Source organism: Microtus pennsylvanicus, chromosome X (assembly GCF_037038515.1).
Source record: "Microtus pennsylvanicus isolate mMicPen1 chromosome X, mMicPen1.hap1, whole genome shotgun sequence".
Classification (NCBI taxonomy): Eukaryota; Metazoa; Chordata; class Mammalia; order Rodentia; family Cricetidae; genus Microtus; species Microtus pennsylvanicus.
Genome location: NC_134601.1, coordinates 19013008 through 19151176, shown reverse-complemented (window position 1 = coordinate 19151176; position 138169 = coordinate 19013008). Strand labels below are relative to the sequence as shown.

The window sequence follows — 138169 nt, the reverse complement described above, 5'->3', positions numbered from 1 at the left end:
TTTGAGATTAATTTTGTTAGAACATTTTATACATCCATTTCTCTTAAAAATATTTATTATTATTTTTAATTATTTGTACCTATGTGTTTACAGGTGTTCTTGGAAGCCATGCCAATGGATGCCCTGGAGCTAGAGTTACGGGCACTTGTGACCTGCCTGACATGGATGATGGGAATCGAACTCTGCCAAGACAAGGTAGGACAGCCCTTCAGAATATCCTGCTTCACAGAAAAGTCTGTCAGCTTTGCTAGGTTTGTAGGCTGAAGATGGATGCCCCAATGTTGCAGAGGAACTTTGGGTGCAGTACAACTTTGTTTGTAATGGTGAACTACTAACTTGCATTTCTTTATATCCTAATTAGTTGATAATAATAACTTTCAAGGATCAGAAATTTACATTACATTGTTAAATGAATTGTATAGGTACAATACCTTGAACAAGATTATAAATGTATGTACAGGGGCTGGAGAGATGGATCAGTAGCTCAGCGTGTAATTCTAACACCCGATTCTGTGTTACCCCCTCGGTACAATTTGCGCGCCACTGTACGGCACCACTGTACTGTACGCTAGTCAGGCAAGGACCTGGAGATTGAAAGAACACACAAAGAGACCCGGGTCATTTGAAAGATCAGCAGAATGCCGCTTATTCAACCTTGGGGAAATCCTTATATACCTAGCTGCTGCACAAGGATTTCTGCCCAGGCAGGTGGGAAATTACCACACCAACGACGGAGTCAACAATGCCTTACAGCTAATCACCAGGCGGGGCAGAGGGAGCACAGGAACAAACAGAATGCTTTAGTTAGCTGGCTGACCAGAAACTGTCCTCAAGATGCACCCCAGGAACAAGGGTAGACCCGCGCCATACAGGTCCCCCTTTTATATAAATTATATGACTAGGCCTGTCTTGGGTGGCATTGGACGTCAGGCAATACCCCTTACCCGTCATGGGAAAGCATCCTGTCTTAGGTTGGGGCAGCCCCCCCTCCAAAAAAAACCCTTCCCGTTATTAGCTCACTAGTCATCCATCACCAAGTTCAGCCAGATTTGTGCTGAAAGATTCTATGGGGCAATAGCTAAGAGGACTTGCCATGTGGCAACATTGACCTGAGCTTGCCTTTGGCTCAGCACCATGAAACCATGAAGATGATGCTCCAGCACATATAAGCACTCCTTAAGGAGACTGTGCCTGCTCAATCCTTAATAAGTCTGCCCAAATTGGAGCCCTTTAAGTAAGGTCTCAGCGCTGGTGGGAGGAACCCTGGTATAGTAAACTAGAATAATCTCATGAGCCAATCTGTAAATTGTGCACTCCAGGGTCCGTGAATAACAGCAATAAGCCTTTTACTGTAATATCTAGCAGTGGTCTTTAACCACAACCAATCACAAAGTTAACTGTAATACTCATTTGTAAATTTAGCTCAATTTGAATGGCCAAGGCATTTGCAACCTGCCCTGAGAAGGTATCCATTGTGCTAGCAGAAGCAACTGACTGACTAATGAAAAATCCAGCAACTCTAGCTGCTCTAGCAATATCATGGGATGGGTTGATAGGTAGAGGAACAATCCTTAGCACTCGGACCACCACAGCCAGCTGCTCAGGATCCCAGCAACTCTTCAGTTGACAAGCCAGTGTCTCCTTGATCTCTTGGCTCTGTCCTGTTTTCAGGCTTCTGGACAGGAAAATCCACAGCACGCACCAGTCGCTCAGCATCCTGCTGGAAAACACAAACAGCCCCTCTTCCCCACACCAGTACAGGATCTGGACCATACCAGGTGCCATCTGCTAGATTCTTCCATTTGACATGAGGCATCCCGGAAGAATCTGGCCGCCAATGCCGGTCAGCAGCAGTATGAGATTGAGCATCAACAGTCAAAAAATTTAAAATGTATAAAATAAAAGACAAATGGCCTCTGGGGGTGGAACCATATTCCCCCTTTTTTGTTTACAGCTATCAATTCAGCCACCTGAGCAGATTTAGCATTAACAGGCTGAATATCAAAATCAGGAGCTCTCCCGGTGGAAGACCCTTCAGTAAGCATACCGGATAATTTTTGAAAAAGGTGACCAACTTATCAACCAAGTTATTTCTGCCTGGGTATATAGTGTAATAACCTTATCAGGTAACATTCCAAAGGTTTGTAAACTAAATTTATACCCTTTCTGAATAACATGTAGCACAGCTGATGGGTACGAGATAACAATTTTTACAGGTGACACATGTTCATGTACCCACAGGATGGGTCCTTGCTGCCAAAAAACTCCAGTAGCACTATGCTGAGAGGGAAAAATTATCAATAGCAGCTGCTGACTATAGTCAATATAATGAATATGAGCAGAGGCAAGCTTTTCTTCAATTAAAGTAATACATTGCCTTGCCTGAGGTGTCAACTCATGGAAGGAGGTTGGATCTGGATTCCCCTGCAGAATGTAAGACTCTTGTAGGAATTCGCACAGGTTGAGGCAACCCAGGTTGAATTGTCCCCATAGTTTTTACTGCTCTAAGATCTTGCAACAACCTCCATTTACCAGACTTATTCTTAATAACAAAGATAGGGGTATTTTAGGAAGCAGTGGATGACACTGAGTCCTGCCTCTAGCTGTTCCAGGAACTCATTCTGTAGACCAGGCTGGCCTTGAACTCACAGAGATCTGCCAGTCTCTGCCTCCAGTTGCTGGGATTAAAGGACTGCATCACCACACCAGGCTTCTCCCTGGGCTGATAAACTGCCCCTTTACCGGCAGGGCAGTTCCTTTTGACGAGTCCTGACCTTCCACATTGAAAACAATTCCTTGACCTAGCTCCACCTTGACCCCCACTAAGGGCAGAAACAATTACCTGACCTATCACGTGAGTGCCATCAATGTCCCTGCATAACCGGATAAAGCCATTTAAATTTCCATTTCTATGGGGGCTTAAGTTCCGTAGGCAGTAACTGCTTCTTTTAGTTGCTTGATGTCCTAAAAGACCAGGGGGTTATGCTGCCTGATCCTCTGTCCCTGCGGATCAATAATTTAATTTGTGCTGCTAAACCCAGGCACCTTTCTACACCAGCCAACATGGCAAGGTTACGCTGGAGGGAAACCCATTATAATCCTCCTGCATTTTACCTCTCCACAACAATCTCCTCCCAAAAGACAGGCTCTGCAAAGCTGCCTTCCTTCTTTTACTAACTTTTTTTTTTATCAGTGCAATCTCCTTTTCCAAAGTTTTTTCTTCCTCTTTTATACTCTTAACTTCCTGCTCCTCAAAACTCTTCATAGAACTCACAGATTCTGCATCCTGAATCTCCTCAAAGGTTTTGTTCAAATTCTCTAACTGCTCTTTTACTTTACATCATCACTGAGAAGAGCATCTCTGACTAAACTCCATAGTGAAAATATTGCTATGGGGAATTCATCTGGCCCTCGCTCTTTCAATGTTTTACCTTTACCTGCTCCCAATTAGTAATATTAAAGCCCCCTGCATGTAGAAACTAGGGACTAAACTCTCAAAAAATTAGGCAATTAATTACCTTACACAAAAAAAAAAACTGTCTTAAGGAACTTTTGTGCTATCTTATTTTAATACCGGTGCCTTCCTTGCCTTGCTTCTCTAAAAGCACTATCAGCTGGCCCTTTATTGGCCATCAATACCGAAACAAAATTACTTGCACCCATTACCAATACACCCTCACCACTCAATTTCTTACCTGCTGGCCAGCCTTCCGAGGGTGACCTCTCAGGGATCTCTACTTCCCGATCTTGCAGATGGGTCTCCGACTGTAGTTGCTGAAGATCCCAGCGGTGCCTCCAATTGTAATACCTGATTCTGTGTTACCCTCTCCGTACAGTTCGCGGGCCACTGTACCATATGCGAGTTGGGCAAGGGCCTGGAGATTGAAAGAACAAACAGAGAGACCTGGGTCATTAGAAAGGAGATCAGCCGAATGCCATTTATTCAACCTTGGGGAAATCCTTATATACCTCGCTGCTGCACAAGGATTTCTGCCCAGGCAGGTGGGAAATTACCACACCAAAGATGGAGTCAACAATGCTCTACAGCTAATCACCAGGAGGGGCAGGGGGAGCACAGGAACAAACAGAATGCTTTAGTTAGCTGGCCGACCAGAAACTGTCCTCAAGATGCACCCCAGGAACAAGGGTAGACCCGGGCCCTACAGGTACACTGCTATTGGAGAGGACCTGAGTTCGATGGCTGAGCAGAGAGGACTACAAGGTGTTAGGAGATAGTAGTTTGGCCCTTTTTTGGCTGAGGAGTTAGCAAGGTAAGAGTTGGCTATGGCTTGCTTCTTTCTCTCTCTGATCTTTCAGCATTATCCCAAAATCTGGCTCCAGGTTTTTATTATTAAGATCAATTTTAACTTGTGCAACAGGCACTGAAGAATTTTTCAGTACAATGTTTCCTGTAATGCTTGAGATACATGATAAAATGTTACTCATCAAACCTACGTATAATCTGGAAAACAAAGAGAGGAAAGGGGATGACTATCCCAAGACCTTTGACCTTCCCTCCTCTTGTCGCCACTCTCCCAAGGGTCCTAGAGTAGTTAATGTCCCATGTGGTTCCCATGTTTGTATGTGTGTGTCCACCCAATAGTTCTCGGTGATGCTGTCTTGAGTCACCCAAATCTCAGCATGCCCACCTATTTCTGTGAGGACTCTGCCTGACATATGAGTTCAATGAAAACCAGAAATCTCAGAATTACTAACTATACATTAGTAACAATGAAAACTAGAATGAAATAGTGGTACTTGTTCTTTGTCTTTGCATTGTTCCTCCATACCTTTGAGCTGTACATTGGTCATACTAACAGGTTTTGATTGGGAGGGGGGTTCCTAGAATCCTAAATGAAAAGCTCAATTCATGAAGACTTAGGTTCCTTTGCCCTGGGAACCTGTCCCTAGGAGACACAACTTCACCCTCCCTAAGATCTGAGATAGGAGTGGTTTGCTAGGGATGCCCATAGCCGCCTTTTTCTAGCGTACAACTTTGTAAACTGTGGGTCATGACCCCATATGGAGTTAATTAACTGAATGTGGCAGTCTCAAACCTTTTGCCTAATCAGCATGCCCCAGTACAGTTTGAGACTTGTGAGTGAATGAGAGGAGGACATGATTGCTCCAAAGTGTGGTTGAGGAGCTTGGGGGGGGGGGGGTTGTTGTTGTTGTTTCCTTTTTTTGGTTTGTTTTTGTTTTGTTTGTTTGTTTTCTGTTTTATTTTTTTTTAGATATGAGGGAAGAGTACAGCCAAAGACATCTGGAAGAGTCCAGAGCAGGGAGAGAAAGTAGTAGACTAAACATGACCAGTAGACTGAACCAGGCCGTGAGAGGATGGGTTGGAGGGAGCGATAGAGGAAGAGAAGAGAGAGAGAGGTAAGAGAAGGGACCAAAAACCAAGAGCATGACAAAAAGAGAATATAGCTGAAATGGTAAGTTTTTATAGGAATCAGAAGCTGGGGAAAGGAAAGCAAAGCCCCTGACCTAAAGAGTGGATGGTTTGGGGTAGGTGTGGTGATCTAGCTGCCCTCACTCCCCCTGACCAACAGGGAAACTTTCTTGTGGTCTGAAACTGACAAGGATGTTTATGTTCTTTCCTGCGCTGGGCTGGTGGCAGCAGCAGGTAGGGAATGGGGGAGGGGGAGATCAGAGAGGAGCCATAGGTACTGAGTGAGCCTGGCTGCCAGTTTGTACTTTGGGATGCTAATAGACAGCACAGTTAGCCATTTGTCCTGAGTTTTTTTCTGGACTTTAAACTGGGTAGGGTGGGAGGCTCACTGGATAAATACACTTGTTACCAGTACCAGGCCTAACAACCTGAGTTTGAGTCCCAGGATCTACCTGGTGGAGGGAGACAACCAACTCCTGCAAGTTGTCCTCTGATTTCCACACACATGCTGTTGTATGCTGAGTGTGCACACATAGATACAAAGACCTCATGTAACCCAGGTTGACTTTGAATTTTCTATTTACCTGAGGCTGGTCTCGACTACGTAGTTAAACTCCTAATCTTGCCTCAGCTCCCAAATGCTGGGATTACAGGTTTGCAGGATCATTCTGGATTTCTATGCTTACTTTGCACTGAACATGCTGTATCATGCCCTGCACCACCAATTCCTGATGCCTAAAATATCCATACTATGATTCAAAACTACTGAATGTCATAAACTGCATTGTTTTTACTGTACATACAAGTTTTCTGCTCTTACAGACACACAATAATTTAATTACAAAAAAGACTGAATATTTTCCTACCATTATTATTCAGCATGTAAGTATAAAATTATTTTATCTATGGATTATATTTTGTTAGAATATTTCATATTGTTTGGTTTTTCAACAGTGTCTCATTGTGTAGTCATGACTGGTTGGAAACTCAAATGTAAACCAGGCTGGCCTCAAGCTCATACATATTTCCCTGCCTCTGCCTCCAGAGTGCTGGGATTAGACTGTTAGGATTAAAGGCATGTGCCATAATACCTGGAAAAATATTTGATATTTTTTATTTTTATTTATTTTTTTGAGACAGGTTTTCTCTATTATGTAGCTCTGTCTGTCCTGGAACTCACTATGTAGACCACCAGAATGCCTTCAAACTCACAGAACTGCCTGCCTCTGCCTCCTAAATTCTGGGATTAAAGGTGTACACTACCATGCCTGGCTATGTTTGATGGTTTTTAATTGCTGCTTGAGTTGCTGAATTGAGTTTCAAAACATGGTCAATGAATTTTTCCTTGACATTAAGATGGAATTTCCAACAATTTCTGAAATGGCTCTGAACATGCTTTTGCCTTTTAGTACTAAGTATTTATGAGAGGAAGAATTCTCAGCATTGACAATTATAAAAATATCAGCTGGTTGTGCTGGCGCACACCTTTAATCCCAGCACTTGGGAGGCAGATGGATTTCTGTGAGTTCAAGGCCAGCCTGGTCTACAGAGTGAGTTCCAAGGCAGCCAGACATGTTACACAGAGAAACCCTGTCTTGAAACACCAAAAATAAAAAAAGATAAAAATGTCAACTCTGAAAAACGTTGCAACATCAGATGTGGACAAGATTTCTTTTTACATTTTTTGGTTTTGTTTTTTTTTTTTTTTTTTTTTTGCTTTTTTCGAGACAGGGTTTCTCTGTGGTTTTGGAGCCTGTCCTGGAACTAGCTCTTGTGGACCAGGCTGGTCTCGAACTCACAGAGATCCGCCTGCCTCCGCCTCCCAAGTGCTGGGATTAAAGGCGTGCGCCACCACCGCCCGGCTTCTTTTTACATTTTTTGAAGATTTATTTTAAACTATGTGTATGAATGTTTTGTCTGCATGCGTGTATGTACACCATATCTGTGCCTAGAGTTATGGATGGTTGTGAACCAATATGTAGTCGCCAGGAACTGAACCTAGGGGTCCTCTGCAAGAGCAACAAGTGCTCTTAACCACTAAGCCAACTCTCCATCCACATCCTCTCCCTGTTTTGAGATAGGGTCTCAATATGTTCTCAATATGTTCTTTTTTTGAGATAGCATCTCAATATGTTTGCGTATACCCAAAGAATTGTTTTAGAATAAATTTATTATTTATTATCAGTAAATGTTTGTGTGCCACACACACACAATTTTATATAAAAATGTCTTCCATCAGAAGGGTTTATGGATGGAAAATTTTGTTGTTTGTTTTGGTTTATTCCAGGCAGGGTTTCTCTGTGCAATCCTGGCCATCCTGAAACTCACTCTAGACAAGTCTGGCCTTGAACTCAGAGACCTGACTGTCTCTACCTCTTGAGTGCTAGGATTTAAAGTGTGTGCCACTAACATTCTGCCATGAGCAGAAAAGGTTTAAGAAGCCTTGGTTTAAAGTGTTTGGAGCCTTTAAGCTAGCACTGTTAATTGAACAAAGTTATTTCTGAAGCAGGCTCCACTTGCAGCCTGCAACAATATCATCATTGGGCCCATATCCTGAAAGATAGACAGAGGTGGGCTAAGGCACTGCATCTGGAACCTTTGCTGGCATTTCCAAAGGGTTCTTCACATGTGGGTTTGGTTACGATTCAGCAGCAAACTCCCACTCGAGATGTGCCCAGCCAGGACAGAACATACGGTCTAGGTACCCAGGAACTAAAGCATCTCAGAGATCACAGCATTGGTCACATGCCAAACCATGGTGATCAGGCCTTGGGGCACTAAGTGGGTGCCTCTGGGCACGCTGGCCAAACAGGCCATTTAGCACGGACAAGGTGTCTTTTCTCCTTTGTCATCTCCTTTGATCTGTTTACTTATCCATTTGATTTGTGCAGGATAGGCCTGTATTTTTGTCTACCAGTGAATAAGAAATATTTAGACAATAGTTGAGGAGAGATTATGAAGTAAATGAGTAGGCAACATTAACTTTCTTCAAAAATCCCCTTTATAGCTCATGAGTTGTGACACACATACCTGTAATCCTAGCAGTCAGAAAACTGAAGCAAGACTGTGAATCTGTTTTTGTTTGTTTGCTTGCTTTATTGTTTTTTGAGACAGGGTTTCTCTGTGTAACAGCCCTGGTTGTCCTGGAACTTGTTCTATAGAACAGGCTGACCTCAAACTCAGAGATCCACCTGCCTCTGGCTCCCAAGTGCTGGGATCAAAGGTGTGCACCACCACTGCTCAGCAGGACTGTGAATCTGAAGCCCACCTGTGCTACACAGTGAGACCTTGTCACAAAGTTCCCATTACAGGGCTGGTGAGATTGCTAACTGCAGCAACCTGAGTTCACTCCCTAGGTCCCACATGATCACATAGCAAGAGAGAATTGACTCCTACGAATTGTCCTCTGACCTCCATGCATGACATGACAAACACATAAAAATGTGTGATTTTTAAAGACAGTCTCCAATATAGACTAGATATGTTTTAGGTGAAATATGGTGAAATAGACAGAAAGAGAAAAATGATATGCAGACCAAAGGCAGACTCCTCAACACCTTCTGAATCCCAGTTGTACCCAAGTGAGCACCCTGATTCATACCAGACAGTCTGACTACTTAGCTAGTAGGTTCAAAACTATCATCTGGAGAGGATTATAACCTTTTTAATGGGTAAGAACAAAATCACTGTAATTTCCAAGGTGCCTTCTTCCAAAAGGTTAAGTATCTTAACAAGAAATGTTTGAATAATCATCTATGTGATTGGTTATGCATGGTCTTTAATAACAAAGAGAGTCACAACTGATGACATTTCCACATTAACCTGGAGGAAGAGGAGTCAAACTCTCATTGATCTGGAATATTCTTAGTAATTCATGAAAAAAACTTAAAACGAACAACAACAGCAACAAAATTTCTGACACTTGCATACTCTAGGTCTCTCCAATGGTGACAGACTCATGACCCTTAGGTGGCCTAAGCCTTTAAGGACATTAAACCAAACCTGAGGGTAGATAATGACATGGGGACTTAGTGTTAATTATGAAAGCTCGCTTTTAGCTTAGGCTTGTTCCACTAGTTCTTATAACTTAAATTAACCCATTTATACGAATCTACATTCTGCTGTGTGCTGTTATCTCATCTCCATACTGCCCATTCTGCTTCCTCTGTGTCTAGCTGGCAACTCTGCTGCCTTCTTCCCAGAGGTCTTTCTCTGCCCAGAAGTCCTGCGTATACCTCTATTGTGAATAATCCTTCTATACACTGTATGAATATGTGCAGCTATGATTGGTTTAATAAACAAGCTGACTGGCCAATAGCTGAACAGGATAAAGCTAGGTGGGAAAGTCACTGAGTAAACAGGACATGTAGAAAAAGAGATAACAAATCATGAATCATGTGGCAAAGCATAAATAGAAATATGGGTTAATTTAAGTTTAAAAGTTAGCTAGTAACAAGCTTGAGCTATCAACCAATCATAATTCATATTCAGCCTCTGAATCAGTTATTTGGGACCGGGCAGTTGGAACAGAAAGCTTCCGATTACATACCTCCTGCCTAGCTATTGCCTGTTCAGATTTTTTTATTTATTTATTTATTTTATTTATTATGTATACAATATTCTGTCTGTGTGTATGCCTGCCGGCCAGAAGAGAGCACCAGACCCGATTACAGATGGTTGTGAGCCACCATGTGGTTGCTGGGAATTGAACTCAGGACCTTTGGAAGAGCAGGCAATGCTCTTAACCACTGAGCCATCTCTCCAGCCCCCTGCCTGTTCAGATTTTGTGTGTGTGTGTATGTGTGTGTGTGTGTGTGGTTTTTCGAGACAGGGTTTCTCTGTAGCTTTGGAGCTTGTCCTGGAACTAGCTCTTGTAGACCAGGCTGACCTCAAACTCACTGAGATCCACCTGCCTCTGCCTCCCGAGTGCTGGGATTAAAGGCGTGCGCCACCACTGGACTCCACTCAGCTTTTTATTACACCAGTCACAGAAACACATCTTCACACAGTGTACAACACAACATTTTGTAAGGTATGGTGGCACATGCCTTTAATACCAGCATATAGAGAGCCCCTGTTTCCAAAAATGCATTTTAACATTTTCATGTACACCTATGCTGTCTCAGAAAAAAGTATTTCCAAAGGGTGACTTCCAGTCTGGCCTGAAACTTGTGGTGATCCTCCTGTCTCTACTTCCCAAGTGCTGAGATAGCAGGCATGTGTCACCAAGCCTAATTTATTTTGTTTTGTTTTTTTAAGATTGAGCCCCATGGAGCCCAGGCTGGCCCTGAATTCATGCTCTTCCTACGTCCATCCCCAAAATGGTTGTATTACAGGTGTGTCATGCTTAACCTCTGGACATACTGGATGGCTGCCACCAGGCTATACCTTTAACCGACACCCAGAAGATACTGCAGACAAATAGTCTCTCTAACCTAGAATGCATTGGAGTTTCTGGAGTCATTTCTCCTACTGTTTTATTTCTGAAATATTTCAAACTACAGAAGAGTTAGTAGACCAGTCTGACGAACCCACTTACTTTGTTCTAGGATCTTTGCATCATGTCTTCAAGTAAACTGCAGAGAGGACAGTCATTAATTAACCTTTAAGTTTTGACACCTGGAACCAATCTGAGGCCCAGCCGGCTTCTTATGGAGTCCTCATATAAGGCACAATCAGAGCAACCAACCCTGATGGAGAATTGTATTTCAGAGTCCATTTGCATGGCAATACTCATCCGTTAGGCATGGTCTACTCACACTTTAGCACATTTTCTTCTTTAGACGTGGTCATGGGCAAGTGTTTGCATTGGACAGAAACAAAAATGCAAAGTGGAAAAAGTGGAACTAGAGAACATCATAGACCTTAGACCAGAAGTGGCCTGTGAGGCGCAGGAACAGATGCCATTATAAAAGCTGATGGCCCCACAGTTTAAGGACTACAAAGAGCCAGGCATGACAGCAGGCCCAGAGCTAAGTAGGTGGCTATGGAGATACTACTGAACTGCCTATGGGGGCAAAGGACCTCTCCAATAGCTGCTACCACATGAGCACCCAATGCCATCTCAAACCTCTATGGACAAAGGACAAGGTTGTAACTTGACAAGGACTGACATTCAAAACAGAGCAACAACCAGGGCATCCAACCTCTGTATAGGGAAAAGAACAACACCATTGGTCATGTGAAAATGGGCAAAGTGAGGGGCAAGCATGACAGTGAGGTACATTTGGGTCCAGACCCACAGCCTCTGAACAGGGCCATAGATCAGGACCATGCTGGCAAAGACATCCTTCAGGTAATGAGCTCTCTGCAGCTCTATGGGGCATCTAGTGGTGCTGGCATTTCTTTGTGGCCAGTACACTCCCAGGAGCAGGTAAGCTATGTTAATGATTGAGCTGAAGGGCATGGGCTAGGAAGGTCGACAAGCTGGCCACTAGTGCTTCACCATAGTGGTCATAGCCCACTTTTATAAAGACACTGTTGAAAAATGCCAGTGTAAGTATTAGCTACACAGAGGCAGCTGGCCATAACCACGTATAAAAGGGCTTCCTTCCACTTTGGTTCCATCTTTGACAAGAGCAGAGAAAAGATTGGCAGTGTTCCATTTATTCAGAATTCAGAAAAAGACCCTTGAAAAGTACACATCAGCCTTCCTGGCTGCGCATTCAAGAAGTCTCTGTGATTTCTGTAGATGCAAGATTTCTCCTGATTGGCTGGCATGAGAAGGCCTAGTGTGCCCTTTTCTTCTGTGGTTACAAAAAGAATGTGGTTTTAAAAAATGTTAAAAAAAAAAAAAAAAACCTCCAGCTTCCCAATTCTCAGCCTCAAGTTTCACCAACAATTTTCACCAAAAAAGTAAATAAAAGTGAAACAGTATCCACAGTGTCTTCACCTTCTAGTTCATAGCCTCTAAAAGGCTCTGGAAGTTTTTATTTCCTGAGGACTTTGGATTTGTCTCTCTTGGTGCCTAAGCTGTTATTTTTCTTCTATATACTATAAAAATCCTGCTTATTGTCATAGATGCTTTAAATGCATGGAGCAACATTTCCCAGATCTTTATTACAAATTAGAACAACCTTCCCCTTTGGTGGGATTTCACATGTAGGATTTTCCAGGCTAACTTGTCTCAAGGCCTTTTAAAACCAAATACCATCAGGTAAAGTCTGAGTTTGGGAATCTAGACCAAATTAAAGGAAGACAATGAGGATTTCCCTACCCAAAGGGTGGAGCCCCAAATAACCTTCTACTTCCTGTAGTCACACAGTCACAAAACCAGAGGCGTGTGTGTGTGTGTGTGTGTGTGTGTGTGTGTGTGTGTGTGTGTGTGTGTGTTTTAAATATCTACATTGGTTTTTTCTCAGAGACAGTATCTCACTATGTACCTCTGGCTGTCCTGGAACAGACTGACCTTCAGTTCATAGTGATCCACCTGCCTCTACCTCCATAGTGCTGTGATTAAAGACATGCTTTTTTCCCTTTGGTTTTTCAAGACAGGGTTTCTCTGTGTAACAACTCTGGCTGTACTAGGACTCACTTTGTAGACCAGACTAGGCCGGCCTCGAATTCACAGAGATATGTCTACCTCTGCCCTCCAAATGCTGGAATTAAAGGCATGTGCCGCCACCACCCAGGACAATGTGTTGTGAAATATTATTTTAAGGTGATTTACATTTATTTATACTGTGGAACCATTTGTTTAATGATGCAAAGATATGCTGCATTCTTTTATATTGCTTGTGTTTAACTCTGTGAAGCTGTAATTTTGCCTATCTAAAACAAATGATTGGCCTAATGAAGAGCTGAATGGCCAATAACTTGGCAGAAGAGAATAATAGGTGGGACTGACAGGCAGAGAGAATAAATAGAAGGAGAAAATGAGGGATCAGGAAGCAAGAAAGATCAAGAAACAAGAAAAGGAGGAAAGGAGGATGCTAGGGGCCAGCCAACCAGTCACACAGCCAGACATGAAATAAAAAGTAAAGAAAAGATATACAGAAATAGAGAAAGGTTATAAAAAAAAGCCCAGAGGCAAAAGGTAGCTGGGATAATTTAAGAAAAGCTGGCTAGAAACAAGCCAAGCTAAGGCTGGACCTTCATAAGAAATAATAAGTCTCTGTGTGATTATTTGAGAGCTGGGTGGCGGGCCCTCGAAAGCGTAAGATAAAAAACCACCACCAACAATGAGGCCTTTTAATAGACCCTAAAACAGAGAACCCACTGTCAATGTATTTCCCCTGAGAAAATACAGCAAGTGAACTGGAGCAGAGGAGGAGAAACTGGGTGGTATTTAGAAACTCTAGTTTATAGACAAGCAAAGATGTTAGAGCAATTGAATGTCACAGTTTCTGAGCCAGAGCCCTTTCCAGATGATAGACTCCAAACCAGGAAGAGCACTGACAAAAGTGGGTAAAGGACCAGTTAGGCCTAGGCAGCCACCAAGGCAGGGGATCAGAACCTCTAGCAATGACACCAGAGCAGCCTGTCCCTCCTGCTTGAAATTAGTAGAACAGGATTCATAAAGAAATGAAGCACTGGATTGTAGTGATGAGGCGAGCAGGCCTGCTTTTCGTCCTGCTTGGCTCCTGCATGGCTAGCTTTACACCCGAAATAACAACACGCAAATTGTATTCTTTTAAACACTGCTTGGTCCATTATATCTAGCCTCTTCTCGGCTAACTCTCATATTTTGATTAACCCATTTTTATTAATGTGTGTATCACCACAAGGTGGTGGCTTACCGGGAAAGATTCTAGCCTACATCCGTCTCAAGTCAAAGAATCATGGCATCTGGCTCACTTCCCTTCTTCCCAGCATTCTGTTCGGTCTACTCCGCCTATCTAAATTCTGCCCTATCAGGCCAAGCAGTTTTCTTTATTAATTAACCAATGAAAGCAACAGATAGAAAGAAGACACTCCCACATCACTGGATGGTGCTGAAACTTGCTATGTAGACCAGGCTGGCCTCAATCTCACAGATCTGCCTACCTCTGTCTCCTGATTGCTGGCATTAAAGGTGTGGGCCACCATGCCTGCCTCCTGTGGAACCTTATAACCAACATATTACATAATTATAAGAATATATTTTGAGACAGGGTTTGTCTATGTAGACCTGGCTGGTCCTGAACTTGTTATGTATACCAAGCTGGCCTTGAACTTATCCTGCCTCTGCATCCTGTGTATTGGAATTACAATCATAGTGGCTTATGTCTGATCTAAAATTTAAATTTACAATGTAATATCTGATTGTCAGGTATGGTGATGCACATCTGTCATTTAAAAAAAGGAACCCTGTTGTTGCAGGCCACTTGTTCATTTCCCAGCCACCCAGACTCCTGAAATAACCACACAGAAAAACTGTATTAGTTAAATCACTGCTTGTCCCATTATCTCTAACGTCTTATTGGCTAACTCTTACATCTTAATTTAACCTGTCTCCATTAATCTGTGCATCATCACAAGGTCATGGCCTACCAGAAAAGTTTCAGTGCATTTGTCTCTGGTGGCTCCATGGCTTCTCTCTGACTCTGTCTTCTTTCTCCCAGCATTTGGTTTAGTGTTCCCTGCCTAGCTCTGTTCTGCCCTGCTCTGCTATAGGCTCAAAGCAGTTTCTTTACTAACCAATGGTATTCACAGCATACAGAGGGGAATCCCACATCAGAACCCCTGGTTATCAAAACCCAAACAAGTGAGCCTAAATGCACACATTCTGTCAGTAGCATAACTCCAGAGAGAGGGATTGAAGGCACAGTGTCTCAACTACACAACCTAATGACATATCCCCAGTGTGAAAGGACAGGTACAAATGTTACGTCTTTAGTAATCCTATTTACATTTTTTTAAAAAAATTATTTATTTTATATGTGTAGATGTTTTGCCTGCATGGTGTCTATTCACCATACTAACGTAATTCCACAGAAGCCAGAAGAGAATCCCTTAAGAACTGGATCTTACAGATGGTTGTGCCTGGAACTTACTCTGTAGACCAAGCTAGCCTCAAACTCACAAAGATCCTCCTGTCTCTGCCTCCCAAGCGCTGTCATTAAAGGCATGCGCCACCACCACCTGGCTAGCCTGCTTTTCTTAAATTACTTCATCTGCCTTTTGCTTCTGGACTTTTAGTTTTCTCTATTTCAGTATACCTTTCTTACTTCTTACCCTGTGGCTTGCTGTGTAGCTGGGTGGCTGGTCCCTGGAGTCCTTCGCTCCTTTTTCTTTTGCTTCCCAATCTTCTCTTCCCAGATTTTTCTTCCTATTTATTCTTTCTACCTTCCAGCCCCACCTAGCCTTTCTCCTGCCTAGCTATTGGCGGTTCAGATCTTTATTAGACCAATCAGGTGTTTTAGGCAGGCAAAGTAACAGAGCTTCACAGTTAAACAAATGCAACATAAGAGAATGCAACTCATCTTTGCATCATTAAACAAATGTTTCACAGCATAAACAGATGTAACACATCTTAAAATAGTATTCCACAACTAGTGTTTTTACTTCCTAATCATAAATCATCTCATGAGTCATTTTTTTTAGACAAGATCTCACTGTGTATCCCTGATTGGCTTGAAACTAGCTATGTAGATCAGACTTTCCTCAAAGTCACAGAAGTCCACCTGCCTTTGCTTCAGAGATCTGAAATTAAAGAGGTGCACTCTCATACCCTGCTAGGTCCTTGTTTGTAAATAGATGTTTCCTATATCCACCGTCCAGTCACAAAAAAAAAAAAAACTGATTCAGAGGCTGAACATGAATTACAAATATTTGACCGATAGCTCAGGTTTGTTACTAACTTACACTTAAATTAACCCATATTTATATTTATGCTTTGCCGCGTCGCTCATGGCTTGTTACCTCATTTTTTATACATTTATGCAGCTGGCTGGCATCTCTCTCCTGACTCTGTGCTCCTTCCCATCATTCTCAGTTTGACTTTTTTCCTAACTTCCTGCCCAGTTACCAGCCTATCAGCTTTTTATTAACCAATGAAAGTAATACATTTTCATAGTGTAGAAAAAGATTGTTCCACAGTACTTGTTTTTTGTCTTTAATCATTTATTATTCTTCAACACTTTTAATACATGTATACAGTGTATCTACATCAATCAAATCCATAGGTCCTTCCTTTGTTTTTTTGGGGGGAGGGGGAGGGTGTCTCACATTATAGCCCAGGCTTACTTAATAAACTTACTCCTGCCTCTACCTGTCAAGTGTTGGGATTAGTTGCATGTTCCAGCACTCCCAGTGAGAAATGTATTAGTTAGCATTGAAGGGAGACTAGGCTCAGCTCAATGCTCTGAAAATGACACACAGCCAGTCATAGTCAAGAGGAGGTAGAGATGAGGGAAAGGAGAACACAGAGCCCTTAAGCTCTCTGTACTCTAATACCAAGCTATGCACCTACCAGCTGTGACTTTTCCTCAGCAGTGTGACCTTGGACCAGAACCAATTTACATACCCATAAAATGTGGAAATTGGCAGCTCTCTCTCTCTCTCTCTCTCTCTCTCTCTCTCTCTCTCTCTCTCTCTCTCTTTATTGGCTGGAGAGACAGTCGTAGGTGCTGGTAACCGAACCCATATATTTTTGGTTGTGAGCCTTGCCTTTAATGGCTGAGCCATCTCTCCAGCCCTGGCAGTTCTTTCTTGAAGCCTGCATCCATGTTTCTGGTGCATAATAGTCTCTTTTGCCCTTGAAACAGGGTTTCTCTCTATAGTCCAGGGTGTTACTATAACTCAATTTATAATCCAAACTGGTCTTAAACAGGTGATAATCTGCCTGCCTCATCTTCTGGCCTCCTGAGATTACAGGTATGAACTACCTCACCCAGGTTTTATATTTTTTAAAAAATACACATTTATTTTAAAATATTTATTTTCTTTGAGACAGAATGTCACTGCATAGCCCAGGTTGCTGGCTTCAAACTCACAGCAGTCCTCCTCTCTCAGCTTCCTGGGTGCTGGAATTAACATATGCTATACTCAGTTTATTACTGTCCTTTTCCTAACAGTCACAAGTGTTACCTCCTCTACTCTGGCTCTCAACTCTGCAACTCAGGACTATCTCTTATCTATTTAACAAACTCTCAACTTGAACTAAAGAGATGGCTCAGCAGTTAAGAGCATTGGCTACTCTTCTGGAGGATCAGATTTTGAGTCTCAGCACCCAGAAGGCAGCTTACAACCAGCCCAGTTCCAGGGGATTTGATGCCCTATTCTGGCCAGACACTACATTTGCACCATTCACAGGCATACATGCAGGTTAAACAGCCATACACATAAATTAAAAATAAATAATATTAGCCAGGTGGTGCACACTTTCAATCCCAGCACTCAGGAAGCAGAGACAGATGGATCTCTGTGAGTTCAAGGCCAACCTGGTCTATAGAGCAAGTTCTGGGACAGGTGCCAAAGCTATAGAGAAATCCTGTCTCAAAAAACAATAAACAAACAAACAAATAAATAAATATTTAAAAACAAACAAAACTCTAAACTTAAAAAAAATATTGTAGAATATTACTTTAACCTTTAAAGATGTGTTACACTTGTTAATGTTGTGGGATATTACTTTAACTATGTAACGCTATGTTGCATTTGTTTAACTATGTAGAGATGTGTTTATGCTGTGTAATATTAACTATATAAAAATGTGTTGCATTTATTTAATTATGTAAAGATGTTTTACCTTGCCTGCCTAAGGTACCTGATTAGTCTAATAAAAAAAATGGAATGTCCAATAGCTAGGTAGGCAAGGGATAGGCAAGGCTGGCGGACAGAGAGAATAAGAGGAGGAATATAGGAGACAAGGAGGAAGATGCCACGGGTCAGCCAGTCAGGCATCTGCCAGACAGACAGACATTGAAGAAACAGGAAAGTAGAACATACAGAATGAAAGAAAGGTAAAAAACCCTAAGACAAAATATAGGTGAAGAGAAATAGGAAAATTTAAAAAGCTAGCTAGAAACAAGCTAAGCTAAGACCGAGTATTCATAACTAATAATAAGCCTCTGTGTCATGATTTGGGGGCTGGTGGTCTGAGAAATCCTGTTATGAAAAAATATGTGGCCTCATGTCTGATATCTGTAATTCCAGCTGATAGGGAAGCTGAAGCAGGAGGATTGAAAATTTAAGGGAAGACTGCTTGAATGAACCCCTGACTCAAAAAGTTAAAAATGGCTGAAGATATAGCTTAGTGGTAGGATGCTTGCAATATATATTTTGTTTGTTTCTAAGACAAAATCTTCTACTGTTGTCCAGTCTGTCTTACTTATTATTCCCATCCTCTTGCCTCAACTGCCTAAGTCCTGGAATTACAGGCATGAGCAAGTATTGTTTAGTTTAAGGGCAAAAGTCCAACTTCTTTCCTGATGTTTAGTGTAGGACAATTGGCTTCTACTCCCTTCCCTTACCCTCTTACCAGACCCATTTCCTCTTTGTCTTCTTAGATATGCCCTGGAGTTTCCTGGATTCTGGGCTGCTCGGCTTAATATGAGGCTTGCTTACCTTGAGTATCTTTTGCTAAGAAGGACCACCATATCTAGAATATGTGGGTTCCACTGCTCCCTCAAATGCATTACCCCTACCAGGGAACTGAAGATTTTATCTTTAATTTGTCTCCACATTTGGAGGCCACCTCTGCTCTGGGATTCTCATCGTCAAGTCTGGGTTAACATGAAAACAGGAGTATTACATTGTTTATAGTGTGAGATATATGCATTCCTTATTGGTAACAAATTGCAAGATCTACTTACTGGCAGGCTCAATACAGTAACATCACAGTTAAAATTATTCAGACTGCAGGTAGAGCTTGTAATTTAATTTTTAGATCTGTACAAAGCTGCTGCTACAGGACCTGTAATGATCTGTACACGTCCTTTGATGACAAAGTCACAGGTGTGTCTGAACATGGGTTCTGCTTCCTATATTTGTAATCATGGGAAATGCCAAATTTCCACCAGAAGTTTGTTAAAATAAGGATAAAATAAGTAGAGGCTAACGTGGAGAAACAATCAGCTCTTGGTCTAGGCTCTGGGACATCATCTTAGGAACCCTATGCTAAAACCTGACTTTGACAGTGATGACACTGCAGTGCCTAACCGGTCTCCTGGAAGACTTGAAACATAGAAATGAAGAGCGTAATGCTCCCCTTTCAAGGTTGTTTTGTGTATTTACAATATTGGCGCGAAAGGGCCAGCGCTCACCATCCGGGTATTTTGCTTCTCTCGCTTTGCTAGGGGAAATTCAAACCTCGAAAAAGGGCGGACCCGTAAAGCTGCCATACGCCTGCGCACGGGCGGGGCGAGGAGCCCTGGGAAGCAGGCGGGGTGGATGATGCGAGTGGCGCAGGCTGCTCCCGCGCTGGCTTGACTCCCGTGCTGTCAGCCTTGTTGGGCCGCTGGAGAGGGTGGCCTGGCGCGCCCCGAATCGGAGCGCGCACCCGGACCCGTTCCGGCGGAGCGGGCGGTGGCAGCGAAGCCCAGGGCTGGTGCGGACGGGCCTGGGAGCGGGCGGAAGCTCCGCCCACGCGCGTTCCTGACGTCACCTTTGTCGCTCCGCCCCCAGCTCTCCCCTGTGGCGGGGTTTTGGCTGGCTGTTGAGTGTTCAGGGCGGGAAAGGAGCTGCTTCCCAGCCAGACATGCAATGGCGTCTCCTCTCTGCTACCGTTAAACACTATGTACCCTATCTCCACAGCTAGTTAGAGGCTATTTCTCGGGGTTGTGTCCCTTCAGCGACCCGGGAGACTGTTCCCGGGGGGGGGGGGGTCAAGCCAGCCTAGGGGGAGTTACATCTTCATCCGGGCATTCCCAGATGCTGTGGCCATCTTTGTTTTGTGCTGAAAGTCGTTATTGACGCCTGCAGAGGACCCAGTGTGGGGAAGTGGCAAGATGGCGGCTCCCAGGGAGGAGGCGTGGGGGGAGCGCTGGGGTGGGGGGGACACGCAGGGCGGGGCACTACTGCACCTGACCTGAGCTCAGTTCGTGCTCTAGCCTACTGCGCAGCAGCGCCTGCTCACCCGCAACCAGCACACTGCACTTTTAAGAAGCTTGAATTTTTTATGAGCCTTGGGTCCTTTAAGACGCCTAAGCACAGAGGCGGGGACGTGTGAGTGCAAGGGAGCGATGACGTCTCCTGACTCCGCCCCCTCGCCCGACCGCCGCCATGTTTAGTTGTTACTTCTTCACACAAGATGGCGGCTCCCAGGGAGGAGGCATGAGCGCCCTGCCGTTACCGCTGCTTCTGCCGTACAGTTGTCACTTCGGGGCCTAACTCGTGCTCTTTCGAGCGGCTCCTGTGGGAAGGAGTCATAAGAAGGGAAGCGAGGATTGGACGCTACCTTGTGTTTGGTTTGCTGTGAAAGAACTGTCTAGGAAGAAGAGAATAGGGGGAAGGGGAAGCTAGTCTCAAGATGGCGGCTCCCAGGGCGGCAGGCATAGCCTGAACAGCAGAGGCGGACTCAAGGGAGAGGTGCGAAACCTCAGGAGCCGTACGGCGACGCGGAGTCCCCGAGACTTCGAGACGCTTCTTCCAGTTTCTGACGCTCCTTTTTTAGGAACGTTGGGGTTGTTCTGAGATTGGCAGCTCTACTAAGTGCTGGGCGGGGAAGCAAGACGGTCTCAAGATGGCGGCTTCCACAATTGTGGTCTGACTACTGGCGGGGTTGAGACAACCGCGGCATTTGTGGCTCTTTTCCACCCGCCCCGGAAGCCAGCCAGTGCTGGGGCCTGGGGGGTGTGGGAACCGGGCCGGGGCTCCGCCATTTCCGGCGGGGGAGGGCTACGACTGAGGAAGGGAGGAGAGAGAGGCGTCTCAAGATGGCGGCTCCCAGAGCCTCCTGCCCGAGCTTCTAAGTGGGAGCGCCCGGGCAAATAGTTAGAGCGGCGGCGCTCAGTGGCCTCCCGCTTTTCGGGAGTAGATGCTCTACAGTTTCGAGAAGCTTTAAAGGAGGCGAGCCGAGTGAGAAGGGGGGAAGAGCCAAAGGGAAGGAGGATAGTTAAGATGGCGGCCTCCATGGAGTCGTCTACCGCCGTGTAAGGAGCCGCTTCTCCGTGAGAGCTGCCTTAGAGGAAAGGGGGTGTGGGAAGAATTAAGGGTCTCCCTCCCGCTCAGTGACTTCTTCCCACTGCATCCTTAACCGGAACTATGGCTTCGGCTGTGTCCCCTGCCAACTTGCCGGCGGTGCTTCTGCAGCCCCGCTGGAAGCGAGTGGTGGGTTGGTCGGGTCCAGTGCCCCGACCCCGCCACGGCCACCGTGCCGTGGCTATCAAGGAGCTCATAGTGGTGTTTGGCGGCGGCAATGAAGGGATAGTGGACGAACTGCACGTGTACAACACTGGTGAGTGTAAGCCCGCTGGGTTCCCAAAGCCCTCCACCGCTCATTCTTCCTCACTCTTCACAGTCTTCTCCTGTCCTTCCATCTCGCTCTCACACTGCCCTGCTGTGCTTCCCTCTTCTCTTTGCTCTGCTTGCCATCTCCGCTTCTCCCTGCTTATTCAACCCCCGTTCTACACCCCCGGACTCTCCTGTGTTTAAAGGTTGCGTTTGGTACTTAGAGAAACCCTCTAGTCTGACTGGTGAGGGGGAGGGGATGTCGCCGCCGATGGTGACTTCAGACGTACACCGTTACCCGGCAGGCTGGGGCTGGCGCGGCAGCGGATGTGTTCTTTTGGCGCAGGCGGAATCCTCCCCCCCTCCTGCGCTCGTCCTCGTCTCCAGCGTCCTTGCTCGTTCGTGAGAAAATAGGATTTTTGTTATCACAGATCAGTTCTGTACACCCAGAAAAAGAGGGGAGCACTCTTAAGGAGCAGACTTTTAACAGCCTAATGCGACCCTCGTGTCAAGTGCCGATGGCACGATGGCTATGCTGCCCACACACACAGTTGGGGGTGTTTACTTGTACAAGTTGGGGGTTGTTTTTTTTCCAAATTGTTTCTTAATGTGATGCCTTAACAGCTGAGATTCTCCCCCACCCTCCCCGCCATAGCAGACCGGAGAGCTGTGAGATTGAAGGGGTTAACCAGTCCCTTCTAGTGCCTTCCTCCCCAAACCCTTGCTAATTGGGAGGAGCCTCTCTGTCTACAGGTATGATCTGTAGGCTGCTCTCTGCCCCCCTCCCTTTTGGGAGCCACATGTTCCTTGCTTGGTTCCCTTGCTCTGCCTCTAGGGTAGTAACCTTTCTCGCATCCTTCCCCTGTGATATCACTTTCTGCACATCTAGTACAAGGGGATTGACCTGAGTTGCGGTTGACTGCCCAAAGGCCTCCAGGACCTTTGCCTTGCCCTAAGGGAGAGTGCTGGGGCTTGCAAAGACTGGAAATACATGCGATTGTGTCCAGGTGAGAACCTGGAATACTAGTGTAGCCAGACAATGTCGGCCCCCTTGCTTGTGGTAGACTGGAAACTTCCCTCTATTGCAGGAGGTGTAGCCTGCAGTGTTCCCTCGCTTGTCAGCTCCTTAGCCTCTTACATGTGCTTTCATCCTTTCTGGGCCCCTGCTGTCCCTGGCACCTTCTCTTGATAAGAAGGCAGGACCAAGTGTGCAGCGAGGCCATCCTATTCTCTCTCTCACACACACACAACACACACACATCTCCTTGGTCTAGTGAGGTAGGAAGCAGACAGGAGATTATGGTCTGGGGTAGTTCATGGAGTGAGGGTTGGAGCCAGAACCTTCTGGCAGCTCCCCAGCACTTCTCCCTTCAGAGTTGATGGGTGGGTTGTTCATGACCCTCCAAACTCCTTGTCTCTCCACACCGGTTGCCTCTGAGGAGCAGGGCTTTTCTCGGGCCCCGCAGAAAGGGGGGGTGGGTTGGTGATGCTTGTGCCAGCCCAGACAGCTGTGGCAAGAATTAGCCCAGAAAGGTAAGGCCAAGGGCAGGGGTGCAACTTGTGGAGTGGTAGAGATGTTTATAGAGATGCCCTCCATGGGGACAGCAACACTTTCTCCCTTCCCTGGAACACCTTTCTTCTACTAAAGTCTGGAGCAGACTTTCTGGCAGGGAAATACAATTTTAGAAAGTAGGGCAGGGGCCTAATTACAGTCAGCTCCAAAGTCCATTGCAGGCCTCTGTCTTGGTTTTCTGGAATCTTTACATACTCATTAGTTTATTGAAACCAATTGACTACTTTGCTATTAATTTATTACTAATTTATTTCGCAAAGAGGTTGTGTGTTAGGAGGTAACCAGCCTTCTAAAAGTCGACTCACAGCAAAAGCCTGGAATCCTCCAAAAGTAATAGTTTTCAAATTGTCCTGATCATTTTTGGGTGACTTGAGGAAGCAACTAGCCAACCCTGCTACTCTGTTCTTCACCTTAAAAGATGTACCCCTTGTTTTGATGAGCTTGGGATGTGTCTTGTATTTGACAGGTTTCAAGTTCTAACAGTCTGCCCTGGCCACCCATCCTTCTCAACAGCTGCCTCTTCTGCTTAGCGGGGTTTTGTTTCCAAAGAGGCCTGAATTCATAATCTGTTCATCCCTTTGCTTTTGTGGAATTGGTCTTTACCCCTTTATAGAGTGGGCTGGTCTAGAAACATTCCACTTTGAGAAGAGAAAAATGATCCGTGGTGTATGTGCACTTGACTGTCTTGGTCAACTCTTCAGTTTGTAGGGGATGGAGTATAATTCGCCCAGGGATTACCCAGTGGAATAACTGGATTTGTGTGTGCTAGAGACTGCTTGCTAGAGAGTGCATGCATACATGGCTTTGCCCCTTTAGTGGCAATCACCACGGGCTTAGAGACCCTATACTGTCTTTTGGTAGATCTTATAGTTGCAATTGTCCATGGAGGAATTTTATTTCCATGAGGCAATTCAGATTACTCAAGAGGCCTTAAGATCAAGGATCCAGAGTCTGGGGTAGACTGTGTTGTGTTGAAGCTGGATGTGTGTGGTTATTCCCTCTCCCAGTCTGGGTTTTTGTTTGTTTGTTTTTTGCCTCAGTGGATGTTGGATGTCATCAACTTCGCCCCCTCCCCCGGGGCTGGGGTGTGGAACAGAGCCTTAAGCAAGTGCTGTGCCACTGAGCCACATCTACAGTCCTACCATAGACTCTTGAGGTTTGGGGGGGGGATCTAAATCTAAAGGGACTTCGTACACGTAAGGAAACTGGAGCCCAAGAGGGGGAAATGACAAGTCCAGGGGCACTGCACTAGCTAGTGGTAGAAGTGAACCTTTATGAGGACTGCTGTACTACTTGTTTCTTTGTGTGTATGTATGTTGTTCAGGACAGGGTTTCTCTGTGTAACTAACTGCTCTAGTTGTACTAGAACTTGATCTGTAGACCAGACTGTCTTTGTACTCACAGAGATCCAGCTGCCTCTGCCTCCTGAGTGCTGGAATTGAAGGCTTGTGTCACCACTTGAAACCACCATTTTAGAAACATCCTTTTTCCTTTGTCCCTGTACCTAAATTTCACTAAGTTAGATGGGAATCATTTTTGTTCCCCCATCTATTTCAGGCCCTCCTTACTTTTTAGCTGGCTCACTTCCTTATTGGCCTGTTAGTTTTGTTGATTAGGAAATAGCCTGTTTACTTTTCAAAGCTCTGGCTTAAATGTTTTTTACCCAGAGATACCTTTAGTTATGTCCTTCATCACTCTTCCTCTGCTCCCAAGGGTTGGGCATGGTCCCAAGCTCTTCCTGGGTTTCTTCCCATCACTGGAGGGATGCACAGCCTACCTACTGAATGGGAAATAGAAGGCTGAGGCTCCTCTGTGCCTTCCAGCATGGGGCCTGCCATAGAAGTGATTGTTGTGGTGTAACCAGGTACACTGAAAGGAAGATATTTCCTTGAACACCAATGTGTTCTCTGCTGTATGGGTATCAGTCTAGGTGGTGATAGGGAAGCAGAAGTTATAAATGGAGTAGGGCTGAAGAAAGGGAAGGTAAAAGTATCTTAGTCAGGAGTATGCAAACAGGTGGCCTCCTTTCCTCAAATTTCCCTCTTTGGTGAGGGTTAGGCTTGAGGGCCAGGGGCATGCCAGGGCATATCAAGAATGAGGGACCCAGGGATTAAGTTACATGATACCCCACTGTGTGTTTGAGGGTAAAAGGAGAGCAGCTGTTGTATTTGTAAGATGGAGAGAAGAATTCACATACTTGAACACTAAAACCGGGATTCATAGAAGAGATGAGAGGTGGTGTTAATCTTCATACCAGGAACTTTACTCCCTGACGAACTACTGATGGAGGTTAGGAATGGCTTCTGCCTTGCCAGAAGAAATATTCTAGAACCAGATTAGTACCTCTTAGGTCTCATAGGAGAAACTGGTGATCTCGGAGGCCAGGGACATCTTAGCTAACATCTGCCTGACCATCTGGGTCAGTGAATCAGCATGATGGGAAAAGCTGTAGGCCAATCCCATTTGCCATTTATCTTTCACCCAATCCTTGCCTCATGACTCACTACCTGTATGCCTTTAATACAAGGGTTCTTAGCTAAGTGAGGGGCTACCCATACATGAGACAGATACTGAATCAAGTTCATGTCCCTGTTGGGTTTTACACTGACTTCAGTTGAGTTTCCTTTCCTGGACTCTGGAGTCTTTTGTTTGTGTTTTTGTTTTGAGACAAGGTCTTTTATAGTACAGGCTAACCCAGAACTGATCCTCCTGTTTCCATCTTTTTTTTTTAATATTTATTTATTATGTATACAATGTTCTGTCTGTGTGTATGTCTGCAGGCCAGAAGAGGGCACCAGACCTCATTACAGATGGTTGTGAGCCACCATGTGGTTGCTGGGAATTGAACTCAGGACCTTTGGAAGAGCAGGCAATGCTCTTAACCACTGAGCCATCTCTCCAGCCCCTCCTGTTTCCATCTTTGAAGTACTGGGATTACAGGCATGCTCTGGACTCTGATTGACTGAGAGCTGGATTGGGGCTTCCTCAGAGGTTCCTGTTGGCTTTACCTTTGTAACTTGAAGGAAAAACTCCTTCCACAGATTAAGACCACCTCTCCCAACTTGTATAAGGTTGATTTGCCTCAGTACTGAAAACCCCTACATTTCTTGGTTCATGTTTGCACTGGGAATGAGAAAAGAGGTCAAGAACCAGCACTTGGGTGTGTGGGCACATGAATGCATGTACACAAGCGGTTCATTGCTCCAGCAGGAAAATGCCTGAGAGGATGGGGACTAAGCAGCCTATTTCAGTGACTCAGCTAAACTTTTGAGGAGTCCAATAGCTGTGCTGTGTGCACCTAGGGAGATTCTCCTCCCTAAGACAAGGTGCAGTTGTTGCTTATAGAGCCTTTGGAGTTGTGAACATGGGAATTTATAAATGGGGGGAGCGAGGGAGCTTTTCCCAAATGCATCTGAATGGGGGGCACAAAACAAATATTTCTCCTCTTTTTCTCAGTACGTTGGTCTCCAAATCAAACATCCATTTCTTAATTTCCAGAAGTATACCCACCTCCCTGTGTGGACAGTATGGCCGAGAAGCAGATGAAAAACCTAGACTAGTCCACAAATGTCTCCTGTGTTACCTCCTCCAAAACATAACCTGACCTCCCATTAGCTCCCAGGAGAGGGTCTGGTCTTGACTTTGAAACTCTTCCCCACTGCAGCTTCAACCTCCCTACCCTGGAGTCAGGACTTGAAATCCTTCCTACAGCCCTCTCAGATCTTACCTGACTGACTTGTACATGTGGCAGGTCTGCCTCTGGGCCCCTGTCTGGGAGACTTTGGAGAGAAAGTGGCTTATCCTTTGAATATATGACATGGCAGAAGAACATGCTTGCCTGTAACAATTCTAGAATCCTTGCCGCTACAGATGTGAAGGATATGGGAGCCTAGGTGAAAGAGCAAACTGCCAGACACGCTAGGGAAGGGCTTTGTCCCAGTGAAGGTTTGGCCACCATCTTGTATCATCCTAAGGGAATCAGGAGGTGCCTGAGTTGTGATACGTCCTTTCTTGACGACTTCCCCACCTCACCCCCAGCTAGAAGTGTGAGGGGCTCCTGAAAGTTTCTGTCACAAAAGCTCTGCTGCAGTTGCCACCTCAGGCTTGAGAATATTCTGGTCTTAGGTGGGTGTGATGGAGGTGGCTACTGCCATAAAGCCTATGGACTATCACCTAGGACACAAGCCAGTAGAGAAGTCAAAAGCAGAGTTTATATTTTATGTATATAAGTGCTCTCTACTTGCATGTATGCCTGCATGACAGAAGAGGGCATCAGATCCCATTATAGGTGGTTGTTGGGAATTGAACTCAGTACCTCTGGAAGAACAGCCAGTGCTCTTTTTTTTTTCTTTTAAGATTTATTTATTTATTTATTATGTATACAGCATCCTGTATGCCAGAAGAGGGCACCAGATGTCATTATAAGTACCTGGGAGGCACCATATGGTCGCTGGGAATCGAACTCATGATCTCTGGAAGAATAGCTAGTGCTCTTAACCTCTGAGCCATCTCTCCAGCCCCCGAAGGCTCTAGCTGTCTTAACTGGTACAGGGAGAGAATCATGGGCTCTGAAGAGGAGGAGCATAAGCCCTAGAGGGCATTTGGGGTATAGAAGTTTGTGATGATCATGTGAACAGCAGGGGAAGGAAGTCAGAGACTACTAGATTCCCAGAGGCTGGTGAATTATTTTGCTTGGTGTCTTACTGCCTTCTGAGATGACCTTGATGAGGAGCATGCAGTTGTGCAGTATTTTGAAAAGCTAGGGCTCTGCAGATGGCTTGACTAGAGTGACTAAAGATTTGGGGTGATAGTGCTCTTTAAGGGACAGTATGCCGAATTAGCCTCTCCTCTTTTGGCTACATTTGAAGACAAGGAGTTGGAGAGTACAAGATTTAAGGAATGAGAAGAAGAGGGCACAGGGGCTCAGGTTCTAGAAGCTTTTGGATATTTTGACTTCTGTTTCCTTTTTTCTTCAGCAACCAACCAGTGGTTCATCCCAGCTGTGAGAGGGGATATCCCTCCAGGATGTGCAGCCTATGGCTTTGTGTGTGATGGTACTCGCCTACTGGTGTTTGGTGGAATGGTGGAGTATGGAAAATACAGCAATGACCTCTATGAACTCCAGGTAATAATGTAGAGCCCCTTTGGACCTAGGTTCCTGCACTGCCCCCGCCCTCACAGGACTCTCCATAGTGTTCCTTATAATGGTGTGAGGGTTACAACAGGAGAGGCAGTGGAAGGGATCAGTTAAGAGTCTACCAAGACTGTTTTCACCTTGAACAGTGTCAGAGGAGAGGAGAGGACCAATTCCTTAGGACTTGCGTGTTCCATCAATATGCTTCCTCATTCCTGACCATATTCTTATGCCACAAATTGCTCTAGGCCCCCTACAGTGGCCTTTTCATCTTTTGGCTCATTCTGTTAAGTTTTGATTTTGCAGGCTAGTCGCTGGGAGTGGAAGAGACTGAAAGCAAAGACGCCCAAAAATGGGCCTCCTCCATGTCCTCGGCTTGGACACAGCTTCTCCCTTGTGGGCAACAAATGCTATCTATTTGGGGGTCTAGCCAATGATAGTGAGGACCCCAAGAACAACATTCCGAGGTGAGATTTTGTCCTTTTTCTGAGAACATCACTAGGGTGTCTACTTACCCCAGGTACAGAGCCATGTTTCTCTCCTTGGCTGGGTTGTCAATGGGAGAATACATTCACTGCCCTTCCAAGAAGTTCCCAGCTTTGAAATCTGAACCCCTGGGTGGTCTTGTAGGAGAAAGCTAGGCAAGAAGTAGAAGCCTGCTTTATCTTGGCCTGGTCCCTCCCTATACCTCAGACCGAAATTAGATCTGGGTGCTTCCTTTGTAGCTTCTGCTGCTTACACATTTCCTGATGGGTATTTTTTAAGTTCTGTGGCAAAAGGCCTTACTATCTGGAGGTAGTTCCAAGCTTGACATCCCCTTGCTCTAGAGAAGCTCAGGTATAATATCTGGCATTGTATGCATCCTGAAGGGACCTGCCACTGAATGTGAACTGAGGCTGCCATCATAGTTTCACACATATGCCCGTTCCTTGCTCCAACTGTACTCGCCTAGTAAACTCCTGGCAGTCGGTCCTCTCTTTCAAGGGCAAGGGTTCTATGGTCTTTGCTCTTTTTTTCTTCTTTGGTTTTTCAAAACAATTTCTCTGTGTAACAGCTTTGGGTGTCCTGGTACTCACTTTGTAGACCAGTCTGGCCTCAAACTCAGCAGAGATCCACCTGCCTCTACTTCCCAAGCGCTGGGATTAAAGGCGTTCACCACCATCCCTGTTCCTGGCCTTTCCTCTTTTATGTTCTAACAAATCTACTGCTCACTGAGATACCCAGTAAAGCCTATGGTGCCTGTGCTCAAGATGTGCTCAAGGCTTGCTATAAAAATGATCTTCCTCAGGTACCTGAATGACTTATATATACTAGAACTACGACCAGGCTCTGGAGTGGTAGCTTGGGACATCCCCATCACTTACGGAGTCCTGCCTCCACCTCGGGAGTCACATACTGCCGTGGTCTACACTGAAAAAGATAACAAGAAATCAAAGCTGGTGATCTATGGAGGGATGAGTGGCTGCAGGCTAGGGGACCTTTGGACTCTGGATATCGGTAAGAAGCTGCTACTGTTTCAGTTGCTTCAGAACAAAGCCAGTTTTCTGGGTAGCTGGCTTTGAGTGACTGATGAGGTGAGGCTCATGGGGAACTAGTGTCCTCCTTCCCCCTTAACCTTGTCAGTGGATAGGAAACAGTAAGCCTCAGTTGATATGGAGAATAGGGAGAGAGTACAATCTTTTTAGAATAGAATTTTCTCAATTTGGGTAGAGTTCTTACTAACTCCTCAGTGAACAGTCTGTATGTGTGGATTGGTGTATTCTGATGTGAGTAGCACAGTAAAATTGGTTATTCATAGACCAATTATATCTTTTACTTTGGCTGTAAAGTGGGTACTGGGTTGGGTGTGGGTAGATCTTGGTTATATTGCCCTTTGGATCAGAACATTTGAACATAAGCAAAACTTGAGTAGCAATGTTTCCTAAAGTGTAGATTGTCTAGTGCTAAGGTGGCATAGGAGTTAATGTGTTCTACAGGGAGTAGAAGTGTAAAGGAGAAGCAGGGATGAACTTGACACCCTTATGTCATCCCTGAGAACAGTACTGCCTTATAGCAGGTGCCCAATACATTTGGGAAGAAACCTTGCCTGGATCATACAACCAGTTTTGGAAATGCTGAAACCTAGCTGTTAGGGCAATAAATTGGGGAGCCCCTGAGGGATTTTTGTTGACAGGAATGCAGTTCTTAAGTTGGTTTAGTGCCCCTTTGGTCCAAGTCCTGGAATTAAATGGTATTTGATCCAACATAGGTAATCTCCTCTCCTTCTCTGCAGAGACACTGACATGGAATAAACCCAGCCTTAGTGGGGTGGCACCCCTTCCTCGAAGCCTTCACTCTGCAACCACCATAGGAAACAAGTGAGTGTTTGCTGTTCTCCTCCCTGACCTGAGCTGCCCCTGATATCTGAAGGGTTCTCAAGTCAGTTTTGTCAACTGTCCCTCAATCCAAGGAGACTTCTTTTTGTCAGGGCTGTCATTTCAGCTGTCCCATACCCACCTTAATATAACATAGAGAAGGCAAATTTAGAATGGAAAGGACTGCATGTAACTCAACCTGAGACCCTTCCTTGTCCAGTAAGACTGTTGTAGCTCCTCACACAAACAGCATTCATTCTTTGTGAAAGCCAAGGTCTGGAGTTCATGGAGATTCAGGTACACCTTAGATGAGCCAAACAATGTTCTACCATACAAATGACAGTTCTTTGTAGTATTAGTTGAACCATCCAGTAGAAAGTGTCTTATTAAACAGCTTCATGACTCTTCAGGGACTCTTAGGGCCTTCTACAGAACTGAGCATATTCAAAACTTTTTGGTTAGAAGAGGTACCCCCTAGCTTGGTACTTCCTCTTCAGTCCTCTCTTGCTTTTCCTTCACCCTCCCAGAATGTATGTATTTGGTGGCTGGGTGCCTCTTGTCATGGACGATGTCAAAGTGGCCACACACGAGAAGGAGTGGAAGTGTACCAACACGCTGGCTTGTCTCAACCTGGGTATGGCTTCCTCAGGCTTAGAGTGGCCAGGGGTAGGGTGGGGTGGGGGTGGCCCTGGGAGATTTTATGGTGTACAGGAGCAAACCTGGGCTCATGGATCTTTCTAGAATTCACCAGAAGTATCCAGTAAGTAGAGAACTCCTCAGGCAGCGCTCTTTTTAGTTTGAATAGGTTCTTTATATGTGCCTGACATCCACAAGTGCAAAAGCACATACAGTGAAGAGGAGATGCTTCTTATAACCCTTTGCAGGGATTCTCAATAGCTCTAGGACCTTAGCCTGCCATACACAGGGCCAAATGACCCTTTCCCTTTCTATATCTTGGAGATTGTTTCATACCCCTGCACAATGAGTATCTCATTCTTTACTATGGTGTATGGCTTTAATCCTAGCACTTAAGAGGCAGAGGCAAGTGGATCTCTTAAGTTCAAGACCAGTGAGGTCTTCATAGTGAAGCCCCCATCTCACAAACAAAAAAAAAAAATTGCGTTGCTCTTATTTTAACTGAAGATATATACATTTTTTTAATATTTACTTATTTTATTATGTATACAATATTTTGTCTGTGTGTATGCCTGCCAGCCAGAAGAGGACACCAGACCCCATTACAGATGGTTGTGAGCCACCACGTGGTTACTGGGAATTAAACTCAGGACCTTTGGAAGAGCAGGCAATGCTCTTAACCTCTGAGCCATCTCTCCAGCCCAGATGTATACATTTTAATAAGATTTTTTATTTGTTTTTTTCATATGTTGTATTTCTCTTTCCATATCTCTTTAGGATTGTATTTTATACGCAAGGAGTTAGACCTTTGGTCATATCTTCCAAATATTTGCCCAATTTATGGCTTAGTTTTCTTTTTTCTTTCTTCCCCCTGAAGATAGGGTTTTTCTATGTAGCCCTGGGTGTTCTGAGACTCCCTCTATAGACCAGACTGGTCTTGCCCACAGAGATCGACCTGCCTCTGCCTCCCAAGTTAATTTTCCACCATAATTTTTATGGTGTTTTTGCTTACTTTTAATTTGATACTCCAATAACTTTTCTATCACCAACAATGAAAGAATAGAGAACAACTTGGGAGTTAGCAGAGCAGGTGTTTTTTTTGTTTGTTTTGTTGTTGTTTTTGTCTTGTGTAACCTCCAGCACTTGTACACCTAGATACCATGGCCTGGGAAACTATCCTGATGGATACACTGGAAGACAACATTCCTCGAGCTCGAGCTGGTCACTGTGCTGTTGCCATCAATACTCGCTTATACATTTGGAGTGGCCGTGATGGCTACCGCAAGGCCTGGAACAACCAGGTCTGTTGCAAGGACCTGTGGTATTTGGAGACAGGTAAGTGCTGGGCCACTGCCATTCCCATTGCAGAAGCCTTTCCAATCCCTGTCTTAACAGTTGTGTTGTTGCATTACAGAAAAGCCACCACCCCCAGCCCGAGTACAACTAGTACGAGCCAACACCAACTCACTGGAGGTTAGCTGGGGTGCAGTAGCAACAGCCGACAGTTACCTTCTGCAGCTCCAGAAATACGACATTCCTGCCACGGCTGCTACGGCCACCTCCCCCACTCCCAATCCAGTTCCATCTGTGCCTGCCAACCCTCCCAAGAGCCCTGCACCAGCTGCAGCTGCACCTGCTGTACAGCCACTGACCCAAGTCGGCATCACACTTGTGCCCCAGGCTGCCACTGCACCCCCAAGCACTACCACCATCCAGGTCTTGCCAACAGTACCAGGCAGCTCCATTTCTGTGCCCACTGCAGCCAGGACTCAAGGTAAGCCACAAATGCTAAAGGCATTTGGATTAGGGCATAGTCACTGGAGACATTCATTGCTTGAGTAGTGGCTGCTGCTTTGTTCATTGGTGGATTTTAGCTTGAGCCTTGTTGGGGACTAGGGGATAAGAGTGCTCTGTCTTGCTGGCAGGGACTGTGTTGAGGACATAGAAGAGCCACACATAAAGAATAGGCAGGTCAAGGAGTAGCTCAAGCCTACCTTAAACTTGGCAGGGTGGCAGGATAATGTGTGGAAGAGGACCTCCTGATGATCAACCTTCTTTTCTTATCAGGTGTCCCTACTGTTCTCAAAGTGACTGGTCCTCAGGCTACAACAGGAACCCCACTGGTTACCATGAGACCTGCCAGCCAGACTGGAAAAGCCCCTGTCACTGTGACCTCCTTGCCTGCTAGTGTGCGAATGGTTGTGCCCACACAGAGTGCCCAGGGGACGGTGAGGATCTGTTACTGAGTGGGGTTTTCTGGTAACCCAGGAGCATAAACAGTTCTCATGTGATCTTTTTAAATACATATATATATTTAACTCCTCATATATTTAACTCCTCTGGAACTGGGGATGTAACTTAGTTGATAAGACTATTTGCCTAGCATACATGAAGCCCACCAACTTCCACATTGTACATCAGATGCCTTTGTTGTTTGTGAGGTACTGCTGCATTGGAAGTGCATCAAAGGGGCCTAATGTTCCATGTATTCCTTGGAGCATTTCAGTGTGAACTTCCTGATTTGGAAAGGCCAAGGAGAAAATCTGGTTAGCTGGGTTTGAGCCAGGCCTATAAGAATGAGCTGTATCCAACTCAAGGGTTGTGTTTGTTTTGTTTTGGGTTTTGACAGAGTAATTCTGTAGCCCAAGCTATCTTCTACTTTGGAGAGGTTGTCATGCCTCGGCCTCCTGAGTGTTAAAGAGTTTTAAGTGTGGGCCAGGCAGTGGTGGCACACACCCTTTAATTCCCGCCCACGGGAGGCAGAGGCAGGCGGATCTCTGTGAGTTCAAGGCCAGCCTGGTCTACAGAGATAGTTCCTTCCAGGAAAGCCTCCAAAGCTACAGCGAAACTCTGTCTCAAAAAAACAAAAAAAAAAGAGTTGAAAGTGTGAACCATCACACCCAGCAGGGGCATTGATGGTATCGATGGGTGTTGTATGTGAAACCCATTACTGCCTGTGTACTAAGCATGCATTCTTTTGCTGAGATGCATCTCCAGTTCTGGCTTTGGTCTTTTTCTTTCTTTATCTCTGCAGTACTGAGAACAGAACCCAGGTACAGGAGTATTTCAGAGACTGACTATACTCTCAGCTTTTACTTTTGATTCAGGGTCTCACTAAGCTGTGATCTTTCTGCTTCAGCCTCCTGAGTCGCTAGGACTAAAAGTGTATGCCCCAGAACTACCTTGACTATGTTGTTTGATTAAAAAAATCTCTGAGCTGGGTGGTGGTGGCGCACCCCTTTGATCCCAGCCCTTGGGAGGCAGAGACGGGTGGATTGAGTTCGAGGTCAGCCTGTTCCACAGAACAAGTACCAGGACAAGCTCCAAAGCTACAGAGAAACTCTATCTCATAAAACATAAATAAAATAAAAATCTTCTCTGGAGTTATAGGGTATAGCTCAGTTGGTGGAGTGCTTGCCTAGCATGCATTGAGATCTAGATTCAGTTCCAAACACTGCATAAACCAAGTATGTGGTATTACATATCAGTAATCCCAACATTTGAGATGTCAGAAATTGAAGGTCATCTTCATGAGTTTGAGGCCAGCCTAAGCTGCATGAGATACTTTCTGGAAAAAAAAAAGAAAAAGAAAAATTAGGCACTTAGCAAGCACCTACCTGCTTGTTACTTTCACTAAGAGAGAGGATCCAGCATTAGGAAACACTAAGGGATGCTACTGAGCTCCCTGTCAAGCTCTGAAAGGGCCATGGAGTTGGGAGGCAGGAGGCAGATAGAACCCTTGCAGCTCACATGCTTTGTGCCTACCACAGGTGATTGGCAGCAACCCACAGATGAGTGGGATGGCTGCATTGGCTGCTGCTGCCGCTGCCACACAGAAAATCCCTCCTTCCTCAGCACCCACAGTGCTGAGTGTCCCAGCAGGCACCACCATTGTCAAGACAGTGGCTGTGACACCTGGCACAACCACTCTTCCAGCCACTGTGAAGGTGGCCTCCTCCCCTGTCATGGTGAGCATTTATCTTCTGGGCCTGGTTCTGAGCCTGTAACCCTGGGGCTTGGTGACATCTGGTCACTATGATCAAACAAGCAGTGGCAATTTGTTCCAGGCTTTGGACCAACCCTTCAGGCCATTGGTTTATAATTGGTACTAGCATGGGCTATGGAACATGCAGTTACTTTAATCGTGTGCAGCCTTAGGTTAGACCTGTGGGGAGTTCAGACTACTTTTTTGTTGCTCAGCCAACCAAGCTATGTGGACAGATCATCAGAGCTATAACCATTATATTACCACTATTCTCTTTTTTTCCCTTTTTCTTTCTTTTTTTTTTCATTTTTCTTTTTCTTTTTGTTTTTTTGTTTTGTTTTACCACTATTCTCATCACTCATCTCTGCTTCTCCAGGTGAGCAATCCAGCCACTCGTATGCTAAAGACTGCAGCTGCCCAAGTGGGGACATCTGTGTCCTCTGCTGCCAACACATCTACCCGCCCTATCATCACGGTACACAAATCAGGCACTGTGACGGTGGCCCAGCAAGCCCAGGTGGTGACCACAGTGGTAGGCGGAGTCACCAAGACCATCACCCTAGTGAAGAGCCCCATCTCTGTCCCAGGAGGCAGTGCTCTGGTGAGTGACAGGCACCATCTGGCTGCATGTGACAGCTGCCAGGCTATGGTGAATGCCACTGGTGACTCGCTGTCTTGGGCTAACTCCAGTATAGTCCTAGACCAGGCCATGCCCTTGTTTGGTTCCGGATCACTGCCTGCTCCATTCTTTCCTTTTTAGATTTCCAATCTGGGAAAAGTGATGTCAGTGGTCCAGACCAAACCAGTTCAGACTTCAGCAGTCACAGGTCAAGCCTCTACAGGCCCTGTGACTCAGATCATCCAGGTAAGCTCTCACTATCCCCCCTCCCAGAAGTCATCCCTAAATGCTAGGACTACAGGGATGAATGAGCACTGGGAGATAAGGACAGAAGGTTCCATGAGCACAAGTGGCACAAAGACTTGCTGATATCATAGCACCCACAGTATTCAGAATATTCTCTGAGTTAGAATACCTTTCTGGCAGTAGCTCCTGTTCATTTGCAGCTTTTCCCTTTCAGACCAAAGGGCCTCTGCCAGCAGGGACTATCCTGAAGCTGGTGACATCAGCAGATGGCAAGCCTACAACCATCATTACCACCACGCAGGCTAGTGGAGCAGGGACCAAGCCTACCATCCTGGGCATCAGTAGTGTCTCTCCCAGCACCACCAAACCTGGCACGACTACTATCATCAAGACCATTCCCATGTCAGCCATTATCACCCAGGCAGGCGCCACAGGTAAACATACAGCTTTCACTGGCCCTTGCTGGTGAGTGTAAATCAGGAAGATGGGAAGCTTCCACAGAGCTTATTTTCTCTGGATTATCCCCCAATGCAGGTGTTACCAGCAGTCCTGGCATTAAGTCCCCTATCACAATTATCACCACCAAGGTAATGACTTCTGGAACAGGAGCACCTGCGAAAATCATAACTGCTGTCCCCAAGATTGCTGCTGGTCATGGACAGCAAGGAGTGACCCAGGTGAGGCACACGTGACCCCTATTCACCTCAATCTAGTGCAGACCACATGTGTCTTCATAATAGGCCTGAGAGGGGCAGCATAGTCCAGCCAAGCCTGAAAGTTACATTGGTGGTACTTTGCTCTGGTGTTCCAGGTGGTGCTAAAGGGGGCCCCTGGACAGCCAGGCACCATCCTCCGCACTGTGCCCATGGGTGGCGTTCGCCTGGTCACCCCTGTCACCGTCTCCGCTGTCAAGCCAGCTGTCACAACATTGGTTGTGAAGGGCACCACAGGTGTGTAGCCCACAGGCCAGGTCCTTGGCAGCAACTGGGCTTTCCCCCAAGTCTTCCTATGTATATAACCTCTAGTCTGGCTGGGGGAGGATGACGGGTGCTTTCTCCAGAGACATGCTGCTAGATAGAAAGTAGTAGCAATAAGCCTCATTCTACCTCTGCCTTTTCCTCCTGTTAGGTGTCACAACCCTAGGCACAGTGACAGGCACTGTCTCTACCAGCCTTGCAGGAGCTGGGGCCCATAGCACCAGTGCCTCTCTGGCCACACCTATTACCACCCTGGGCACCATTGCCACTCTTTCAAGCCAGGTCATCAACCCTACTGCCATCACAGTATCAGCTGCACAGACCACATTGACAGCTGCTGGTGGCCTTACCACACCCACAATCACAATGCAGGTAAGTAAGTTCCAAGAATGTACCACCATATAACGGCATTCCCACATGAAAGTAGGGGGCATTTTGACCATTCTCCCCTTTCCAGATGCTGTTCTGTAGCTCTGTGCAGCTCTGGCAGTTTTTACACACATGGTGTGATCTCTGTCTCAGTCTTTCCCAATGACATATTTTATTTGAGCTAGGTTTGGTTTGCAGACAATAGGATCTTGTAATGTATTATATATGCATATACTGTTTGTCCTTTTGACATGTTTTTTCTCTCAAACTGGATAAGAAGTGGTAAGGGATCTATTGTTAGACTTTGTACCAGCAAACTGGTCAATCCCCTCTCCTGCCCCAGCTCTGCCTCATAGCCCCTCCATCTTGGTCTCTCAGTAAGTCGTTCTGAGATCATGGGGCAAGTGAGTCTTGCCTGGGCTAGTTAGTAGAGTTGGTGGTCCCAGCCAGCATTGACAATAGGATAGAAGGAGAGGCAAATGAGAAATCACATTGTTCAGGCACTAACACCTCTGTTCTACTATGTCCCCCAGCCTGTCTCCCAGCCTACCCAGGTGACTCTGATCACAGCACCCAGTGGGGTTGAGGCCCAGCCTGTGCATGACCTTCCTGTGTCCATTTTGGCCTCACCTACTACAGAGCAACCCACGGCAACAGTCACCATCGCTGACTCGGGCCAGGGTGATGTACAGCCTGGCACTGTAACACTGGTGTGCTCCAACCCACCCTGTGAAACCCATGAAACAGGCACCACCAACACAGCCACTACCACTGTTGTGGCTAACCTTGGGGGACATCCCCAGCCCACCCAGGTACAATTTGTTTGTGACAGACAGGAGGCAGCTGCTTCTCTTGTGACCTCAGCTGTGGGACAACAGAATGGTAATGTGGTCCGTGTCTGTTCAAACCCCCCCTGTGAGACCCATGAAACAGGTACCACCAACACTGCCACAACAGCCACCTCCAACATGGCTGGGCAGCATGGCTGCTCCAACCCCCCCTGCGAGACTCATGAGACAGGCACCACCAGCACTGCCACTACAGCAATGTCCAGCATGGGTACTGGGCAGCAGCGAGACACTCGTCGTGCCTCTAGCACCCCTACTGTAGTGCGGATCACTGTGGCTCCTGGGGCATTGGAGAGAGCCCAGGGTACTGTGAAGCCTCAGTGCCAAACACAGCAGACCAGTATGACCAGCACCACCATGACTGTGCAGGCCACCGGAGCTCCGTGCCCAGCTGGCCCACTGCTTAGGCCAAGTGTGGCACTGGAGGCTGGGAGCCACAGCCCTGCCTTTGTGCAGCTAACCCTTCCAAATGTTAGAATTGGGCTGAGTGGCCCCAGCAGCAAGGACATGCCCACAGGGCACCAGCTAGAGACATATCAGACTTATACAACCAATACCCCAACCACAGCCCTCTCTATCATGGGTACTGGGGAGCTTGGTACAGCTCAGGTGGCCCCCACATCTATATACGAGAGCCTCCAGGCAAGCTCTCCCAGCAGCACCATGACTATGACAGCCCTAGAGGCATTGCTGTGCCCTTCAGCTACCGTGACCCAAGTCTGCTCCAACCCACCGTGTGAAACCCATGAGACGGGGACCACCAACACTGCCACTACCTCCAATGCGGGCAGTGCCCAGCGGGTATGCTCCAACCCACCTTGTGAGACTCATGAGACGGGAACCACACATACAGCCACCACTGCCACATCAAATGGAGGTGCAGGCCAGCCTGAAGGTGGACAACAGCCCACCAGTGGCCATCCCTGTGAAACACACCAGACGACTTCTACTGGCACCACTATGTCAGTCAGTGTGGGTGCCCTGCTTCCTGATGCCACTTCCTCTCGTGGAACCCTGGAATCTGGCTTAGAGGTGGTAGCAGTGCCCACCGTCACCTCTCCGGCTGGTGCCACATTGCTGGCTTCTTTCCCAACACAGAGGGTATGCTCCAACCCTCCTTGCGAGACCCATGAGACAGGCACCACACACACAGCCACCACTGTCACCTCTAACATGAGCTCAAACCAAGGTGAGTAAAAGTATTGCTATAGTATGGTACTGATATTCTGGCTGTATTAGCTATAGTGGAGGGGGCAGGTTCTAGGAAACGTGGTGGTAAAAGTAAATAAAGGTCAACTGATATCACACCCCCCCCCCATTGAAACCCACAGATCCTCCACCAGCTGCCAGTGATCAGGGAGAGGTGGTGAACACCCAAGGTGACAGTGCAAACATCACCAGCGCCAGTGGCATCACAACAACTGTGTCCTCCACACTGCCACGAGCAGTGACCACTGTGACACAGTCTACACCAGTCCCAGGTCCCTCTGTGCCGGTAAGCTTCCCAGGGCATCCCTTCGGTGTCCTTTTGCCCACTATGCCTTTTATTTGTGCTATTCCAGAATGGACACCAGGTGTCGCCCTTGTATCAGACATGGTGTTGCTCCTTGGTTCTTTCAGACCATAAAAGGGCAGTCTTGGTGCCTGGGTACTTTATCTCTGCTGCTGGTTTCCATCTTGGGCTGTTTTCCATCATTTGTCTTTACAGTGAAGCCTCTCCTGGCATAAGTTGAAACGATACCCTTCATGCTGCTCCTTGACTCACCTTTCCCATCTCCATTTAGCATGTAGCCTGTTGTAGACGATACAGGAAAAAACAAAGGCCATCTTGTTTTTCATTCCCACTGCCTAGTACTAGCCTCCGTCTCCTCCCCTCTTCCTCTGACGGGGGCTTCTCTCCCTTTCTAGAACATCTCATCACTGACTGAGACTACCCCAGGGGCTCTGACTTCCGAAGTCCCCATTCCAGCCACGATAACAGTGACCATAGCCAACACAGAAACTTCTGACATGCCCTTCTCTGCTGTTGACATCCTGCAGCCCCCAGAGGAACTCCAGGTCTCACCAGGGCCTCGCCAGCAGCTGCCACCACGGCAACTCCTGCAGTCTGCCTCCACCCCCCTGATGGGGGAGTCCGCCGAGGTCCTGTCAGCCTCCCAGACCCCTGAGCTCCAGGCCGCCGTGGATCTGAGCAGCACTGGGGACCCATCTTCAGGCCAGGAGCCTACCAGCTCTGCTGTCGTGGCCACTGTGGTGGTCCAGCCACCCCCACCCACACAGTCTGAAGTAGACCAGTTATCACTTCCCCAAGAGCTGATGGCTGAGGCCCAGGCGGGCACCACCACCCTTATGGTAACAGGGCTCACCCCAGAGGAGCTGGCTGTGACTGCTGCTGCAGAAGCAGCTGCCCAAGCTGCAGCCACTGAAGAAGCTCAAGCCTTGGCCATCCAGGCCGTGCTCCAGGCTGCACAGCAGGCTGTCATGGGTAAGTATCCGCTGAGAGCTTTGAGAGGTAGTTCCCTTGGGATGAGTGACCACCTAACAGGGAGGGCTAAGGTGCCATGTGGGGACAGCTTGAGATGAGAAGACCTGCTTCTTGTGAGAGTACATAGTGTACTTCGAGGAAGGCCTATGTAGGATAGGTAGTCCTAGAAAGGAGACCCAGGGCCCAGAGGTGAGGGTGTAGTAGGATGTGAGCGGGTTGAAAGCTGTGGAAAACAAAATCTCAGGAGCACTATCACTGTCCATTGGGCCAGGCACACTTTTTGCCAGGTATTCTTTTTGAATAGTAGTTTTTTTGGTCCTGGAGCAGGCACTGGGGAGCCCATGGATACATCTGAAGCAGCAGCAGCAGTGACACAAGCAGAGTTGGGCCACCTTTCAGCTGAGGCACAAGAGGGTCAGGCCACCACCATACCCATTGTGCTGACACAGCAGGAGCTTGCAGCCCTGGTGCAGCAGCAGCAGCAGCTCCAGGAGGCTCAAGCCCAGCAGCAGCAACACCTCCCTACTGAGGCTCTGGCTCCAGCTGACAGTCTCAATGACCCATCCATCGAGAGCAACTGCCTCAATGAGCTAGCTAGTGCTGTCCCTAGCACTGTGGCCTTGCTACCCTCAACAGCCACTGACAGTAAGCTGGGCTGCTTTTTGGCAGGGGTAAATTGTTGATAGAGTTGGACTGGTGGGAGGTGGACATTGTGGTCAGGGTGGCATGGGGGTTCCAAGAGGTTCTGGCTCAACACAGAACCTTCTCCCCACTGATACTTTGTTTCTTCCCAGGCCTTGCTCCATCCAACACATTTGTGGCTCCACAGCCTGTTGTTGTAGCCAGCCCAGCGAAGATGCAGGCTGCGGCTACCCTAACTGAAGTAGCCAATGGCATCGAGTCCCTGGGTGTGGTGAGTTCGATGCAATGGGGCCCCAGGGGATAAGAGCAGCACTGCCTTTGGGCCCCATGTACTTGATGTCACTCATTTCTGTTCTCTAGAAACCGGACTTGCCACCTCCACCCAGCAAAGCCCCTGTGAAAAAGGAGAACCAGTGGTTTGATGTGGGGGTCATTAAGGGTACCAGTGTAATGGTAACACACTATTTCCTGCCACCAGATGATGCTGTTCAGTCAGATGTAAGTATACCCAGTAGTTGGCACTCTTGGGTGGTAGGTGGATCCTGCTTTGCCTGTGAGGCAACTATCAATAGAAACAAACTTAGCTTTACAACTTTGCAAGAGTGTTCACAGGAGAATTCCACCTTCATACCACTTGAACAATTAAGAAATGGTAGGGCAGCCAGATGGAGACCTTCTCCCCAGAGAGTAAGAAAGCAAAATACTCTTTCCTCACAGCACCAAGTTAACCTCACCATATCCCTAGGCCTTGCTATAAAAGGGCAACCATCCCTGAACAGAAGTCTTGGTCCAATGGTCCCCTGTGATGTTGGCCATTCTAAACAAGTACTTCAGCCCTGAACTGCCCCCTAGTTTCTCTAGCATTCTTTTTGACTTCAGGCCTTGTGCCATTTTCTTCTCTCCTGGTTTTCCACCTCTTGCTCTAGGATGACTCAGGCACAGTCCCAGACTATAACCAGCTGAAGAAGCAGGAGCTACAGCCAGGCACTGCCTATAAATTTCGTGTTGCCGGAATCAATGCTTGTGGCCGGGGGCCCTTTAGTGAGATCTCAGCCTTTAAGACCTGTCTGCCTGGTTTCCCAGGGGCTCCTTGTGCCATTAAAATCAGCAAGGTGAGTCTTTCTAGGGCTACCTTTCTGTTCCTTATTGGTCTACTGTCTCTGCCCTAAGGAGGTACAAATAAACAGAGCCGGGGGTGGCTGGACTAGAAGTATACCAGATAAGGGCAAGGTAGCCACAGAGATTATGTGCTAGGCTCTTCTGATAAATCTTTTTGCCTAATCCTGAAAATCCCAAGGAGGTCTGAGTCTTGTTACTCTGATTCTCAAATGCAGAAACTGAGGTACTAAAAAGCTAAGTTATGGATTAGGGAATGGGTTGGGGGTGTTAAAGAGGCTCTTTAAAACCCTTTAAAATTTGATGTGGAATATATGGGTTGTTTTGGTTAATTTTGTATTACATTTTTGTGGGTGGGGGTGTGTATATGTGGGCATAGGTGCGCCACAGTGCTCATGTGAAGGTCAGAGGAGGTCATGTGGGTCACGGAGATTGAACTCAGTCATCAGGTTTGGCAGCAGGTGCCTTTACCATACCGCTGAACCATCTCACTGGCCCCTGGAATATCTGTTGTGTTGGGGGAGATTGTTTATGGGGGTTACTAACAGTTCTAGAAACTTCTAGCCCTCTTGCTTTGGGCATAGACAGGGTGGGCTGAAGCCACAGTGGCTGAAGAAGACAAGGCTTGACTTTATGTTCTGGGTTCTAGAGCCCAGATGGTGCTCACCTCACCTGGGAACCACCGTCTGTGACCTCCGGCAAGATCATCGAGTACTCTGTGTACCTGGCCATCCAGAGCTCACAGGCTGGTGGTGAGCCCAAGAGCTCCACCCCAGCCCAGCTAGCCTTCATGCGAGTGTACTGTGGGCCTAGCCCTTCCTGCCTTGTGCAGTCCTCCAGCCTCTCCAATGCCCACATTGACTACACCACCAAGCCTGCCATCATCTTCCGCATTGCTGCCCGCAATGAAAAGGGCTACGGCCCCGCTACACAAGTGAGGTGGTTGCAAGGTAAGTATTTATAAACCTCTTGGCAATTTCTAGGGGAGGCATAGGAGACCAGAGATAACTAGCTAGACTAAGGAGGCTTCACATTGGGATATAAGGGTGTATAGGTACTACAGAGGAGCCTCTCATGCTCTGGGGGTACACAGAAGATACCCTTGGGTGTCGAAGATGAGAGGGCTAGAAGAAAGCAAAAGCTGTTAGGCCCTTTCTGAGGCCAGCTTCTAGGAGGCATCTGTCTCAAGAGGGGCATTGAGGACAGGAGCTGAGCCAGATTTCTGGCTCCTGTCCTACAAAGATCAGGGACCTGAAGGATGACATGGGCAATCAAGACCATGACAAGTAGGGTACACCCAAGTATTCCCTGCCTTTTGGTAGGCTGCTTACCATCTATCCCATTCCTTTCAGAAACCAGTAAAGACAGCTCGGGCACCAAGCCGGCCAGCAAGCGACCCATGTCGTCTCCAGAAATGTAAGTAGCCAGTCTCTTTCTAGACTCTTCTGTAGGAGGTACTTAGAGTGGAAATAGGCTTCAGCTGCTTGGGACTATATCACATAGGGTCCTGAATCAGTGTTTTTGCAATGTTCTTGGGACTCTCTATAACTGTTCTTCCTCTTTTTTACATAAAGGAAATCTGCTCCAAAGAAGTCTAAGGCTGATGGTCAGTGAGGAAGCTGGCCAGCATCTGAATCCTCCAGACCCCTCTGCTTCAGGAACGCCCTATAGGGCCTACCCTCCCACCCTGCCCACCCAGCCTTTGCACTTCACCCTCACCAACCACTGGCTACCATTCAGTCTCCCCACTTCCCTCTGTTTTTACAATAAAGAAAGCACATTTTACCATTGCTGTTGGGAGGAAAGCAGAAGACAGATCGGAAAGAGTGGCAAGTAAGCAAATGAGTGCAAGTTGTGCTCCTTCCTTTTCCTGGTGACCTCCATGAGTTGTGACTGGACAATTCAGAGACTTTGGGAAGAGAGATTAAAACTGAAAACAAAGGAGATAGCACCCACACTTAAGCCTGCACTTGTTTGTAGTTAATCGCCCTTGGCCTGAGAGACAGCCAAGGGCTAGAGGGGGAAGTGGTGTCCCCCAAGTTCCCTCAGAGGCTTTTCCCAGCAGGTGCCCCATTCTGGGTATCTGTCTGGTTCTAGTTTGTTTTGTTACTACCCTTTTATTTTCAGCCACCTCCCAGCCCTTCGTCAGGCTTAGTCAGATCAGCAAGCCTATCAGAAGCTTAACACATCTCAGAGGCCTTTGTGCTACCACTTAACACCTCTCCCTTCCTCTTTACAAAACAGATGAGGGAAAAGGAGCCTTGGGTGGTCTGAGCAGTGGCTGTGAAATCCTCCCATTGGGCACAGAGTGGTCTCCAGTGACCCTGGCTTTGGCCCACCTTGTTTGAGCCTGGGGGCCCTATCACCAACTGCTGCGTTTGTTGTACTTTTTAAGTTGAAATTAATGAAGTTAACATTTTTATTGTAATTTTAGCCTTAGCGTGTGGGGGTTTATCCCTTTTTGTTAGCTCTGTACAGAATGTGTATCGTATTTTTTTTCTCCCCCCCCCCCCCCGGGCTAATCATTGGCAGGGATCTTTATAGGGAAAAGCTGAGAGAGCAGCTAGGGCAGGAGAGAAGCAGTGTCCTGGGTAGGACCTGGTAGACATTGCCTCCTCAACTAATTTCCTGTTGCTAGCCCCTGCCTGCTTTTGGAACAGTGTGAGACATTAACCTTTATTTCCTGTGGGTTAGCACTTAATATGTAGAGGCTTGGGCTTGAAGGTGGGGTTCGCCTTCATCAGCATCATTTGCAAAGATTGGCCCTGAACAACACAGCAGGAGCAGGGGATAGGTGGGTCCTTGCCACCTTGAAGGCAGCCCAGGAAGGGGGTGAGGTATGCCATATATCCCATGGAGGCTGGGGGTAGGTACATAACACAAACTCAGTAATTAATTTCGTAGCATTGTCCCCAAGCTCTGGATTTTTCTCTCCAGGACCCCAGCTTTAGGCGGTGAGTAATGCTTGCAAGCAAGTTACTGAAGGATTTAAAAATGGACAGCCAATGTGTTCAGCCACTCAGGCCCATACCTGGGGCCTCTAGTGTATTGTATCATATTTCTCTGTGGAAAACGTCATGTTTAGTCAAGTTGGAGCCCACTCGCCTGGTCCGTTTGTCCTCCCTATCCCTTTTCCCAAGCACCCTTTGATTTCTCTTCTGAGAACAGTACTACCCGTTCATCTATTGTAGAGTAACCCGTGACTCAATATTACCATAGTGCGATGTTGTTTTGTGCTATTTTGAACAATTAAAAGACTTTTTTTGAAATAACCATCTGGTGTCTACCCCTGTGTCAAGAGTGTCTTGCGACCTTTGGAAAAGGGAAGCTGGGACCTACCCAAGGTTCACTTGAACAGGGAATCTTTTATTACCAGGAACCATAGGTGAGTGACTCTCAATTGCCCTTCTAAGAAGGCTCCAGAGCAAGGTATGCCACTGGGGCCTCTAGAGCCATGCTACCTTAGAGGCCCAAGGCTGAGGGGCCTCTTAAGTGCTTGCTGCTGATTCTGCATTTGGAAGCCAGGTCACCTATTCTCCCACTAGGGCAGACCAAGATCAAGGCCTGGCTGGCCATTTGGCAGACATGTGAGTAAACTACAGCCTCTATAGTTCCAACATAAGCTCAGGAGACTCCAGGATGGCAGCTGTAGCAGAACAGGTATGTCTGACAAAGGATGGATACTCAATGTAGGACCAAATCCTCTAACTTTGTGCACAGGCCAAGTGTCCAAAGAGGTCAAGGCAGAATAGACCCTGGCAGTCCAGCAGCCAGTTGGGTGGTACAGCTATGACATGATTGAATAGTGCTATCTGGGCAGAAAGCTAAGAAAGCCTGGAGATAAGGTGGTCCTATAGCCAGAGCTCAGTGTTGACAGATCTAGGTGCCAGCAGGCTGAGAGTAGTAAGCATACCACCTTCATGCATCTTCACATCCCTGGTGCTTGAGCTAGAGAAAGAAGGGGTGTGGCGACATGTTTGATCAGCACCTCACTTCTTTCTGACATCCCTGCTGCTACTCCCTTTTAGGCTTATTTTTTTTTAAGACGGTCTCACTGCATTCCTGGCACTCACTATGTAGACTAGGCAGGCCTCAAACTCAGAAATCTGCCTCTGCTTCCCAAGTGCTAGATTATAGACTCTGTCACACCCAACTTTTTTTTTTAATTATTTTTAATTATGTGTGGGTAGGTGGGTGGATAAGTATGTGTAGGTTCCCTCAGCTACCAAAGACATGGTCCTCTGGAGCCAGGGTTACAAGCAGCTGTGAGCTGATCAACTTGAGTGTTGGGAATTGAACTTGGGTCCTATGTAAGAGCAATATACATTCTTAACCACTAGGCTATCTTGCCAGGACTACATAGTGAAACCCTGTCTTAGAAAACAAAAACAAATACTTAGCTTGGAGCTGGGTGTGATGCAACACACCTTTAATCCCAGTTCTTGAGAGGTAGAGGCAAAAGGGTCAGGAGTTCAAGACCATCCTTGGCAAATAGAATTCAAGGCTAGGCTGGAATAAGTGAGACCTGCAAGCAAACTGAGCTTGAAGGCAGAAAGAGGCATCACAGTCTTGCCTCACCCTGCTTCTATGAGATCCAGGGCCAAACCACCTTTAGCATTATACTAAGGCTTGGCCTTGATTGATCTTGAGGAGGATGGTGTGTGTAAGGGAGGCAGAGGAGAGGATGGACATGGATAAAAATAGTTTAAATAAGCCGGGTGGTGGTGGCACACACCTTTAATCCCAGCACTCGGGAGGCAGAGGCAGGTGGATCTCTGTGAGTTCGAGGCCAGCCTGGTCTACAAGAGCTTCCTAGCTACACAGATCCAGGGTCCCCTGGGTATAAGCTAAGATGAGAGTAGATAATGCACACAGCAGCTGCAGTAGACACCTAATAGATGGGAACAAGGCTTACTCCAAGCACTACAAAGGTGAAGTGTTTCAGGCTAAAGCCACTCCAACCTGCAGAACTAGCCAGCATCCATAGTCTATGAAATCAAAGGTCTGCACACAACTGGGGTGTGTGTGGCACAGGAACATAATCATATCCAGGGATTGGATTCTTTTTTACTAACCAACTCCTAGAGCAGCATTGATGAGGCAGCAGGTCTAGTTACTTTACACTCTTGGATTGCTGTCCATCCTTAAGGGCATGTTCTAGAAACTGGAGTGATGACTTAGCAGTTAAGTACACTGACGTTTCCAGAGGACCCAGGATCAGTTCCCAGCGCCTACATGAAAACTCACAACCAAATGTAACTCTAGCCCCAGAGGATCCCTCTTCTGGCTTCTGAGGATATTAAGAGCATGTGGTGCACAGACACACATAGAGGCAATAATAATAAGATTCAGAACATGTTCAAGCACCCCAACTACCTCAGGCTTTCTGACTGAAACTCTTCCTTCACAGAATTCTGCTGATCAATGAGGTTGCCCAATGGGTAACAAGAATGGGTGGAGGGGCTGGAGGGATGGCTCATCTGTAATGAGGTCTAGTGCCCTCTTCTGGCATAGAGGTGTACATGCAGGAGGACTATTGTATACATAATAAATAAATCTAAAAAAAAATGCATGGAACAGATCAACCAGCCTGTCTCAGAGCCAACATATACTGAGTAGTAGAAGGTCCGGAGATCTGGAAGGTTCCCACTCTGCTCTGCATAATTACCCACTGTTTTCTCAGAAGCATCTTTTGGGATGAAGAATCCAGGAACTGACCAATCAGGGCCAATGATTGTAAACTACTGGATACTGACAGCTGAAGCAGCTAAAGGATCAAATTGGCAGATATGACTTGCCCACTATATGGGGGTCATAGGGTCTCAGGATTCAGGCATTTCCAGGAGAACCCCAACCCCACACATCTGTTGGGATCACCAGCCTCAGTTGCCAGGCCCAAGTCGTTCTCCTCCCTACTCTCTCCCAATGGGACAAGACTCCTCATCCAGTTCCCACCAGGGTGATCTAGATCAAGGGTGCTCAGCCCGAGCCTAGATGGGCAGAGGGTGGGGAAACCCCGCCCACTGTTCCGCCCCTACCTCTGGGCTCTTTGAGCCGAGAGGAGGATGAGGTGGGTGGGGCACTGCTCGGTCAGCTGAGTGATTGTCACGGGATTGCAACCAACTCCCGTTTCCTGGAGGAAAGCGTACACACGGACGGAGCGTTAGGAGTCAGAGGTATCCTTGGCGGGAGAGGTACTGTTCTGGAAGGTCCCAGGCAACGGTGGGGTCAGAAGCCCATCGCAGAGGCAAGAGGGATCCTTGACTCAAGGACCTAAGGGGGGTGGGGTGCGAGCAAACAGCTCTGGGGCCCACTTGAGCTGTTTCAGGAAGTCGCTGAGAAGAACTCCGTCTCTATGCCCTGACCTGAATCATTTCACAGGACATGGAGAAAGAACGGGAGGCACTGCAAGTCTGGAAGGAACGAGTGGGACAGGAGCTCGACACTGTGGTCGCTTTCTGGCTACAGCACTCCCATGACGAGGAACACGGGTTAGCTACCCCCTCACTGATTGTCCCAGGGCTTTTGCGCCTCTGAAACCCCTAATTCGTTCTGAAGTTTCACAGATCTACTGGCTTCATGAGAGTAGTGAAGCTATGAAGAAGGGTGCAAGTCTCCTTCCCTCTTTTTCTAACAATACATGTCTCACAGGGGCTTCTTCACATGTCTTGGCCGCAATGGGCAGGTCTATGATCACCTCAAATATGTCTGGCTACAGGGAAGGCAGGTCAGTTTTTACACTTAAAACTGTCACACAACAATTGGAGATACCCAGGGATACTTAGGATTTCCCTTACCCCAGTTGCCTCTCTTTAAACTGTATTCCCTCACAGGTATGGATGTATTGTCGCTTGTACCGCCTTTTTGAGCGCTTCCACCGTGCTGAGCTTCTGGATGCAGCAAAAGCAGGTACTCTCTCTTACCTCAGGAGCTTCAGTGGGTCATTTATTCAGTGGATCTAAAAGGGTCTAGAAAAGGGAAGGGACTGGGCATGTTTCAAGAGGCAGTATATTCTCAGCCCTCACCTAGCATACATTCTCCCCAACCCCAGGTGGTGAGTTTTTGCTGCATTATGCCCGGGTGGCACCGCCTGGCAAGAAATGTGCCTTTGTGTTGACACGGGATGGCCGTCCAGTGAAGGTGCAGCGGACCATTTTCAGCGAGTGTTTTTACACCATGGCCATGAATGAGCTTTGGAAAGTAACAGGGGAAACACGTTATCAGGTATGTGGGAGGGATGGCTACAGGCTGTGGGTGTGAGTGCACTCTCACAGGCCTGGGAGTCTGCCACAACTCCCATTCATTCCTGTCCTACCATCTTGTGACCACCTTCTCTCCTCAGCTCTCTCTCAATTCCTATACCACCATAGGGACCCTAGGCAAACGGATCTGTCAGTGCCCTGTATCCAAGTAGAAGAGGTCCTCTCCGTCCTTCCTTCCTGGGCTCTACTGCCTGAAAGTGACCTGAATCCCAGAGCCCCCCAAGCAGTGTTGGGTGGATCTGCTTGGCCTCTGGTGCCTGGCTGTGGGCTGGCCCTGGAGAGCTGTAGAAGGAGCAGGTGTAACCTTGGAGAACAAGCTGAGTACTGGGTCCTTCCTAGGGGAGACAGATGGGATTGTAGCTTCTATCTGTTCTCCCCTCAGAATGAAGCTGTGGAGATGATGGACCAGATCGTCCACTGGGTGCGGGTGGACCCCACTGGGCTAGGCCGGCCTCAGCTCTCGGGGACCCCAGCCACAGAGCCCATGGCGGTGCCTATGATGCTGCTCAGCCTGGTGGAGCAGCTTGGGGAGGAAGATGAGGCACTGACCAGCAAGTACGCAGAACTAGGGGACTGGTGTGCCCACAGGATTCTGCAGCACATCCAGGTAGGCACAGAGAGAGTGGCCGAGTGAACCTCATCCTCCCATCATACAAGGACCTCTCCACCTGAAATATGTTCCTCAGCTTTCTAGACAGGTGGATTGGATCTAAGGAAGAACATTCTTTTGAAATACAGTCCAGGGCCCTCAGGAAGGTAGAGCCTGGCTTGCTAGGACAGAGATGGGTGGGTCCTAAAGTGGAAAGAAGAGGCCAGAGCCCTAGGCGTATCCTGAGACCTTGATCTACTCAGCCTCTGGGCTCCCAAATCTATCTTGCCTCCTCATTCAGTGTTTTACTCTCTCCCGCCTGAGATCCTGACCTAAAGGAAGGATCAAAACCTACAGACCCCTGAGAGACAATCAGCCATTCCAAAAATGTTCTTCTGTTCTTCCAGAACTCCAGAGGTTGAAGCAGGGGGAATCTAGAGTTCAAGGTCAGCCTTGCAGGTGTAGAGTTTGAGACCAGCCTGGGCCCTCCCAAGACTGTTTCAAAACACACAACTGTCAGGTGATGGTGGCACACGCCTTTAATCCCAGCACTTAGGAGGCAGAGGCAGGTGGATCTCTGTGAGTTTGAGGCCAGCCTGGTCTACAGAGTGAGTTCCAGGACAGCTAGGGCTGTCACACAGAGAAACCCTGTCTTGAAAAACCAAAACCAAAAGACCCTTTGGTCCTACTGAATAAGTAGATGGCTGGTACCAAGGGTAAAGAAAAAAAGGGATTTTCTTTTTTCTTTCTTTTTTTTTTTTTTTTTTTGGAGACAGGGTTTCTCTGTGTAACAGTCCTGGCTGTCCTGGAACTCACTATATAGACCAGGCTAGCCTTGAACTCACAGAGATCTGCCTGTCTCCCCAGAGTTGGGATTAAAGGTATGGGCCACCATGTCCTATGGAGGGATTTTTGAAGTTAGATCTTTCTGGTTGGATGACAGGGAACTGGAAACATCTCTCTTTTGCCCCTTTCCTGACAGAGGGATGGAAAAGCTGTGTTAGAGAATATATCAGAGGATGGTAAAGAACTCCCTGGTTGCCTTGGAAGACATCAGAACCCAGGTGAAGATGTGTGCTGGGCCCATCCGGAAAAAGAACTCAGCTTTCAGTTTGGCCTCATATGGGAGGGGGCTGCCCTCCTCCCTCCACCAAGGACCAGACAGGAAGGAGATAGTCTGCACAGGACTGGGCATTGGCTGCAGGAGCTTAAGTATCTATTGGGGGATATATATATATATATATATATATATATATATATATATTGCAGGGAATAGAGTCCAGGAAAAAGGGTTGTGACAGATTTCAAACATCTTTAATACTTGAGGAAGGGAGGTTCCAGGAACTCAAGCCCTCAGATGCTTGGGAGGGAAATTCTGATTCCTGCCTTACTTTTTTTTTTTTTTTTTTTTGAGACAGGGTTTCTCTGTAGTTTTTGGTGCATGTCCTGGAACTAGCTCTTGTAGACCAGGCTGGCCTCGAACTCACAGAGATTTACCTGCCTCTGCCTCCTGAGTGCTGGGATTAAAGGTGTTGCCTTACTTTCTTTAAACCCTTACTAGGCCATGCAATAGAAGCTGGCTGGTTCCTGCTCCAGTATGCCCACAGAAAAGGTGATGCCAAACTTCAAATGCACATCATTGACAAGTTTCTCTTGTTGCCTTTCCGCTCTGGATGGGACCCTGAGCACGGAGGACTCTTCTACTTCCAGGATGTTGATGGGCTCTGCCCCACCCAGGTGAGAATGCCCAGAGCAACTTGCTTGAAACCTGGCACATAGTAGGGGAACTCAGAGCATGGTAGCACATGCCTTTAATCCTAGCACTTGGAGGCAAGAGGCAAAAGGATCTCTGTGAGCTTGAGGCCAACCTTGTCTACAGAGTGAGTTCCAGGACACCCAAGACAACACAGAGAGACCCTGTCTCCAAAAAAAAAAACTAATTAACAACAAAAATTTGAACCTAGAGTCCAGTTAAGAAGAGTATGTGTAAATGCTGGTGCCAAGACACATATCTCCTTTGTCTGGTGCCAGTGGCTGCAAGGGCTCTTAGGTGGTTCACACTTTCTCACTTGGTGGCAGACAGGAGTGAAATTGCTCTTCTCATTAGTTGTGTCCTGATCCTGCTGGAGGTCTACAGAGGGTACTATACCAGCCATGGGTAGCAGCAGTGTCGAAGAGGCTTAAAGATGATGTGGCAAGACAGCATTCTGATTTAAGAGCTAAAGGGAGTCTGCCCCAGTACTTTTCTTTTTAAAGAGCTGCTTAGAAAGCTATCCCTCTTCTTAAGGACTATTCAAACTCTATCCCCATGTCTTATGATTTAAAACCAAGCCCTGAGCCAGTCAGCCTGAGCCAGAACATCGGATGGAAGTGTCCTTAAGGGGACCTCAACTGCCTATCTCTGCTCTGTTCTCAGCTAGAATGGGACATGAAGCTTTGGTGGCCACACAGTGAAGCCATGATTGCCTTCCTCATGGCTTTCAGTGACACTGGGGACCCTGCCTTGCTTCAAATCTTCAACCAGGTTGCTGAGTACACCTTCAGCCATGTAAGTGCTGTCTCCTCATTTCTTAGAAGCCCAGTTCAGATATGAAGGGTCTAACAGGCAGCAGAAGGGAAAAACAGGGACCGTGTAAGGGGGTCCAGTAGGTTTTCCCTCAGCCCCTCCTAGGGCCCATTCATGAGGAACTGCTCTCAGCTGTTCTGAGAGTTCCAAGAGTGCCTTTTGTTTGGTAAACCAAGAAACCCTGCCTCAAGGAATTCACCTTTCTGGGTGATCAGACTCTAATCACGTAAACAAGCAAATGTAGAGAAGAATAAGCTGTGGAAAACAAAGTAGACAGCAAATGATACAGAACTTTCTCATAGAGAGGTCAGAGAAAACCTTGTGAGCAAGGATCTGTAACACCCGATTTTGTGTTACGCCCTCGGTACAGTTCGCGTACCACTGTACCAAACCCAAGTCGAGCAAGGGCCTGGAGATTGAAAGAACACACAGAGAGACCAGGGTCATTCGAAAGGAGACCAGCCGAATGCCCGTTTATTCAGACTTGGGGAAATCCTTAGGTATCTAACTGCTGCACAAGGATCTCCTCCCAGGCAGGTGGGAAATTACCATATTAACAATGGAGTAAATGCCCTGCAGCTAACCACCAGGCGGGGCTGGGAGAGCACAGAAACACACAGAAAGCTTAGTTAGCTGATCATAAACTGTCCCCGCGAATGCACCCCAGGAATAAGGGAGACCAGGGCCCTACAAGGATCTAAAGCAATGGAGGGCAGGAACATCCTTGATCTGCCAGGTCCAGCAGCCTGAGCCTTGACAGGGAATCCAACAGCTAGGATGTCAGGCTGCTGGATCACCAGTTGAACACTACCTCCCCACATGTGTACATGTGCATGTATGAGAGAGAGAGTATAGGTAGGTTGGAGGACAACATCAGGTGGTCCTCAGGCACTACATACCTTTTTGTTGAGACAGGGTCACTCACTAGCTATGTTGGCTAGCAGGCGAACCCTTGGGATCATCCTATGTCTGTCTCTCCAGTGGTGGGAGAGAACCGCCTGCCTCTGTCTCCTGAGTGCTGAGATTAAAGGTGTTCATCATTGCCAAGCTAGTTTGCAAGGCACTTTACTGACGATGAGTTTCTGAGGCTGTCATTCAGAGAGAGAAATTTGGCCTGTTACAAACGCCTCATTGTCAATAAAAAAAATGTAGGTGACTTGGGTAAGGTGTTTCATATCTGTAATCCCAGGCCTTGGGTGGCTGGAACTAGAAGATCACAGCAAAGAAGAGCTCAGTCTGGTCTACATAGTAAGTTTAAGACCAACCAGCTACATTTGGAAATCTTGCCTCAAACAAACAAATAACAATAGCTGAAGATGACCTTGTACTTCTGTCTCTCCTGCCTTCACCTTGACTCCTGAATGCTGAGATGACAGATGGGTGTACTACATCTGGCTGGTTTGTACTAACTGTAACTGAAATCTAGCATGGTTTTATTGTGATTAGAGGCAACACTATCCAAACCATGCTTCTATTACAGTGTGTCTAAACAGGCAGCTAGAGCTCTCTCAGATGCTCAGCGCTAATTCCAAACACGAGCCATTAGGTTGTATCTCTGCCTGAATACTGAATATATATGTTAAGGGAGTGAAATAGAAGTCATCGATCTTTTCTTTTTTTCTTTTTTGGTTTTTCAAGATAGGGTTTCTCTGTATAACATTGCTGGCTGTCCTGGAACTCGCTTTGTAGACCAGGCTGGCCTTGAACTCACAGAGATCCACCTGCTTCTGCCTCCCAAGTGCTGGGATCAAAGGTGTGCACCACCACTGCCCAGCTAAAGCCACCAATTTTAACCATAAAATGAAGTAAGAATGAACTTGAACAAGGTGAAGATAACATTAAACAATTCCAAGAGCCCATTGTGGTGTGCATCCTTGTAATCTTAGCAGTTGGGAGGCCAAGGCAGGAGGTCTGTGAAGTCAAAGTCTTCCTGGGCTACTGTCTCAAACGAGAACAAAAAAAAATGAATTGCAAAAGTTATAATCAACATGGAGAGCTGGGTGGTGGTGGCTCATGCCTTTAATCCCAGCATTTGGGAAGCAGAGGCAGGTGGATCTCTGTGAGTTTGAGGAACTGCCAAGGCTACACAGATACTGTCTCAAAAAAACTAGAAATGAAAGGGCATGGACCAGTTGTGGTGCTGCATGCCTTTAGTTCCAGCAATGGGGGGCAGCGGCAAGAAGACTTCAGTTGGATTCCAGGCCAACCTGAGCCACATAGAAAGTTCCAGGGCAGTCAGGAATACAAGGTGAGACTCCTTCTCAAAAATAAATACATAACAAGGACAAGACTAGTCAAAAGCTACAAAGATTAGATACAGGGCTGCTTATACCTCCACTGAATACACTACCACCATGCTTTCTGAGACAGACTGTACTGCCTTGAACTTGAAGCATTTCTGCCTCAGGCTCCTGTGTCCTGGAATTATAGACATGAACCATTACACAGCTTAAAATCCATAACTCATATGTCACAATTTAAAGGAGAATTTTGATAGTAAACTTGAATGCCTTCTAAGAAGGGGTTCTACTTAACTATTTTATCAGTGAGAACTAAATGGGAAGGGCTTAGGATAAGGACCTGGGCTACATTTTGGGGAACTGAAAAGCCTCAGTGAGACAGGTACAATGTGTCTCTCCAGCCAGCTCAGCTACTATCCCCCATATCTGAAGCATCAGAAGTGAGAAATATGTTCAGAACCCATGGTGAAGGTAGGCAGATGACCAGGTTGGCCTGAAACTTAAACAGCAATGTGTCAGCCTCCTGACGGTTGGGAGTAAAGGCATCACACAGGGTTAGAGGGAAGTCTGAGAGCCTGCTATAAAAACCTCAGTATGCGATGGACAGGAGTTTTGTGTCTCTGCTTGATAATCTAAAGGTTTTTTTAGGCCAAAGGCCTGTGAAGTAGAGGACATGAACTCCAGGGAAGTCACTTGTCGCAAACTTTGCTGGCAGGATTCTTTCTTTCTCCCCCTTTCTCTTTTAACTTAGATGAGGCAAAAATGTGCCTGTTTTTAAATATTCAAAGTGTTGGATAACACTTGGACTCCAATCAAACATACAACGCCGGTTCTCCCAGCGTTTTAGCACACCGCCTGCAGCCCCTTATCCCACTGGGTTACACAAGCTGGGAAGTCCTACTGCCTACCATCCTCAGCTTTCTTCTGAGATCATGCTGTCTGAACTCTGCTGGTAACAGTGCAAAGGGGCAACAAGGGCCCCTTCCTCAGCCAGTGATATTCGGGTGGGCCCTGCCAGACACTAGCTGTCATTGTCTCCTTCCTTATCCTAGTTTCATGATCCTGAGTTTGGAGAATGGTTTGGCTATCTGAACCGAGAGGGAAAGGTGGCCCTAAACATCAAGGGAGGCCCTTTTAAAGGTGAGCGGAGAGAGGGGCGAGGCTGCAAGGGTTTGTGACACCTAGCTGCCTGGGCTCTCCCAACCCTGGCATCCATTATCCTCACAGGCTGCTTCCACGTGCCGCGGTGTCTGGCCATGTGTGAGCAGATTCTGGAAGCCCTGATCCACCGCCTCGGGCCCACCCCCGTCGTGTCCTCACCCGCTGACCCCATCTGCGGAGGCTCGAAATAAATCTGACCCTGCTCCACCAGCTTGTGTGCGCACCTCTGTGGGCCCCGCGGGAGGGTACAGCTACTTCCCACGCTGCCCGCTGCCGTGGACTCAAAGGCGCCACCTCTACCGCGTCCATTGGCTCTGGGCGCTCACTGACTGCAGTTTGGAGGCGGATCCCGTAGCCGCGCATTTCCGCTGCAGGCGGCTCATAGCGGCCCACCCCTTCCGCCACCAACCCCCTGGAAGCCTGGCCCCAGCCCCGGCCCCTGTCGTCCGTGCGGTGCTTCTGAGTGGCCGCTGAGCGCGCGCGTTCACGACCCCCAAGGACCCGCGAGCTCCGCCGCCGTGATGAACATCCGCAATGCTAGGGTGAGGTGATGGGGAGCCAGCCTGTCCCCACCGTATGGGTACCTTCCGGGGTGACCGCGTGCGCATGCTACCTAGGGACCTGGGAGCTGTGGCCCTACACGTCTGCTGCCGCTGGACCTTCAGGCTGCTGCAACCTGCTTTAGACATCTCGCGATTATAGTCTCCCTAGTTTGCCTGATGTCAAGGCTCCATAGAGTGGGCTCCGCGACCTCCAGGCGCTGCTGCTTAGTCCTGAAACTGGCATCTTTTGCAGGGCGCATAGAAACCAGGCTTGTGCAAAGTCAGTCACAACCCTGACCTTCCCGGGGGAAAGGGGAGGCCCAGAGATTAACAGAGAACAGGAGTCTCGCGTATATGAGGCCCTCTTAGTCACTGCAGTCTTGGACTAACCGTGTCCTGCTGTTGTACAGCCCGAGGACCTGATGAACATGCAGCACTGCAACCTCCTCTGCCTGCCCGAGAACTACCAGATGAAGTACTATTTCTATCATGGCCTCTCTTGGCCCCAGGTGGGCAGCTTTTGTGTTTTGTAAGGGGCAACAGTAGTGAAACATAGATCCCAGGAGGCTAAAAGCAGTGGGCAGTATCTCTTGGCACAGGGAGGCCCTGGCTGATGGGGAAGCCTGGCAAATGAAAAGGTGTATGTAGGAACTGTAAGCTAGACACAGGTTGGAGATGGGATTCCCACCTGTGTCTGTGCTCTTCCAAGAGAGGGCACACGTGTGGAGTATGGAAACTGGGCTCCTTGCATTGCAGCTTCCCACTATCCTACACAGCAAGAGTTTGGTAGTGAGCTCTAGCCTGTTGCCTGCTCTGCCTGACTTCCTTTTCCTCTCTGTCTCCAGCTCTCTTACATTGCTGAGGATGAGAATGGGAAGATTGTGGGGTACGTCTTGGCCAAAATGTGAGTCACCAAGGAGGAAGAAAAGAGTCTAATGCTACGACTGGCTGTTGAGGGGCTGGGGAAAAGCTTTGGAGAAGGGAATGTGAGGTCAACCCCAACCATGTCTGGTGAATGAGGGGTTCCCACTCTTTTGCCCAGATTAGTCTCAAACTTTTAGCAGTCTTCATGCTGAGCCTCCTTAATGCTGAGATTAATTATGCCCAGCTTGCTGTAAATTTTATTATTTTAATTAACAGGTTGCTTGTAGGGTAGCTTTAAGTTGACAGAAAAATTGATTTTTTTTTTTTGTTTTTGCTTTTTGTTTTTTGGTTTTTCGAGACAGGGTTTCTCTGTGGCTTTGGAGCCTGTCCTGGAATTAGCTCTGTAGACCAGGCTGGTCTCGAACTCACAGAGATCCGCCTGCCTCTGCCTCCCGAGTGCTGGGATTAAAGGCGTGCGCCACCATCGCCCGGCTTGACAGAAAAATTGAGCAGAAGGTACAGAGTATTTCCATGCACCACATTTGTTCTCTCACTACCATGTATGGAACACTTAGTAGAAGTGAGAAACCAGCCCCCATTTTGTTTAGATTCATGTTTTCATTGTTGTGCTTCTGTGTTGCATGCCCTCTGAGTTGGACAATTGAAGAGTGTCTGTCCATCTTCAGAGTAGTCCATCTTCCCACAACCTCCAACAGTGGGGTCGCCTTTTCAGAGTGTTGCATTCAGCACTACTCTCTTTTTAAAGATTTTTTAATTTAGTTATTTTTATTTTATGTACTTTGGTGTTTTGCCTGCAGATATGTCTGTATGAGGGCACTGAATCCCCTGGAATAGAAGTTAGACAGTTGTGAGGTGCCATGTGGTTGCTGGAGAATTGAACCTGGGTCCTCTAGAAGAGCAGTCAGTGCTCTTAACCACTGAACCATTTCTCCAGCCCCAGCACTACTCTTCTTGTGGCTTGGCAGCTGACATTTTTGGGGGGTCAATCTCAGGGCAATGCTCTGTTAACACTGTACATATCTGGAGGGTGTAGCATGGGGCTTTATTCTGATTGAAAAGTTCCTGGTTCTCCTCTACCTCGATCTGGGGTGCTGTAGAATTCTCCACAAATTGCACGCTTGCTGTGCACAGGTGTCCCAGATAGACTACACCTGTACCAGGCTCCTTTCTAACTTTCTCCTCTAGGGAAGAGGACCCAGATGACGTGCCCCACGGACATATCACCTCACTGGTGAGTAGAGCTGTGAGGGCTTGGCAGAGGTGGACTGGAGGTAGTTGAACGCAGCCTCCAAGGTCCCTCTCTACCCATCCTTCTTCTCTCAGGCTGTGAAGCGTTCCCACCGGCGCCTTGGCCTGGCTCAGAAGCTGATGGACCAGGCCTCTCGAGCCATGATAGAGAACTTCAATGCCAAATATGTCTCCCTGCATGTCAGAAAGAGGTGAAAGCCAAGTTGGGGAAAAGGGCAACACTAGGGAGTGGGGAGGAAGAGGTAGCCAATTGGTAGGGATACTGGGGCTTACTGCCTTCAGAAGAAGATGGGAGGTAGCATTAGTGGGGAAGGAGGACCAGGAAGAAAGGCAGGACCTGGCCAATATGCCTGGCCAAGTTTGTGAAGTTCAGTGGTGCCTTATTCCCCTGCAGTAACCGGGCTGCCCTGCATCTCTATTCCAACACCCTCAACTTTCAGTAAGTAGATCAAGATTTTTTTTTTAAGTGGGATGATCCATCCATTTGGTTGAGGTGGACTGAGAAAGGGGTGGAGGGACTTCAGACATTGCTAGGAGGCCTTCTATATATTCAGTGGCTGGCTGTTCACTGACAAGCGAACATGGAGAAGGCTCCTGTTTTCTGTGGGGGGGGGGAGAGAAGGGGCCCAACGCATCTTGCTGGGTAGAGGAAGGATGGCGTGGTACTATTGAGGCTGGTGAAGGGCAATGGGGTAAAGAACACACAAGGCTTCTTAGTGTTGGTCTAGGAGTAAAGAGAGATAGGCTAGGGCATGAGCAAAGGCAGAGAAGTGACTGGTACTAGGAAGCATCAGGTGAGAGCAGATGAAAGGGGGATGGCAGAGAAAAAGGGCCATGAGCAAAAGCAATGAGGGACCGATAGCTCTGGATGTTCTGATGACTGATGTCAGCTCATGTTCATAAGATGAGTATTGAAGAGAGTGGCTGGGATAAACTGATTGAAGGATCCACTGAGTCACACACTAGGCTTTGAGTGGGTAAAGCGAAGATGAGACCATTGGGATCAGGGCAGTGGCCTTCAGGCTTTTCTGGGTTCAGTACCCAGATTCATGGAGGGCTCTTTGACCAAGTTAAGGATGCCTCTGGTGAGAACTACTTAACACTCTTAAGTTAGCAATTCCCAGCTAGGTGTGGTAGTACATGCCTCTTAATCTCTGCACTCAGAAGGTGGGGGACTGTGGGTTAGGAGCCTGGCACAGGGTGTTCCAGGTCAGTCTCAGCTACACAGCAAGACCCTGTCTCAAAATAGGGGTGCTAAGGAGTTAGCTTAGTTATGAGAACCTGAATTTGATCCCTGGCACCCATGTATAAAAGCCACATACAGTGTTATCCTAGTGCTGAGGAGGTTAAGACAAGAGAATCAGAGGTTAAGACAAGATAATTCCTGGGTACACTAACCAACCAGCCTAGCTGAATGGGAACAGTCCAGATTCAGTGAAGAGATCCAATATTAAAAAAAATAAGGTGGGAAGCAATTAAGGAAGATACCCAACATATACCTCTAGCCTCCACATGAACACATGAGCATGTGTACACACACCAATTCTCTTGACTTCTTGTCTTAGGCCATCAAATGGCTTCCCTTCCACTGTCAGGGCTACTCAAGTGTGCACACACATCTCCCTTCAGCAGTAAGTCTGTGATGACCACCTACATGCAGGTACAGTGTCTCTCTTTCCTAGCAGAGGAACCAGCTGTATGTTCAGTAAATGACAGGAAGCAAGCAGATCAGAGAGAGGAAGGAGGAGGCAGAATTGAGGACTTCAACTCAGAAAGACACAAGTCATTGCTAGTGAAGCTAGGGACAAAGTAGTGGCAAATCCAGGGATGGGAAGTATCCTAAATGCTACTTGTGATGCTTGGCTTCAGTGGGGAGAGCAGAGAAAGCCATCAGGCTGTTGGAAAAGAATCCATTCAAATGAAAAACAAAAAAAATAAAGAATCCATTCAGGCTGGCCTTTTGCTTTACGCACACACCCCCTCCCTTACCCCCCCCCCCAGATACACCCACCCTAGTAGCCTAAGAACCAGAGAATTTGCCCCCAGGTGTGTGTCTCCATCCTACCCTCAGAATCAGTGAAGTGGAGCCCAAATACTATGCAGATGGAGAAGATGCATATGCAATGAAGCGGGACCTTACGCAGATGGCTGATGAGGTAAGAGTTCAGCCAAATCAGGCCAGCAGTTCCAGCAGTAGAGGGGATTTAGTACTTGGGAAAGACCTGTGAGTCAGGGGGGCATTGGTGGCTCAAGGCAAGGCCAAGGTTGAGTGTCAGCCCTTGTAGCTATGGAGCTAGGAGTCAGAGTCCCTCTTTCCCTCACTTCGGAAACTGACAAGTAGGGGCATGGCCTTGGTTGACTGTAGAGGAGGCCATGGGATGCTCTTCAGGGAAGAAGCCCGGAGGTTGATGGAAGAGGAGACAGTAGGAAGAGATTTTTGTCTGCAAAGGGATTGGGACTACTAGGGTAAGGAGCAGTCATGGCTAGCCTGCTCAGTTCTAAGACCAAACTGGGCTGGGGAGAAAAGGGTCCCTGACCAAGCCTCCTGGGTATAGAGCAATTAATGGGGGCAATACTGTGCTTGGGAGCTCCCCAGAAGTCCATTTGAGGGCAGCAGGACCCTTGTCATTTTACAAATAAGCAAACAGGCTTAGGAGCAGAGAGCTAGGATTGAACTGCATCTCTACCCAGTCCTATTTCCTGTGTGGCCCTACCACTTCTCACTGTGTCCCTTCCCCCAGCCAGCCCCAGGGCCTGGCTCCTCTTGTCTCCTGTCTGGAGACTTAGGCCCTGTCTCTTTCCACCCGCTTCCCTCTGGGCTTCCGGCGGCAGCTGAGGCGGCATCTGGAGCTGAAGGAAAAGGGCAGGCACATGGTGCTGGCGGCCATGGAGAACAAGGTGGAGAGCAAAGGCAGCGTGCTTCTGAGCTCGGGAGAGGCCTGTCGTGAGGAGAAGGGCCTGACTGCGGAGGATAGTGGTGGGGACAGCAAGGACCTCAGCGAGGTCAGCGAGACCACAGAGAGCACAGATGTCAAAGACAGCTCAGAGGCCTCTGACTCTGCCTCCTAGAGCCTGCCCCACCTGGTACAAGCCTCCTCCCATGTGCTTTTCCAATAAATGTCACCCTTGGGGAATTTGTGAATGTGCATACTAGGGCTGTGCTTCTTTCCAGCTCTTTGATGGCAGGGATATCATCTTAACAACCCAGACAGAGCCTACTGAACTCACAAGTCAAACAGATTGGGAGAATGTGACCACCTTCAGCAATTGAGTGGGGTCAACAGATACACTGGCTTAGGTGCCCTATTCTCCTGTCACCTTCCTGGCCAGCAGGCCTCACTGCCTTCCTAATTTTCTAGGGTTAGAGTAAATGATTTCTTGGGGTTTTCTAGTGAGCCTCGCGTTTCAGAGGCAACTTTCCCACCTTGATACTCTTTGCTTTGTCCTCTTATGTCCCGCTCTCAGCCCTTTCCCCAGTCATACTTGCTCTCACCTGCAGGAGCTCCGGTTCATACCTTGTAAATCCCAAATGCCAACTGCTTGTCTTTCACTTACCTGGAGATGTCCTAGCTGGATCCTGGCCTATTTAGCTACCCAGTTGCTTGGGCTTTTCCTTCTTCATTATCCCTGATTCTTTCCTCTATACCATCCCAACAGTCCTGTCAGTTCAGTCACATTAATACATTTTTTTTAGAGAGGCTGGGTCTTTGTTGCCACCACACCCAGTTTATACAGTGCTGGAGACCTAACTCCAGACCTCTTGGATGTTAGGCAAGCACTCTAGCAACCGAACCACATTCCTAGCCCTGTTGGCCTCAAAGGCCTGGTCCTCTAAGGTGTTCTTTGCATACTGACATTCACCATGATCAGGTTTATTTCCTTTATTTTGTTTAATCAAAATAACAATTTGGGGAGGGGTGAGTTTGAAACAGGGTTTCTCTGTGTAACCCTTGCTGTTCTGCAACCTGTTCTGTAGACCAGTTCTCAAACTCCTGCCTCTGCCTCCTGAGTGCTGGGATTAAAGGCGTGTGCCACCACAGCCCAGCATTTATTCATCTTTTTTTGAGATAGGATCTCCTTAGCCAATACTGGCTTGGAACTCTTTATGTAGTCCAACTTGCCTCAAACTTGTGGTAATCCTCCTGCCTCGGGCTCCAAAGTACTGAGATTACAAGTGTGAGCCATCCCGGTCAGCTATCCCCCGTTATTTGGTTTTGTTGCTATGCTGAGACAGTTCTGTGCACTGTTACCCCAATGTCTTACAACATTTCTGTGACTTCTGGTAATTGCAAAAAAAAAATCAAATACAGCGATTTATTATAGTTTTGTATTGAATATACAAATTTTTATATTTTTATAAACCCTCATGTCTTTTTCTTTTACCCCCCCCCTTTGTTTTGTTACAGAGTTTCTCTGTAACAGTTCTGATAAACCTGGAACTCCCTTTGTAGCCTAGGCTGGCCTCAAACTCAAAGATCTGCTACCTCTACCTGCCGAGTGCTGGGATGAAAGACCGTGTACCATCACTGCCCTGCTCTTCCCCTCTTTTCTTTCACGGCATCTCAAGTATTTTAGGGTGGCTGTGAACGAATTTACTGTGTAACCAAGTTTGGCCTAAATCCTAATCCTTTCGTTTTAGTGTTTTAAGTGCTGAGATTCCAGGTGTGAGCCACCACTCCCGACATTTTTGTTTTTTTAAGCTAAAAAAGCAAAAAGTGAGTTCACCTGATTCTCAAACGCTTTGTCATAACATTCTCTCCTAAACGTGCTTTCTGGCTTCTACACCTGACATCTGAGCTGTCACTATACTAACAATTTCCCCGCTCCCGCAAGTGACACAGCGGTCCATCGATAGGTTGAATTGTTTGTCCTGGACCTTAGTTCTTTGGTTGTGGAAATTATCCTTTAGAAACCGAGAAAGCGCCTGGAAAATTACGCCAGCGCATGCTGCTCCCCCGCCCCTTCGCTACGTCAAGCGAAACTGCGTTCTGATTGGCCAGAAATACGTACTTCCCTTTGTACGAGTGGAGTCAACGGCTCGTCCCGCCTAGCGTGCTGACGTCATTATCTTCCGGTTCACAAACCGGTGACGTTGTTCCCAGACTGGTTCTTCAGCGCCAGAATAAATGCCGCCTGGCAGAACGGGCGGAGGTACGCACTGTCTCGCCTGCGCCCCATAGTTGGCAAGAGGGAGCTCGCGGAGCTTTTTCCGAAGGCGCTTGCGGAGGCCCACCCTCTTGGGTGTCACTGGTGGCCAGCTGAAGCTCTTCTGTTCGCTCCGCCCCTAGTCGGTTAGGTTTCCTGGGTGGAGGTAGAATCTGGAGTGGGGGTGGGGGGGTTGAAACCGCAGGCCCACTAGGCTTTGGTGGCCTAGCACTTCCCCTGCTTCAGCAGCATCTGTCTCTTGAAAGTGCCGGTTTAAGTGCCTTGTGAACTGAGGCTGGAAGATAGATTGTAGGGTGGCTGGGGTTGGCTCCAGGGACGCTTCTCCAGGATGTACCCTCACTGCCTAATATTTTTTTCTCTCCGGAGCCCCCGCTGTCCTTAGGGTTCGTCTCATCTCCCTCTGTCCCCAGTAGCCAACCAGTCTGATCACATCAGTCATGTGATCAGGACCAAGTGTACATTCTTCCACGTCTTTAAAAAGGTCTTGCGGAACTGGAGAGATGGCTCAGTGGTTAAGAGCACTTGTTGCTCTTCCAGATAACCCAGGTTCGATTACCAGCACCCACATGGCAGCTCACAATTGTCTGTAACTCCAATTCCAGGGGATCTGACATCCTCACGTACACAGATATATATGCAGGCAAAATTTCAGTGCACGTAAGATAAAAATCCTGAAAAATAAAATAAAAAGGTCTAGCAGCACTCCGGAGACAGAGGCAGGCAGCTCTGTAGCTCTGTGGGTTTTTTTTTTGGGGGGGGGGGTTGTTGGGTTTCTTTGTGGTTTTGTTGTTTTTTGAGACAGGGTTCTCTCTTCCTCCATCCCTCGCGTACTCTCTCCTCGCTCTCATTTTTTTGTTTTTAGTTTTGTTTTTCTGAGGCAGGGTTTCTCTATGTAGCCCTGGCTGTCCTGGAACTCACTCTGGACCTGAGCGCTGGGATTAAAGGTGTGTGCCAGGTGGTTCTGGCAGCTCTGGCTGTTTTAATTTTAATTTTTCTATTGATTCTGATAAGTGCATAAAGTCAAATATATTAACCATTATGATGTCATGTTGAATATAAACAGTTGGATGCCTGACTGTCCTGCATAGTGAGACCCTGTCATAAATAATCCTGTAAATCTAGCTCCTTTTAAAAATTTAGTTCTCTGGGCGGTGGTGGCAGATGCCTTTAATCCCAGTACTCGGGAAACAGAGGCAGGCCACCCTGGTCTACAGAGCGGGTTCTAGGACAGACTCAAAAGCTACACAGAGAAACCCTGTCTTGAAAACAAAACAAAAATATCTAGTTCTCCTTTTGTGTCTACATGTGTGTGTGCGGGTTCCCTCAGAGTACAGAAGTGGGCATTAAATCCTCTAGAAGTGAAGTATTACGTAGTTGTGAGCTGCCTTTGGATTCTAAGAACTCTGCCCTCTGGAAGAGCTCTTAACCACTTGGAACCATCGCCATTGCCTGTCTTGTTGGGTTTTGTTTTTGTTTGTTTTGACAGAGTCTCCATATGTAGTCTTGATCTCTGTCTCTAGATGAGCATCACCTTGCCCAGCTTATCTGATTTTTAAGACAGGGTCTCACTCTGTAGCTTAGGCTGGCCTGGAAGTCACCGTGCAACCCTGGTTTACCTCTGAGCCAAAACTCTCACCTTCCCCAGCAGGCTTTTGGATTCTTAAAGCAGGAGCTAGCCAGGTGAGGTGGTGGTGCATGCCTTTAGTCTCAGCACTGGGAGTCAGAAGCAAGCAGATCTCATGAATTCAAGGCCAACCTGGTCTACATAGCAAGTTCCAGTCTGACTAGAGCAACTGAATGAGACCTTGTCTAAAAAAGCTCAAGAAGGGAGCCGAGGAGAAGATTCAGTGGTTAAGAGCATGTTACAGAGGATGCGAGTTCAGTTTTCAGCACTCACATGGAGGTTCACAATCATCTGTAATTCCAGTATTTAGGATCTGAAACCTTCTTCTGGTCTCTATGGATACCAAGCACACACACACAAATTGCACGTACATGCACACATAAAAGCAAAACACATGAAATTAAATTAATATAAATCTAATAATATTTTTTTAAAGTCAGAAAGGAACAAGCCAGGCGTGCTGGCACATGCCTTTAATCCTAGCATTCAGGTGGCAGACTCGGGCTAATTCCTGTGAGTTCAAAGCCAGCCTGTTCTACATACTGAATTCTAGGACAGCCAGGGCTATATAGTAAGACCCTGTCTCAGAAAAAGTCAAGGGGGGGGGGGACAGGAGCAAACAATACAAAAAGCAACTTTACTCATGGCTTCAGATGCCAAACAAGTATCCTCAGAACCAGGGCAATCACTCAAGTTTTCTGTTTTGCTTTTCACTCATTTTTATGCAAAGGGACTGAATGGAGGCACCATTCAGATTCCTGGAGTTAGGACTTGAGAACATTTGAAGGCCAGTTCAGTAGCTATTTCTTATGTGCCTGATTCCTGAATTCTGCCCTGGCCGGGCCCTGGGTGAATGAAGGACTTCTGAAGATTAGTTAAGGCTCAGATAGAATGAAAACCAGGCAAGGTGGGTTGCTTTAACAAATAAGGTCATGGGTGCCTGGTTTCCCTTAGTAGGGGGCACTGTTGGAGTAAATCAACATCTAACTAGCCTCCACACCTTTTCTTCAAGGGTCTTTTAGCACCTAGCAGCATCTTAGAAAAGGGCTTGGGTACTGGGAGTGAGTAGAGACCAAGAATCAAGGGAGTAAGTATTCTTTCTGGCCAAGAGAATTGATTACACACACTGAAGGACCAGAATAGTCTCCCTACCGTACCAGAGCTCCGGGTCAGTGTCACGCGTGCACACATGCACTTTGCCGTCCATGCGTGCACACACAGGTCCAGACTCCTTTTGGATTTTAGTGCCTTGCCTGTCTTTCATCATCTGTATACCCCAGGGCTTTCTCTCCAGCTAGAAACAGGTGGGCCGATGGCTTGTCACCTGTCTCCTGCCTTCTCAACAGCCTGGTGTGATTGTGCACACCTGGAATCCTCGCACTTGGGGCAGAGGTAGAAAGATTGATTGCCTCAAGTTTGAGGCCAGCCTGAATTGCATAAAGAGTACCAGGCCAGGCAGGGCTACAGAGTAAGGCCCTATCTCAACAAAACAAAACATCACAAACTGATGAGTAGGTCTTGCTCTGTGACTTAGAGTTGGTGGGGGGTGGAGCAAAGCCCCATTATCCCTGAATAAAGGAGGCAAAAGGAGTTGCTCTCAGGCTGTCTCATAGCCCCCACCCATATAGGTTCCTATAGGCGCAACACAGAAGGGAAAAAAGACAAAGTCTCTTCCGGCAGCAGGAAGTGGTAACTACCTATGGGGAAATGAGGCTAGTTCTTTCCTTTGGGGCTGAGTAGAAAGGGAACTGTAGCTGAACCCTGCTCCCTCCCCCTCAGGGGGCCCAGAGGGAACACAGGCCTGCAGTCCTCTGGGGAACTTCCCATCAGCTGTCAGGACTCCCTTAGGCCTCACTCAGAACTGTGACTCCAGGAAGGAGGGTGGCATCTGATGTCCGGGGAGGCAGGCTGCCTAGGGGCAGTCTTGGGCTTGGAGCAGCTATGGCGCCATTGTCCACTGGTATTGAGGGCCAGTGGCCTTAGGGATGTGGTCTGGCACTGGAAACCACATAAAGCTTTCTGTAGATGGTGAGGAACAGCAGCAGGTGGTCCCAGGCATGTTGGGGCGCTCTTGCATTGGCTGCTTTATGCTGAGTCTTAGGGCTCAAGGTGATCTAGGTAGATGAGCAGAGGGAGGAAGAAGGCAGCCTGTCTCGAGCTGTACACGTGGGAAGGGGCGCCTTGTCCTTCTGAGGCCCACCAGAGCAGCAGGCAGCTCTTGGGCTAGGTCGCCCCGCCCCTCCGGGGGACCTGCTGGGGGCGGGGCGGGGCGGGGCGGGGCGTAGCTGATGGAGGGTGCTGGTTTTGGCGCCCCTGGTCCCTGTGCTTGGCGGTCTTGCCTTGCTGCAGCGTGGGAGCATCGGGACTTGAAGGTGCGACCAGCCCTCGGCCATGGCGGCGCACGGGAAGCTGCGGCGGGAGCGGGGGCTGCAGGCTGAGTATGAGGCACAAGTCAAAGGTGAGAGGGCACTTTGGGCCTGGTATACTGTGGAGACCCCGAGTGTCTGCTGCTGATCTTCAGACATCCCCGGAACGGGGTGGAGGAGGGAGCCCAGGCCCTGCTTCTTGGAGCCTCTTTGGCCTCAACTGCCTGCCCATGCCCTCCCTCTGTCCTCTCTACTCAACTTGGGTCGCCTGCTGCTCACTCAGGCAGCAATGACTGGTAGCCTGAGGGAAGGGCAGACTAAGAGGGTGGCTTTATAGCTGGAGTGTTTTGGGCCACCTTGACTTTGCTGGTGGCCTGACACCTCGTTCAACATCACTAGAATCCGTGAAGCTTTAACGCCTTTGCCTTCCTTTAACTCTGAAGTAGCTTGCAGGTTAGGGTTTTTGACCCTGGGTCAGGCTGGAAGACTGCGGATTAGAGAAGTCCAGCCGGACTGACTTTACAACCTTAGGATATTAGATCTCTGGATTCTGCAATTGATGCAAATCACATGCAAATGAGCTTTGTAAATTCTTAGCTGACAGCTTCATTTCTTCAGGGTGTGGTAGGTAACTCGCACAGGAAAAGAGGCAGCATATAACCTCCTGCCCCCACCCCCAGTTTCTTGTTGTTTCCAGATATCCTGACTCCCATTACCACTCTCAATGGCTCTATATTTTATCTATTGTGGATACAAGCTCAGAGAAGCAGTGTCACATACAACAGCTCCCCAAAAGAGGAATGAAATAACACTTGGAGTTTCCCAACCTGTAGATGAAATTCCAGTGCACTTATTTGGTGCAAGCAAATTATACCAAAGTATGTCTTAGTGATGTATTACTGCTATAGTGGTGAGCATAGCTACCTTTGAAAGTTTGACACAGTCCTCTTCTTGGTGTCCAGAGCCAGCTTGAGGTAACAGCAGAGAGTGAGCCAGTAGGTGGAGACAAGGATCTCCTCCTACTTCCTCAAAATGTTGAGAAGCAGCTGGGCGGTAGTGTAGTGGCGCAGGCCTTTAATCCTAGCACTCTGGGAGACAGGAGGCAATTCTCTGAGTTCCAGACTAGCCTGGTCTACAGAGCAAGTTCCAGGACAGCCAGGGCTTGCAGAGAAACCCTGTCTTAAAAAAAAAAAAAAACAACCAAAGCCAGGCGGTGCTGGTGCACGCCTTTAATCCCAGCACTCGGGAGGCCAAGGCAGGCGGATCTCTGAGAGTTCGAGACCAGCCCGGTCTACAAGAGCTAGTTCCAGGACAGTCTCTAAAACTACAGAGAAACCCTGTCTCGAAAAACCAAAAAAAAAAAAAAACCAAATAAACAAAAGAACAACAACAAAAATTGTGACGCCCAAGGACCTTAAAAAGTCTTCAATCACTTCAATCAGCAAACACAGATCAGTTAGTTCCAACTAAGAAACTGGAGTTCAGTACCACTGTCTTTAAGATGGTCCTTGTTCATTCAACGTGTCTGGTTTTTTGTGGCTTTTTTTCTCATGCCCCTCCCTCAAAAAAAGAAAAAAGGTCTTCCAACAATGCTAGAACAGAGGCACTGTGTTCACACTTTAAATTCTGACAGGTCAGCAAAGTCGCGGTTTAGAGGCCATCTATTCTGCTCTACTGGTCAGCAGAAGTGAGAGTGAATGCCTGGCTCGCAGGAAGTGCTGGAGGGGCCTGGGTCCCAGCTTTGCAATTCAAATATGCAGGATTTCTCACTTCTTTTTGTCAGCTGTTCTTTGTTTGGGTGGGTGGGATTGGAGTTTGGGTATGTAGCCCAGGCTAGTCTTGAACTCATTATTTTACTCAAGCTGTCTGTAACTTGCAGCATCCTCTTCCACAACGTTCCAGGGCTGGGATGACAGTTTGTACTACCAGATTTTTTTTAACACACCTGTTTTGCTCTAGACTCTGGAAATGCCTTATTGTATAGAAGAGAAGCAGTCCTTCTTGGTGGTTCACAGGCCTGAGGAGAGAAAAATTGCACACAGCTGATTTCATGTATGATAATAGGCACTGCAAAGGACAGCCAAGGTGCCAAGAGTACACTGGGGTTAGACAAGGACCAGAGCTAGTTTGGTAGGAGATCAGGGTTCTTTGAGCTGAAATCAACCTGGAGACTTCAGGCAGCAGTTTCCTGCCCAGTGTGGACCTCAGATGCAATTGACTTGCAATCTATAGCTCCTTGACACTGGCTGGTGTGCATGTTCAGAACAGGAAGTGCTGTTGCTACTGGTAGAGAACCCACACAATATTGTGGTGCACTTGGCACTGTGTAGCTAGAATAGGTCCCTCCTTGGATAACACATCCCTTTTGGAGAGCAGGGCAGCCTACAAGGAAGGGTATGCTGGATATTCTTGAGACCCTGCTTGTTATGAACTTAAATTGCCATTCTTCAAACCCTTTTAGTCTTATTTAGTGGAGACTCCCCTGATTGAAGTCAGCAGCATTACCAGTCATTCTAATGAGTAGCTGGCACATACCACTTCAGCCACATGAGGCTGTAGACAGTGATACTTGGTATTGTGGGCTTTGCTTTGACTTCAATGTTGGGAGTTTACATACACGTACACACACACACACACACACACACACACACACACACACACACCAGCTTCCTTCTGCCTAACTTGTGCCCTTAGTAGAAATTTAGCAATTACAGTGACCAGGTTAAGGGTGTGCCCCAAAGCCCACCCCTAAGAGAGTCCAGTGGTTGGGATAGAAGGCTGATAAGTAGGTCATGCAAGCAGGTGGATCTGGAGCCCCTGGACTCGGGGAAAGAAGTCAGTCCCACCACAGAGTGGAGTCTGAGAACAGGCAGGAGACATACCGAGAAAGGAACTCAGAAGGGGAGATGGGGACTTCTGGGCAGGAGATACCTAAGGAGGCCTTTCATCTCATGGCCCCAGGAAAATCACTGTCAAGACAGTTTACCCATTCTGATCTCTTCATATTGACTTTCTTTTGAACAGCTACCCCAAGGCTTGCCTTTCAGACTGGCTTCCTGGTTCCAATACCCACCATCTTTTTCTTAGACAAATATAGTAACTGCCCCTTGGGCTCTCTCTACACAGTAGCCATAGGGACCCTGAAAATGAAATGAGTCCACAGGGCTCTACCCCCTGGCTTATCTCTCCCTGGGCATCTTGTTGGAATCCTGGACCACAAGCTTTTGGTCATCTGTTTCCATCCCTTCCTCCCAGATTCCTCCCCCTTGCTTTTTGTTTGTTTGTTTTTCAAGACAGGGTGTCTCTGTGTAACAACTCTGGCTCTCCTCAAACTTGTTCTGTAGACCAGACTGGCCTCAAACACACAGAGATTCACCTGTCTCTGCCTCCTGTGTGCTGGGATTAAAGGCATATGTCACCATTGCCTGGCTTCCTGTAGCTTTTTGTATACTTTTTTAAAGGCAGTGTCTCCTATAACCCAGGCAAGCCTCAAATTCACAGTGTAGCCAAAGATGATCTTGCATTTTGGATATTCCTGTTTCTACTTCTTAAATATTAGGATTACCACCATACTTGGCCTGTGTGTGCATTTTATAAGCTCCCATCATTGTTCCTTGTCATTCTACCATGGCTCTGTCTGTCCGTCCCCCCCCCCCCCCCCCCCGCTATGGTCCCAGCTCCAGAGTAGCAGGCACTGTGTCTTGAATATGCCTGGAATGAAATAGATGTGAAGTCACCATTCTACTAAATGAAGAAGTCAATTAGTGTTCTGCTCTGAAGATATGGCTGAAGACCTATCTGTGGACATGCTGCTTCCTGGAAGCCAAGAAAGTGTGTTTTTGTGTTTGATGTAATGGTGTGTGGGTTGAGGTGCTCATCTTGGTCTTTGGTGTGGGGGCGTGGGGCACAGTGTTGCTATCAGCTTGCAGGACAGGCAGTTTTTGCTTGAGATATGAGTGAGGGAAGAAGTATTGCTAAATCAAGCCAGAGATAAGATGTCAAAAGGCCAGTGGTGGTGTGGGGCCCTCAGCTATGAGTCCCTGTAGAACAGAGGAAAAAACCCTGGGGTGGGTAACTTCCAGTAGAAAACAACAAACAGAAGCCAGGCAGTGATGGCACATGCCTTTAGTCCTAGCACTCAGGAGACAGAGACAGGTGAATCTCTGGGAGTTCCAGGCCAGCCTGGTCTATACAGAACAAACTACAGGACAGGCTCCAAACCTACAGAGAAACACTGTCTTGAAAAACAAACAAAAAAGAAAAAAGGAAAAGAAAAGAAAACAACAGACAAAAAACTTAGGCCAGTCCCTTCACTCCTCAACCTTGACTGGAACATTAGGCCATGGCCCTTCTTACTATGGGACTGGTTTCACCTGGCCTGAAGGCCCTGAAGGCCTGGCCGAGTGCCACAGCAGTCCTGCCACTGAGCAGCTTCTTGTGTCTGTTCAGAAGCCACAGCACAGAGTTTTCTGCCTCAGGGCCCTTCCCAAGTGCACAGGGGCTGCCGAGCCTGGGTACCTTGCTTCTGGGCACACTTTTCTGTCCTTAGTTCCAGTTTGTTCAGTCGGGTGCCAAGGAGCCTTTGGTGTGGACAGAATGAGTGTCTGTCTTTGCCTCTCCTACCGCTTGCTGGTCTGGTTGGTTCACGCCATGCATGTTGACCAGGCCTGAACCGAGGTCCCCTTGCAGGGATGCGCTGGCAGTTGAGTGAGCAGCTCCATTGCCTGGAGCTTCAGGGAGAGCTGCGGCGAGATTTGCTGCAGGAGCTAGCTGAGTTTATGCGGCGCCGGGCAGAGGTGGAGCTGGAGTACTCTCGGGGCCTGGACAAGTTGGCTGAACGCTTTGCCAGCCGCAGTGGTCGCCTGGGGGGCAGCGGCCGGGAGCAGCAAAGCTTCCGGTAGGTACCGCGCGGGCAGCAGTGCCTTGCTGGGCCTGAGACCTAAGCTCCCTGGTCTGAGTATTCCTCTGCTACAACAGGAAGGAGCCGACTCTCCTGTCACCCTTGCACTGCTGGGCTGTGTTGCTGGAGCACACGCGGCAACAGAGTCGTGAAAGTGCCGCCCTCGGCGAGGTGCTGGCTGGGCCCCTGGCTCAGCGCCTGAGTCATATTGCTGAGGATGTGGGACGCATAGTCAAAAAGGTAGAGTCACACAAGTTGTGGAAGGCCTCAGGATCTAACAAAGCTCATGGGGATCTAACTGCTTGAGAGGCATGGGAGGCCAGGTGGAAGTTGCAGCCCAAGGTCGGCTTGTCCCAATCTCAGGTGGGATGGGTTGTCCAGGATGGTGGGAGGCACTAAGTAGGGTAATGCTATAGACACACATATCCCTTCATCTCTAGAGTAAGGACCTGGTGCAGCAGCTACAGGATGAGCTCCTGGAGGTGGTCTCAGAACTCCAAACAGTAAGCAGGACCCACTGTGTGCTGATCAGGGGGAAGCAGGAACAGTCCCAAGCCATTGCATCTCCTAGTCAGGTTCAAGAGAATGGATGCTCAGGGATGACCTGAGTTGGGGGGCGGGGGGCAGGCATGGGCTGCTCTATGTTCTGGGGACAGAGTGGTTACATGATTAGGTGAAATGGCCCAACCCTCAGATCTGAATCCCAGGGGGGCTGAGGGGTACTGTTCCTGATCATGGCCTTCATCAGGGCTGCCTTACCTGGGCTTCCCTGCAGACCAAGAAGACATATCATGCATACCACTTGGAGAGCATGAATGCTGAGACCAAACTCCGGGAAGCTGAGCGGCAGGAGGAGAAGCGGTCAGGCCGGAGTGCCCTGCCCGCCACCATGGCTGCTTCTGCCAGCACCACGGCTGCTGTCACCACCACTGAGACAGTGCCCCTCAGAAAGAGCTCTCTCAAGAAAGGAGGGCGATTAGTGGAGAAGGTGGGCCTGGAAAGCTGTGGGCCCCCCTCTCTCCAGCTCTGGTCCCTGGCCTTTGTCCCTACAAGTTCTTGACTGTCCCCGGGGCAAAAAAAAAAAGTGTGGGGGAAGAACTTTCTAGTCCTCTAACAAGATTCTTCCTTCCTGGTCAGACCTGATGGCTCTGGGATGTGGAAAGACAATCGTAGTGTCAGGACAGACTGATTCTATCACGTTAGTTCTAAGCATGTTGTCCCATAGCCCTGCCACAGCAGAGAGCTGGAGTACTCTAAGCCTGAGCTTCTAAGATTTTAGGAGCAGAAGAACTCAGGATGAGTGAAGGACTGTGTGCCATTCCGAGAAAAGCATTCAAGGAGACCCCATGGAGAGGATGGGGAGGCTCCAAACTAAGTGGAACTGAGGGCAATGGCTTTTGTTTTGTACCACCCCCATGTGGAGCCTACGTGACTTTCTCATACATTTTCATAGCTCATACCTCTGTCACGGGGTTGGAATACAAATGCCTTTTACTTAGCCATCTGTTTCCAGGTGACCCACTTCCACTTCTCTGGAGAATGACAGTGGGGCATGTTAGGGACTCAAACCAAGACAAGGGTAGGGGTGGGGAGATCAGCCCTTGCCAAAAGATCAGAAGTAGCCACAGAAAAGGTAGGGAGTCAAGACAGGTTCTGGGAGTTGAGTGGTTGGTGCACCAAGGATTGGTGTATGACATTGGTTTTTTTTTGTTGTTGTTGTTGGGGTTTTTTGTTTGTTTGTTTGTTTGTTTTGTTTTTCGAGACAGAGTTTCTCTGTAGCTTTGGAGCCTGTCCTGGAACTAGCTCTTGTAGACCAGGCTGGCCTCGAACTCACAGAGATCCGCCTGCCTCTGCCTCCCAAGTGCTGGGATTAAAGGCATGCACCACCACTGCCCCGCGGTATATGGCAGTGTTAAGAAGTTCATGATGTATTAAGCATAAGAAACCTGTGGCACATTGGTCATGCTTTTCGGCAGAGGGAATGGGAACAAGTGATCTCCAAATGGGTGGCCCTGATGTGCTTTGGTGTCTTGAGCAGCGTCAGGCCAAGTTCTTGGAGCATAAACTTAAGTGCACGAAGGCCCGAAACGAGTACCTGCTCAGCCTGGCCAGTGTCAATGCTGCTGTCAGCAACTACTACTCACACGATATTTTGGACCTCATGGATGTAAGTCCTGTGTGGGCAGGCAAATGGGGTCATGGTATTGGAGCTTAAATGCTTGGACCATTGGCTCTGGCTCCAGACCCACAACAGTATCTGCTTGCTTCTCCCCAGTGCTGTGATACAGGTTTCCACTTGGCCCTGGGGCAGGCCATCCGGAGCTACACAGCTGCTGAGAACCGCACCCAAGCCTGCCAGATGCAGGGATTGGGCAGCCTGGAAGAGGCTCTGGAGGCTCTGGATCCTCCAGGGGACAAGGCCAAGGTGCTTGAGGTTTATGCCATGGCCTTCTGTTCCCCTGAACATTTTGACTACCAGCCCCATGAAGGTGATGAGGTGAGGGTCAGTTTATTCCACCCCTGCTCCTGCTACCCTTACAGCCCAAGCTGATTGCAAAGGGCTTTACATTCTCTGGACTTCATGCTAATGTGGGTCAGTCACATAATTTACACTTTCATAAAACAAAACAAACAAGAAATTCTAGGATGCTGAAATTCAGCCCTTCAGTCCGTGGCCTCTGGCCCATTAGAACAGTTTGCTGTGGCAGTTCACTGAGGGGCTGCCCTCAAACACAGGGCAGCCCCAGCATCCAGATCTTCACCATGGCCATCCATACACTATACAATGAACACTCTTTGTAGCCATGCGTGCCTTTTATCCTAGCACTGGGGAAACTAAGGCAGAAGGATTACCCTAAGTTTAAGGTTAGCCTAGGCTGCATAATGAAGCCCACAGCTTGGGCTTCAGTGTAAAAATCTGTCTACAAATAGACAAACTGATGACGACAACAACAACAAATTTCATAATAGATACTAGTGAGGAAATATAGAGTGTAGCATCCTCCGTTCTTTCCTCTTTTCCTTCCTCCCTTCCTCCCCTGTTTTCCTTCCTTCCTCCCTTCCTCCCTTCCTTCCTTACTCCCTCCCTCCCTTCCTCCTTTCCTTTCTTCCTTCTTTCCGTCCCTTCCTTTCTTCCTTCCTTCCTTTCCTTCCTTCCTTCCCTTCCTCCCTTCCTTCCTCCTTTCCTCTCCTTCCTTTCTTCCTCCCTCCCTCCCTTCCTCCTTTCCTCTCCTTCCTTCCTCCCTTCCTCCTCTCCTTCCTTCCTCTCCTTCATTCTTTCCCTCCCTCCCTTTCTTCCTTCTTTCCTTCCTTCCCTTCCTTCCTCTCTCTCTCTTCTTTGGTTTTTCAAGACAGGGTTTCTCTATATAACAGCACTAGCTATTCTGGAACTCACTTTGTAGATGAGCCTAACCTCAAACACAGAGATTCACCTGCCTCTGCACAGGTGGTTGTGAGCCACCTAACATGGGTGCTGGAAACTGAACTCAGGACCTTGGGGTAAACAGCAAGTTTTTTAATGATAAAAGGTAAAACATTATTTCTGCAATTTCCAGGTGCAAAGTTCAGTGATGTGAAGCATCACTGCTATGTGACTGTTACCCTGTCTATTTCTAGACTGTTTATTTTCTTAAACAGAATTTGTCCCTATTAAATATTTAGGTCTCCATTGCTCTCCTTCCAGCTTCTAGAACTCACTATCCTGCTGTCTCTGTGAACTTGGTTACATCATTGACACATAAAGGTCTCTCATGGCAGTCAGCTTCTACAACATTTGTCTTGTAGGGCCCGGCTCATTCTGTTCCTCAAGGTTCATCTATCCTGCAGCATGTGTCCTTTTTTCATATGACTTAAACATTATGTATTCCTTTGTATTGGTATTTGAAACTTACTGAAGATACAAGTCATATCCTTGGCAGAGACTGCAGCTCCACTGGTAAAGTGTCTGTCTAGCATGTTTGAAGCCTTTGGTTCTCTCCCCAGCACCCCATTAACCTGGCATGGTAGCCATCCTGTCATCCTAGCACTCAGGAGTTGGAGGCAAGCAACAGAGATGTACCCTGTTTCTTCAGGCCTCTTCTTACTCCTCATTTGAGATCTGTGCCCTGGGCTAGTCCTCCTCAGTCCCTGGTACTACCTTCTTCAGGTGGCTGAGATCCAGGTTGAGATGGAACTTCGGGATGAAATTTTGCCCAGAGCCCAAAACATCCAGAGTCTCCTGGACCGAAAGACCCTCGAAACAGAAGAGGCATGAATGGATGCGCCTGGGGTGGGGACAGGCCTTAGAGCTTTCTCTCGGCTTCAGCTGCCCAGACAGTTCCTTCCTAGCAGTAGCTTCCCTTTTCTCTTACTGCAGATTTAGGCTTCTTTCTTCCCGTGCTGTCCTCTCTCACTACGTTGGCACTCTCCCTTCAGGTGAATAAGACACTGAAGGCAACACTTCAGGCTCTGCTAGAGGTGGTGGCATCAGAGGATGGGGACATGCTGGACCCTCTGCAGGCCAGCCCTTCCACTGAGTCCCTCAAGTCCACAAGCTCAGACCCAGGCACCCGACAGACAGGCCGCAGACGGAGTCAGCAGCAGGAGACAGAAACCTTCTACTTTACGGTGGGGCTGGACAGGCAGGACAAGGCCATAAAGGGCAGCAGAGGGAAAGGGGGCTGAGTTGGGTTCAAACTAGGGACTCTTCTTTGGGTTTTCCAGAAGCTGCAGGACTATCTGAATGACCGGAGCAAGCTTGCCAAGCTGCAGGCCAAGCATGAAAAGCTGCAGGAGGCCATACAACGAGGTGCGTCCTGCTCCAGACACACCCTTTCTAGGGCCCAAAGCTGCCCTGTCCTCCCTCTAACCTGGCCCATGTTCTTTCCTGACCAAAGATTGTTTGGCATACAGGAACTAACCCAGCATAGGTGTACTGACTTCTCTCCTACCCCTTGATCCTTTGACTATCCTGAGCTTTCAGTCCAAGCCTCATCTCTCTGGGGTTAATTGAAGATCTTCAGCCTGAGAGACAGACCAATATTTTCTCCTTTCCAGGTAATAAGGAAGAGCAAAAAACATCTTGGTGAGTCCTTGATGAGGCCTATTTAGAGGTCCCCATCTCCCCTATTCTTACTCCCCAGCTCTAGTTCTACTGCCAGCACCCTGTGGCCTGGCTGGGTTAGGGATGGGAAGACTTCTCCATGGCGTGTTCTCCTAAGAGGCAGCTCCCATTCTTCTCAGGACCCGGTGCACAGAAAGAAAATTCCACAAGAGCCACCATCCCCGTCCTACCTCCCAGTATAACCAGAAACTCTTTGGAGTTGACCTGGAGAAGTTTATCCAGGTATTTGCTTTGCCCCACACTCCAGCCACTGAAGGCTATCCCTGTTGCTTCTGGTCTTTTGCCAGCCTTGGTGGCCCAAGCAACTGCCCAATCCCAGAGCTCTCTAGTCCCAACCTTCCTGGGTGTAGCTCAAGCGCCTCTACCTATGCACACCACTTGCCAGTGCTGCTGAGGGCTCCCTGGGCTTCCTAGTGACCTGTAACAATTAAAGGAAACTATATTTTTGTTATTATTGTTTACTTTTGGTTTTTGAGACAGTCATTTTTTTATTTTTATTTTTTGGTTTTTTTGAGGCAGGGTTTCTTTGTAGCTTTGGAGTCTATCCTGGAACTAGCTCTTGTAGACCAGGCTGGTCTCAAACTCATAGGGATCTGTCTGTCTCTGCTATCTCTGCCTCCTGAGTGCTGGGATTAAAGGCGTGTGCCACCACCACCCAGCATTAAGGGGAACTCTTTTTTTTAATAATTTATTATGATTTATTTAACTTTATGTGCATTGGTGTAAAGTTGTCAGATCCCCTGGAACAGGAGTTATAGACAGTTGTGAGCGGCCATATGGAATTGAACATGGGTCCTCTGAAAGAGCAGTCAGTGCTCTTAACCTCTGAGCCATCTCTCTAGCCCTCTAAAGGAACTCTTTTTTTTTTTTTTTAGGATTTTCCAGACAAGGTTTCTCTGTAGTTTTGGAGCCTGTCCTGGAACTAGCTCTTATTGACCAGGCTGGTCTAAAGGAACTCTTAAGGAACTCAGAAAACCTGGGACTCTAGGAGCTGGAGAGATAGCTTAGTGGATAAGAGCACTGACTGGCCTTCCAGTGCATTCCAGGTTCAATTGTCCAGCACTCACATGGCAGCTCAGAACTGTCTGTAATTCCACTTCCAGGGGACCTGACACCTTCACACAGATATAAATGTGGGCAGACACCAATGCACATAAAGTTTTTAAAAATTAAATACATACTTAAAAGAGAAAAAAAGAAAACCTGGGACTGTAACATTTTTAGGGATAAGGTGTTGAGGATTCTATCCTGTGGTTAGGATCAGCACAAGATGCTTATAGGTCATACTTCTGGCCTGTATGACCTTGACAATTCTTTTTTTTTAAATATTTTTATGGTTTATTTAACTTTATTTCATGTGCATTGGTGTGAAGTGTCAGATCTTAGAGTTACAGACAGTTGTGAGCTGCCATGTGGGTGCTGGGAATTGAACCCGGGTCCTCTGGAAGAGCAGTCAGTGCTCTTAACCACTGAGCCATCTCTCCAGCCCCCTGACCTTGACAATTCTAAACAGAAAAAATGCAGGAGAGATCTGAAAGAGCCAGGTGTGGTGGTGCAGCCCATAATCCTAGCACTTAATGGGCAGAGGCAGGAGGATCAGGAGATCAAGGCTAGCCTTAGCTATATAGCAAGCATTAGGCCAACCTGGGATTAATGAGGTATTGACTCAAAGGGAAGGGAGGAAAAATAACAGCATCATTTACAACCATCCCATTATGTACCTAGAGCATCCATAAGAATCAGACCATTTAAATGAGCAGATATAAGTTCTGGAGTGTTCTTTGACTGCAGGTCACCATCTAAATTTTGATTGCCTTATTATACTTGCAACTATTTGCAAATAAAAGGTAAAGTGCCACTTATATGGCACCAGCGAATCAATTTCTTCACAGAGATTCCAATAAACTCCACTATAACACTATTAAGAGAAAAGTGATAGACTGGCCAGGGAACTTGCTGTGTCCTAGTAAAATAAATGTGTTCTCTGTTACCAGAGCTCAGGTCAACCTGTGCCCCTTGTGGTGGAGAGCTGTATCCGGTTCATTAATCTCAATGGTAAGTATAGGCTATCTTCTGTCACCCTGGCACTGGGAATTTGTGGGAGAGGGGATCCTGCCTGTCAGCTCCTTATCCTTCACAGGCCTGCAGCATGAAGGCATCTTCCGGGTATCGGGTGCCCAGGCCCGTATCTCTGAGATCCGAGATGCTTTTGAAAGAGGTAAGGACCAATAGTTAAGTGTGGCAGTGGCTTCAGTAGGCACAAGTAACCTCATTTTACCATGTTACCCTCCACAGGGGAGGACCCTCTGGTGGAAGGTTGTACTGCTCATGACCTAGACTCAGTGGCTGGGGTGCTGAAGCTGTACTTTCGGAGCCTGGAGCCCCCACTCTTCCCTTTGGACATGTTTAATGAGCTGCTGGCTTCAGCAGGTAAGGCCTGAGGCCAGATGGGTAGGAGGGCACCCACTAATGCTAATGGATACAAGTTTACTTGGTCTGCTCTCTTGGGCTGCCTTGGCCACAGAACTGGAGGCTGTGGGAGAGCGCATACAGCCTGTGAGCCATCTGCTGTCCAGACTGCCCAGACCCGTACTAGTGGTTCTGCGATATCTCTTCACCTTCCTCAACCAGTGAGTACTTCTGGGGAGCCAGTTGGCTCTTGGGGTTGGAGGGGGTCACTAGTGCTATAGCTCCCTGCCTGTGACCTGCATATTTCCCCAGCCTGGCCCAGTACAGCGATGAGAACATGATGGACTCCTACAACCTGGCTGTATGCTTCGGGCCCACACTGTTGCCTGTGCCTGCTGGGCAGGACCCTGTCGCCTTGCAGGGCCGGGTGAACCAGTTGGTACAGACTCTTATCCTGCAGCCAGCGCAAGTTTTCCCATCCCTGGCCATGCTGCCAGGCCCCATCTATGAGAAGTGCATGGCACCACCTTCTGCCAGCTGCCTGGGGTATGCTTTGGAGGCTTATTGGGGGAGAGGGAATCTAGTGGAGGGAAACCTGCCTTACTCTGCTTGAAACATCAGGGATGGCCGGTTGGATAGCCTTGCTGGGGAGCCGGAACTGGAGTTGGAAGCTGGGACCACAGCTCAGGAGGATGGTGAGGAGGGATCGAGCAGGGAGGCTCTGCCCCATCCTTTACTCTACCCTCAGCCTGACCATTTCTTCCTGACAGAAGCAGAAGGAGTTGTGGAGGCTGTGGCCTGCTTTGCCTATACTGGCCGCACGGCCCAGGAGCTGACCTTCCAGCGGGGCGATGTACTGCGGCTGTATGCTCGGGCATCAAGTGACTGGTGGCGAGGGGAGCATGCTGGCGTGCAGGGACTTATTCCCCATAAGTACATCACACTGCTTGAGGGGTGAGTGAGCTGACATCCTGGGGAGAGTCTTATTGTAGTCTCATTGTATCTGCCTGGAATCTCCTGTCATATTCATGGTTGCTTTTTAGCCAAAACTCAACGTAGAGTCTCCAGGCCTTCTTCTTTCTGGAAGTAGTCACTGACATTCTGCTATGCTCAAACAGGACTTGTTCTAACCAAGGTTGCTGCCTTCCACAACCCTAAAACAAAATCTATAGGCCTGGGTTTCACCCAAACACAACTATTCCCAACTCCTTTGACTGGGGCAGGGGATATTGGCCTCCAAGCTCCAGCCAGGAGAGAGTACAAAGAAAGCCAGTCTTTTCCCTTCCCAGGGATGAAAAGCAGACAGCTAGTTTGCAGACCACGACGGAATCTGTGAGCCAACCAGAGGGCTTCCTGACTTTGGAGTTTACCAATCGGTGAGCCAGGAGAAGACAGGCTTTTGGAAAGACCCCTCAGCCGTGTGTGCTGTTAAAAGCAGCAGGCACCGTGGATCAGGGGCTACCTGCACTGTTAAGCTTGAGGGCATGGGCTCCGGTTTTGGCCACATGGGATTGGGGACGTTGTTGCATAAAGGACTCTAAGTGTGTCCAGAACAGAGTCAGCCCTATTTGTGACTGGGAGGGATTCTAGAGGAATAAGATGGGCACTGCCAGCTTATGTTAAGGATTTCCCAGGGCCATTGCCAATCTTCCTATCTGTGCCTTGTAGGCTGGAATTAGGCATCCCACGTGAGGCTGTGGGTGCCTCTGGGCACAGAGGACACTATTTGGTCCCCACCTCCCCTGAGCGACCTGTGGAAATAGATAAGGTAAGAGCCAGGACTGGCTATGGAACCAGCAGGGGGCGCCTCTTCTACATGGTCTCTGCCCTTCCCAAGGTGAGGCTCATTGTTCTTATCCTTAGTCCCAGTCCAGGGGCACCTGGCGCTAGCAAGTCCAGTCACAATTTAGGGAGGGGCATGGGGGACAAGGGAGAAGAGACAGGGTGGGAGGGACAGGGGTAGAGACACAGAGGCAGAGATAAGAGGGCAGAAGATCATCAGCCCTGCTGTGGTACTCGTGAGCTAGGGAGAAGCCAGACTGTCTAGGCTGATGTGGGCTAGGGGCTCCAGGATAGACTTCAAGCCTGGCACCTAGAGCTAGGTTTTGGTCCTTAGCAAGCCAGGGAGAGTAAAAGAACAGATGATAGGGAAGTAGAAGGGACAGCTGACTGAGGTTCTGATGAGTGGTACAACTTGGGGAGTCACCTTTATAAGGCGAGTCCTTTTAGCCCCTGTGAACTGAGCAGGGAATCCCTGAAGACAGATGCTAAGTCTTAGGAAGAGTGTCCCCACTCCTAGGCCTAGGGAGCCTAGTGAAGACTGGTAAATACACAGACACTAAAGCCTGGCAGCTGGGAGACCCAGGGGAAGCCACTGACCCGGGAGTCCCCAGCATGTTGACAGCCCCAGAGCCCATGGATGGATGCTCTCTTGTCAGCCAGAGAAAAAGTAGGAGTGAGGAGGAGAACCCAGGACTCAGAGGGGCCCCTTCTCCAGAACCAGACCACGAAGTTACTGTCCCACAAGCAACACTGAAAGTGACTGGGGGAAGAAAGCTGGAATGAAGTGGGGGAGGTGGCCTGGAGACTCAAGCAGTCTCTTCTATGGCCCCTGGAGAGAGAGCCTGGCGGCAGTGTAGTAATCAAGGCCTCAGTTTGGGCAATGGAGGAAACTCACTGGGCCCTCCATTTTTCCTTTCTGCTAGGCTGTGGCGCAGAACATGGACTCTGTGTTTAAGGAGCTCTTGGAAAAGGCTACTGTCCGCCAAGGACATGGGCTAGCATCTTCAGCCTCCCCCAGTCTAGGAACCCGAAACCTGAAGCCCTTGGCCTGCAGCAGCTTCGGCAAAAACAAAGTCTTCTCCCGGGGACCTGGGGCTCCAGTCTCTCCCTCAGCCTCCCCTCCCCAGGGTCCAGTCTCAACTCGCAAACCGCTCTGAGGCAGTTTACCTCAGCAGTCACCAATCCACCATTTCTCTCTAGGCCTCTTTGAGAAGTAGCAAAGGAAGGAGGCTAGAAACAAGCCCCTCTGTACCTTTGCTGGGAAACCCTGGGCTATGGCTGTGGAGAATGGAAGTTGCAGCAATTCATAAAGATCCTTACACTGGCTGCTGTTGTAATAACCTACACTCTGTTTGAGGGTGCTAAACAAGTCCGGTGCAGTGCAGCTCCCAGAGCCTGCACTGCTAGAGGCCAGATACCAAGACAGAAGGTTGAACAGCTTCAACAGCTTCTCCTGGGAAAGAGGGTCCTCTGACATGGAGCTAGCTGCCTGTTGTCATTTGGGGACCTGCTCCCAAAAGTGCAATCTTGGTTGCTCATATCACATGCTCTTGACCATATGTATATTTATAGGTATGGAGGGGTCTTTGCCTTTATCCACCATTTACCTGGTCTGAAAAACCTTTTCCACGTGGAAAATTAACTGCAACTTTTATTAAGGAGATAGACAAAAGGGAGGAATAACGGAAAGTTCTACTAGCCCCATCCTGGTCCTTCCTTCAGCTCCCTGGGATTCTTCTTCACCCACAGGGTACTTGCCAGGATAAGAAGCACAAGCACCTCTGTCCCCTGTTCCCCTTCAGACCTTGAGGCCTCTGTTCCAGTTGCTTCCCATGTCTGGCACATAGGAGTCAACTTGAAGCTTTCCTTACAGTCCTGGAACATTCCTTCTTGCGTACCTGAGGACAATGAGACCTAGGGAGGATCAAGGATGGCCAAGGTACCCCTCTCTTGGTACTCCCAGGGCCAAACCGAGACAGTCAGCTACAGGGAGCCTTTGGATGGAAAAAGCCCAGTGATTGCTCAGGAGGGTGTATCCTTGGTCAGAGAAGAGCTGGCCGTGGCACAGGACTCATCTTGAGGCCCCAGGCTGGGTGTGGTGTGCCTCTGAGCACAGCAAAGCAGGCTCCGCAGCTCTGAGGAGATGCTGCTACTGAAGGAAGCATAGATCCAGGGGTTGGTACAGCTGTTAAGGCTGGCCAGCAGCATGAGCAGCACAAAGGGAGGTCCTATGAAGGAGAGAAGAGTCCAGGTTGGAGCTTAGGGTGTCCCTTGCTCATGCTAGCAAGCCATGGGGGCACCACATGTGAACCCACCAGTAGGGCATAAAGGTAAAGCAGGTGGAATACCTCAATGTTTATAGCCAGGCCCTTACCTCCCTCACCCCCAGCCTTAGCCACACCCACACCCACTTTCCAGAGGAGCCTCTGGGTCCCACGCTGCCCACAGCTGCACAAGGAAGAAGGGTGCCCAGCACAGCACGTAGACGATCACAATCACCAATGTCATCCTCACAGTCTTGGCCATGGCTGCTGACACATGGGCTCCCTCGGTGGGACTGCCTGTCCGGTGCCCTCTGCGGCGCCTCCCTGCCCTCTCAGATGGCCCTGGCACCAGACTGGCATGAATCTCTCTGAAGATAAGAACCTGGCAGGCAGCAATACCCAGGGCAGGTGCTACAAACACCATCAAGGCAATCCAGGTGACGTAGGCACGAAGGCCCCAGGGCTCTGCAAATCTGGCCCAGCAATCAAACACTCCACTGCCATTTCCCACATCTCGTTGAGCAAAAATGAAGAGCTGAGGCAGGCTGAGAAGGAGTGAGAAGGCCCAGGCCACCAGCACTGGCCGATTCCAGCGAGCCCCACCTCCGTGGCGGTATGCCAGCATAGGGCGGCAGATGGCGCGGTGGCGGTCTAGCGTCATGGCCAGGATCATATAGGAGGAGGCATACATGCCCACCATCTGCAGGTACTTGACGGCCCGACACAGGGCATCAGGGCCATGGAAGCGGTCAGTGGCATCCCAAGCCAGCTGGGGCAGCACTTGAAACAAAGCCACAGCCAGGTCAGCTAGGCACAAATGACTGATGAAGACGTGCATGGGTGCCCAGCGTCCACGCCGGCCCCGTCGTATTAGGGCTCCCAGCACCAAGCCATTGCTCAAAGCCACAGCCACAAAGATGGTAGAAAGCAGGGCCAGTTCAGCCCGGACTAGCAATGGGTTTCGGTCATCCAGTAGCTCCTCCTGGCTGCTGTTGCTGGGAGAGCTAAGGGGCGAAAAAGGCCCAGGCACAGCTAGGCAGGGGGGAGGGACAAGTTAGTGGGGTGCCCTGTAGGCTCCCTAGAATGAGAAAATTCCAGCGCCAGGGATGGTGGCCTGTGCAGCTGACACCTAAACCCCTTGTTGGTCTTACTGCCCATTTCCTGGCTCCCAGCAGAAGGAACCCGCTCACAAGAAAGGGAAAGAGGTTTTAGAAAAAAGGCCTTCTTGGCTTCATCAAACCCACCTAGCCCACCTGGCTCATCCAAGCAAGGGGTAGTAGGAACCCAGTGACTGGAACCTTACCGGATATGGTGGACACAAGGAGCATGGTGGGGGTGGCTGCAGGTGACCTGCACACCTGTCACGGGGGCCAACTCAGCCTTCACTCCAGGGGCCAGCCCCGCTGTCCAGGGTCACTGCACAGGATAGAGGTGCCAGGAGGCAGGCACCTCTCTTAAGGTGCGTTCACAGGTTGGAGGTCCAGCCTCTATTTAGGCCTGGACAAGGAATATAAAGAACAATCAGACAGAACAACACATGAAACTCAGATTCCATCCAGGCAGCACGCAAGAGCCAGACTGGTGATTAGGCATCAGAGGTAAACACTAAGATCCCCCTGCCCAACTTGGATAGACCACCATTGGAGGGCTAAGGACTGGACAAAAGAGACCAACTATGCTTCTCAGAGCCCTTTTACAGCCCCTTACCTGCTCCAGCTCCTGGGCTTCTGGGCAGCTGGGCAGCAGCGTGAAGGTGGCTCAGCACTCAGATCCCTTCTCCATTGTCGGCCCCGCCCCAACCCAGCCTCAGGGAATGACCTGCATAGGAGACTTCCCCCTCCTCCCCTAGCCTCCCGCCTCCCCTAGTCTGGCTGGCCTCCTTCCTCCTTCTACCAGGAAGTAAGTTCCTGTTCTCCAATTTCCCTTTCTGCCCCAGGCTTCCACGGTCAGTCCCAGGACCACCCTTCGCAAGTGCAGGCCCCATCTTGGTTCAGCAGCAGCGGCCGACATCCTGCCTGCCCCTATTCCACAGGTCCATCTTTCTAGAACAGCAGTGCTGTGGGAAACTATTTAGTGCAGGACCTCATCTCCTAAGTGGGAAACTGAGGCTGAAACTGACCCAGAATCACTACTTTTTCATGGCAAATCCTGACCTTCTTTAGCCAAGCCAAGCTCCTTCTTTTATCTTCATCTCCCTGTGCCAAAAGCCTGGGGATGGGAGAACCTCTCAGGACCATTCAAGACCCTCCTCCTCAATTAGGGCTGTCTGCCCAGAGATGAAGGACAGGAAGGGAAGGGGTGGAGCTGAGGCTAAACCAGGGCTAATGTACCCATGTGTGATCCAGGTTCCTCTCCAGGAGCCTGTAGGAACCAGGAGCACCTGCACCCTCTTCTTCATGCCCCACCTGTAAGCACCCATTCCAGGAGGAAGAAGGCTTTTCAGACTGATCTCCAGTATAGTTACCTGTTTCTCTCTCTCTCTCTCTTCATACACACACCCTCAAATACATGCTTCACCCAACGTGAAGACTCATGCATTTGTGCACAAACAGCAGGCTCAGGATCCAAGGCCCCGTGTGAAAGAACCTGAGCAGAGAGCTTAGGGACCCAGATGTTTAGGACTTCCTCTCTCCCACACACTCAACTCCTGCCACCTGTAACTCACTAGCTCCTCCTCTTTTCTATAGCTCCCTGTCTGTTCAAGTTAGCTCTGTAGACCAGGCTGGCCTCAAACTTACAGAGATATGCCTGCCTCTGCCTTCTGAGTGCTGGGATTAAAGGTCTGTGCCACCTCTGCCCGGCTTTTTTTTTTTTTTTTTTTTTTGGTTTTTCGAGACAGGGTTTCTTTGTAGCTTTGGAGCCTGTCCTGGAACTAGCTCTTGTAGACCAAGGCTAGTCTCGAACTCACAGAGATCCACCTGCCTCTGCCTCCCAAGTGCTGGGATTAAAGGCGTGCGCCACCACCGCCCAGTTCTGCCCGGCTTATTGTAGCTTTAATTTTTTTAAAAATTTTACTACATTTATTTATGTGAGGTTGGGGAATATACCTCTCTCTCTCTCTCTCTCTCTCTCTCTCTCTCTCTCTCTCTCTCTCTCTCTCTGTGTGTGTGTGTGTGTGTGTGTGTGTGTGTGTGTGTGTGTGTGTGTGTGTAAATCAGAGGAAACTTCTGGGAGTCATTTTTCTCCTTCCACCATGTGGATCCTGGGAATCAAACTCAGGTTACCAGGTTTGGTGATAGGCACCTTTACCCACTAAACCATCTTGCCAGCCCATCATTGTTACTCTTTAATTCAGCTTTATAATAGAGAGATATCCACGTCCTTTGTGCTTTATTGGTGTTTGTTGATGTTGCTGAATTTCCCATCTGCACTAAAGAAGAGTGGTTTATCCCACATGGGGATATAGTGCTCCCTAAATATCAGTTACATTAATTTGCTTGATAATACTGTTCAAATCTATATTCTGACTGATTTTTTTTATTTGATCAATTCCTGAAAAACATATGTTGTAGTATCAAACTGTGTTGGAAGATTTATTTCTAGAGCCCTTTAAAGGGACAATTTTTTACTTTATGTATTGAAAGATTTGGCTTTTAGGTCTTGTTATTTGTCCCCTATAGTGTCCCTCCTACTTCTGGTAACACTCTTTATGCTGAATTCCACTCTATCTGGTATTTGTAAAGCCATACCAGCTTTCCTGTGCTCTGTGCTTTCTTGGTTTATTTTTTTTCTATACTTTGACTTTCAACATGTATTTATGCTTAAAGGTGCTTCTTGGAAATACCATATAGCTACTTTGTTTAAGGTTGACAGTCTCTGCCTTTTAACTGGTGTGTGGCAGATTGTGGCTTTCCAAGGTAGCCTCAACAATAACTCCATGCCACATGTTCTCCTGGAGCCTTGCCACCTCCCATCAAGAGGTGAAATTTAGCCCTCCCCCTACAATCTGAGTAGGTTTGCATATTGCTTGTGATTAAGATAATCTGCCAAAAAGTGCTGCTTGCTTTCTGAGGCTGGGTCAGAAAAATCAAGGCATGTGGTTTCTATCTTATTAGCTGGTATATTCACCCATCACAACCATGTTAGCTGCCGAACTTCCCTACCACCCCATGAGAAGACCTGAGCAGCCATCGCAGAGAGTATAAAGGAGACAGGCCCAGGCAGGCAGCTTTAGCTAGCTCCATCTGTAGCCCTTGTTGGACAACAAGCTTATAAAAAACCTCCAAGCCAGAATGACTTGGTGAACCCCTCCCAAATTCTTTTTAAGAATATTGATTCTAGCCGGGCGGTGGTGGTGCATGCCTTTAATCCCAGCACTTGGGAGGCAGAGGCAGGCGGATCTCTGTGAGTTCGAGACCAGCCTGGTCTTCAAGAGCTAGTTCCAGGACAGGCTCCAAAACCACAGAGAAACCCTGTCTCGAAAAACAAAAACAAACAAACAAAAAAAACAAAACAAAAAAAGAATATTGATTCTACTGGGCAATGGTGGCTTATGTCTTTAATCCCAGCACTCAAAAGGCAGAGACAGGCATATCTCTGTGAGTTCGAGGCCTGCCTGGTCTATAAGAGCTAGTTCCAGGACAATTAAACTCTAGTTCATCATGCTAGACATGAATGGACTCATTGTTTTGGTTTGTCTTGGCATCCTATCTGGGGTGAATAAAATGTTTGTTTTTGTCCCCCAGCAAAGTCAAACATTCTGATCTCTATTTGCTCCATTTTTATTTATCTTTTTATCCTTTCTGACATTTGGGAGGACAATTTGAGCCTTTAAAGAGTATATTTGCGGGGCCTGGTAGTGTTGGTACATGCCTTTTAATCCCAGAATTCTGGAGGCAGAGGCAGGTGGATCTCTGTGAGTTCAAGGTCAGCCTGGTCTATAGAGCAAGTTCCAGGACAGGTCCAAAGCTACACAGAGAAACCGTGTTTCGAAAAATGAAAAAAACGTATCTTCTATTGATTGACTTTCACTTACTATTTATTTGTTTATTTATTTTATAGTGCTGAAGATTGAACCCAGGTCTTTGTACACAATAGGCAAATGCTCTATCTCTGAACAACATCCCCAGCCCCTATTGACATTTTAGTTATCATTTGAATTTGTGTATGCTATGCAAATGTCTATCACTAAGCCATAGCATCCTCCATCCCAGAAAAAAAAAATTCTTTTTTTTTAAAAACAGTCTCATGTAGCACTGATGTAGTGGTTTAAATGAGATTGGCCCCATAGGCTCATATATTTGAATGCTTGGTCCCTAGTGTGTAGAATTGTTTGGGAAAGATTAGGAGGTTTGGCCTTGTTGGTGGAGCGGCACCACTGTGGATGGGTTTTGAGATTTCGAAAGTCCATGCCATTTTCTAGTTAGCCTTTTTCTCTGCCTCTCTTTCTCTGTCTTGTGCCCGTAGATCAGATGTAAGTTCTCAGTTACCGCTTTAGGGCTATGCCTACCTGTCTACCTACTGCCATCCTCCCTGCCATGATGGTCATGAGCCTGCCCTCTGAAACTGTAAGCCCCCATTAAACACTTTCTTCTATAAGCTGCCGTGGTCATGGTGTCTTGTGACAGCAATTGAGAAGAAACAGGGATATCATACTAGACTCAGATTTGCTAAGTAGCAGAGGCTAGCCTTAAACACCTTATCCTCTTGCCTTCATGTCTTAGTTACTTTTCTATTGCTGTGATAAAACGCTATGACAATGGAAATTTCTAAAAGAAAGAGAGTATAATTGGGTTTATGGCTCCAGAGGGATAGAATTTATGATGGCCAAGCAAGGTCACATAGGTATGTAGTTAGAGCAACAGCTAACAGCTCACATCTTGATCTGTAAGCAGGAGGCAGAGAGCATACTGGGAATCCCATGAGTCTTTTGAAACCTCAAAGCCCGTCACTAGAGACACATCTCCTTCAACAAGGCCACACCTCCTAATCCTTCCCAGACAGTCTCCAACTGGCAACCAAACATTCAAATATATCATCCTATGGAGGCTGTTCTCATTCAAACCACCATACTTCAAGTGCTAGGATTACAAACATGTGCCACCACACTAGGACATATTTGTCCAGGTTTTTATTTTCTTTTGTTCTTTTTGTTTATTTGCTTGTTTTTGAGACAGGGTTTCTCTGGCTGTCTTAGAAATCACTCTGTAGATAAGGCTGGCCTCAAACTCACAGAGATCTGCCTGCCTCTGCCTCCTGAGTGCTGAGATTAAAGGCGTGTGCCACCACTGCCCAGCTTCGTGTTTTCTTTTGTTTTATTTTAAGACAAAGTCTCACGGTGGCCTTGAATTTTTTAATGTAGACCAGGCTGACCTTAAACTCTTAGTCATCCTTCTGTTTTAGCTACCCAAATGCTGGGATTATAGGCCTACCTATAGTACCAGACACAATTTACAAACTATATGCTGGCTAATTTTATGCCAGTTTGGCACATGCCCAAGTTATCTGAGAGGAAGGAGCCTCAATTGTGAAAATGCCTCTGTAAGCCGACCTGTAGGGCATTTTCTTAATTAGTGATTCATGGGAGCGTTGAGGGCACAAGGTCCTCATGCTCACAGACGGCAGTAAGGAAACCAAAACTGTTAAACTAGCAGGCTTTTCTCTTTAATAAAAGGGATTTACACTTCTTTTCTGTGATTAGATGTAGTTAATAATCTAGCGATCTTTTGCAATCTATAGAGCCAGGCCTCATTCAAATCCCCGAGACATTATATTTACCCCAGACTTGTGAGCATTGTTTCTCAGTCAATAGAACCTGTTCATTTTTTTAAGATTTATTTATTATGTAAATAAGGGTTTTGCCTCCATGTATGCCTGCAGGCCAGAAGAGGACACTAGATCTCATTACAGATGGTTGTAACCACCATGTGGTTGCTGGGAATTGAACTCTGGACGTTTGCAAGAGGCTCTTAACCTCTGAGCCATCTCTCCAGCCCAACAGAACCTATTCTTAAGAAAGAGGTTCCAACTGGGCAGTGGTGGCACACGCCTTTAATCCCAGTATTGGGGAGGCAGAGGCAGGTGAATCTCTGTGAGTTTGAGGCCAGCTTGGTCTACAGAGTGAGTTCCAGGACCTAAAAAAAGAAAGAAGGAAAGAGATCCCATATACTTTGCAAAAGAGTCTACTATTATGCTTATTCCAGACCCTTTCTCTCTCTTTTTAAAATTAATTTATTCTTATTTTATATATTGGTGTTTTGCCATGGATGTTGGATCCCCTGAAACTGGAGTTACAGACAGTTGTTAGCTGCCATGTGGTTACGGGGAATTGAACCCAAGTCCTCTGGAAGAGCAGTCAATACTCTTAACCACTAGGCCATCTCTAGACCCTTCCTCTCTCTCTCTTTTTTATTTTTATTTTTTGGGTTTTTTTTATTGATATTTATTGAGCTCTACATCTTTCTCTGCTCTCCTCCCTGCCTCTCCCCTCCCCCAAGGTCCCCATGCTCCCAATTTTCTCAGGAGATCTTGTCTTTTTCTACTTCCCATGTAGATTAGATCTGTGTAAGTTTCTCTTATAGTCCTCATTCTTGTCTAAGTTCTCTGGGGTTGTGGTTTGTAGGCTGGCTTTCTTTGCTTTATGTTTAAAAACCACCTATGAGTGAGTACATGTGATAACTGGCTTTCTGTGTCTGGGTTACCTCACTCAAAATAGTGTTTTCTAGCTCCATCCATTTTCCCGCAAAATTCAAGATGTCGTTATTTTTTCTGCTGTGTAGTACTCCATTGTGTAAATGTACCAATTTTCCTCATCCATTCTTCGGTCGAGGGGCATTTAGGTTGTTTCCAGGTTCTGTCTATGACAAACAAAGCTGCTATGAACATAGTTGAGCACATGTCCTTGTGGCACGATTGTGCATCCTTTGGATATATACCCAAAAGTGATATTACTGGGTCTTGAGGAAGGTTGTTTCCTAATTTTCTGAGAAATCGCCACACTGACATCCAAAGACGTTGTACCAGCTTGCATTTCCACCAGCAATGCAGAAGTGTTCCCTTTACCCCACAACCTCTCCAGTATAAGTTGTCATCAGTGTTTTTGATCTTGGCCATTCTTTCAGGTATAAGATGGAATCTCAGAGTTGTTTTGATTTTCATTTCTCTGATGACTAAGGATGTTGAACATCTCCTTAAGTGTCTTTCAGCCATTTTAGATTCTTCTGTTGAGAGTTCTCTGTTTAGGTCTTTACTTCATTTTTTTATTGGATTATGTGTTCTTTTGGTGTCCAATTTCTTGAATATTTTGTGTATTTTGGAGATCAGACTTCTGTCTGATGCGGGGTTAGTGAAGATCTTTTCCCATTCTGTAGGCTGTTTTGTCTTGTTGGCCGTGTCCTTTGCTTTACAGAAGCTTTTCAGTTTCTGGATGTCCCATTTATTAATTGTTTCTCTCAGTGTCAGTACTGCTTAAGTTATATTTAGGAAGTGGTTCCCTGTGCCAATGCATTCAAGTGTACTTCCCACTTTCTCTTCTATGAGGTTCAGTGTGGCTGGCTTTATGTTGAGGTCTTTGATCCATTTGGACTTGAGTTTTGTGCATGGTGATAGATATGGGTCTATTTTCATTCTTCTACGTGTTGATATCAGTTATTCCAGCACCACTTGTTAAATATGCTTTCTTTTTTCCATTTGACATTTTTTGCTTCCTTATCAAAAGACCCTTCCTCTCTCTCTCTCTCCCTTTTTTTTTTTTTTTTTTTTTTTGGTTTTTCGAGATAGGGTTTCTCTGTGGCTTTGGAGTCTGTCCTGGCACTAGCTCTGTAGACCAAGCTGGTCTCGAACTCAGGCGTGCGCCACCACCGCCCGGCTTCTCTGTCCCTTTTTTTAAATATAAGGCACAGTGTTTACTAAAGGCACGAAGTGGGGGGGTCTGGGGACAAGGGTACTCTCCACCCTGAACCCAGACTCCTCTTCTGGCCACCCCACCCTCATACCACCAGGGGAAGAGCTGTTAGCGCCAAAGGGGGGTGGGTGCCCCACCTGTGGGGGAAGTATCAGGCTGGGGAACAGGCTGAGTGCCATCTAGTCCCAGGACGGCAGGCCTAGGCACCCCCAGGCCAGCTGCTACTTCAGAGGTACTTCTTTTTTTTTTCATTGATTTTTTTCAAACTTTTATTTTATTTTTTCCTTTATAAATAATACCATTCAAAATTTCCACCTCCTCCCCTCCTCTCATTTCCCTCCCACTCCCCCACACACCCTCCTCCCTCCAGTCCTAAGAGAGGGTAGGGTACCCTGCCCTGTGGGAAGTCCAAGGCCCTCCCCCCTCCATCCAGGTCTAGGAAGGTGAGCATCCAAACAGACTAGGATCCCAAAAAGTCAGTACATGCAGTAGAATCAAATCCCAGTGCCTTTATCAATGGCTTCTCAGTCAGCCCCCATTGTCAGCCACATTCAGAGAGTCCGGTCTGATCAAATGCTTGTTCAGTCCCAGTCCAGCTGGCCTTGGTGAGCTCCCATTAGATCAGTCACACTGTCTCAGTGGGTGGGGACACCCCTCGCTGTCCTGACTTTCTTGCTCATGTTCTCCCTCCTTCTGCTCCTCATTTGGACCTTGGGAGTTCAGTCCAGTGCTCCAATGTGGGTCTCTGTCTCTATCTCCATCCATCGCCGGACGAAGGTTCTATGGTGATATTTAAGATATTCATCAGTGTGGCTATGGGACAAGGCCAGTGAACCCAAAGAAAAACATATATAGATCCTCCTGGAAATTGGAAGCAGACAAGATTGCTGGGAAAAAGTTGGGAGCATGGGGGTGGGGTGGGGGGTAGGGGAAAGGGGGAGAGAGAAGGGAGAAAGGGAGGATTAGGGAGAGCTTGGGGGAGTGGGATGGTTGAGATGGAGGAAGGGCAGATATGGGAGCAGGGAAGAAGATATCTTAATTAAGGGAGACATTTTAGGGCTCTAGAGGGGATCCCAGGTGTCCAAGGGGATGTCCCCAGTTAGGTCGTTGGGCAGCAGAGGACAGGGTGCCTGAACTGGCCTTGTCCCATAGCCAGCCACAGAGGTACTTCTTATACCTTCTCCAAAATGTCCTTCTTGGAGGGGCCCAGGCTCCGAGAGAGGGGCTCCCCTACCAGGGTTTCTTCTTATTCCTCATATTGTTTCACCTCACCCTTGTTCTTCTACATCACGATTCATAGTACTGCCCCCAGAGGAGGGAGCTCTGAGCCGAGCGGCAGGGCTTAGCCCATCTGCAGCCAGGCAGGCACTAAGTCCAAACAGGGGCCTACCAAAGGGAAGGAGAGGCAGGGTAGGCGGCTACTTCACACCAACTGCAGCCTGAGGGATAGGAGGGTTCTGCCCTGTCCTCCCAGCCCCCAGGCAGCCCCTGCTCCTTGGCACAGGGGCAGCCAACGTCACAGGACATTGCCCTCCTCCATACTGAAGCTGCTCCAGCGACTGCCTGCCTTGGAGGCCTCAGGGGACATGGTAGAAAAGCAGGGGTCGGAGGCCAGGGGTAGCAGGGAGTCATCTAGGAGCATTAAGTCCAGATCCTTCTTGGACAGGTTGGGGAACGGGGAGCCATGCTCTGTCCCCAGGGGATCATGGTAGCCTGTGGGCCCCTCATCACCCCCACCCCCAAAGCTCAAACTGTGACTGAAGTCCAGGTGATGAAAAGGGGACTGTGGCTGGGGGCAGTGGGGCCTGCGGAAGGAGAGCAGGCATCGGCTCAGGGTCAGAGACCTCAGGCCCCAGCATGAGAGCCTCCCCTGGGCCGTCTTTACTGGGTAGTTTCTGCTTCACCACCTGTTGGGCCAGCTCAGCCATGCTCACGCCGGATGGCGTTGTAGTGGGGAGGCTGTGGACCCGCGCCTGCATCTCCAGCTCCTGGATGCGAAGCCAGAGCTGCTTGTTGGTCATCTCTAGGCGCCGAGAGTGGTTCTCCAGTTCTCGGGATTTCTGCAGATCTTTCTGCATCCTCTGGATGTAATCCATAGAGGCCTTGAGAATGATGCCCTTATTCCAGCTCACGTCCAGGTCATTGGCCTTGGGGATCAGCATTCCCAGCTTGTTGATGCGGTCATTGATGTTGAACCTGTGTCTCCTCTCAACTACAGATTAAGATTTCAGAGGGCATGGTTAGAAAGGTGGAACCCACCTAAGAGAAGTCTCCAACCTAGGTGGTAGGCACCCCATAGAAAATCTTAGTTTAGAATAAAAGGGACTCAAGCCTCAGTGTGGTGCTTTAATCCCAGCACTTGGGAGGCAGAGGCAGGTGGATCTCTGTGAGTTTGAGGCCAGCCTGGTCTACAAAATGAGTTCCAGGACAGCCAGGGTTACATAGAGAAACTCTGTGTCAAAAAAACAAAGAAGAAAAAATAAAAGAAAAAGGAAGGAGGGATAGAAGGAGGGAGAGAGAGAGAGAAAAGAAAGAAAGAAAGAAAGAAAGAAAAGAAAAGAAAGAAAGAGAGGAGCTGGAGAGATGGCTCAGTGGTTAAGAGCACTGACTCCTCTTCCAGAGGACCCAGGGTTCAATTCCCAGCACCCACATGGCAACTCACAACTGTCTGAAGATCCAGTTGCAGGGGATCACCTTCACACCAATGCACATAAAATAAAGTTAAATAAACCATTAAAAAAAGACACCAACAAGACCTTTAAAAAAAGAAGGAAAGAAGGAAGGAAGAGAGAGAGAAAGAAAGAAAGGGACCTGCAGGTTGGGATTGGCAGCTGAGGAGGGTCTGACCCTTCCTCTCTTAACCCCTTATCCTGAGCATTGCTTCTTAGTCAATAGAACCCATTTTTACGGAAAGGTCACCAGTACTTTACAAAAGACATGTACTTTGGCCGGGCGGTGGTGGCGCACGCCTTTAATCCCAGCACTCGGGAGGCAGAGGCAGGCGGATCTTTGTGAGTTCGAGACCAGCCTGGTCTACAAGAGCTAGTTCCAGGACAGGCTCCAAAGCCACAGAGAAACCCTGTCTTGAAAAACCAAAAAAAAAAAAAAAAAAGACATGTACTTTGCAATGCAGTTTCAATGTAGTCTGCCTTAAGCTTTATTGTGATAATTGTCACTAGGAAACTTTTTTCCAAAGTTGTACTATACTTAAATATGTAAAAAATTAACTTCTCAGGGTCAGACTCTCTGTGTAACAGCCCTGGCTATCCTGGAACTCAGTCTGTAGACTCAGTCTGTAGACCGCCTGTCTCTGCCCCCCAAATGCTGGGATTAAAGGCATGCACCACCAGACCCAGCTAGATTCTGGAAGTTTGAACCAACCCGAGCTAAATCATATTGAACAGGATTTCCTTCTTGCCTCATGCAGATAATTCCTCTGCCTGCCATAGCATTTATTGGGACCTCCACAATGGGGAAAGGCACATCCCATTTGGTTGGGTCACCCCTAGGCTGGTGGTCCTGGGTCCATTAACAAAGCAGGCTGAGCAAGCTATGATGTGAGCAACCCAGGAAGTAGCACTTCTGCTTCCAGGCGCTCTCAGATTTGAGTTCCTGCCTTGGCTTCCCTCAGTGAACTATAACTCTGAATAAATAAACCAAATAAACCCTTTCTTTCCCAAAATGCTTTTGGTCATGGTGTTTCATCACTGCAATAGTAACCCTAAGTAAGACAGAAATCAGTTTGTGGTGTGTTTTGTTTCCTTTTCATTTGCTTATTTTTGAGGATCTTGCTGTATAACTCTGGCTAGCCTGGTACTCAATATATAATCCTGGCATGCAATGTATAAAATATAGATGCCCTCAAATTTACAATTATGTACCTGCCTGAGCCCCCAAGCATCTAGGATTAGAGATGTGAGCTCTCATGCTTGGCTTAGAAAAGAGTATGTATCTAACTGTATTTTCTCTTTCATGTGGCCAGGATAGAGGCTTTCCTCAGAAATCTGGTGATCTTTGGCTATTTTCTCATGTTGGTCATGGAAGCACAGGCTTATAAACCTAGCTCCTCAAGAGGCTAAGCATAGCCTGGCAACTTAGTGAGAGAGCACCTGTCTCAAAATAAAATATTAAGAAAGGCATAGCAGTGAATGCCTTTAATCCGAGCACTCTGGAGGCAGGGGCAAGAGAATCTCTGGGAGTTTGGAACCAGTCTGGATAACCAGGGCAACACAGGGAAACTCTGTCTCAAAAACAAACAAACAAGCAAGCAAATAACTAAACACATACTAAAAATAGGGTGAGTGGGGGTAGTGCAGCAAGGGTCTCATGACCTGAGTTTGATCCCCAGAACCTAGGTAAAGGTAGAAGAAGAGAGCTGAGTCCGCAAAGTTGTCCGTGTGTGCTGCCTTGATCGTGCACATATAATAATAAGTAAAAATGTCTTAGAAGATGGCTAGGGATAGAGTTCAGTGGTAAAACATGTACCTAGAATGTGCTAGGCCTTGGGTTTACTACTGAGTACCAAATGAAAGAAAAAGAAAACCAAAAGGAATCCCTAAAGAACTTGCTGGGAAGAAGGGGCCTGCAGAGCTTGAGCTGCACCGCAGCAGGGCTGTTCCTTTGGAATTCTGGCACTCGGCTTCCCATCATTGTAACAAATACTTGATAGTGAATTTGGAAGAATGAAAGAGTCATCTAGGTCCACTGTTTCAGAGCTTTTGACCCTTCATTGATTGACCCATTGCTTTGTGACCTATGGTGGGAGTGCTGTAGGAAGTCTTACAGCCAGCAGGTAACCACTGGAAGAACAACACAGGAGCATGTAGTAGGACGAAACCACTGACCATACAGTTGGTTGCAAAAACCTCTTAGAAAGTAATTCTTAAAATTTAAAATGTATTTTGGTGGAGTGAGACTGCTTGGTTGTTCCCGGCTGCTCAGCCCAGAAATAATAACACAGAAACTGTATTAATTAAATCACTGCTTGGCCCATTAGCTCTAGCTTCTTATTGGCTAACTCTTACATCTTAATTTAACCCATTTCTATTAATCTGTGTATCTCCATGTAGCTATGGTTTACTGTCTAAAGTTCTGGCGTCCCTGACGGGGCTACATGGCTTCTCTTTGACTCCACCCTCCTTCTATCTTGCTATAGGCCAAGCCAGTTTCTTTACTCATTAATGGTAATCACAGTATACAAAAGGGACTCCCACATCAGTATTTATTATTTGTTCATTCATTTACTTATAGTCACGTGTATGAGTGTTTTGCCTGCATGTATATCTGTGTGCTATGTGTATGCAAAGCCCATGAAGACCAGAAGAAGGTTTCAGGTCCCTAGGACTGGAGTTACAGACGGTTGTGAGCCACCATGTGGGCACTTGAAATCAAACCCCAGTCCTCTGGAAGAACAGTTAGTGATCTTAACTCTGAGCCATCTCTCCAGCCCCTCTCTCCCTTTTGAGGGTGTGCTTTCAATGTATGGAACACTTCCCAGTGGGTCCAACCACTTCCCAGAATCCCATGTTGGAAACTAAGCTTCTAAGCTTTTAACACAGAGACCTTTGGGGACCAGTCTATAACAAGTTTCATCAGTGTTGTTTTCAGATCCCGTGCCTTGGGGTTAGTCCCAAGGAAGATCTTTAGGCTAATGCCTGAGGCGGGCTGGCTGCTTGCACTTAAGGAACTAAATGGACCAAAACTCAATAGAGCATCTGTTTAGCCCTTAGATTGTGCTTGAAGGATTGATCCAGACTCAGGAGTGGAAGGGAGCTGCAAAGAATGGAAAGGAACAGCATGAGGCTAAGGACAGAGGATAAACATTTGAGATGGACAGGTTAAAGCAACTGAGGCAGAAAGAGGAGGACGCTCATATGAAGTTAACATAGTTTGGGAGTGCTGAGCATGGTGGGGCAAATCTGTAATTCCCAAACTTGTGAGGCTGAGTCAGAAGGATGATGAGTTCAAGGCTAGCTTGGGCTACATGAGACCCGTCCTCAAAACAAAACAACAGCAAACAAGAGATAAAAGAAAACAAAGGAAAGACTGTGCCAGACAGACAGACACAGTGAGGGGGAGCTGGGCACAGACAGGAGGCAGAGGCAGGCAAAGCCTGTGAATTTGAGGCCAACCTGGTATACATAATGAGTTCCAAGCTAGCCAGGGCTATGTAGTGAGACCTTGTATCAAAAAAAAAAAAGCCAAAGAAAAGAGCTAGAGAGATTGCTCAGGGCTTAAGAGCATTAGTTGCTCTTGCAGAGGACCTAGGTTCAATTCCCAGCACCTACAACCATCCTTAACTCCAGTTCTAGGGTATCTGATGTCCTTTTGTGACTTCTTCAGGAACAGCACACACATGGAGCAGAGATATACTTGCAGGCAAAACACCCAGACAAGTACATCAAAGGCATGCACCACCACTGCTCAACTTGACGTATTCTTATGAATGCCCAGCCTTAGCTTGCTTTGTTTCCAGTCAGATTTTCTAACTTAAATTATCCCATTTTTCTTTAACTACATTTTGCCTCTAGGCTTTTTACCTTTATTCTATTTATTTTTCTCTTTTCTTTTCTTTTCTCTTTCTTCCTTCCTCTTTCTTTCTTTCTTTCCTTTCTCCATGGCTGACTGGGTGGCTGGCCCCTGGTGTCTTCTCTCCTTCTCCTTTTCTCAGTCCTCCCTCCCTTCCCTAGGTTTCTCCTATTTATTCTCTCTGCCTGGCAGCCCCACCTATTTCTCCTGCCTAGCTATTGACCATTCAGCTTTTTATTAGATCAATCAGGTGTTTTAGGCAGGAAAAGTAACACAGCCTCAGAGTTAAACAAATGCAACATAAAAGAATGCAACACATCTTTGCATCATTAAACAAATGCTACACAACAATCCCTGTCCCTGGAGGGACAGGATTGTGTTCAGGATTATGGCTTCAGGCTTCACTTGAAATTCCAAGGAAAGGCTGGATTTGTTTAGTGTAGGCCAGGGTCTAGAGAAGAGCTTTGTGCAGAAGTTTGCAATAGTCAAAGCAGTAGTATTTGAGATCAAGGGCAGGGAAACCTAGCACAGTATAAAGGCAGGACAGATATTATGTGAAAGGCAATACCCAGGGACAGCTCTGAAGAGAGAGAGGTCAGGGCCTTTCATCTCTGAGGTACAAAGGGAGATTCTAGGCTAGCAGAGGGGTTGACCAGCACTTCGTGATCCTCCTAGATTTCTGACTATTAGAAATTAGAAACCTAGAAAGGGGCTGGCAAGATGGCTCAGTGGTTAAGAGCACTGCCTGCTTGTCTAAAGGCCCTGAGTTCAATTCCCAGCAACCACATGGTGGCTCACAACCATCTGTAATGAGATCTGCTGCCTTCCTCACACATCTATACAAAATAAGTCTCTAAAGACCCATACTATGTATGTACACATTCATGAATGCATACATGTACACATTAATGCATGCATCTGCACACACACACACACCTCTTTCTTTCTTTGGTTTCTTTTGTCTTTTGAAAGAGAAAAGTATCCAGTTGGTCTTGAATTTAATACGTAGCCAAGGTTCATTCTACAAATTCTAATCCTCTTGCCTTCACAGCCTGAGTGGTAGGGTTCTAGGCATGCCGCCCAAAGTACCCGGACTTTAACCTAGGGCCTTGTGTGGAATAGGCAAGTCCTCTTCTAAGGAGAGCACATCACCACTTCTCACATCACACTTCCTTTGTTTTTCCAGACAGGTTCTCCTCGTGCAGCCTAGGCTGGCCTCAAATTAGCGATTTACCTATCCCAGCTGGTATTGCAGGCACATGCTGCCACACTTGAGGTGCCACCCTGTGAGAGGAGTATCAGGGGATTTGTAGACCTACATTATAACCCGCAGAGCTGACATATTTAACTTTACGCTTTGTTAAGAATGCATGTTACAGACTGGAGAGATGGCTCAGCAGTTAAGGGCACTGGCTGCGCTTCCAGAGGACCCAGGTTCAACCCCCAGTACCCACATGGCACCTCACAACTGTCCGTACTCCAAGACCCTGACACCCTCATACAGACATACATGCAGACAAAATAAAATTTTAAAAAAATCAAAAAACAATGCATGTTTGTAACAAGTTTTTCTCTGTTCCTCCAGCCAGCTCCCAAATAATGACACAAAGAGTTATTGTTATTAATTTGAAATCTCAGTCTTAGCTTAGGCTTTATAGCATTTATAAATTAAATTAACCCACTATATTTTTTATTAATCTATGTTCTACCACATGGCTTTTACTTCTCTCCCATTCTGTTTGTCTAACTTCTTCTGCGTCTCCTGGCATCTCTCACACCTAGATTTATCTCCTACTTCCTGTCTCTATCTGCCTGGAAGTCCCACCCATATCTCCTGTCTGGTTGTTGGCTGGTCAGCTCTTTATTAAACCAATCACAGTAATATATCTTCACACAGTGTACAAATAGCCCATAATATATGTTACAAGCTGGGTGTTGGTGGCAACATCTCTAATGTTAACTAGCAGTTGGCAGACAGATATCTGTGAGTTCAAGGTCAGCACATAACTAAAAATAATAAAATAACTGGGTGTTGGTGGTGCACACTGTTTTGGAATATTCCTTTACACTGTGTGAAGATTTGTCACTGTGATTGATTTAATAAAAATCTAAATGGCCAATAGCTAGGCAGGAGGTAATAGCAGGAAGTTCTGGACAGAGAGAGCTCTGGAAAGAAGAAAGGCAGAGTTACAAACCAGATGCAGAGGGTACAACATGCAAGAGGAGAGGCAGAAACCATAAGTTACATGACAACACATACATGCATAGAAATGGATTAATTTAAGTTATAAGACCTAATGGGACAAGCCTAAGCTATAGCCTGTGCTTTCATAATTAATAATAAGTTTCAATGTTATTTTTGTGAGCTGGCAGCCCAAAGAAAAATCTGTTTATAACACACCTATAATTTCAGCACTTGAGAGGCAGAGGCAGGCAGATCTCTATGACTTTGAGGTCAGCCTGGTCTATGAAGTGAGTTCCAGGACAGCCAAGACTATACAGAGAAACTCTGTCTCAAAAAAACCCAAAATAATAATAATAAATAAGATAATAATAATAATAATAATAATAAATTTTAAGAAAAATCCAATTTGCCTGGTGTGGTGGCACTCACCTTTAATCCCAGCACTCAGGAGGCAGAGGCAACCAGATCCCTGTGAGTTCAAGGCCAACCTGGTCTACAAGGCAAGCTCCAAGACAGCCAGAGCTGTTACACAGAGAAACTGTATCTTGAAAAACCATAAACAAACAAACAAATAATAAGAGTGCATGGCAGTAACTTCAATAACTACTAAAAAATTCATACAGTGCTTAAAAGCAAGGAGATAAGAAATTTAATCCAAGATGACCAAGAGGGTGTACTTGGGTCTGTTCTCTGTCTTCATTCTTGCCTCTTTACTTATTTATTTAAAGATTTTATTTAAAATTTAATTACCTCTGTGTGTGTACACGTGTGTGTGCACGCATGTGTGTGTGTGATATCAGTGCAGATGTCAGCAGAGACCAGAAGAAATTATCTGATCTCCTAGAGCTGATGTTCCACACAGTTGTGAGCCGCCTGATATGGATGCCGGAAACTGAACTCAGGTTCTCATGTAGGCCAGGCTGGCACCAATTGTTTTTATATACCTTGAATTCCTGAGTGTTGGATTAAAGGTTAAATTAAAACAAAAAACTCAGAAAACAAACAAATAAAAATCACCCCCCCTTCAAAAAAAAGCCAGTTGTGGTGGCACATGGCTTTAAACCCAGCACTCGGGAGGTAGAGGTAGACAGGTATCTGTGAGTTTGAGGACAACTAAGACTGTTACACATAGGAACCCTGTCTCAAAAAAACAAAACAAAACAGAATCAAAACACAAAAGAAAAATCAAATAGTCAAAAACCTTCCTGAAAGTATATACCTCAAAAGAGTCAAATTTTTTGTAAGTTGTATTTCAACTGATTTTTGAGGGGATTTTTCCTTTCTGTTTTATGGAAGAACTGAGAAAAAAACTGAGGGCCTCATGCATGTTAAGCAATCACTCTCCCACTGAGTCACAGCCCTATCCCTAAAGTTGATTTTTATTTCATTTTACTTTTGTTTTTTGAAGCAGGTTCTTGCAATACATCCCAGGCTGTCTTCGAACTCACTAAATAGCCCAATTTGGTGTCAAACATAAGGCCCTCCTGTTTCACCTCCCTGATTAATTTTTTTTAGACAGGCTCTCACTATATAGCCTTGACCCATTAGGAACTTGCTTTGTAAACCATGCTGTCCTGCCTGCCTCTGCCTCCCAAGTGCTGATTTTTAAATGACAAAGATTTCTTTGGGAGATGAAATAAAACCGGTGTCTAACTTTGTCTACAGCATTGGGTGTGGTGAACCACCACCTGTAGTCCCAGCAGGCGGAGGCAGGGGGATGTAGGTTTAAAATGAACCCGGGCTATAGAGTGAGTTCCAGGACAGCATCAACCCTAAATTAGGTCGAGCTCAGGCTTGGGTGCAAACTGGGAGTAGGGCAGTAGAGGAAGCAGCTGAAGAGGAGAGGCCAATTTTGTGGCCTATCGCCCTTACATCGGTGCAGTTAGGAAGCTGTTCTCAGCTCAGTGCCTCATGGAAAATACCCTTCTCTGCCCAGCCCAAAAGGCCTCTGGCTTCATGACCCAGGCAGGTGCAGCAGTCTCTTCTGCTGTTTCCTGAAGTCTTGAACTAGTGGTGCTTCTTGAGTACTTTTTGAGCTTCATTCTGAATCCTTCTGCACCAAGTGGTAGAAGGGTCGGCACCCTCTGAGCTCTCTGCTCAGGCCTCCGTCTTCACTCAAATGCCTCTTCCTTAAGACTCCTTTGAACTCGGCATCCAGACCTTCACAGAGGGCTGGTGGGGCGCCCCCAAGTTTTTTTTTCTTTCATGAGAAAAGAAGGTGGCGGGAGGTGGTCCTATGGGGGAGGGAGACCAGGCCAAGTGCCCAAAGTGATTTCATGGGAACAGGGCACTGCACCACTAGGGGAGTGTTAGCAGGCTGAGCAGAGGGCCTATGGAATGCTTCACTGAGTAACAGGCATGCCCATAAAAATACCGTAGCTACCAGGGCTGCAATCTGCCATCTGGGCCCTAGGCCTTCCTTGCCCCCAGGCTTCAGCTAGCTGGACTTAGTTTGGAATTCCAGCCCCCTCCACTTTGCCTCGCTTGGGAGGTCACAGCCATGAGCTTGGGAGGGGGCGCCACTGGGAAGAGCTCCATCTTTCCAGAAGCTGTTTTCCTCAAAGAACTATAAGTGGAAGTAGAGAGGGCAGGAAAGGTCACGAAGAGGCCAATCCTGAGGACAAAGAAATTAGGCACTAAGCATGCTGGAAGTGGGAGTAGGGGGTTGCAGATCTAAGAACGCCCTCTCTGCGACCTTTTTCTTCTGGGCTACGCTGGGGCCCGACGTTTGGTAGGTAGGGACTGTGGCTGTGCGGGAACATGCCCCGCCACATCTCCTTCACAGGCTGGGGACTCAGGTTCACGCGCACATCCTTGAAAGATCCTGGCCTCGAGTCCTGGATGAGCAGGGGTTTGAAGAACTACCCGAGGTTATGGGTTTCTGCACTGCACTAAGGGCGTGGAGACGTTCAAACGCCTGACCAGGGCGCGGCACGCACCTAATTGTGTACGAGTCCCCATCACTGGCCAGTGTCCTCCATGGCTAAGTGGAGGCGGGGCAATCTGGTTCACAGCCTGGATCCTCTCCCCACTGCCCAGCCCAGGGATCCCAAGAATATTCCTGCCAACGATTCCCAGTCCAAGGCTCCAGGGCGGCGGGGATCCCCGATGGTGAGGTTGGGGTCACTCTGGTCTCTGGGGTTCAGGATTACGGAGCTCCTGGATAAAGATCCTGAGGGGGTCCCAATCACGCGCGGGGCTCTGCGGCTGGGTTCCGATGAAACAAGGAGCGAGGGTGTGGCGAGGCGGGGCCTGCTGGCCTGCTGCGGGGGAGGTGATCTCACTCCCCCTCCTTTCTAACCCCCCCCACGCTCTCCTCTTCCCCTCCCCTCCCTTCCACGCACGCCGCCCCGCCCGCCGCTGCCTCCGCAGCAGCAGCAGCAGCAGCATCCGCGTCGGCAGCGGAATCACGGAGGCGCTGGGTGTCGAGTCCGAGGCCGGCGTGCGTAGGGGCTAGGCTGGCAACCCGAGCGGCGCAGGTAAGGCGGGCTGGTTTGTCCCCTTGGCCGCAGCAGCGACCATTCTACGTTCCAGATATAACCCTGCCTCTGGCAGAGGTACAAGCGGGTTTTGTACTGGCCTAGGTAGAGAGCAGGGAGGCTGGAGCCCCACCCATACTAGGCACCGGGCTCTGGGCACTGCAGTCTGGAGTGGGATAGGGCAAAGTGGCTAGGTGCCAGAGCCCGACAGGTGAGGAGTAACTGGGCGGCACCTCAAAAGCAGGCTTAGGGAGGGGCACAAGGGTGGTCAGACAGGTTCTGTATGGGCAGGTGGGGCTGAAGTTGGCATATCCCTATGGGTGTGTGCGTGTGTGAGGAAAGCAATGTGAACCCAGCAAAATGTCCCTCTAACCTAGTCGACCGTCGTGGGGTGTGGCTCTGGGCGTGGCTGCTCCTCATACCCCCCCCCCCATTTAAGGTCCTGTTTGCTGGAATAACCCAGTGTCTAGCAGGGTATGAGAGACACTGAGCAAAGCTCCTGGCAGTGGGGGAAAGAGAGGGAAGAGGAGGGCTGGGCGCTGCCTGCTCCTCTGCCCCAAGGTGGGGAGGGGGCTTTGTTCTTCACCTCCTCCTTTCCAAATTCCTGTTGGGAATCCCCTCAAATGATATGCAAAGCCAGTCTCCTCTCAGGTACAGCAGGGAACCTCTTCCCTTAGGTTCTTTGGCCAATACAGGCTAGGAGAGGAGAGATGTGCCTCTGGGTACATATGGGTGTTGACCATGGGTCCATCAGGTAGGAATAGGGAAAAAGGGCCTCATTGGCTCAGGACCAGGGACTTCTAGAAGCAAGGTACCTGGGACCCTTTTCTGTAGAGACTGCAGCAATTTTGGCCATTGCCATATCTTACAGTCTCTGTTTAATTATCGGAGGGGAGAGCTTTCCATACCCTATTTATTCCCTTCTGCCTGGTTCAGAGTTTCATTGATTTACAAGTATTGTAAAGAACAGCAGGTATAACCCACTGTCCCTGACCTACTATGTAGAACCTCTACCCATCACTGCCTGTCTCAAGGAGGCAGGACCACTATCTGTCTTGGGGCCTGACTCAAGATGACTTGATCCAGTAGTAGGGTTTGCTGGCAGCCCAATGTTATCTCTGCTGACTCACATGGCCCTTATGGTGAATAAGATCCAACAGGCTTTCTTCCCTAATTTACAGTCTTTTAGTAGGGTGGCTAGGGTGGGGCCTGCCCAGGGCCTCTCACCTCTGATGGGCTCCTTGCTGCCAGGTGGTGGGAGTTGCAAAACCTAGCCTGTCATCTGGCTCAACACTGTATACATGCTTGCTGTCAGGCACCAAGCCTTCAGTCACTCTCAAGTGTCTGTGGCCACATGGTGAGTTGGTGCTAGGGCTGCAACTGGGAACTCCCCACTTTTCTGCTTCCTTGTCCTATCCCAATACCTCCCGTTCTCTATTTGTTTGTCTATACAATCCCCAAACCAATACATCTTGTTACAGTACATTTTAAATACAAATGAAAAACGTATTGAAATACATTTGAAATAGACACAGGAGAACAAAAGAAATTAGGAATTGCTGGTGATCTGATTACTAGGGAGAGGGAAACACGTTCAGTATTCAACACAGCACAGCCTTCCTGGATTGCTACCACGTACTCCCAAGAGGCTCCCCCCCCCCAGTGCCCAGCCCCTAGTCTTCTGCAGAACACCATGGCACAAGGTAGCCAAGCATGGGGTTTATTCACAGAATGACTGCCTAGGAACTTAGCGACAAAGGGCAGGTAGCCATTTGCTAGACAGGTTCACACTGCTGAGTGTCTGCTTGAACTAGACTGCACATGAAAGTAACCAGTCACCAATACCATCCTTGTCCCTATGAAATATAAATTTACTTTTTTTCTTTTTGTTCCACGATAATTTGAAGGGGAAATGGAAGACAATGTGAAGTAAGGCCAGCAGACAAGGGAGCCCTGCTATGCTCTCCATTTGGCCTCCCCCAAGTCTGTACTCTTTCTGTTGCTGAGGAATAGGCACTTTCCATGGGAAGCACTTGGCCGTGATCGGCTAGGAAGAGTGAAGGGGACAGATGAGTGTGCTATATTGACTGTTACCCAGATCAATTACTTGAGGCCCTTACCTATTTTGAGCTTCAGCCCCCATCGCTTCCATTCTTTCCAATTTTTATTTGCATTTTGGGGTTTTTTGTTTGGTTTGGTTTGGTTTTTTGAGAGAGGGTTTCTCTGTGTAGCCCTGGCTGTCCTGGAACTCTCTGTAGCCCAGGCTGGCTTCGAACTCAGAGATCCGCCTGCCTCTGCCTCTCAATTTCTTTCTTTCTTTCTTTTTTTTTTGAGACAAGGTTTCACTCTGTAACTCTGACTGATCTAGTACTCAATATGTAGCTAAGGCTGATCTCAAGCTCACAGTAATGCTCCTGCCTCAGCCTTCTTGTGCCGTGACACCAAACTTGATCTTCAGCAGTGGTGGGTCACTGATATATTCAAGGTCTCTTTCAAAGCAAATAGTCCCTAGTACCACCCAAAATTGCAACAACTAGGTGCTCCTCAGGTCTGAGAGGGTGACATGACCTTTCAGAATGACCTAGCCCAATGATCCTATCACTGCCAGTAGCTCCAAGACCACGTGTGTTCAGGTTATAGAGTAGAACTGAGGCCCCATGCAGAGATCTGCCAGGCCTCCCTTTGTGGACAAGGTGTGAGGGAGTACCCTGTAGTTCAGGCACTGGGAATGGAACTGAATTCCAGGACTAGTGTCCCAACCGGAAGCATCTTTGCCCTGTCACCTGCTCCCATAATGGGGAAGGCAGGGCTTGGGTCCCTGTATGGGGCCAACTAGAATGGACCCTCAGTGGCCCCACCCATTAGACCCTATAACCTTTCCGTTGCCATTTGTTCTAATCTGGTCATCTCTTCTGCTCTCCCAAGCTCCTTGCTGCCACCCTGTCATCCTCTCATTAGATTCTTTCTCATTTGCCAATGGGGGGGGGGGATGCAGCCCTATCCTTCCCTCCTCTCCTCTGTTTTCCTCCCTGCCTTTGCCTGCCCATTTCCCTTTCCAGTTGGTTCTCCTTGCTCTATCCGATTGCCATTTTGTTGATCTGGTATTTCTTTGCTTCACTCCCTACTTCCCCTAAAGTGTTGTTCTCTCTCAGGAGCTCCTGATGACTGTGAGCTTGGCACTGAGTTGCTAGACCCAGTAATAGGGGTGACCCTTAGTGTACCTTAATTGTCTTCGTGCCCATAAATTGGGCTAGACACCCCCATATGACCTTGTCTGACCTGGAGGGTAGAGAGAAGCATCTGATTACCATCCTGCCTGCTTCCCTAGTATCAACAGGGTCTTTGTGGCTTCCTAAAGGCTGTGGTTGAAGGGAGAGGGAGGAGTCAGAGGAGGGCGGGGAGTTCTTTCGCCAGGGGAAGGATCTGCTCTGCTGGCCTTTCTGGAAGCTTTTCTTTGTCCACTATCCCCCACCCAAGACCCCAGAAGCTTGCCTCAGCTTTTCCAGATTGAAAAGCTGCAAGGCCATTTGGTCTGCATTCAGCAGTTTGTGCTAGTCCCTGGCTCCTAAACCCAGCAGGGGCAGCTGCATAAGCCAGGGATTGGGTGGGGCAGGAAGGTAACAGAATATGCACTTGTGCATAAGGAACTTTGGAGCCTGTCAGTCTCAGTTTTGGTCTGAAAATGAGGCTTGAAGGATGAGGGCTGTCTCTTTAGGAGTGCCCTCATTCCTCAGAAATCCAGTCTAAAGCATACAGTGCCAGGCAAAAACGGGATGGGGGAAAGGTAGCCCTAGTCTGGAGGTTTGCATGGAGGAGTTCGGTTGCTGGGAAGCTTTGGGCCTGTATGTACATGTTCTAGTCTTTTTATTTGCGTATGTGAGGCTCATGTATCTGGCCACATGTGTGTATTTGTATAACTTCCATTAGTCTTGTTTGCCTGCATGGGACTCCTATTTGGCTGTCTGTGAACATTTGTATATTTCTATGCATGTTCTTGAGAGACAGTGTGCACACATACACATTCTCTTGTGTCCCTAACAAGATCTACATTGGGAGAGTGGGATGGGGTGGTGGCTGGCAGATGCAGCACTGGTTCTTGTTGGGGGCAAAGCCTTTGATCCGGCCAGGCTTTGGTCTCAGTAGAAGGGGCTATTCCCTTGGGCCCCTCCCCAGATGGCTTCGTTCATGCCTGAGGAATGCTCAGGCCACAGGGAGGACAGAAGCACCATTGTCCACTCCTAGGCTTCCTGTGCCTCTTCTTCCCTTTAACCCTTTGGGAATAGAAGCCCCAAGGGTCTGCTGGGGCCTGGCAGTGTCTGAGACATTTCCAGGAGTCATTCTGGAACCGGAGACAAGTAGCTGCTGCTCCATTCACCACATTTTACTCAGATGGATTGCCTACTTGTTTGGTGGCCCCTCAACCAAGCAGTGGATCCATATAGTCTCTGACCTGGCCCCTGAAGCCCCTCAGTGAGTCTCATCCTATCTGACCCATGAAACCCAGGGCCAGGAGAACCCTGATACCCCCTGCTACTTCATAGCTCTGCCTCCAGCACTTCAGAAGGCTGGATTTTGGTCTCTATCACCCATACAGAAACAGAGCCATTGCTGTTCCTGAGCTCTAGCTGGAGAGAGAGACCTTTTGTGAGCCTTTGGTTGCAAGGCAGGTAACAGCAAGCTGAAATTCCAGCTATTAGAAAGAGGACAAGGAAATCCATGGGACTTCAGGCTAAGAGGAAGCCAAGTGGAGGGGCAGATAGGTTGTTTGGGGGTTAGGCCTGCTCCCTGAAGGCATGCTGTTGCTTACATGGCACTTCCTCATCTCCTACATTTGCCTAGCAAATAGGCTCTTCCCTGTGAGACAGAATGGCTTGGAGGCCATACTTGACCAGGCCTCTCTCTGGTTCTTGAGGATTCAGACAGGAACAAATTAGGATGATAGAGGAGCTTTTGACAGCTTCAGGAGCCTCTACACTGTTTCAAACTCCACCCTTTCTGAGTACCTATGGCAACTCTGCACACAGTTCATCTTTGGGTCTCAGTTTTGTCGCATGTCAAATGGAGCTAATGAAATGAATCTGTGGGAAAGTGCTTAGAAGAGTCCCTGGTAGGTGGTAAGTGTTATGAGTTTACTTAAGAAAATGGAGCTGATATACATCATGGTTGAGGGAGTGTAGGGTGGGACCAGCCAATGATGAGGATCATCTCTCCCTTCCTCACAAAGGGTTAACCTCCATCTGCTCCCTTCCCATCATTTAAGGAAAATGGTCCTTAACAGGTGAGCCTTAGTTGCCTTGGAGACGGGCGCCTCAGGTAGAATGAGGGGGCTGGGATAAGAAAGACTGGCTGGATGGGTTATACTCTTTCCAGTCCCCCTTAGGGAAGATGTAGGACGGAGTCTAAGACTTTTGGGCTTCCAGGTACCCATGCAGGCTCCCTCAAGTCTTTATGTATTCTGATTATCTAAATAACCCAGAAGGTTACAAGAAGACTTCCCCCACTTTTGCTGTCAGACTCCATCACCATAGAAACCCACAGCCAAAGCCTACAGAGTGGGGGTGCTTAAAGTGGCATAGTGCATAGGGTTTAGGTGACACCTATACCTTCATGTCCATATTGATGAGTTACCAAAACTCTCCTACTTCCTCCCAGGCCTGAGGGACAGACTTGCCACCCATTCTGACTCTGACATAGTACTGAAAACACTGAGTCCCCAGGATGGCTCCCATTCTGGCCTGATCCCATTTCTCTAGAAACAGAGTAAGAGGCTTAGATGTTATTTGCTCCACCTTTGAAAGACCCTTTTGTTTCTTCTCCTTTGGGAAAGACTGGCAATGGCAGTCCAAGAGTGGTTAGGCGTGTGCTTAAAGTGCATTTGCATAGCATCCTTGGAGAGTGTGTGTGTGTGTGTGTGTGTGTGTGTGTGTGTGTGTGTGGCTGAGTGTGTGTGTGGGTGTATGCTCAGGATTCAGTCAGGTTATATGACCTCACAGGCCTCCCCCTGTCAACTGGCTTGGCCAACCATGCAGTGGTGTAGACAAGTGGGCTCCCCACAGGACTCAGGGCACAGAGCAGCTAAGGTAAGGGCAGAGGTGAGGCTTCTCGGGAGCTGTTTCTGAGCCCTGCCTTGTGCGCCTGTGATCTTGATCTTCACCTCCTGGACTTGTCCCTCCCAATGATTGCTGCACCCTTTCTCCTCCTTGCTCATATGAGATTTGCTTCAAGGTAGTTAGAATGATGGGTGCATACTCACCTTTGTCTTACACTCCACAACACGGTGAGAGGTGTACATGGTGATAGATATACAGGATTGGTATACACACACACACACACACACACACACACACACACACACTGTTGTGCCTATGATTTTTGTGCGCACCTTCCCCAACCAGGCAGCTGCCTATTCTGCACTGGCATGTGCTCAGCAGCAATCTTAGAAGGATCCACTGAGCTCTTGGGGGCTTCTCTCCCTCATAGCCCTTCTCCACCTGTTCTCTGGCACATGTGCATTAGCCAACAGGGAATCATTTATCTTGTCTTATGACTGTCCTGCCCCAGTGCCACAAGTGGGCAGGGGCTTTCCACTGTCACTGTGGTGCTTTGCTGTCTCTCTGGCCTCAGTACTCAGTATCTCTATTCTCTCAGGCCTGCTCCCACACTCAGCTTGACCTCCAAGCACAGAAGTCCCCCGCTCCACTGACCCAGACTCATTGTCCCTCCTTCCCTGCCCCTTGCCTGGCACCATCTTCCCTCAGAGACTGGGACCACTGCAGAAGGAGGCAGCTGTGGCCTGCACACAGGTGTACGCACCTATCCCTCTTGTCTCTCTGCCATTTCTCAGCAGTTATTTTTGCACCTGTCTGTCACCCTTTGTATTCCTTTTACCTCTTTTTTTTCCCTGTCCCCAGTGCCCAGGTCTCTGTTTCCATATTTCTCCAGCTTGTTTATCTCTTGGCTATCTAGTCTTCTAACAGCTGTCTTTGTCATCTGTTACCATCCCCCTAACCCTGCTTCTCAGACTCTCCTGCTCCCTCCTGCCTCTTTCTCACTTTGTCTGTCACCCTTGGCAGGCTGGGCCTTGGCTCCATCTGTGGAATACTTACCATCCCCTTTGCCCTCCATCGTGTTGATGGGGGGGTCAGGGCCTGCTGAGCTAACAACCTTAGCTCTCTCTATAATTGCCTGAGGAATGATGAGAGATCAGAGACACAGCAGCAGTAGGAAGGGAGACAGGAGAGCCCCTTCCCATCTGTCAAAGGCTTCTTAGTGTTCTGGCTCCTTTCTGCCTGTCTCTGAGTACCCAGCGTAGTGGCAAGAGAGATGACAAATACTAAAAGACATAAAAGTAAATTGAATGTGTGGGTATTAGGATGAATCTAGGATGGGGCACATGCAAGGGCAACTCCATATTCCCAGCCCCTGCTCCTCACTTTGCATGTATACCAAACCCCACTCTGGGATTGAAGATTTGGAAGAAAAATGAGGAAGTAGCTTGATAGAAATCACCAGTTCAATACACAGAGCATCAAAGCATCCTCCTAGACAGGACAGTCCTTCTTTGAGCTTCCCTTGCTCCAGTCCTCAAGCCCCTCCACCTCAGACCAGGGCTTATAGTTCTCAAGGCTGTTGTTTGATCCCTTGCTCTCTGATCTGAGTCTCCTACTGCTTCCTACAAGCCTTAAAGTCAAGAATAAGGCTGCCTGGGGCTGCCTGGCCCTGCTAGCACTGGCTTTGTTGGGGGAGGTGTTGGTAAAACAAAACCACTGTTCTCTTCCATTCTGGGCCCCAGCTCAGCTCAGCCTCTTGCAGGTTTGGACTATTTTCCACTTCCCAGTGTTTAAGTCATTCCCTTGGCCTCCAGACCAGCCCTATTGACCCACCCTGGTGCTCTGCCACCTTCACCAGCTTTGGAGGGCAAAGCTACAAGCTGACTGGTGCTCTCAGATCACTCCCTTGTGTGAAATCGATTTGTGACTCCTAGCTGTCCTAATGGAGTTCAGATGCCTTAACATGGCATTCCAGGACTCTTGGCCTATCTTTTCGGTATTCTAATTTTTCTTTTAAATTAATTTATGTGTGTTTATGCCATGATACTTACTTGAAAATCAGAGAACAATTTATGGGAATCAGTTCTCTCCTTCCATTCTCTGTGTTGCAAGGGTTAAACTCATATCATCAGGCTTTATCTGACAAGCATATTTACTCACAGAACCATCTTGTAAGTCCTCCTTACTGGCTTTTTACATCTGAGTGTTCTAATGAGGTGCTCTACTTTGATAAGATTCTGGTTAGATGGATTTGTTGAGAGCATCCAGATTGGAGTTCAGGGCCTCTAGCTCAGTCACCCAGCACTGCATGCTCATTTGTTCAACACCCTCGCCTCTATTATGTCAGTCCAAGTGGCCTGTTTTCTTAGTCATCTGTTTCCTCTCCAGATCCTTTTCTTGGAACTCCAGTCTCTGGGCCCCACTGCGTCCATGGAAACACACTTGGAATAACTTTCTCTTGAAGTGGATGCATCTAGCAGTTGAACTCTGAAGATTAAAAAAAAAAAAAGAACCAGGTGCTGAGACTACCAGACATGAGAGATCTTAGAAACACTGTTTTGGAAATATCCCAAAGCTTTTCATGGCCCTGCCTTGACCCTGGCCTAGAACATGTAGCAGTAGGGAGGCCATAACTCCCACTATTGACCTCTGGGGGCTGAAGAGAAGCAAGGGAGTGCTTTCTTCTCTTTCTCCAGGCTTCATCCCTCATCCTTGCTTTCTTTTCTTGAGTCTGTTCTATGAAATACAGCTATCTTGGGCCCATTTCCACTTTTCCTATCCTGTTCCCCAAGCTTCCAGCTTGTAGGCACAAACAGCTCTCAGCGGTCAGCTCTTCTTTTGTTTTGTATGAAATGGCATAAATAGGATAATGTATACACATCATTCTTTGCAATATTTTTCACCATGAGGACTTGACTTTATTATTACTTTGTCTGTTTGGTTTGTTGGTTGATTGTTTGGTTTTTCAAGACAGAGTTTCTCCGTGTAAGAACCCTGGCTGTCCTGGAACTTGCTTTGTAGACTAGGCTGGCCTTGAACTCCACCTGCCTTTGCCTCCTGAGGGCTGGGATTAAAGGCATGTGCCACCACTGTCCAGTTCATTCAGCTCTTGGAAAGATAACAATAAAATTACAAGCAAAGTTCTTTATACACGTGTGTGAGCTAGGTAGGAGTCATAGGGATTCATTGTCTACAAGTACTTTCAGACACATGAAAAGCTAGTAGCTACACATGGATTCCTTCAGACACAAACAAACAACATATGCTTGTGAATGCACACACATAACCACATAAATACTCCCCACATGCAGATCTGCATCCACACACATGTCCTTGGACGCCTGCTCACAGGTGTATCAAGACACACATGGCTATTGGTACCCACAGAGGGGCTAATTGGGGCAACAAATTGATACTGGAGAGGCAGCTGGCAGGAAAGCACAGACCAAGAGAAAGGAACGAAAGGGAATCTGGAATCCTAACCAAGGTGGTCTCTTACAGGTTTCACCTTCCAGGGTAGAATTGCTGTGTAAAGAGGGGAAAGGAGGAAAAGTGGGGGAAGGTTTCCATCTGGGGGCGGGACTGAGGGAGGGGCCAAGATCTGGGCTTTGCCCAGATGTTAGTCATTAATGGCTGCTCCATCATTCTTCCTCTCTCCTCCCCCACCTTCCCTCCTCCCTTCTCTCAGTGCCCCCCACTGTCAGCAGCTACCTACTGTAAGTCAACCACTAACCCCCTTCCCTTCGGCGGGAGGGTGAGTGGACTCCAACCAGTTGTGCTGCACCGAGCTGCCCCGGTACTAGGAAGATGGTCGTGGCGCTGTGGTACGTGTGGCCTCTCCTCTTCTGCAGCCCCTGCCTGCTCATAGAGATTCCTGACGAATGTGAGTAGCTGGAGGAAGTTTCGGCACCTCCTCCCACTGCTGTGCTGAGCCCTTCTTTATCTTTTGCCTCTTCACTTTCTCCCCATTTTTAGCCCTCACTCCTTTAGCATAGGGTGGACAAAAGGTACTCAGAACACTGTTTACCTTTAGAAGGACCAGGAGGAAAGCGTGGTGCATGTCAGCACCGTGGACAGGGACATGCATGCTTCCAGCACCACGGACAGCAGACAGCTCTCCTTTTTTCTTTCTTTTTTTAAGAATGCACATCCCTTCCTAGCCTACTCTCTTCTGCTTCCATTCCCTCCAAACACACCCCAGGGGATGAGGCAGCGAGGAGAATGGGAAGTACTAAGATCTCAGTTCTTTCTCACCTTGGGCCCTGGGTATCCTTATCTCTTAACTGAGACAAGAAAAGACACCTTTAAAACACCAGGGCCTGACTCAACTGCCATCTGAATTCTTTTTGGTGTGTAATTATTTGGTGGAAGCAATGGAAAGGGCTGGAACGGGTGTCTATGATGCTTGGGGATTATCACAGGTAAGTGTATGGCTATTGTGGAGTCTAGCTGTAAAATGAGACTAAGCTTTTGGGTTGGCTTGTGTATTTGTGTGTGTATAATGTATGTATTTTGACTGACCAGATGACTGTTGCTGGAGATTATTTTAATTTCCTATTTGAGTAAGTTTGTGAGTCACTTTAACTTATTTAGAGGTCAAGTTTGTGGAAATGTTGAGGTATTTGCCTGTAACGTTTCATTGTAGTGGGCTGGATATATGGGTGTATGTTCTCAGATGACTAGTAGTTTTACTACGATGGGATTTCCTCCTAAGTTTCAGCAAGAGTTGTTTTCACACTGCTCTAAGTGGTTGTCATCCTGTAGGAAAGAACCATATTTGATGTACCATATATGATGGCGTTCATGCATATTGAGTTGCCAGACTTTAATCCCTGCCCACTTTGTCATCTTTGTCTCTGAGTCTGGACATAAAGAGAGACAAGCTCTGGAGCAGGGGTGGGGAAGAATGTGCCAAGAATGGGATAGGAGCCAAGCGAGGTGAACTTTGGAGGAGGTAAAGAGACACTGGTGGTACAGAGATTGAGGCTACTCCCTTACACATCCACTTATCCACCAGAGTTGCTTAGGGACTTATAAGTATGGTTGGAAATATGAGCCAGACACTTGATCCCATTAGATTCAGAGATGTAAATGGAATGGGACACAGCAATAGAAACACACACAAGTGAAGATTTACAATTAAAGGAACAGTCGTCTGCACAGACATAAAGGAGCAGTCGTCTGCACAAACATGGGGGACTATATACACAACCCAGCACTGAGATGTAAGCACAGCCAGACAAGTATGCATGTGTGCTCTAGGAAGGCCTTAATACATACATCAGCAAGCACGGGACATGCACATTCCAGACATCCACGCCTGTGCCAGACCCCAACTTTTGCACATTCACTGACATATAGTGGTCCTTCTTCCCTCTCTGCCTTTCACTTGTCTTTCAAGGTCTGCCTCCTAATCTGAAGTGCCAAGGCCTTCTGCTGAGTATCAACCTACCCTGCTGCCAGATGGACTGGTTCATCTTGCCTGGATGTGTCTCTGTGTGATGGGGGCAGGGATAATTTAGAAAAAGTGGCAGTGAGGACAAACAGCTAGGCCAAGAGACCACAGCAGCTCGATAAGGCTGCCCTGAGCAATGAGCAGCCCTTGGTACTGACCCTGGTACGACACAGCAGGCAGCCGTGTTGCCTCCCTATCGAGACCTACCACCCATCTTTCCTTCCCCAGCCTCTCCAGCCCCCTTTGTCTCTCTTCTTGTTTCTTTCACTTAGTTGATTCCCCTCATCCTGTCACTGCTGTCAGTCTTTTGCTCTCAAATTGGCTCCTCCCCAGCTCATAGACCTCTGTGGTGTTCCTAGGGAGACCTTTTTTTCTCTTCTGGGAGCCTTATGCTGAAATTGGAGTCTTTTGTGCTTTCAGAGCCAGCCCACTGTACCTATTCCCCTTCTCCCCTCCCTCGATTCCCCTTCTGCTCAGTAGAGTCCTGGGCTTGGGGCAGCTCCTTTGCCCTAGGGAGCTCGGTGGCCTCCTGGGAGGAAGGACGGAGAGAAAGAGCACTGGCACAGGTCCTGCGGGTTATGGAGACTCAGATGCTGGAAGGGCCTTTGGGGAGGGCTTGAGGAGGAGGGGCGCCAGGCTCTGAAGGCTGGGCTTTCCTAATTGAAAACACTGAACTGCACTAATTGGATTAGGAGGGAAGTGGGCTGGAGCGGGGAGGGTGCCAGCTGCCAGGCTGTCTGCCTCCAAACCTTCCAAGGCATCTTGGAAGGTTAGTTTTGTGGGCCTTACCCAACCTTGCCAGGGACTATAATAGCAGTCTTTTGTTTTTGTTTGTTTGGTTGGTTGGTTGGTGTTTCGAGACAGGGATTCTCTGTGTAGCTCTGGCTGTCCTGGAACTAGCTCTTGTAGACCAGGCTGGCCTCGAACTCACAGAGATCCACTGGTCTCTGCCTTCTGAGGGCTGAGGTTAAAAGAGTGTGCCACCACTGCCTGAGCACTCTTTTTTTTATTTTATTTTTATTTTTTTTTCTGAGCACTCTTTACTAAAGGCAAAAGTTCTGTATTTCTGGACCTACAGATCCTGGGACTCCATCTGGTGGAATCTTTTTTTCTTGGACATTGTGCCATCTAGAGATTCTGTCCAGTGACCCCTGAGCTTTACCTGCCATTGCTCAGCCCAGCCTGTACCCTCTTATTACCACCACCATAACCCTTCCGCTTCTCTTCTCCATGGGAGTCTGCTCCAGCTTGCTTCTCCTGCCATTGGACCCTATTGTGACTGTTCTCAGCATTTCTCTCCCTTCTCTCCCTTGCTGTCTGGATTCTCAGATAAAGGACACCATGGTAAGTTGAGGAGTGGGAGGATGTATTTGAAGAGAGAGGAGGAGGGGCCTTGGGTTGAGCCAGCACACCTCTGTCCTGCATATTGGAGGTCACTTTGCTTTCTTTTAGTGCTGTAAGTGGGTGTGGTTGGGGGCTTTTTCTGGCTCAGATCCCTTGTCCCTTAACTCAGTCCAGAAGCTCCTCTTGACTTCTCTCACCTGAGTTTAGCATCTTTGCTCTCTCTCTGCTTCTGCTGGCATTTCTGCCACTCTCACACTGCTTCTGTCTATTGCTGTCTCTCTGGTGCCATGTCTTCCCGCTAGGAATTGTTCTTCTGTGTCAGTTTTTGTTTGTTTGTTTGGTGTGTGTGTGTGTGTGTGTGTGTGTGTGTGTGTGTGTGTGTGTTTGTGTGTGTGTGTGTGTGAGAGAGAGAGAGAGAGAGAGAGAGAGAGAGAGAGAGAGAGAGAGAGAGAGAGAGTTGGGAGGGTTAAAGACAGGATTTCTCTGTGTAGCCCAGCTGTCCTGGAATTGGCTGGCCTCAGACTCAGAGATCTTCCTGAGTGCTGGGATTAATTATGTGCACCACTACAGCTGGACTGGAATTGTTTTTTCTTTTTTCTCTTTTTTCTTTTCTTTTCTTTTCTTTTCTTGACTTTTTGTTCTTTTTGTCTCTCTAATCCAAGTACTAACTAGTCATACTTAGCTTCTGAGAGCAGATGCTATCTTTTCTCCATTCCTCATGTGCACATTTCTGATTCCTTGTGTCTCTTAGCTTCTCCTTATATGCATATCTTCACTGGCCATGGATTTTTTTTTAAGGACCCTGGTATCTTCAGGATGAGACAGGAGTTGAGGCCATGGTACCAACTAGGCATAAATTACCCAATTTTCTTCTTTTGTCTCCAGTGATGGAGCCACCTGTCATCACGGAACAGTCTCCACGGCGCCTGGTTGTCTTCCCAACAGATGACATAAGCCTCAAATGTGAGGCCAGAGGCAGACCTCAAGTGGAGTGAGTAACCCTCATCTTCTGAGCCTCTGACTGCTGACCTCAACCTCTAGCCCACAAGCTTCCCTGACTTGAGTCTAGAAGCCTCAGATCTGGGCTGTAACCTTAACCTTGAGTCCCTGCCCACTCTGGCCCCACCCCCTGGGGCTTCATAACCTCCAGCCCTATCCTGTTGCAGCATGTTTTGGGTGCCAGGACTTCTCATCCATGCTCTGCCCACAGGTTCCGCTGGACGAAAGATGGCATCCATTTCAAACCCAAGGAAGAAGTGGGTGTGGTGGTGCATGAAGCACCTTATTCTGGATCCTTCACCATCGAAGGCAACAACAGCTTTGCCCAGAGGTTTCAGGGCATCTATCGCTGCTATGCCAGCAATAAGCTAGGAACTGCCATGTCCCACGAGATCCAGCTTGTGGCTGAGGGTGCGAGGCACTGCAGGGCCAGGGAGGGCTTGGGGTACCTAAGAGGAAGGCTCTTAGATTCCAGAGGCTGGGTGGGGGCCTGGCTGACAACCGCTGTCCTCTCTGCTGGTTGTGTGGTGATTGAAGTACCTGGGTTCCATGGTAGCCCTCATCCCACCCCAGCTGCCCCATTGCCCCTTCCTCTTTTCTCTACTCCACTGAACTTGGGATCACCTTATTGCCCCTTCCTTCTCTCAGTCTTTCTCAGTGCCCACCTTGTGACTGATGCTGGTGGCCTGGGATCTGTGGCCTGGTTGAACGGGTGGGTGACTGCCTAAGGGTCTAGTCTGCCCTTCACCTATTTCTGTCTGAGTCACTCCTTGGCTTGGGCTTTGTGGCTGTTGTTTCTGCCTGGGTTCCTCTTCTACTTCTTAGCTCATCTCTGTCAATCTCTGCCATTCATCTTCCCTTGGTTTTCCTTCTTTGTTCTCTGCTGCCTTCCACTCCTCTTCCACAGCATCTCTAACTTGGCTTCTCCATCCTCTCGTTCCTGGTTCCTGCTCTAGGGCTCTGTCTTTATCTGTGTCGCCCTTTCCCTGGGGTTTTTCCTCTACATTCCATCCTCCATGAGCTTTCTGCCTCCTGAGCACTTTCCTCTCCCTTCCCTGCCCCTTCAGTTACCTTGGGAACCGTTACCATGGTTTCCTGTGTCAAGATGATGGAAGGGTCTGTGACTCCCGCATCCCTCCACAGCTCCCCTCCCCCACTGCTGCACCTCAGCCTCCCCCTGCCATTCTTGTCCTTTCCTCGGGGTGGGTGGGAGAGCGGGGAACGGTGGTGGATTAACCATTCTTGGCCACTTGACCTTCTGTTCACCATCTCTTTGCCATGGAACCCCCATCTCCACTATGAGCCTCAGAGGCATCCAGAATTTTTGCCTCCCTTTATGTGAATTTCCACTTGGCCCTTTCACACCCTTGCAAATCACTAAGACAGTTCTCCCTCCTCCTTCTTCCTGTCTTCAGCTGTTTTAACAAGGATGAGAGTGTCAGCCTCTGTCCTTTCCAGGTGCCCCCAAGTGGCCGAAGGAGACTGTAAAGCCTGTGGAAGTGGAGGAAGGGGAGTCAGTAGTTCTGCCTTGCAACCCTCCACCCAGTGCAGCCCCACTCAGGATCTACTGGATGAACAGCAGTGGGTGTCAGAAGGAGCTGCTGCCTGGGCTGTGGGGGCTGAGGGCTGGGGTCTTCTCCTACAGATTCTCACTTCTATCTCCTTATCCCTTCTGCAGAGATTTTACACATCAAACAAGATGAGCGGGTGTCCATGGGCCAGAACGGAGACCTGTATTTTGCCAATGTGCTGACCTCAGACAATCACTCGGACTATATCTGCAATGCCCACTTCCCTGGGACCCGGACCATCATTCAGAAGGAACCTATTGACCTCCGGGTCAAGCCCAGTGAGTCCCAGAAACTTTGATAACCCTATCTCACATTTTTCTTGACTTCCAGCCTTGCCCCCCCAAAAAGAGACACACAACCCCATACATCCTCAAAAGCAGTATGGCTCTCAACTTTATGCACTGAGGCCCCCTTCCCATGTGGTGAAGGTAGAGATGGACATGCTTTTTTATGCTTTTTTATTTTTTTGAGACAGAGTCTTACTCTGTAGCTCTGGCTGGCCTGGAACTTGCTATATAAATCAGAATGGCCTTGAACTCATGGAAATCTGCCTGCTTATGCTTCCCGGGTGCTGGGATTGTAGTCATGTGTTACCAAATGCTGCTAAAACACAGTTTATAAACAAAAAATAGTTTCGCTCTATAACCCAATGATTCTTTTTTTAAAAAATATTTATTTATTTATTATGGATACAATAATTTGTTTGCATATATGCCTGCTAGAAGAGGACACTAGACCTCATTACAGATGGTTGTGAGCCACCATGTGGTTGCTGGGAATCGAACTCGGGTCCTTTGGAAGAGCACACAATGCTCTTAACCGCTGAGCCATCTCTCCAGCCCAACCCAATGATTCTTGAACTAATGATTCTTCTGCCTCAAATTCATGAATGGATGTTGATATTACAGGTAGGGCCACCATACCCATTGGGCATCCTTTTTTTTTTCTGGAACCCAGGACCTCTTGAATGTTAGGCACACTTTTTATCCTGCAGCCATTCTTTTTAACATAGGAGCAAGCAAGGGCCTAGGGGCCTACTGGGATGGCTGAGTCCTCCAAGTCTGCTGATTCACTCCTTTTCTCCTGTTAGCCAACAGCATGATTGACCGGAAGCCACGCCTGCTGTTCCCTACAAACTCCAGCAGCCACCTGGTAGCCTTGCAGGGGCAGTCATTGATCCTGGAATGTATTGCTGAGGGATTGTAAGTGTGGGCTTCTAGGGTGGAGGGCTGGGACTGGGTGACCCCAGGAAGCTTAGGCTTCAGGACTGAGTGGCTTTGTTATCTCTCCCTTCTCTTCTCCCTTGGCATTGTGACCCTGGGCAGCCCTACACCCACCATCAAGTGGCTGCACCCCAGTGACCCTATGCCGACACACCGTGTTATCTACCAAAACCACAATAAGACCCTACAGCTACTCAATGTGGGTGAGGAGGATGATGGAGAGTATACCTGCCTTGCTGAAAACTCACTGGGCAGTGCACGGCATGCCTACTACGTCACTGTGGAAGGTATGAGCCTGGTACACCATTTCCCAGCCATCACAGGCTCCTCAAAATGGCTTTCAGATGGCCTGCAGTGTCCACTGTCATGGGAGAGGACAGGGCCTGTACTAAGGGCCAGAGCAGGCTTTAGGCTTAGGTGGCTCTCTCCTTCTGCTCAGCTGCCCCATACTGGCTGCAGAAGCCCCAGAGCCATTTGTATGGACCAGGAGAGACTGCTCGCCTAGACTGCCAAGTCCAGGGCAGGCCCCAGCCAGAGATAACCTGGAGCATCAATGGAATGTCTATGGAGAGTAAGCAGGGCCTCAGTAGTGGTTGGGTGTGTGGGGAATACAGGAAACCATCAAGGAGCGTGACGAGGGGTCTCAGCACAGCTCAATGTTCTGACCTGGGCCTTTGGGCCCTGCCTGTTGCACACAGAGGTGAACAAGGACCAGAAGTACCGGATTGAGCAGGGGTCTCTGATCCTGAGTAACGTGCAACCAAGTGACACGATGGTGACCCAGTGTGAGGCCCGCAACCAGCATGGGCTCCTGCTAGCCAATGCCTACATCTATGTTGTCCGTGAGTGCCGTGTCAGCAGGCTGTGTGGCCTATCTTTTGCCTGCCTTCCCTCCCCCATCCCTTCTCTCCCACCCACCTGCCTGTCTTTGCCTCATAGCTCCCATTCTGTCCCTTCAGTCCACCAAAACTACTCAGCTATAGCTTCTTGGAGCTGCCTTGCTCCTTGCTAAGACTTTCGCCCCATTTCTCCTTCATCCTCACAATAGTTGGGCGTGGGAGTCATAGTAAGGACAGGATCTTGTCATCATGTCTGAGAAGAGGTGTACCCTGGACAAGATGTAATCCAAGATAGTCTGATGCCTTCTGTCACAGAGACCCAGAAAGATTGTGGGCTGGGCAGGGAAGACTTTGGACAAGACACTGGCTGCTCTTTGAGACCAAATAATTGGGAGAATCCTGGTGATTAGAGTCCATGCAAGGCTAAGGAGACCATATAACCAAGGCTAAGAGGAACAGCCTGGAATGGGGAAGCCAGTGAGCATGACTCCCAGGGGTCTGTGTGCTATCTGGGGAGTCACTGACTTCTCCCATACTTGGGACCTCTAGACCTATCCTGTTTCCTGAGACTGTTCTTCTCCTAGAACTGCCAGCCAGGATCCTAACAAAAGACAATCAGACATACATGGCAGTTGAGGGCAGCACTGCTTACTTGCTGTGCAAGGCCTTTGGAGCCCCTGTTCCCAGTGTCCAGTGGTGAGTGCTCATCCTGTGGAGGCTTCTAAGCTATATCCTCATCTAAGGATTCTAGGAGGGCAGGTTAGTTCAATATAGACCCTCTGCTTGCTCTAGGGTGGATGAGGAAGGAACCACGGTGCTTCAGGATGAACGGTTTTTCCCTTATGCCAATGGGACCCTGGGTATCAGAGACCTCCAGGCCAATGACACTGGACGCTATTTCTGCCAGGCTGCGAATGACCAGAACAATGTGACCATTTTGGCTAACCTGCAGGTTAAAGGTTAGATAATGCCCAGACATGACTGTTAGACCTCCTAAGAGGTAAGGTTAAAGTCTGTGGAGAACATGAAAGTGACTTCCTCTCGTTTTTGCTCCTCTCAGAAGCAACCCAGATCATACAGGGGCCCAGGAGTGCAATTGAGAAGAAAGGTGCAACGGTGACGTTCATGTGCCAGGCCTCCTTTGACCCCTCTTTGCAGGCCAGCATCACATGGCGTGGAGATGGCCGAGACCTCCAGGAACGTGGGGACAGTGACAAGTGAGGGTCCCCAGCCCCAAACTGGGCTAGGTAGAAGCAGGCAGAATGAAAAAAATTGAGAGACAGACATTGTAGCCTTGTCCAGGCAGGAGGCACTACTGCTCAGAGAGAACATAGTGGGGCATGGTGGGACAAGGAAAGGGGGCAGGAATGACAGGAAATTTGAATCTGCCACTAGCTGAGGGCATGTGTGCCCCCTCCACAGGTATTTCATAGAAGATGGGAAGCTGATCATCCAGAGCCTGGACTACAGTGACCAGGGCAACTACAGCTGTGTAGCCAGCACTGAATTGGATGAGGTCGAGAGCAGGGCACAGCTCTTAGTGGTGGGTAAGTTCTAATATAGTGTTAGGTACAAAGGGTACCTCCTTTTGGTCTACCATGTCCAGGCACCTGTTGCTGGACATTCTGAGTTGTGGGTGGGGGCTTATGGATAAGGCCAGAGAATCCACTCTCAGTGAGAATCCACTCACTCTCTGTGGCCCGCAGGGAGCCCTGGGCCAGTGCCCCACCTGGAACTGTCTGACCGTCACCTGCTGAAGCAGAGCCAGGTGCACTTGTCTTGGAGCCCTGCTGAAGACCACAACTCTCCCATCGAGAGTAAGAGACCTGAGTGTCGTATCCCCCTGCACTGTCCCGGACAGTTGTTCCTCTTCCTGGGACCCTCCTCTCTTCCAGAACCATAGCCACAAGATGGCCTGCCTCACCTGTTTTTCCAGGGGGCTTGTGTTCCTTTATAGTACCCTCCTCCTTCTCGCCCTCCTCACTAAGCTACGTTATATGCTCATTACTCCACTGTGGATTGTTTCTTGGCAGAGTATGACATTGAGTTTGAGGACAAGGAAATGGCTCCCGAGAAATGGTACAGTCTGGGCAAGGTGCCAGGAAATCAGACCTCTACCACCCTCAAACTGTCCCCCTATGTCCACTACACCTTTCGGGTCACTGCCATCAACAAATATGGCCCTGGGGAGCCCAGCCCTGTCTCTGAGACTGTGGTCACACCTGAAGCAGGTAAGCCAAGGCAGTACCCTCTTCTAGATCACCTGGAAGAGGTGCTAGTCATTGGGATCCAGGTTCTGTGGAGAGGGTCTGGAGAGGTGCTGTGCCCATGCCCTCTGCTTCTAGGGATTCAGGGGGCAACAGGGAAGTTTGTGCTGCACTCTTGGGGCTGCTGTTTTATTGCTTCAGGGGCCAGTGTGGGCCATTTGTTCCTCGTTCTTGCTGCAGCACTGATAGGCTGACACTTTACTTTCCAGCCCCAGAGAAGAACCCTGTGGATGTGAAAGGGGAAGGGAATGAGACCAACAATATGGTCATCACATGGAAGGTGAGGATCCCTACCCTGATTTACACTATGGACATGAAGCCAGGACCCAGCTCTTTGCTGTCCCTTGACTGTGCTAAAGAGGAAGCCAATGTCTGGGGAATATCTGGCCTGGAGGACAAGGCACAGAAGATGGGAGCCCTTGGCCAATGGGCTTCTTTTCTGCTGGCCTCCTCCAGCCCCTCCGGTGGATGGATTGGAATGCTCCCCAGATTCAGTACCGTGTGCAGTGGCGCCCACAGGGCAAGCAGGAGACCTGGAAGGAACAGACCGTGAGCGACCCATTCCTGGTGGTGTCTAACACTTCCACCTTTGTGCCTTATGAGATCAAAGTCCAGGCAGTGAACAACCAGGGCAAGGGCCCTGAGCCCCAGGTCACCATTGGCTACTCGGGGGAAGACTGTGAGTACTAGAGTGGGCCTGGCCCATGCCAAGGGGTGCAGAGGCTGGTGGCCAGAATCCTCATGCATGTCAGCCTGTGCATATGTGTATTTCATCCCCCACTTGCCATTGTCAGCTCCCACCTCTCAGTGCTTCAGTGTGCAATTCCTACAGTCAAGGGCATGCATTCCCATAGATATTGCAATGTTATGAAATTCTGCACAGCTCAAATTGCTGCATGTCTGCCATTAGCAGAAATAGCAGCCACTATTCCAGTTGAGTGAACCAGCACTATCTTTGACAGCACTTCCTCTCTCTGACTCAGGGAATATTTGGTATAGACTGAGCATCCCTCATCAGAAAATCCCAACTCTGAGATTGGAGCTGAAATATGGCGCCCTAAGTGGGAAATTCCACACTCGACTTTTTCTGTTGGATCAGTGAAAACACAGGCTTGCTAAAAATAGTGTAGGATATATATATATATATATATATATATATATATATATATATATATATATATATATAGCTGGGATACACTTCATTTGGTGGAGTGTTAGCCTAGCATAATGAAGGCAGGATTGGATCCCCAGGACCATATAAAGCAAGCATGGAGGTGTACCCCTGCAATCCCAGCACACAGGAGGTAGTGTCAGGAGGATTGGAAGTTCAAGACCATCCTTAGCTACATATATACTTTGAGGCCAGCCTGGTCTTATATGTATGTGTATATATACATACATATATGCTAAAGCTAAATGTGTCATTCTAGAATTTTGGAAGCAGAGGCAAGAATTAGATGATACCCTGGGATACATAGTAAGTTCCAGGATAGCCCTAACGACAGAGAGAAATGCTGTGGATTTACTTAGACCCTATCCTCAAAACATCTCATTATGTATATGCAAATATTTCAAAACATAAAAGAATCCAACTCACTTCAGTCCCAGCATGTTAAGAGTCAGTTCCCAGAGCATGATCCCATGCCTTGTGGGTTTCCTTGAGTCTGGAGCATCACCAAATGGTAATTTTGAGCACCCACTTAGGATTTTTTGTGTGATTTCTCTGTGTAAGTTACTGCTCTCTTCCTGAAGAGCCCTATTCTTCACTGACTAGTACCTTGTGTAGCATGCAGCTCCCTTTCCTTGGAGGCGTCTTGCCTGCTGGTTCAGGTGGGGGCCTGTGTCTTCTCCAAATAAGTGGCTATTTTCAGACCCCCAGGTGAGCCCTGAGCTGGAAGACATCACAATCTTCAACTCAAGCACTGTGCTGGTCAGATGGAGGCCCGTGGACTTGGCCCAGGTTAAGGGCCACCTCAGGGGCTACAATGTAAGGATTCAGGGTATGGGGAAAGCTAAGGAAGGATGGGATAGGACCGAGGGCTGGGAGTCTGTCATCTGGGAGCAGCTCTCCTGAAAGTTCTTGGGTTGGAAGAAAGGGCCTATGAGAAGAGTGGTGAGGATCATGTGTTGAATGATTTCTCCCATTGTGAGATCTGTTGGCCATCTGTACAGGTAACATACTGGTGGAAAGGCAGTCAGAGAAAGCACAGCAAGAGGCATGTCCACAAAAGCCACATGGTGGTACCTGCCAACACCACCAGTGCCATCCTCAGTGGCTTGCGTCCTTACAGCTCCTATCACGTGGAGGTACAGGCCTTTAATGGGCGAGGCTTGGGACCTGCAAGTGAATGGACCTTCAGCACCCCAGAGGGAGGTGAGTCTGACACCTCACCTTGTGCCTACATCCCCTGCCCCTTCTCCTTGGACTCAGGTGAGGACCTGCTACCCTTCTGTGCTTCCACAGTGCCTGGTCACCCTGAGGCATTACACCTGGAGTGCCAGTCGGACACGAGCCTGCTACTGCACTGGCAGCCACCACTCAGCCACAACGGAGTGCTCACCGGCTACCTTCTCTCTTATCACCCCTGTGCGTGCACTGTACCTGCTGTGGAGGCTCAGGTATGCAGAAAGGCCCCCGAGGCACTAAGCCAGCCCCTTGCTTCTCTCCACAGTGGATGGGGAAAGCAAGGAACAGTTGTTCTTCAACCTTTCGGACCCAGAGCTCCGAACTCATAATCTCACCAACCTCAACCCCGATCTGCAGTACCGCTTCCAGCTACAAGCTACCACCCAGAAGGGCCCTGGTGAGGCCATTGTGCGTGAAGGAGGCACCATGGCCCTGTTTGGTGAGCTGGTACAAAGGTTTGGGGATGTTAGCCTTGAGGGCTTCCCTTGCTTAACCCAGGGAGAAGGTTGATTGGGGGGGATAAGCTAAGGAGAGTGGGCCTTTGAAGGGCCATGTGGTCGCCCTCTGCTCCTACATTCTCCAGGCAAGCCAGATTTTGGCAATATCTCAGCCACAGCAGGTGAAAACTACAGTGTGGTCTCCTGGGTCCCTCGGGAGGGCCAGTGCAACTTCAGGTTCCACATCTGGTTCAAAGCTTTGCCAGGTGAGTGCAGAAAGATATTCCTGGGCCAGGGAGCCAAGGCTCTGTCCCCTGACCCCAAGGTGTCCCCAATCTTCCTGCTAAGTCCCCTGCCACTGTGCTTTGCAGAAGGGAAAGTGAGCCCTGAGCGCCAACCTCAGCCTCAGTATGTAAGCTACAATCAGAGCTCCTACACGCAGTGGGACCTACAGCCTGACACCAAGTATGAGATCCACCTGATGAAGGAAAAGGTGGTCCTGCACCATCTGGCTGTGAAGACTAATGGCACTGGTGAGGCACTGGGGCCACCATCTAATGCCAGGAAGCCTTGGGCACCACTGCCGGGTTTGTTGCATACAGCCCTTAGCAGCCATGATCCATTGCACAGCTCTCACCTCCCTGAAATCTGAGTGTGCTTTGGACAGTGTACCTCTCCCTATACCGTCTACAGGGGGCTCTCTTCCCTCTCTCCTTCTCCTCTGTTACTGAGGCACCTTCCGGCCCCCTATAGCTTCAAGTGAGTCCTGAGCACCAGACCCTAACTCAGAGGCTGCTGCTCAAGTGTAGGAGTAAATGTAGTGTGCCCCTTGGCAGCATAGCTCATCCCATGGTCTGGACTTTGTCTCCTTCCCGCGCTGTGCCTTCAGGCCCCGTGCGAGTTTCTACTACAGGTAGCTTCGCCTCTGAGGGCTGGTTCATCGCCTTTGTCAGCGCTATCATTCTCTTGCTCCTCATCCTGCTCATTCTCTGCTTCATCAAGCGCAGCAAGGGTGGCAAGTACTCAGGTAACTCTGGAAAATGTACAGGTTCGGGTACAGCTGAGGGTAGAGAAAAACCACCTTGCCCCAAGACCCCCAGCTTGGGAATGGCAGGATAAGCGTAGTCATAGAGGTGGGATTCCGACCGCAGGCCAAGGCTGCCTTCTTCCCAGGCTGCAGCTACAGAGGCCTATGCCGGTGGCAGCTGGACCCTCATGGGTTGGGGTGGGTCACTCTGAAGACTTCTAAGTGCTGTCAGGACAGTGCTGGGGGCTCTCACAGCAAAGGGACTCAGAATCTGGGGGTGAAGTTGACTCCTGGTATGTCTGTAGTGAAAGACAAGGAGGACACTCAGGTGGATTCTGAGGCGCGGCCCATGAAAGACGAGACCTTTGGCGAATACAGGTGAGCAGGGGAAGGAGCAGGGGTTTTGACCAGGCTCTGCCTGACCTCTTCTTACCCAACTCCTCTCTCTTTTCTCTGCTTCGGGGTGACTTCAGGTCCCTGGAGAGGTAAGGTGGAACAGTGGGGATGTACAGTTAGAGCCCAGGGACTGAGAAGGACCCCCATTTTTGCCCTTTTGGGGAGAAGTCAATGCCTAGCTATTCTCATGCTAAAATCCCACTTGCTGGGCCACCTGTCACCTTCCTGGCTGCCTTTAACCCCAAGAAAAGCCCCAGGAGTAGTAGGCACAGGCCCTGTGGCATCATGCATACAGCCTGATCTACCAGAAGTGTGTCAAAATGAGTTCAGGATTTCCTGTGGGGTCAGGCAAATAAAAGAGGGCAAGAACCTACTAGGGTTACTGCTGGGGGGTCTCCTGCCAGGACCCTTGCAACATATCTTCTTCTCCCATCCTCTGTCCCTACAGTGACAATGAAGAGAAGGCCTTCGGCAGCAGCCAGCCATCTCTTAATGGAGACATCAAACCCCTAGGCAGTGATGACAGCCTGGCCGATTATGGGGGCAGTGTGGACGTCCAATTCAATGAGGATGGCTCATTCATCGGCCAGTACAGTGGCAAAAAAGAGAAGGAGGCAGCAGGAGGCAATGACAGCTCAGGGGCTACCTCTCCTATCAACCCTGTAGTAGCCCTAGAATAGTAAGGGTTAGCAAGGTGAGGCAGGCCAAGCTGGGCCCAGGGCCAGAGGTGCAGGAGAGCCCAGGGGCCAAGGCACCTGGCCTACGCACCATGACACTTACCTGCTGACCTTGGGATTGAGGCCCCTTCCTCTTTTCATAGCCCACGGAAGACTTGCCTGGAGCAGAGGAGAGGAACTGTGGCTTCAAGTCTCCTTTTTAAGCACCCGCTACCCTTTTATTGCCAAAACCCAGCTGCACCCTTTCCTGGGCATACGCTGCTTTGCCCCAGCTTGGGGCAGTTCACTCCCATATCAGGGATCTTCAGGTGCTGCCTTGGCTACCCATTTAGGCAGGGAGGCTACAGTTTGGGGGAGATGACAAAGGAGGGTCCTCTGAAGCATCTCTGAGATGCTGTCCTTCTCACTCTCTAACTGGGGACAGGCATGATGGGGTCCCCTCAGGACTAGATTGGCACCTCTTTTTTCTCCAGCCACTCCCTGGCTAGCCTGACTGGGGACAGAACTCTGTCTCCACCATCTGCTCCCTTTTCTTTGCCATTTTTGCTCCAATCAGGATAGGGAACTGGGCAAGCTGGCCACCTGCATAGAAGAGGCCATCTGGAAAGCCCAGAGTCCCTTCCTCACCTTTGTACACTGGGTTCACACCCTCCTCCCTTTGCTGTTCCACTTTTCAGGACATACATAAACACACACACACACACACACACGCATGCACGCACGCACGCACGCACGCACATTGCCTTCTGTACCCACCAGACAACATCAAAGTGGCCTCTGTCACTGCCAGAGACAGGCACACCTCTTCCTATTGGCTCCCTGCCACAGTCATACCCCAGGACCCCTTTGCAACCCTGCCTGTCCCCAGTTCTTGTCCTCAGCCCCTTCCCCTGTCCCCCACGTTGGGAATGTAAATACACCATGACTTTGAAAGTTTGCCCTTGCCCTTTGCCCATATGCCACTAGTGTGTAAGCAGATGTCTGAGTCTCTAGGTGGTTTCTCTGTTTTATAGCAGTTAGCTTTGATGGTCCCACACCAGGAAAAAGAAAAGCAGACAAAAAGGGGAAGAAAGCAAAGATTGGTTCTCTCAGCGCTGCTGCGCTTCTGCCCAGCAGCTGTGGCTTCCCTGTATGCTTTTGCTTGGTCTGTTGATGAGCACTCTACAAAAAAACAAAAGTATATATATATATGTACATAATATCAGAATTATAACAGGCAAATAAAAACCTGGAAATGAAGAAACCTTTCATCATTTTATTGAGTGAGCACTTACTCCGCTATACCATGCTGTGGAAGTTCCATCCCTGAGCAGGGGATGTCCTGAGGTCTGTGCTCAACCCTGTCCCACAGCTCCAATCCTGCCTTTCCTATTTCTTCCCAGAGTTTGGGCATTCCAGCCCACTACCAGGCCTTGTTATCTTCACCCTTGGGTGTTATTATCACACTGTGGGCCTTAAGGCCCCCTTTCTACTGATGGCCTCTTGATATCAATTTTTTAAGATTTATTTATTAATTTAGTATGTATACAGTGTTCTTCTGCATGTATGATTACAGGCCATTATAGATGGTTTGTAAGCCACCATGTGGATGCTGGGAATTAAACTCAGGACCTCTGGAAGTAACAGGCAGTGCTCTTAACTTCTGAGCCATCTCTCCAGCCCCTTGATATCAATTTTAGTTCTTATTGTTACGACCCCATATTCCTAAAGGAGGTAAACACAGGGGCAGAGTGTAGCTGAGGGCCTTGAAGTCTTGGAGCCCTCAGCAACCTCCTGGCCTGTACCTTGGAGCCTTTCTCTTACCCAATAGGACACAGCCAATAAACCCACCATCAAGTGTCTACTTGGCACCTGGGGTTCAAGCAAACCAGCAAACCAGTTATACCTGATGTAGTCATCACATCCTAGGAGTATCCAGCCACCTAAACCAATGGAAAGCCAACAATTAATTGGGGGAGGCTTGCTTACAGCTTCAGAGGTTCAGTCCATTATCTTCATAAAGGGGAGGATGGCAGTGTACAGGCAGACGTGGTGCTGGAGCTGAGAGTGCTACAACTTGCAGGTAACAGGAAGTTGACTGACTGTCACGCTGAAGGAAGCTTGAACAAAAGAGACCTTGAAACGCCCCCACAGAGACACGCTTCCTCCAACAAGGCCACACCTCTTAATAATGCCACTCCCTTTGGGGGGTTCATTTTCTTTTAAACCTCCACACTAGACGAACAATACTCTGCCACTGCATTACCTCCCTAGCTGTTTTTTCATTTTTTTAAAAAAATATTTATTTATTATTTATACAGTGTTCTGTCTGATTGTATGCCTGCAGGCCAGAAGAGGGCACCAGACCTCATTACAGATGGTTATGAGCCACCATGTGGTTGCTGGGAATTGAACTCAGGACCTTTGGAAGAGCAGGCAGTGCTCTTAACCGCTGAGCCATCTCTCCAGCCCCCCCCCATCTTTTCATTTTTTTAATTTGATTTAAGTTCTCACTAAATTACCCAGACTGGTCCCAAGGTCAGTTTGTAATCTAGGCCAACCTTGAACTTGTTATTCTTCTACTTTGGCCTTCCAAATAGCTGGGATTGTACTAACAGGGTTCTCTCCCTGTCTCTCTGAAATGGGGTCTTATTCTATAGCTTTATCCATGCAGCCTTGATGCGATCCTCCCATCTCTGAGTTCAAGGCCAGCTTGGTCTACAGAGCAAGTTTCAGGACAGCCAGGGTTACACAGAGAAACCTTGTCTAGAACCCCTCCTCCACAAAAAAGTTCCTTATAGTTCCCACAACCAGTCCAGCCCCAGGTTCTTCCAGTAAGGCATCAACTCCCCTCTGTACCCTCTGATTCGCTACAAAGTCTTGCCTTTGCTTTTCTGTGGGTCTTGTTTTGCTGTCCCTGTTGCTTCAGTCCCTTCAGCAGACAAACCTGCTATAAGAGCCTCTATTGTCAAAAGCCCCCACTCCTAACGCTGTGTGCCTCCCAGCTCTGGGGAGTTCACAGAGAACTGCCTCAGTCTTAGCTGTTCTCCTTGTGCCCATTATCTCTACCTGTAACAGCAGCAGGCCTGTTGTGGGCTACTTGCAATCTGTCTTCTGCTTCTCCCATGGCAATAGTCTTTTGGCTCAGGTACAAGGCAACTCAGCTAAAGATACATTCCCCAGCCTCTGTACTTGCCAGGCAGACAGGAAGGAGGCAGAGATGAGTTGTGGTGTGGGAATGTGGGAGCAGCCACTGGTTGCTTACAGAAGCAGAACACAAATGGGGCAGGTCAGAAAGAATTTCACTGAGTGCCAAATAGAAGTCACATGTTCAGGATAACACACCTTTATTTAGGATGCTTCCAGCTGGGTGGTGGTGGCGCATGCCTTTAATCCTGGGTGGCAGAGGCAGGTGAATCTCTGTGAGTTTGAGGCCAGCCTGGGCTACAGAGTGAGTTCTAGGACAGGCTGAGTTCAAGGCCAGCCTGGTCCACAGAAATGAGTTACATTTCAAAATGAGTTACAGGACAGACACAGAAAACTTCTCTCAAAAAAAAAAAAAAACCCCAAAGAAACAAAAACAAACAAACAAAAAGAGATTCTATCTTATACTTGTAAGAATGGCCAAGATCAAAAACACTGATGAGAACTTATGCTGGAGAGGTTGTGGGGTAAAGGAACACTCCTGCATTGCCGGTGGGAGTGCAAACTGGTACAACCCCTTTGGATGTCAGTGTGATGATTTCTCAGAAAATTAGGAAACAACCTTCCTCAATAACCAGCAATACCACTTTTGGGTATATATCCAAAGGATGCTCATTCGTGCCCCAAGGATATGTGCTCAACTATGTTCATAGCAACATTGTTTGTCATAGCCAGAACCTGGAAACAACCTAAATGCCCCTCGACTGAAGAATTGATAAGGAAAATGTTGTACATTTACACAATGGAGTACTACATAGCAGGAAAAAAAATGACATCTTGAAATTTGCAGGAAAATGGATGGAGATAGAAAACATATTGAGTGAGGTAACCCAGACACAGAAAGACAAATATCATATGTACTCATTCATAAGTGGGTTTTAGACATAAAGCAAAGAAAACCAGCCTACAAATCACAATTCCAGAGAACCTAGACAACAATGAGGACACTAAGAGAGACTTACATAGATCTAATCTACATGGGAAGTAGAAAAAGACAAGATCTACTGAGTAAATTGGGAGCATGGGGACCATGGGAGAGGGGAGAAGGAGAGGGGAGAGGAAGGAAGGGGAGCAGAGAAAAATATAGAGATCAATAAAACCAATTAGAAAAAAAGCTCTCCAGGACAAAAAAGGATTACAGTAGGACAGATTCAGACATAAAAGAACTCTATCCCAGCACTCGGGAGGCAGAGACAGGCCTCTGTGAGTTCGAGGCCAGCCTGGTCTACAAGAGCTAGATCCAGGACAGGCTCCAAAGCCACAGAGAAACCCTGTCTCGAAAAACCAAAAAAAAAAAAAAACAAGCTCTAAATGAGTCATAATGGGTTTTAAAAATGTGCTTATGCTTGGGAGAGAGAAGAAAAAGTCTAAAGAGACAGTAAATGTAATATAAAAGAGTACAGACAGTCATAGATTAAAGGAGTAAAGATAATAAAATAAATATTAAACTTGTAGAAAAAGTAATAGAGTAAGAAAAATAATACACATAAAAATGGAAAATAACAGTCTGGATTATGTATATTATTGTGTTTTCTTTGAACTTTTTGACTGTGAAGGAGCTAAGTAACCAACATATATACTTTAAAGGTATCTTGTCTTCAAACTTTGGGTCTAAGGATATGTTGCTTTGGAAAAAAAGTTCTTCTTTTGTTTCCACACAGGATGAGAACCTGTGGAATAATTCCAGACTAATGTGGTTTAATGGACCAAATCCCCAGAAAGGTCACCGTGAACACCCCCAAAATGAAAATACTTCACTCAACAAAAAGTAGGAAGCAGTTTTGAGAGAACTATGCCCAAATTCCCTAAATAGTTGTTTATAAATGTTTGTTTATATTTAAAGGGGGACATACTATAGAGATTTACATTGCTATGGATCTTGGTTTATTGATACAAATTTAAGATATATATATATTTCTGCTCTTGATTAAGGTATTGTGTTTGTGGTACAGCTCATTTAAAAATGTAACATATAATTAAGAAATATAGGTTGATAAATAATCATCTATAATAGTCACGTTTGTAGTCATATTAGTTAGGTTTTCTAGATGTACAGAGATGTATTTCAGATGGATTGCCATTCTTCAAACCTTTCAAAGACTACAGAATATAGCATTTTAAATGTTTTAAAAACTTAGGACTTTTCATAACAATGAGACACATCTGCTCCTGGCAGCACCAGTTACTTCAAGAGGAAGATGGGCATCGAAAAGGCTCCTTATGGAGTTTCCTAGCCATTTGGGCAAGAAACTGCTCTTGCCTAGACTGCTTGATGGTATGTTGTATGAACTGGATATGCAGGACCCACAGAGAAATGACTGCTGAACTTGCCTAAAGAAGGTGAGACAGTCCTTCAGGGTTCCTGCTTCATGAAAGCATCTGCCAGACATTCTGCAGGACACAGAAAAAAGTGACTGGCAAACTGCCAGTATGGGCAGAACTGACTTTGAAATTTCCTGCTTCATGGAAAAGTCTGCCAGATACTATGGGCCTGTAGGCTAAAGATGGATGTCCCAATGGTACAGAATAACTTTGGATGACTGTCCAGGCAGCGAGATGTCTCTGTCTGTAGAAGGAACAGTGGGCTGCATTCCACTGCCTGGCTCCCAGCCGCCTGGCTAGCTTATGCCTCAAAATAACAACACACAAACTGTATTCATATAAACATTGCCTGGCCCATTATATCTAGCCTCTTCTGGCTAACTCTCATATCTTGCTTTAACCCATATCTAGTAATCTGTGTAGCACCACGAGGTGGTTGGTAGCTTACCAGGAAGATTCTAGTGTACGTCCATCTTGGGCTGGAGCTTCATCGCGTCTGACCCAGAGAGGAGAGGCATGGCGATTGCTTCACTTCCTCTTCCTTCCCAGCATTCTGTTCTGTTTACTCCACCCACCTAAAGGCTGGCCTATCAAATGGGCCAAGGCAGTTTCTTTATTAACCAATGACCTTCCTCCATTATCTGTCAATTTCAGAGTTTTAGAAGTTTCTTACAATGCACTTACTGTTTACTTAGGTAATATTATATCCTTCTGGAGTGTTGGATGGAGTTGAATAATGGATAGTAATAATATAATTTTCCTTAGTTATGATAAAAGATAGATATAAATATTGTAACTGTAATTCTTACTTGATACCTGTTTTGTTATATGTAATTTTTTTGTGTTAAAGGGAGAAAGGAGGCAGAGACAGGGAGAACCTTGGAGCAGTGGCTAGAGACAGACAGCGAACCTTGCCGGTAAGCCACAACCATGTGGCGATACACAGATTAATGGAAATGGGTTAAATTAATATGTAAGAGTTAGCAAATGAGAAGTTAGAGCTAATGGGCCAAGCAGTGATTTAATTAATACAGTTTCTGTGTGATTATTTTGGGAGTCTGGGCAGCAGGAAAATGAACAAGTGGCCTCCTACAACATGGAGCCAGTCCTGGAATTCACTATATGGACCAGACTGGCCTCAAAGTCACAAAGATCCCACTGGCTGTACCTTCTGAGTGCTGGGATTAAAGGCGTGTGCCACCACCACCAGGTTTATGTACTGCCTATTTCTGAAGACATTGTTTGGTGAGCATTTTGAACATGGATTATACACAAGGATAGTATATTGGCCCTTTTGCTGTGTCACCTATAGGCTATCAGTTTTGAGGGCTTTTTTGGAGTAAATAGGAAAAGGCTGCAGTAAAATCTGTCCTTATAGTTGTGTCTGAGTAGACCAGGAATATAGGTCAGGGTAGACTATAGCATATGCTTAGCCCTGGGTTTGAACCTCAATAAACAAGCAAAACTAAACCTACCCAATTGGTGTTTATTGTCAGGTAGGTCTAATATTGTATAAAGGGCACAAGGGGTAGAACCTGTGACAAGCACTCATATTGCTTCCTGAAATGGTCTACATCATTGATTGGGAGGGAATCACTCAAGCCAGGCTTATAGATGTTGACTCTGATTTGTTTCGTTGTGTTGTTTTCATTTTATTTTGAGACAGGGACTCAACTCTTGGTTGGCCTGGAACTCACTATGTAGACCAGATTAACCTTGAACTCACAGAGATCCTCCTGCTTCTGTCTCCCACATACTGAGATGACAGGTGAACGACCATGCCCAAATAAATGGTGACTGAAGCACTCAAAGGAATCGCAGCTGTGTACCATACTCAGCTTTTTCTCTTTCCTTCTCTCTCTCTCTCTCTCTCTCTCTCTCTCTCTCTCTCTCTCTCTCATTTCTCTAACCCAAGCTGGTCTTTATCTCCCTATATAGCCAAGAGTAAGGGTGACCTTAAACTCCTGATCCACCTTTCAAGTGCTAGGATTCCAATCATGCTTTGCTTTTCCGTAACATTCCTCATCTCTTTGTGTAATGAAGTGCGAGTATGTGTTGGGGGAACAAAAGTCAATATCAGATATCTTCCTCACTCACCATCTACTTTCTTTTTTGTGTCAGTGTCTCATGAATTCTGGAACTCACC

At 47.9% G+C, this 138169-nt stretch overlaps 8 protein-coding genes across 28 annotated transcripts; 5 read left to right on the top strand and 3 right to left on the bottom strand.

The window, feature by feature from the left end:
- Nucleotides 1–11181: 11181 nt before the first annotated feature.
- Nucleotides 11182–11959, bottom strand: Tmem187 (transmembrane protein 187). The gene is given in 5 exon segments (XM_075956864.1): nt 11182–11337; nt 11339–11594; nt 11596–11798; nt 11800–11877; nt 11879–11959. Coding segments are annotated over 5 exon segments (774 nt in total).
- Nucleotides 11960–20546: 8587 nt separating this feature from the next.
- Nucleotides 20547–45959, top strand: Hcfc1 (host cell factor C1). 7 transcript variants are annotated; one of them, XM_075958328.1, is made up of 26 exons: nt 20547–21710; nt 28253–28401; nt 28717–28877; nt 29699–29907; nt 30683–30767; nt 31292–31398; nt 32556–32735; nt 32815–33174; nt 33468–33628; nt 35171–35368; nt 35762–35986; nt 36146–36250; nt 36465–36684; nt 36785–36927; nt 37062–37200; nt 37379–37599; nt 38130–39633; nt 39776–39939; nt 40353–40929; nt 41254–41574; nt 41724–41842; nt 41932–42069; nt 42498–42683; nt 43337–43637; nt 44040–44103; nt 44262–45959. In XM_075958328.1, exons 1-26 carry the CDS (start codon nt 21518–21520, stop codon nt 44299–44301), a joined length of 6270 nt encoding a protein of 2089 aa, XP_075814443.1. In that variant the 5' UTR covers nt 20547–21517; the 3' UTR covers nt 44302–45959. The 7 variants fall into 7 exon arrangements, with proteins under 7 accessions (XP_075814443.1, XP_075814446.1, XP_075814444.1 ...); XM_075958331.1 differs by having other exon boundaries at nt 20558–21710; nt 40485–40929; nt 41257–41574; XM_075958329.1 differs by having other exon boundaries at nt 20558–21710; nt 41257–41574.
- Nucleotides 45960–48762: 2803 nt separating this feature from the next.
- Renbp (renin binding protein) lies at nt 48763–56712 on the top strand. Of its 4 annotated transcripts, none has more exons than XM_075956835.1 (11): nt 48763–48863; nt 49069–49178; nt 49339–49414; nt 49521–49596; nt 49739–49911; nt 50332–50556; nt 51521–51602; nt 52100–52275; nt 52955–53086; nt 56397–56484; nt 56572–56712. In XM_075956835.1, the coding sequence occupies exons 2-11, from the start codon at nt 49072–49074 to the stop codon at nt 56694–56696; spliced, it is 1260 nt and encodes a 419-aa protein (XP_075812950.1). In that variant the 5' UTR covers nt 48763–48863; nt 49069–49071; the 3' UTR covers nt 56697–56712. The 4 variants fall into 4 exon arrangements, with proteins under 4 accessions (XP_075812950.1, XP_075812952.1, XP_075812951.1 ...); XM_075956836.1 differs by having other exon boundaries at nt 48806–48881; XM_075956837.1 differs by lacking the exon at nt 56397–56484.
- Nucleotides 56713–56884: 172 nt separating this feature from the next.
- Nucleotides 56885–62328, top strand: Naa10 (N-alpha-acetyltransferase 10, NatA catalytic subunit). 8 transcript variants are annotated; one of them, XM_075956840.1, is made up of 8 exons: nt 56886–57047; nt 57458–57556; nt 57893–57933; nt 59118–59163; nt 59256–59371; nt 59575–59619; nt 61252–61336; nt 62013–62328. In XM_075956840.1, the coding sequence occupies exons 1-8, from the start codon at nt 57027–57029 to the stop codon at nt 62247–62249; spliced, it is 690 nt and encodes a 229-aa protein (XP_075812955.1). In that variant the 5' UTR covers nt 56886–57026; the 3' UTR covers nt 62250–62328. The 8 variants fall into 8 exon arrangements, with proteins under 8 accessions (XP_075812957.1, XP_075812955.1, XP_075812960.1 ...); XM_075956839.1 differs by having other exon boundaries at nt 56887–57047; nt 57893–57951; XM_075956846.1 differs by having other exon boundaries at nt 56887–57047; nt 57893–57951; nt 61926–62099.
- A 5820-nt stretch (nt 62329–68148) lies between these two features.
- Arhgap4 (Rho GTPase activating protein 4) lies at nt 68149–83852 on the top strand. 3 transcript variants are annotated; one of them, XM_075957542.1, is made up of 22 exons: nt 68149–68428; nt 73026–73233; nt 73314–73476; nt 73677–73739; nt 74012–74224; nt 75275–75403; nt 75512–75733; nt 77381–77482; nt 77650–77841; nt 77938–78022; nt 78271–78298; nt 78457–78559; nt 80332–80392; nt 80478–80555; nt 80633–80767; nt 80862–80967; nt 81059–81292; nt 81368–81441; nt 81520–81700; nt 82036–82122; nt 82415–82514; nt 83452–83852. In XM_075957542.1, the coding sequence occupies exons 1-22, from the start codon at nt 68362–68364 to the stop codon at nt 83683–83685; spliced, it is 2865 nt and encodes a 954-aa protein (XP_075813657.1). In that variant the 5' UTR covers nt 68149–68361; the 3' UTR covers nt 83686–83852. The 3 variants fall into 3 exon arrangements, with proteins under 3 accessions (XP_075813657.1, XP_075813656.1, XP_075813655.1); XM_075957541.1 differs by having other exon boundaries at nt 81517–81700; XM_075957540.1 differs by having other exon boundaries at nt 81368–81700.
- Nucleotides 83853–84435: 583 nt separating this feature from the next.
- Avpr2 (arginine vasopressin receptor 2) lies at nt 84436–86120 on the bottom strand. 2 transcript variants are annotated; one of them, XM_075957543.1, is made up of 3 exons: nt 86096–86120; nt 84940–85824; nt 84436–84756 (listed from the first exon to the last, which is right to left on the bottom strand). In XM_075957543.1, exons 1-3 carry the CDS (start codon nt 86118–86120, stop codon nt 84551–84553), a joined length of 1116 nt encoding a protein of 371 aa, XP_075813658.1. In that variant the 3' UTR covers nt 84436–84550. The 2 variants fall into 2 exon arrangements, with proteins under 2 accessions (XP_075813658.1, XP_075813659.1); XM_075957544.1 differs by having other exon boundaries at nt 84460–84756; nt 85028–85824.
- A 9030-nt stretch (nt 86121–95150) lies between these two features.
- Nucleotides 95151–112118, bottom strand: LOC142840258 (transcription factor EB-like). Its single transcript, XM_075956863.1, is given in 6 exon segments — nt 95151–95427; nt 95429–95846; nt 105043–105184; nt 105658–105870; nt 105973–106071; nt 112080–112118. Coding segments are annotated over 6 exon segments (1188 nt in total).
- L1cam (L1 cell adhesion molecule) lies at nt 105700–130801 on the top strand. Of its 2 annotated transcripts, XM_075957331.1 has the most exons (29): nt 105700–105826; nt 115565–115759; nt 118661–118675; nt 119561–119666; nt 119886–120085; nt 121133–121255; nt 121353–121523; nt 122336–122447; nt 122571–122755; nt 122908–123039; nt 123167–123310; nt 123892–124003; nt 124100–124266; nt 124368–124524; nt 124730–124854; nt 125014–125124; nt 125341–125538; nt 125784–125854; nt 126031–126253; nt 127446–127561; nt 127747–127948; nt 128039–128161; nt 128247–128420; nt 128565–128684; nt 128790–128951; nt 129308–129445; nt 129751–129823; nt 130290–130535; nt 130662–130801. In XM_075957331.1, the coding sequence occupies exons 2-28, from the start codon at nt 115684–115686 to the stop codon at nt 130519–130521; spliced, it is 3768 nt and encodes a 1255-aa protein (XP_075813446.1). In that variant the 5' UTR covers nt 105700–105826; nt 115565–115683; the 3' UTR covers nt 130522–130535; nt 130662–130801. The 2 variants fall into 2 exon arrangements, with proteins under 2 accessions (XP_075813446.1, XP_075813445.1); XM_075957330.1 differs by lacking the exon at nt 130662–130801 and having other exon boundaries at nt 130290–130595.
- Nucleotides 130802–138169: the final 7368 nt, after the last annotated feature.

Excerpts from the sequence above, each read along its gene's own strand:
- Hcfc1 (XM_075958328.1), top strand. The coding sequence starts at position 21,518 with ATGGCTTCGGCTGTGTCCCCTGCCAACTTGCCGGCGGTGCTTCTGCAG. Across the intron at positions 36,685-36,784 it reads CACCCAGGCAGGCGCCACAG|GTGTTACCAGCAGTCCTGGC; the intron begins GTAAACATACAG and ends CCCCCAATGCAG. Across the intron at positions 39,940-40,352 it reads TCCCAGGTCCCTCTGTGCCG|AACATCTCATCACTGACTGA; the intron begins GTAAGCTTCCCA and ends CTCCCTTTCTAG.
- Renbp (XM_075956835.1), top strand. The coding sequence starts at position 49,072 with ATGGAGAAAGAACGGGAGGCACTGCAAGTCTGGAAGGAACGAGTGGGA. Across the intron at positions 49,179-49,338 it reads TCCCATGACGAGGAACACGG|GGGCTTCTTCACATGTCTTG; the intron begins GTTAGCTACCCC and ends CATGTCTCACAG. Across the intron at positions 53,087-56,396 it reads CTGAGTACACCTTCAGCCAT|TTTCATGATCCTGAGTTTGG; the intron begins GTAAGTGCTGTC and ends TCCTTATCCTAG.
- Naa10 (XM_075956839.1), top strand. The coding sequence starts at position 57,027 with ATGAACATCCGCAATGCTAGG. Across the intron at positions 59,372-59,574 it reads TCCCTGCATGTCAGAAAGAG|TAACCGGGCTGCCCTGCATC; the intron begins GTGAAAGCCAAG and ends ATTCCCCTGCAG. Across the intron at positions 61,337-62,012 it reads TTACGCAGATGGCTGATGAG|CTGAGGCGGCATCTGGAGCT; the intron begins GTAAGAGTTCAG and ends TTCCGGCGGCAG.
- Arhgap4 (XM_075957540.1), top strand. The coding sequence starts at position 68,362 with ATGGCGGCGCACGGGAAGCTGCGGCGGGAGCGGGGGCTGCAGGCTGAG. Across the intron at positions 80,768-80,861 it reads TGAGCTGCTGGCTTCAGCAG|AACTGGAGGCTGTGGGAGAG; the intron begins GTAAGGCCTGAG and ends CCTTGGCCACAG. Across the intron at positions 81,701-82,035 it reads TACATCACACTGCTTGAGGG|GGATGAAAAGCAGACAGCTA; the intron begins GTGAGTGAGCTG and ends TTCCCTTCCCAG.
- Avpr2 (XM_075957543.1), bottom strand. The coding sequence starts at position 86,120 with ATGCTCCTTGTGTCCACCATATCCG. Across the intron at positions 85,825-86,095 it reads CCTTGTGTCCACCATATCCG|CTGTGCCTGGGCCTTTTTCG; the intron begins GTAAGGTTCCAG and ends CCCCCTGCCTAG. Across the intron at positions 84,757-84,939 it reads CCCAGAGGCTCCTCTGGAAA|GACCTCCCTTTGTGCTGCTC; the intron begins GTGGGTGTGGGT and ends TCTCCTTCATAG.
- L1cam (XM_075957331.1), top strand. The coding sequence starts at position 115,684 with ATGGTCGTGGCGCTGTGGTACGTGTGGCCTCTCCTCTTCTGCAGCCCC. Across the intron at positions 123,311-123,891 it reads TGCCTACATCTATGTTGTCC|AACTGCCAGCCAGGATCCTA; the intron begins GTGAGTGCCGTG and ends TTCTTCTCCTAG. Across the intron at positions 128,685-128,789 it reads CTGGTTCAAAGCTTTGCCAG|AAGGGAAAGTGAGCCCTGAG; the intron begins GTGAGTGCAGAA and ends TGTGCTTTGCAG.